General features: G+C 54.5%; 1 protein-coding gene, 1 long non-coding RNA gene and 1 pseudogene across 2 annotated transcripts; all 3 read left to right on the top strand.

The window, feature by feature from the left end:
* The first annotated feature begins 3,885 nt into the window (after positions 1-3,885).
* On the top strand, positions 3,886-7,033 carry LOC134154907 (uncharacterized). The gene is made up of 3 exons (XR_009961379.1): positions 3,886-4,376; positions 5,642-5,753; positions 7,012-7,033. It is a non-coding gene; the product is annotated as an uncharacterized LOC134154907 (long non-coding RNA).
* Positions 7,034-14,177: 7,144 nt separating this feature from the next.
* On the top strand, positions 14,178-52,324 carry LOC134154908 (E3 ubiquitin-protein ligase rnf213-alpha-like). The gene is made up of 68 exons (XM_062601535.1): positions 14,178-14,230; positions 14,794-14,904; positions 15,458-15,537; positions 15,643-15,706; positions 15,864-15,949; positions 16,571-16,646; positions 16,833-16,872; positions 16,987-17,166; positions 17,555-17,757; positions 17,987-18,249; positions 18,524-18,729; positions 19,149-19,319; positions 19,458-19,656; positions 20,214-20,278; positions 20,398-20,593; positions 21,003-21,125; positions 21,221-21,319; positions 21,530-21,658; positions 21,797-21,998; positions 22,939-23,118; positions 23,740-23,871; positions 24,424-24,998; positions 25,259-25,424; positions 25,566-25,783; positions 25,962-26,099; positions 26,184-26,462; positions 27,335-28,805; positions 29,242-29,435; positions 29,804-29,959; positions 30,515-34,081; positions 34,430-34,563; positions 34,700-34,795; positions 35,383-35,498; positions 35,711-35,839; positions 36,373-36,437; positions 36,870-37,017; positions 37,403-37,544; positions 37,855-38,028; positions 38,399-38,532; positions 38,846-39,003; positions 39,759-39,962; positions 40,503-40,696; positions 41,242-41,362; positions 41,467-41,567; positions 41,676-41,849; positions 42,237-42,415; positions 42,494-42,590; positions 42,683-42,797; positions 43,002-43,185; positions 43,843-44,048; positions 44,379-44,480; positions 44,655-44,870; positions 45,172-45,253; positions 45,531-45,565; positions 45,836-45,930; positions 46,064-46,214; positions 46,331-46,496; positions 46,694-46,785; positions 47,163-47,420; positions 47,569-47,704; positions 47,962-48,045; positions 48,204-48,372; positions 48,545-48,740; positions 49,313-49,390; positions 49,711-49,911; positions 50,454-50,543; positions 50,811-50,971; positions 51,711-52,324. The coding sequence occupies exons 2-68, from the start codon at positions 14,817-14,819 to the stop codon at positions 51,901-51,903; spliced, it is 14,922 nt and encodes a 4,973-aa protein (XP_062457519.1). The 5' UTR covers positions 14,178-14,230; positions 14,794-14,816; the 3' UTR covers positions 51,904-52,324.
* A 528-nt stretch (positions 52,325-52,852) lies between these two features.
* LOC134154906 (polyunsaturated fatty acid lipoxygenase ALOX15B-like) lies at positions 52,853-57,130 on the top strand (annotated as a pseudogene).
* Positions 57,131-134,233: the final 77,103 nt, after the last annotated feature.

Below are 134,233 nucleotides of genomic sequence, written 5' to 3'. Positions count from 1 at the left end.
GCATAAAAACCTGGAGCCTCCGGAGGCCCCACAGCCGCCAGCGAAAACGGCCCTTTTTCGCCCAAAAGCTATTGTGGCAAACGATCCATTCGGCCCCAAAACCGAACGGCCGCGACAGCAGCTTTTAATTCCAGGTGGATTGAGGGAAACGGCGCTTTTTAACTGCAAAGCGGAGCTGAGGGATTGGGGGGTAGCAGCATCCTTTAACCCCCGGGAGCCTGCAGAAACGGCAAGTTTTGACTCAGGTGAGATTGACGGAAATGGCAGGTTTTGACCCCAAAGAGATTGGCAGAAAAAGCAGGTTTTAACCCCGAAGCGGTGGCAGGGAATGGCAGTTTTTAACCCGAACGAGTCTGGCAGAAAAAGCAGGTTTAAACCCCAAAGCGGTTGCAGGGAAAGGCAGTTTTTAACGCGTGGGGAGAAGTTGTCGGAAACAGTGCTTTTTAACCCCAAAGTGGATCTGTGTGCGAGGGCACAGGGAAGCAGCATCTTTAACCCTCGGGGGCCTGGCAGAAACAACTACTTTTCACCCCAGGGAGGTGGACGGAAACAGCAGGTTTTGACCCCAAAGAGATTGGCAGAAAAAGCAGCTCTTTTAACCCTTTTTTGGCTGTGAAATCACCTTTTTCGGTCCTTTGTGGGTCCAGACCCCCGTTCTTGGTCCATTTGGGGGTTCACAACCCTGTTTTGGGTCCAGACCGCCCATTTCCACCACTTTCTTTTTTTGGGGGGGGGTAACAAGCCGATTTTTGCCCTCCTTTTGGGTCCAAAACCCCATTTTCCACAATTTGGGGTGGGGCAAGCCAATCCCCCTCCCTTTTTGGGTCCAGGCCCCCATTTTCCACCACTTTGAGGGGGGCACACCTAGCTGTCCCCCCTCTTTTGGGTCCAAACCCCCATTTTCCACAACTTTGAGGGGGGCAAGCCGATTCCCACACCCCCCTCCCCCTTTTTGAGTTCAAATGCCCACTTCCACCACTTCTTTTTTTGGGGGAAGAAGCCGATTTCCCCCCCTTATTGGGTCCAAACCCCCATTTTCCACCACTTCTATGGGCAACAAGCTACCCCCCCCCTTTTTGGGTCCAACCCCCCCATTTTCCATCACTTTTTAGGGGGACACACCCACCTGTCCCCCCCCTCTTTTGGGTCCAAACCCCCATTTTCCGGCACTTCTAGGTTCAACAAGCCGATTCTTCCCCCCGCCCGCCTTTTTGAGTCCAACCCCCCATTTTCCACCACTTTGGGGGAGGAAAAACCCACCTTTCCCCAACTTTTTTGTGTCCAAGCCCCCATTTTCACCCCCCCCCCCCGCTCCGGCTCCCGCTGCCCTTTTCGCTTTCGCCTTTTACCAGAATCGCTGCTGCTCCGGGAAACGACAGTGGCATAAAAACCTGGAGCCTCCGGAGGCCCCGCAGCCGCCAGCGAAAACGGCCCTTTTTCGCCCAAAAGCTATTGTGGCAAACGATCCATTCGGCCCCAAAACCGAACGGCCGCGACAGCAGCTTTTAATTCCAGGTGGATTGAGGGAAACGGCGCTTTTTAACTGCAAAGCGGAGCTGAGGGATTGGGGGTAGCAGCATCCTTTAACCCCCGGGAGCCTGGCAGAAACGGCAAGTTTTGACTCAGGTGAGATTGACGGAAATGGCAGGTTTTGACCCCAAAGAGATTGGCAGAAAAAGCAGGTTTTAACCCCGAAGCGGTGGCAGGGAATGGCAGTTTTTAACCCGAACGAGTCTGGCAGAAAAAGCAGGTTTAAACCCCAAAGCGGTTGCAGGGAAAGGCAGTTTTTAACGCGTGGGGAGAAGTTGTCGGAAACAGTGCTTTTTAACCCCAAAGTGGATCTGTGTGCGAGGGGCACAGGGAAGCAGCATCTTTAACCCTCGGGGGCCTGGCAGAAACAACTACTTTTCACCCCAGGGAGGTGGACGGAAACAGCAGGTTTTGACCCCAAAGAGATTGGCAGAAAAAGCAGCTCTTTTAACCCTTTTTTGGCTGTGAAATCACCTTTTTCGGTCCTTTGTGGGTCCAGACCCCCGTTCTTGGTCCATTTGGGGGTTCACAACCCTGTTTTGGGTCCAGACCGCCCATTTCCACCACTTTCTTTTTTTGGGGGGGGTAACAAGCCGATTTTTGCCCTCCTTTTGGGTCCAAACCCCCATTTTCCACAATTTGGGGTGGGGCAAGCCAATCCCCCTCCCTTTTTGGGTCCAGGCCCCCATTTTCCACCACTTTGAGGGGGCACACCTAGCTGTCCCCCCTCTTTGGGTCCAAGCCCCCATTTTCCACAACTTTGAGGGGGGCAAGCCGATTCCCTCTCCCCCCCCTTTTTGAGTTCAAATGCCCATTTTCCGGCACTTCTTTTTTTTGGGGGAAGAAGCCGATTTCCCCCCCTTATTGGGTCCAAACCCCCATTTTCCACCACTTCTATGGGCAACAAGCTGTCCCCCCCCCCCTTTTTGGGTCCAAACCCCTCATTTTCCATCACTTTTTAGGGGGACACACCCACCTGTCCCCCTCTTTTGGGTCCAAACCCCCCATTTTCCGGCACTTCTAGGTTCAACAAGCCGATTCTTCCCCCCGCCCGCCTTTTTGAGTCCAACCCCCCATTTTCCACCACTTTGGGGGAGGAAAAACCCACCTTTCCCCAACTTTTTTGTGTCCAAGCCCCCATTTTTCACCCCCCATGCTCCGGCTCCCGCTGCCCTTTCGCTTTTGCCTTTTACCGGAATCGCTGCTGCTCCGGGAAACGACAGTGGCATAAAAACCTGGAGCCTCCGGAGGCCCCGCAGCCGCCAGCGAAAACGGCCCTTTTTCGCCCAAAAGCTATTGTGGCAAACGATCCATTCGCCCCAAAACCGAACGGCCGCGACAGCAGCTTTTAATTCCAGGTGGATTGAGGGAAACGGCGCTTTTAACTGCAAAGCGGAGCTGAGGGATTGGGGGGTAGCAGCATCCTTTAACCCCGGGAGCCTGGCAGAAACGGCAAGTTTTGACTCAGGTGAGATTGACGGAAATGCAGGTTTTGACCCCAAAGAGATTGGCAGAAAAAGCAGGTTTTAACCCCGAAGCGGTGGCAGGGAATGGCAGTTTTTAACCCGAACGAGTCTGGCAGAAAAAGCAGGTTTAAACCCCAAAGCGGTTGCAGGGAAAGGCAGTTTTTAACGCGTGGGGAGAAGTTGTCGGAAACAGTGCTTTTTAACCCCAAAGTGGATCTGTGTGCGAGGGGCACAGGGAAGCAGCATCTTTAACCCTCGGGGCCTGGCAGAAACAACTACTTTTCACCCCAGGGAGGTGGACGGAAACAGCAGGTTTTGACCCCAAAGAGATTGGCAGAAAAAGCAGCTCTTTTAACCCTTTTTTGGCTGTGAAATCACCTTTTTCGGTCCTTTGTGGGTCCAGACCCCCGTTCTTGGTCCATTTGGGGGTTCACAACCCTGTTTTGGGTCCAGACCGCCCATTTCCACCACTTTCTTTTTTGGGGGGGGGTAACAAGCCGATTTTTGCCCTCCTTTTGGGTCCAAACCCCCATTTTCCACAATTTGGGGTGGGGCAAGCCAATCCCCCTCCCTTTTTGGGTCCAGGCCCCCATTTTCCACCACTTTGAGGGGGGCACACCTAGCTGTCCCCCCTCTTTTGGGTCCAAGCCCCCATTTTCCACAACTTTGAGGGGGGCAAGCCGATTCCCTCTCCCCCCTCCCCCTTTTTGAGTTCAAATGCCCATTTTCCAGCACTTCTTTTTTTTTGGGGAAGAAGCCGATTTCCCCCCCTTATTGGGTCCAAACCCCCATTTTCCACCACTTCTATGGGCAACAAGCTGTCCCCCCCCCCTTTTTGGGTCCAAACCCCTCATTTTCCATCACTTTTTAGGGGGACACACCCACCTGTCCCCCTCTTTTGGGTCCAAACCCCCATTTTCCGGCACTTCTAGGTTCAACAAGCCGATTCTTCCCCCCCGCCCGCCTTTTTGAGTCCAACCCCCCATTTTCCACCACTTTGGGGGAGGAAAAACCCACCTTTCCCCAACTTTTTTGTGTCCAAGCCCCCATTTTTCACCCCCCATGCTCCGGCTCCCGCTGCCCTTTCGCTTTTGCCTTTTACCGGAATCGCTGCTGCTCCGGGAAACGACAGTGGCATAAAAACCTGGAGCCTCCGGAGGCCCCGCAGCCGCCAGCGAAAACGGCCCTTTTTCGCCCAAAAGCTATTGTGGCAAACGATCCATTCGGCCCCAAAACCGAACGGCCGCGACAGCAGCTTTTAATTCCAGGTGGATTGAGGGAAACGGCGCTTTTTAACTGCAAAGCGGAGCTGAGGGATTGGGGGGTAGCAGCATCCTTTAACCCCCGGGAGCCTGGCAGAAACGGCAAGTTTTGACTCAGGTGAGATTGACGGAAATGGCAGGTTTTGACCCCAAAGAGATTGGCAGAAAAAGCAGGTTTTAACCCCGAAGCGGTGGCAGGGAATGGCAGTTTTTAACCCGAACGAGTCTGGCAGAAAAAGCAGGTTTAAACCCCAAAGCGGTTGCAGGGAAAGGCAGTTTTTAACGCGTGGGGAGAAGTTGTCGGAAACAGTGCTTTTTAACCCCAAAGTGGATCTGTGTGCGAGGGGCACAGGGAAGCAGCATCTTTAACCCTCGGGGCCTGGCAGAAACAACTACTTTTCACCCCAGGGAGGTGGACGGAAACAGCAGGTTTTGACCCCAAAGAGATTGGCAGAAAAAGCAGCTCTTTTAACCCTTTTTTGGCTGTGAAATCACCTTTTTCGGTCCTTTGTGGGTCCAGAGCCCCGTTCTTGGTCCATTTGGGGGTTCACAACCCTGTTTTGGGTGCAGACCGCCCATTTCCACCACTTTCTTTTTTTGGGGGGGGTAACAAGCCGATTTTTGCCCTCCTTTTGGGTCCAAACCCCCATTTTCCACAATTTGGGGTGGGGCAAGCCAATCCCCCTCCCTTTTTGGGTCCAGGCCCCCATTTTCCACCACTTTGAGGGGGCACACCTAGCTGTCCCCCCTCTTTTGGGTCCAAGCCCCCATTTTCCACAACTTTGAGGGGGGCAAGCCGATTCCCTCTCCCGCCCCCCTTTTTGAGTTCAAATGCCATTTTCCGGCACTTCTTTTTTTTGGGGGAAGAAGCCGATTTCCCCCCCTTATTGGGTCCAAACCCCCATTTTCCACCACTTCTATGGGCAACAAGCTGCCCCCCCCCCCTTTTTGGGTCCAACCCCCCATTTTCCATCACTTTTTAGGGGGACACACCCACCTGTCCCCCCTCTTTTGGGTCCAAACCCCCATTTTCCGGCACTTCTAGGTTCAACAAGCCGATTCTTCCCCCCCGCCCGCCTTTTTGAGTCCAACCCCCCATTTTCCACCACTTTGGGGGAGGAAAAACCTACCTTTCCCCAACTTTTTTGTGTCCAAGCCCCCATTTTTCACCCCCCCCCCCGCTCCGGCTCCCGCTGCCCTTTCGCTTTCGCCTTTTACCAGAATCGCTGCTGCTCCGGGAAACGACAGTGGCATAAAAACCTGGAGCCTCCGGAGGCCCCGCAGCCGCCAGCGAAACGGCCCTTTTTCGCCCAAAAGCTATTGTGGCAAACGATCCATTCGGCCCCAAAACCGAACGGCCGCGACAGCAGCTTTTAATTCCAGGTGGATTGAGGGAAACGGCGCTTTTTAACTGCAAAGCGGAGCTGAGGGATTGGGGGGTAGCAGCATCCTTTAACCCCCGGGAGCCTGGCAGAAACGGCAAGTTTTGACTCAGGTGAGATTGACGGAAATGGCAGGTTTTGACCCCAAAGAGATTGGCAGAAAAAGCAGGTTTTAACCCCGAAGCGGTGGCAGGGAATGGCAGTTTTTAACCCGAACGAGTCTGGCAGAAAAAGCAGGTTTAAACCCCAAAGCGGTTGCAGGGAAAGGCAGTTTTTAACGCGTGGGGAGAAGTTGTCGGAAACAGTGCTTTTTAACCCCAAAGTGGATCTGTGTGCGAGGGGCACAGGGAAGCAGCATCTTTAACCCTCGGGGGCCTGGCAGAAACAACTACTTTTCACCCCAGGGAGGTGGACGGAAACAGCAGGTTTTGACCCCAAAGAGATTGGCAGAAAAAGCAGCTCTTTTAACCCTTTTTTGGCTGTGAAATCACCTTTTCGGTCCTTTGTGGGTCCAGAGCCCCGTTCTTGGTCCATTTGGGGGTTCACAACCCTGTTTTGGGTGCAGACCGCCCATTTCCACCACTTTCTTTTTTTGGGGGGGGGTAACAAGCCGATTTTTGCCCTCCTTTTGGTCCAAACCCCCATTTTCCACAATTTGGGGTGGGGCAAGCCAATCCCCCTCCCTTTTTGGGTCCAGGCCCCCATTTTCCACCACTTTGAGGGGGCACACCTAGCTGTCCCCCTCTTTTGGGTCCAAGCCCCCATTTTCCACAACTTTGAGGGGGGCAAGCCGATTCCCTCTCCCCCCCCTTTTTGAGTTCAAATGCCCATTTTCCGGCACTTCTTTTTTTTGGGGGAAGAAGCCGATTTCCCCCCCTTATTGGGTCCAAACCCCCATTTTCCACCACTTCTATGGGCAACAAGCTGTCCCCCCCCCCTTTTTGGGTCCAAACCCCTCATTTTCCATCACTTTTTAGGGGGACACACCCACCTGTCCCCCTCTTTTGGGTCCAAACCCCCATTTTCCGGCACTTCTAGGTTCAACAAGCCGATTCTTCCCCCCCGCCCGCCTTTTTGAGTCCAACCCCCCATTTTCCACCACTTTGGGGAGGAAGAACCCACCTTTCCCCAACTTTTTTGTGTCCAAGCCCCCATTTTTCACCCCCCATGCTCCGGCTCCCGCTGCCCTTTCGCTTTCGCCTTTTACCGGAATCGCTGCTGCTCCGGGAAACGACAGTGGCATAAAAACCTGGAGCCTCCGGAGGCCCCGCAGCCGCCAGCAAAACGCCCCTTTTTGCCCCAAAGCCGTTGTGGGAAACGGCCCATTCGGCCCCGAAACCGAACGGCCGCGACAGCAGCTTTTAATTCCAGGTGGATTGAGGGAAACGGCGCTTTTAACCGCAAAGCGGAGCTGAGGGGTTGGGGGGTAGCAGCATCCTTTAACCCCCGGGAGCCTGGCAGAAACGGCAAGTTTTGACTCAGGTGAGATTGACAGAAACGGCAGGTTTTGACCCCAAAGAGATTGGCAGAAAAAGCAGGTTTTAACCCCGAAGCGGTGGCGGGGAACGGCAGTTTTTAACCCGAACGAGTCTGGCAGAAAAAGCAGGTATTAGCCCCAAAGCGGTTGCAGGGAAAGGCAGTTTTTAACGCGTGGGGAGAAGTTGTCGGAAACGGTGCTTTTTAACCCCAAAGCGGATCTGTGTGCAGGGGGCATAGGGAAGCAGCATCTTTAACCCTCGGGGGCCTGGCAGAAACAGCAACTTTTCACCCTGGGGAGATTGATAGAAATGGCAGGTTTTGACCCCAAAGAGATTGGCAGAAAAAGCAGCTCTTTTAACCCTTTTTTGGCTGTGAAATCACCTTTTTCGGTCCTTTGTGGGTCCAGAGCCCCGTTCTTGGTCCATTTGGGGGTTCACAACCCTGTTTTGGGTCCAGACCGCCCATTTCCACCACTTTCTTTTTTTGGGGGGGAAACAAGCCGATTTTTGCCCTCCTTTTGGGTCCAAACCCCCATTTTCCACCACTTAGGGGGAGGAGGGAAGCCGATTCCCCCCCCCCTTTTTGGGTCCAAACCCCCATTTTCGACAATTTGGGGTGGGGCAAGGCAATCCCCCTCCCTTTTTGGGTCCGGGCCCCCATTTTCCACCACTTTGAGGGGGGCACACCTAGCTGTCCCCCCTCTTTTGGGTCCAAACCCCCATTTTCGACAATTTGGGGAGGGGAGGCAAGCCAATTCCCAACCCCCCCCCCCCTTTTTGGGTCCAAACCCCCATTTTCCACCACTTGGGGGGGGGCAAGCCGATTCCCTCTCCCCCTTTTTTGGGTCCAAATACCCATTTTCCACCACTTCCGGGGGGGGCGGAAACTGATTTTCGACCCCTCTTTTCGGTCCAAACCCCAATTTTCCACCACTTGTTTTCGGGGGAAAGAAGCCAATTTCCCCCCCCCCCCCTTTTGGGTCCAAACCCCCATTTTCCGGCACTTCTAGGTTCAACAAGCCGATTACTCCCCCCTACCCGCCTTTTTGAGTCCAAACCGCAATTTTCCACTTTGGGGGAGGAAGAACCCATCTTTCCCCAACTTTATTGTGTCCAAGCCCCCGTTTTTTACAACACCCCTCCCCTTCCGGCTCCCGCTGCACTTTCGCTTTCGCCTTTTACCAGAATCGCTGCTGCTCCGGGAAACGACAGTGGCATAAAAACCTGGAGCCTCCGGAGGCCCCGCAGCCGCCAGCGAAAACGGCCCTTTTTCGCCCAAAAGCTATTGTGGCAAACGATCCATTCGGCCCCAAAACCGAACGGCCGCGACAGCAGCTTTTAATTCCAGGTGGATTGAGGGAAACGGCGCTTTTTAACCGCAAAGCGGAGCTGAGGGATTGGGGGGTAGCAGCATCCTTTAACCCCCGGGAGCCTGGCAGAAACGGCAAGTTTTGACTCAGGTGAGATTGACGGAAATGGCAGGTTTTGACCCCAAAGAGATTGGCAGAAAAAGCAGGTCTTTTAACCCTTTTTTGGCTGTGAAATCACCTTTTTTCGGTCCTTTGTGGGTCCAGAGCCCCGTTCTTGGTCCATTTGGGGGTTCACAACCCTGTTTTGGTCCAGACCGCCCATTTCCACCACTTTCTTTTTTTTTGGGGGGGAACAAGCCGATTTTTGCCCTCCTTTTGGGTCCAAACCCCCATTTTCCACCACTTAGGGGGAGGAGGGAAGCCGATTCCCCCCCCCCTTTTTGGGTCCAAACCCCCATTTTCGACAATTTGGGGTGGGGCAAGGCAATCCCCCTCCCTTTTTGGGTCCGGGCCCCCATTTTCCACCACTTTGAGGGGGGCACACCTAGCTGTCCCCCCTCTTTTGGGTCCAAACCCCCATTTTCCACAATTTGGGGAGGGGGGCAAGCCAATTCCCAACCCCCCCCCCCCCTTTTTGAGTTCAAATGCCCATTTTCCACCACTTCTTTTTTGGGGGGAAGAAGCTGATATCCCCCCCCCCCTTATTGGGTCCAAACCCCCATTTTCCACCACTTCTATGGGCAACAAGCTGATTCCCCCCCCCCCTTTTTGGGTCCAACCCCCCATTTTCCATCACTTTTTAGGGGGACACACCCACCTGTCCCTCCTCTTTTGGGTCCAAACCCCCATTTTCCGGCACTTCTAGGTTCAACAAGCCGATTCTTCCCCCCCGCCCGCCTTTTTGAGTCCAACCCCCCATTTTCCACCACTTTGGGGGAGGAAGAACCCACCTTTCCCCAACTTTTTTGTGTCCAAGCCCCCATTTTTCACCCCCCCCCCCCCCCCCCCCCCCCGCTCCGGCTCCCGCTGCCCTTTCGCTTTCGCCTTTTACCGGAATCGCCGCTGCCCTGGGAAACGACAGTGGCATAAAAACCTGGAGCCTGCGCAGCTTTTAATTCCAGGCGGATTGAGGAAACAGCGCTTTTTAACCGCAAAGCGGAGCTGAGGGGTTGGGGGGTAGCAGCATCCTTTAACCCCCGGGAGCCTGGCAGAAACGGCAAGTTTTGACTCAGGTGAGATTGACGGAAATGGCAGGTTTTGACCCCAAAGAGATTGGCAGAAAAAGCAGGTTTTAACCCCGAAGCAGAGGCAGGGAACGGCAGTTTTTAACCCGAACGAGTCTGGCAGAAAAAGCAGGTTTTAACCCCAAAGCGGAGCTGGGGAAAGGCATTTTTTAACGCTTGGGGAGAAGTTGATGGAAATGGCGCTTTTTAACCCCAAAGCAGAGCTGGGGGTGTGGTGAGGCAGGGAAGCAGCATCTTTAACCCTCGGGGGCCTGGCAGAAAGAACAACGTTTCACCCCAGGGAGGTGGATGGAAACGGCAGGTTTTGACCCCAAAGAGATTGGCAGAAAAAGCAGGGGTTTACCCCAAAGCTCAGGTGGGGAACAGCAGTTTTTAACCCCGAGGAGAGGTTGATGGAAACGGCAGGTTTTTAACCCCAAAGCAATGCAGAAACAGCAACTTTTCACCCTGGGGAGATTGATAGAAATGGCAGGTTTTGACCCCAAAGAGATTGGCAGAAAAAGCAGGTCTTTTAACCCTTTTTTGGCTGTGAAATCACCTTTTTCGGTCCTTTGTGGGTCCAGAGCCCCGTTCTTGGTCCATTTGGGGGTTCACAACCCTGTTTTGGGTCCAGACCGCCCATTTCCACCACTTTCTTTTTTTGGGGGGGGGTAACAAGCCGATTTTTGCCCTCCTTTTGGGTCCAAACCCCCATTTTCCACAATTTGGGGTGGGGCAAGCCAATCCCCCTCCCTTTTTGGGTCCAGGCCCCCATTTTCCACCACTTTGAGGGGGGCACACCTAGCTGTCCCCCCTCTTTTGGGTCCAAGCCCCCATTTTCCACAACTTTGAGGGGGGCAAGCCGATTCCCACACCCCCCCCCTTTTTGAGTTCAAATGCCCATTTCCACCACTTTTTTTTGGGGGGGAAGAAGCCGATTTCCCCCCCTTATTGGGTCCAAACCCCCATTTTCCACCACTTCTATGGGCAACAAGCTGTCCCCCCCCCCCCCCTTTTTGGGTCCAACCCCCCATTTTCCATCACTTTTTAGGGGTACACACCCACCTGTCCCATCTCTTTTCCTCTTTTGGGTCCAAACCCCCATTTTCCGGCACTTCTAGGTTCAACAAGCCGATTCTTCCCCCCCGCCCGCCTTTTTGAGTCCAACCCCCCATTTTCCACCACTTTGGGGGAGGAAGAACCCACCTTTCCCCAACTTTTTTGTGTCCAAGCCCCCATTTTTCACCCCCCCCCCCCCGCTCCGGCTCCCGCTGCCCTTTCGCTTTCGCCTTTTACCGGAATCGCCGCTGCCCTGGGAAACGACAGTGGCATAAAAACCTGGAGCCTCCAGAGGCCCCGCAGCCGCCAGCAAAAACAGCCCCTTTTTGCCCCAAAGCCGTTGTGGGAAACGGCCCATTCGGCCCCAAAACCGAACGGCCGCGACAGCAGCTTTTAATTCCAGGTGGATTGAGGGAAACGGCGCTTTTTAACCGCAAAGCGGAGCTGAGGGGTTGGGGTGTAGCAGCATCCTTTAACCCCCGGGAGCCTGGCAGAAACGGCAAGTTTTGACTCAGGTGAGATTGACGGAAACCGCAGGTTTTGACCCCAAAGAGATTGGCAGAAAAAGCAGGTTTTAACCCCGAAGCGGTGGCAGGGAATGGCAGTTTTTAACCCGAAAGAGACTGGCAGAAAAAGCAGGTTTTAACCCCGAAACGGTTGCAGGGAAAGGCAGTTTTTAACGCGTGGGGAGAAGTTGTCGGAAACGGTGCTTTTTAACCCCAAAGCGGATCTGTGTGCAGGGGGCATAGGGAAGCAGCATCTTTAACCCTCGGGGGCCTGGCAGAAAGAACTACTTTTCACCCCAGGGAGGTGGATGGAACCAGCTGGTTTTGACCCCAAAGAGATTGGCAGAAAAAGCAGGGGTTTACCCCAAAGCTCAGGTGGGGAACAGCAGTTTTTAACCCCGAGGAGAGGTTGATGGAAACGGCAGGTTTTAACCCCAAAGCGGTACAGAGAAACAGCAACTTTTCACCCTGGGGAGATTGATAGAAATGGCAGGTTTTGACCCCAAAGAGATTGGCAGAAAAAGCAGGTCTTTTAACCCTTTTTTGGCTGTGAAATCACCTTTTTCGGTCCTTTGTGGGTCCAGAGCCCCGTTCTTGGTCCATTTGGGGGTTCACAACCCTGTTTTGGGTCCAGACCGCCCATTTCCACCACTTTCTTTTTTTTGGGGGGGTAACAAGCCGATTTTTGCCCTCCTTTTGGGTCCAAACCCCCATTTTCCACCACTTTGGGGGAGGGGGGAAGCCGATTCCCCCCCCCTTTTTGGGTCCAAACCCCCATTTTCGAAAATTTGGGGTGGGGCAAGCCAATCCCCCTCCCTATTTGGGTCCAAAGCCCCATTTTCCACCACTTTGGGGTAGGGGGGAAGCCAATTCCCCCCCCCCCTTTTTGGGTCCAAACCCCCATTTTCGACAATTTGGGGTGGGGCAAGCCAATCCCCCTCCCTTTTTGGGTCCAAAACCCCGTTTTCCATCACTTTGGGGGAGGGGGGAAGCCGATTCCCCCCCCCCTTTTGGGTCCAAAACCCCATTTTCCACAATTTGGGGTGGGGCAAGGCAATCCCCCTCCCTTTTTAGGTCCAGACCCCCATTTTCCACAACTTTGAGGGGACACACCTAGCTGTCCCCCCTCTTTTGGGTCCAAACCCCCATTTTCCACCACTTGGGGGGGGGCAAGTCGATTCCCTCTCCCCCTTTTTTGGGTCCAAATACCCATTTTCCACCACTTCCGGGGGGGGGGTGGAAACTGATTTTCGACCCCTCTTTTCGGTCCAAACCCCAATTTTCCACCACTTGTTTTCGGGGGGAAGAAGCCAATTCCCCCCCCCCCCTTTTGGGTCCAAACCCCCATTTTCCGGCACTTCTAGGTTCAACAAGCCGATTACTCCCCCCTACCCGCCTTTTTGAGTCCAAACCGCAATTTTCCACTTTGGGGGAGGAAGAACCCATCTTTCCCCAACTTTATTGTGTCCAAGCCCCCGCTTTTTACAACACCCCTCCCCTTCCGGCTCCCGCTGCACTTTCGCTTTCGCCTTTTACCGGAATCGCTGCTGCTCCGGGAAACGACAGTGGCATAAAAACCTGGAGCCTCCGGAGGCCCCGCAGCCGCCAGCGAAAACGGCCCTTTTTCGCCCAAAAGCTATTGTGGCAAACGATCCATTCGGCCCCAAAACCGAACGGCCGCGACAGCAGCTTTTAATTCCAGGTGGATTGAGGGAAACGGCGCTTTTTAACCGCAAAGCGGAGCTGAGGGATTGGGGGGTAGCAGCATCCTTTAACCCCCGGGAGCCTGGCAGAAACGGCAAGTTTTGACTCAGGTGAGATTGACGGAAATGGCAGGTTTTGACCCCAAAGAGATTGGCAGAAAAAGCAGGTTTTAACCCCGAAGCGGTGGCAGGGAATGGCAGTTTTTAACCCGAAAGAGACTGGCAGAAAAAGCAGGTTTAACCCCGAAACGGTTGCAGGGAAAGGCAGTTTTTAACGCGTGGGGAGAAGTTGTCGGAAACGGTGCTTTTTAACCCCAAAGCGGATCTGTGTGCGGGGGGCACAGGGAAGCAGCATCTTTAACCCTCGGGGGCCTGGCAGAAAGAACTACTTTTCACCCCAGGGAGGTGGATGGAAACGGCTGGTTTTGACCCCAGAGAGATTGGCAGAAAAAGCAGGGATTTACCCCAAAGCTCAGGTGGGGAACAGCAGTTTTTAACCCCGAGGGGAGGTTGATGGAAACGGCAGGTTTTAACCCCAAAGCGGTGCAGAGAAACAGCAACTTTTCACCCTGAGGAGATTGATAGAAATGGCAGGTTTTGACCCCAAAGAGATTGGCAGAAAAAGCAGGTCTTTTAACCCTTTTTTGGCTGTGAAATCACCTTTTTCGGTCCTTTGTGGGTCCAGAGCCCCGTTCTTGGTCCATTTGGGGGTTCACAACCCTGTTTTGGGTGCAAACCTCCATTTTCCACCACTTTGAGGGGGACACACCTAGCTGTCCCCCCTTTTTGGGTCCAAACCCCCCATTTTCCATCACTTTTTAGGGGGACACACCCACCTGTCCCCCCTCTGTTGGGTCCAAACCCCCATTTTCCGGCACTTCTAGGTTCAACAAGCCGATTCTTCCCCCCCGCCCGCCTTTTTGAGTCCAACCCCCCATTTTCCACCACTTTGGGGGAGGAAGAACCCACCTTTCCCCAACTTTTTTGTGTCCAAGCCCTCATTTTTCACCCCCCCGCTCCGGCTCCCGCTGCCCTTTCGCTTTCGCCTTTTACCGGAATCGCCGCTGCCCTGGGAAACGACAGTGGCATAAAAACCTGGAGCCTCCGGAGGCCCCGCAGCCTCCAGCGAAAACAGCCCCTTTTTGCCCCAAAGCCGTTGTGGGAAACGGCCGCGACAGCAGCTTTTAATTCCAGGTGGATTAAGGGAAACAGCGCTTTTTAACCGCAAAGCGGAGCTGAGGGGTGCGGGGGTGGGGGAGCAGCATCCTTTAACCCCCGGGAGCCTGGCGGAAACGGCAAGTTTTGACTCAGGTGAGATTGACAGAAACGGCAGGTTTTGACCCCAAAGAGATTGGCAGAAAAAGCAGGTTTTGACCCTGAAGTGGAGCTGGTGAAAGGCAGTTTTTAACGCGTGGGGAGAAGTTGATCGAAACGGTGCTTTTTTACCCCAACGCAGAGCTGCATGTGTGGAGGAGCAGCATCCTTTAACCCCAGGAGTTTAACAGAAACCACAATTTTTAACCCCAAAGAGGTGGAGAGAAACAACAGCTTTTAATGTCAAGAAATTGACAGAAACGGCAGTTTTTAACCCCAAAGCGGTGGGAGGGAAATAGCAGTTTTTAACCTTAGAGGGCCTGCAGGAAACAACAGGTTTTAACATGGGCAAGATTGACCGAAAAAGCAGGTTTTAACCCCAAAGTACTGGACGAAAACAGCAGTTTCTAGCTACAGGTGTTTTTCAACAGAAACAGCAGGTTTTAACCCCCAAAAGGTGGAGGAAAGAGCAGGGTCTTTCCAGCTTCTTCTTCTTCTTCTTCTTCTTTTTTTTTTTTTTTTTTTTTTTTTAATTTTAGGAGTTTGGGTTTTTTTTCCAGGTTTTCCTGCGCTGGCCGTTGCAATGGAGCAGGCAGAAGGCGATGGGGAAGGAGGGAAAGCGGCTCCGTCTGACTCGGAGGACTGGTGCCAGCCGGCCTGGGAGGAAGCAGGTAGTGGAAAGGCAGGAGGCAGCGGGATTTACAGAGTCTGCAAAATTTCCCAGTGGTTTTGCAACATTCCTTGGCATTTTTGCCAAATTCCCCAGCATTTTTTCCACATTCTGCAGCATTTTTGCAAAATTCCCAAGCAGTTTTGCAAATTTCCTTGGCATCTTTCCAAAATTCCCCGCTAGTTTTGCAAAATTCCTCAGTATTTTTGCAAAATTCTGCAGCATATTTGTAAAATTCCCTGGCATTTTTGCAAAATTCGCCAGTGGTTTTACAAAATTCCTCGGCATTTTTGCAAAATTCCCTGGCGGTTTTGCAAATTTCCTTGGTATCTTTGCAAAATTCCCCGCTAGTTTTGCAGAACACCTCAGCATCTTTGCAAAATTCCCTGGTGGTTTTGCAAAATTCCCTGGTGGTTTTACAAAATTCTGCAGAGTTTTGGAAAAATTCCCTGGCGATTTTGTAAAATTCCTTAGCATTTTTGCAAAATTCCCCAGCGGTTTTGCAAAATTCCCTGGCAACTTTAGCAAAACTCGTGCACTCTTCCTGGCTGCAGGAATGTCGCCTTTGGAGGCTCCCACCCAGCAGCCACCTGGAGAGAACCACCATGCTGATGCTTTCGGAGTGGATTTCCTGGTACGGCCGACTGCTCCATTCCATGGGAATTTTCCCTCAGCTCCGAGGCACCGGAGCAAAATTCCCCCTTGGGCGGCAGCTCACTCCTAAAACTCCTTCCCACAGGAATGCAGGGATGCTGGGAGTGACAGCAGCAACCGTTCCTGGGTGATGCTGCCTGACACTCTGGGTATGGCGACGGGAATAATGCGGAAAAACGGTTGGAGAGGAGCTCGCCGCTCCTGTCCCGGGCTGTCGCTCGGTGTCGTGTTTCAGGGCGGATTCGTTTGCTTCCAATTAATTAACCCAGAGGGAAAGAGAGAAAAATCGCTCCGGTTTGCTTTTAGAGAGCCTCCAGAAGGAAGCTGCGGATATTTCCGGAGGAGACTTTCAGGAGGCCAGGTCATCCCCTGTTGACGCTGTGGGAAGTGAGGTGAGTATTTTTCCATCGTTATCCATAATATCCAGCGGCCAGAGAGCAGAGTGAGGCCAAGCAGCAAATGAGGCTTTTTGCCCTCCCAAATTTAAAATATTTCAGGCCGGAGAAGAGCCCATTCCCAGCCACTTGGAGATTGCGGTGCACGAATGGGAATGTTTTGGGGCATTTTTTTACGGAGCGGAGGTTCCTCTGGCGGGCTCAGCATTCCCAAAACGGCCGCTTCCCCCTCATTGGGCCCTCTGCTGGGAGTTCACACTCTGACTGTGGCCGGAATAACACAGCTGGCAAATTATCCGCCAGTTTTTCCAGATATGCTCGCTCCCGGAGCTCCCGCAGCCTTTGCGGATGCAGGAGGAGAGTTATCCGAGTGCTAGCTGCCATCCCAAGGGAGTGACGGGAACGTTGGAGATGTGGAGTCCCGGGGACCACAAGAGCCCAGTGAGCAGAGGGAAAAAGACACCGGGAGAGTGAGCCCAGATCCAGTGGGAATTGCTGGCTGCAAGGGCTGGATTTTCCCTGCCTCTGGCACGCGGGATTTAGGGAGTTTTCCAGGCAAAAGAGTTGGACCTGCTTTTGACTTCTGCCAGAAGTCTCCCAAACTTTTCTTCTCCCAAGAAAAAGGTCCTGGACACTCCACCGAGAGTGGACGAAAGCACAGAAAGCTGGAAACAGGGACATGCCGAGCCTGGAGGTACTGCCAAGGGCATCTTCCGCCTTCCCCGGGTCTCTGCCGCAAATTCTGGGGTGGTTGGGATGCTCCTTCCTGTAGGCCCATGCCAGGTGGGTTGGGGCTCTCCTCCCCAAATCCGCATCCATATTTCCCCACACACAAACACACCATTTCGTCCAGCTTTAATGGCACCATTCTCCATTGCAGACAAGCAGCCGAGCGGAGAGGCACTGAGAGCCCACGGCAGGTCAGTGGCACTGTCTGCTCTGATGGGACGCGGTTGCCCAGGGCTGGGGATGACGGTGCGGGCGGCTCGGTGGCCTTGGCCCATTGTTGATCTGGCCGCCGTTTCTTTTCCCAGCATTTGCGAGCACAGCCCGTATCTCTTTGGAAGAAGCCTCCAGGCGGAGGAGACCATGACGTTGAACTTCATGATCATCCTCTCCAAGGATTCCAGCTTCGATGAGAGCAAGAGCAAAATCTGTGTGGTCTTCTACAAGCAGCCGGGGCGCTACCTCGAGTTCGCCAAAGTGGACAAAAGGTGAGAGACAGAGAGTTGGATGTCCACCAACGGGATGTACCTGCGAGGGCTCCGCTCTCCCAGGCTGGCACAACCTCAGTGCCGGTGCCCTGGATGTGTCCTGTGTGGCTTGGTCTCCTGGGTGGGATCTGGACCTCCAAACCGGCGTTAGTTATTGAAGGTCTGGGTTGGGGTGTTGTCCTTTCTCACGACACCTCAATTTTGGGTCCCACCATCGGCCGTGAACATCTCAGTGAACTTCTCAGGCTGCCATGTGACCGCTGCTGGCCCCTCGCTCCCACCTCATGGGCAGGTCCACACAGCTGAAGTCCACTTGGGGTTGACCTCGACAGTGCTTCTGGAGCTCTCACCACTGTTTGGACTCCCTCCCCTCTGTTTGCTCCTCTAGGGAACGGCTGCTCACAGGCTATGCGAGGATCCCCATTGCCGACCTGAAGAAAGGCCCCATTTTTTACAAATACGCCCTCCTCGACAAATTCCGCAAGACCCAAGAGTGTGAACTGGAGCAGATTTACCTAAAGGACCTCAAAAGCCCAGACAATCAGTTACATCGCATCATTGAGGTGCCCAGGGAGAAGATCAGAGTGGGAGGTAAGCATCAGGAGTAGAGGAGCCAGCCTTGGCTGTAGGTTGCTCTGAGTTCTCCTGTTTTGCTGATTATAAAATGCCTTTTTCTCTCGAAGCAGAAGCGTTCTCCTGTCCTGAGCATTTTCAGTCTCTAGGTTTAAAGTCGCTTGGTTCGAAACCAACTGGGGCTGTCTCGGATGAGGAGTATTTAGTGAGGTTGGAGGTTCTTCCATGATCTTGGCTTTCCCCCCAGAAACATGGACCCTGTTTGGAAACCCTGAATGCTGCTTCCCCTCCAAAAGAAACAGCAGCTGGTTCACTGGCGTCAGGAAGTCAGTCAGCAACAAGATCACAAAACACCTGGTGTGCAACTTCCTCAACTGCCCCAAGTCCTGGGAGGCCATAGAGGAGATGGCAGGGAAGCTGGAGAGCTACAGCAAGAGCTTCGACGTCTTCTTGTGGGATGCAGAGCAGGGCGAAGCCTCGGCGACTTGTTATCATTCGGATAAGGAAGCGGTAGGTGCCTGCACGGCATCCTCGGGGAGCAGCTCCAGAGGAGAGGTCCGAAGGAGAACGTCTTTGGAGCCCACGGCAGGACGTCAAACCCTGGCTTGAGAAGCCCCCAAAGCTGAACCACCTTCTTTTGGGTGCTCTTGCCACCCACTAGGTTCAGGGAGTGGCCCCTTTCTCTCCCCACCCCACCCAACTCCCACTTAGAGCTTGGACAGCCGGCACCTAGGTTGTCCTGGCCATCTTGGTGAAGCTCTTCCTCCTCGTTCTCATTGCACAGATGAAAGACAACATGTGCATGTTCGTGAATGAGGTCATCGAGCAACTCAGGATGGAGGAGCAGGAGCTTCCCAGGCTGCTCTTTGCCTTTCGCATTGCTTTTTGCTACAATGTCTCATTGAGCTCCAAGGCCATCTCCAAGGCAGAAAAGCTGCTCCAGTTCATCAGCACCTTCCCAAGCAAATTCCAGGACCTGCGACAGAAGCAGTAAGTAGATGTGTCGGACCATTAGCTCTGCCAAACGGGTGTCAGACGTGGGAGATGGCTCAACCAGGACCTTCTTGCTGTTGCCACCATGAACCCTGTTCCTCTCCACGAGGTCTCCCATGCAAGGAGAGCCCTGAGTTCTGCTGGCCCTAATATTTACCCCAAAAGGCCATTGTAGGCAACCTGGTGGAGCTCATTGGTTGTCCTCTTCCTGTCCACCACAAAGGTCTCTAGCTCCAAGCTCTGTCCTCCACCTCCATGCACCGCTGCAGAGCTGTGAGCTAAATGCTAAAAATACAAAATCCTAGACGGGGGTGCGGGGATAGATGTCGTCCTCTCTCACCATGTGGTTCCCACCGATGTCATATGAGCAGTTTGACCACAAAACAGGACGTTTTGGGGGACTCTTGTCTTGGCAGAAGCTACATTACAGCTCTGAAGGAAATTTGCCTTCGCGATAGCAGCAGCACCTTGTTGATCTGGCTGATCCCGCTGCTGTATGCCCTGACGGAGCCGGAGGACCCCTTCCTTTCCCAAGCCATTCCTTCAAAAGCCATCCTGAAGCTCCGGAACGATGACAAGAAGCAGAGGTGGGTCTCAGAAGGCAGCTGGATCAGGGTAACAAACCATCCTGCCAGTGGAAGTCCTCCAGACGAGGTGCATCTCAGATGGCACCAAAGTGCCTCCTGATGCTTCAAAGTCCACCTGGTGTCCATTCACTTTGGCAGAGAAGTCCTCTCCATGATGAGCGCCCACAAATCCTTCATCAGTAGCTGTGCCCCACTGGCACAGCAGGTCCTGGAGATGTTGGCACTGAAGAACTTCTCCAAGGAGCCCTTGCTCGCTCTTCAGCTTCCACCTCAGCTCCTCCTGGAGACCTTGCACCACCAAATCATCGACACCATCACGACCTCCACGCACATGCACGTAAGGGTAACAGCCGATGCATGGGGCAGATGACGAGCTTCTCGTTAGCTTTTCTGGCCCTTACTGTGGGTCTGGTTCCAAGAGCGAAACCTAAAAACCTGGAGTTAGGGTAGAATCCTTGAGTTTGGGGAGTGGGAGGTGGAGCAGCTCAGTTGGAGAACAGCTTGGAAATGTTGCGTTTGGATAATTTTAATCCAGTGCTGTGGGGAAAGGTGTCTGGGGCAAGCAGAAGGAGGCAAAATTTGTAATTTCGGGGAGAAGTTGATTTTTCTTTAAACTCAAAGTTGGATGTAGTGGTCAGAACTTAGTTCTCACTTATTTAGCTGGAGAGAGTTTTTCATGCGAATGCAGTTGCTTTTATTGACTTCCCAGACGGAAATTTGGGGGCATTGGCCTTTTGTCATTAATTAAAAATAAAACAGCAGCAAAAAAACAAAGCCAGATGTCCTTGGCTCAGAAATCCTGCTGGAAAGCTGCATGCATCTGAGTGTGCGAGGCTCTGGGGGTGGAAGTGTTCTCACATTCATCCCCAGCCGAAGTTTCTGCTCACTTTCCAGGAGGAAGACCTCAATGTGGCTCTCTCGAGCATCACCATAAGGATGAAATCCTGGCTCCAGGAGCTGTAAGTGCTGATTTCTGGAGAGCAGAAGGTGTCGCAACACCTCCAGAGAGGATTTGGGATGGGATGGCCCAGGCGAAAGCCAGTGTGTGCCGGCTTAGGTCCTTTTCCCACGTCCACAGGTGCCCATCAGGCTCAGCAGAGCATCATCTGCAGCTACTGGATGAGGACAAGGCCCTGCAGTGTCTCAGCTTGGTCTACATGTTGCTCATGGTCTCCTGGCAGCACTGGAAACTCATGCCGACCAGCTCTACCATTATCCTGCTGCAGATGCTGGAGATGTTCACCTGCATCACAGGGGCACTGCAAGAAAATCAGGTAGAAACCGAGGGTGGTGGTGCCCAGGGGGAGATGCAGCCACTCTGCTTTGGCCAAGGAGGTTCCTGAGGTGACCAGCCAGCTGGAGGAACAGCAGCCCAGTGTGCAGTCACCCCCTCTGTGTCCCGGCCCTGCTTCCTCGGTGGCTTTCGCTGGCGGCGTCTGACTCATCTCTGGAGATGGATGAAGAGGGGCGGGGGACGCCAGGAGCATTTCAGGCTGCTCCAACCTTCTCCTTCCATGGACGATTCCGAGCTCCATGTTGGTTACCAACACATGGCAGTGGGGAAAGGAGTGCTCGGGTTTTGCTCTGGCAGCTGTAACGTTCCTTCCACATGGTGAATCGGAAGCCAAGAGGAGGACCTGGCACCCTGACACCGGCAGCTCATCTCCTCTCTCATTTCCCCAGGAATTTCAACTCTTGAGCTCTGTGGAGAGGTTTAAGGAGTTCAGTGAGTTTGCAGTACCCTGGCTCAGGAAACACTTGCCCAAGCCATCCATGGACGAGAAGTGCTTCCTGAAGGAAACTGAGGTAAGTGAGGAGATCCCACCAAGGTGGCTCTGAAGGAAACCCAGCACTCCACAACTGGCCCGAGGTGGCCAGCTGGTGGGATCTCTCCTCCGCAGTCCTGGCAGAAGCTCTTCTCGCTGAAGCTGCTCTGCATGGAGTGGATCCAGAAATGGCAGAACCTCATCTATGGCATGTTTGAAGAGTGGCTGAAGAAGGTGAGTCAGCAGCGATCCCTCCTCTCACAGGCAATGAGGCCCACATGGCTCTTCGGGACACTCTTTCTGGCCTTGGTCCCTGCTTTGGCAACGGGACCTCGATCAACCAGCTCCTTGGCTGGTGCAAAGGGGACAATCCTGGGAGAACCCCATGGCTTTGGGCAAGGGCCTCGGAAAGCGGCTGCTCCTTGAGCGCTGCCCTGGCCACAGGTGGACGACAACCACCTCGTGGACTTCTACTGCGCCTTTGTCCGCATGGACCGGCACTGCGACACGGAGCTGGAGCGCTGCTTTGCCGACCACCTCATCCAGTGCGTCAAGGTCCAGAAGCAAAGCGAGGTATGGCATCCCTGGCTATGAGCTGCCGCTGGAATGGCCAGAAGCGTCTTTTCCTGCTTTTCTGCCCCAGATTTCTTGCCCTGTGGCAGGTTTAAGAGCGCGGCAGAGGCGAGAGCAGCAACCATCTCATCCTTGCAGGACTCCAAGTTGTGGCAAACGATCTCCAAGTTCATCAAGACGAAGAAGCCGAGCGTGGGGAGGGTCCTGTCCGCCATCATCGAGAAGACATTCTCGGAGATGAACGAGTTGGAAAGCACGCAGTGCTTCAGTGCGGGCACCGACTCTGTTCTGGCAAGCCTGCTGAGGTCACCGGGCATCTGTGATCTGCTCTCCATCATCCGTGAGTGTCCCCACAAGTGGTTTTCATGAAGTTACAGGTGGGGAAGAGAGCTTCAGAGGGCGTCAAATGAGCCAGGCTCCGAGGCACCATCCCAGGTCTGGTATCGGAGCTGGGTGAAATGGGCTTTGATGCTTTGTGTCGCTAGAAGGGAAGGCAAGAACTTGCTGACTTGCAGGGGTCTTTCAAGTTGGGAAGGGAAGGAGGGGAGAAATTCTCTCAGTCGGGAAAACAGATGTTTCAGGAGCCAAGAACATCTCGATTTCTTTTTCTGTTCTTCCCTGTTGAAACATTGCTTCGATGTGGGCTCACAAAGCACATCCCTCAACCTCAAAATGAAGGAGCCAGGATCTGCCCTTGCAAGGACAGTCATGTGTTAGATTGACCATCCTTGGAGGGTTTCAAGACCCAAGTGGGCCAAGAAAAGCCTTAGTGGGCTGATCTGAGGCTGATGTTGGCCCAGCTCTGCCTGGGCCATTGAGGGGGCAGTCCTTCTTACTGAGAAAAGTAAGGCTCTGTTGGCTTCACCGCTGCTTTCTAGCAGTTGTAGGCCGTGGTGGGTTTACCCCATCACCTCCTCTTGGCCAGGAGAAGCCAGGCCAGCTCCTTCCATCCACCCTCCTCGGTTCCCTTGCCTATCTCAGGACCCCTCCATGTTCACTGGAATCGGGTGCCCCAACTTGGGTGGGGACACCTAGAGCTGGTTCTCTGAGATGTTGCGTTTCAGGCCAAGGGAAACGCTTTGGTCTCCCCCCCAAAAAAGAGAGTTTTTATGCGGCCTTGCACCGGAGTCACAGCTCTCCTTGCTCTCCACGAGCCAGAGGAGTTGCTGGGTAGTGCTAGATCTCCTGGAGGATCTGGGTTCAGACGAAGCATAGGAGGGACTTTGCTGCTTCGGCCACCGCCGCCACAGCCCTCACCAGGCGTCCGTCTAATTTTGCAGACACCCCAGAGCAGAAGCAATGCCTTCGCATCAGCAACAGGGCCGAAGCCCTTCTTCTCAGCGTGTCCGAGCTGACCTGCTTCATGGGGTATCGTCTCTTCTCTGGAGACATCCCTTGCAACATTCTGTCCCGCATCTTACGGCACAGAGAGCTCTTCAAGAAGATGCTCTGCGTCTGTGGTAAGTTCCCGGGTTTGTGGCACAGGGGTGTTTTCCTGCATTACGCGGCCGGTAGGAAATATATCCACTGAAGAAGTATCTCAATAGCAAAGGAAATGACTGGTTCTCTGTGAAGAAAGTTAAAAAATGAAGGGGAAAAATGTAATAGTTGAACACAGCAGCATTTTTTAATCTAGAAAACCAGGAAAGAGTGAAAACGCTGGATAGCAGTTCAAATATTGCAGCGGCCGAGGGCTTTCTTCAGTTGTATAGTGTCCTCTCGCCGCTTCTGTTGGTTGCATGTCGCCTTGCCTTGCTGCAGAATCCCGTTTTTTTTTTAATTAAAAGCAGAGGGAATGGGGCAGCTCCTCCAAGTTCTTCTCTGAGAGTGACGTCCGTCCGCACGTCTCGGCATGAACACTTGGGTTTTTGGCAGCTGTGAGACCGTTGGGGCAGCCCCCGGGGAGATGCTGCCCTTTCTGGCTCCAGCGCTGCTTTCTGCAAATTCAAATTGCAATTTATTTATTTATTTTTTGGGCTCTCAGCAGCAATTCTCTTTCCAAGTGGTTGCCTCAGAAAGCCCTTAGTTTCTGGGTCCCAGGTGGGTTGTTTCTGTTTTATATTGTTCTGTTTTTTCTGCAGATTCCTCTTTCTCCATTTGCATCACGAAAGTGCTGGACACGAGGCAGCTGGAGTACAAGGAGCTGGAGAAGCTGAAGAAGCAACGATGCGCGTTCCTGCAGCTCTGCTGCGCCGTGGCGGACGTGGTGCAAGGTACTGGTGACCGTAACAGCACTGCCTACACCATTTTGGAAGGGAAGCCAACTCCCGAAAGAGCCTCCGAGGCATTGGGAGTGAGAGGGCAATGAGGAAGCCCTTCAAGAAAGAAAGGGGCTCTCCTCTGCGGCCGACTGGCTCTGATCAGTAGGGGGAAAGGGTGCGGAAAGGAAGTTGTGGGGTATCTGCCTCGCAGGGAAAGCAAAGTGGAGCTGGGGGAATTAATTTTTATGAAAAAAAGGTAAGATCATAGTTAAGGTGGCAGGTGGTGGGAATGTGTTTCAGCCGGGACGACCAGTCCCAGGGGCGGTGAAGAGAGAAGGGCAAAGCTGGCATCAAAGGAGATAGAAATGCTTTTTTGGGGTGGAGAAAAGCCCCCCAGGGTGCTGGCGTAAGGTTCTCCGTGCTGAGAGAAGGGTTTTGGTGTCCCAGTGCTTGGCTTTGGTGTGAGAAGCAATGGGGAGCGTCTTGGGTGACAAGGAGAGTGGCAGCTTCCGGGCTGAGCAGTTACCTGATGCGCATCCATCTGTTCCTTCCACTCCGCTTTAGTGGACCAAAGCATTGTGGAAAAGAGCATCAGAGACAAAGAGAGCTTCAAGGATCAGGTGTCCGTAAGGAGCTTCTCCAAGGATGGCAAGAGTGTCACGCAGGAGCACCTGCTTGCTCACTACAGAGAAATGATGGGGAAAATTCACAGCTTAGAGGAAAGCCAGTGTTTCTGGAGACTGTGGAAGCTGCGAGCAGAGCAAGCCAAAGCCACCGGCTCTGGAGACATCGTCCTCTCCATAGATGATGTTCAAGAGAAAATTTACAAGCTGGCTATCAAGGACTTGCAGGAGACCTACCTGGCCCTCCAGAACTTCTCCATCAGCCTGGGCGCCGTGCAGAGCCAGTTCGAGGCATTGTTAGGCGAGACGCGTCAGCTCACCAAGGAGTTCAAAATCATGGAGGCCACGGAAGGGAAGGCGAGTGGCGAAGCAGCCTGGATCGCCATGGCAGTGGAGAAGATCGAAAACTACCTGACCCTGTCGAAGGTGGTCAATGTTGCCAAGATGATCGATGACCTGCGGCAGATGCTGCAGCTCAACGGGGATTTCCAGAGCCTCGTTGACCTGGCGAAATACGTATGTGAGATGCACCAGGGTGTCCGAGCTGGGTGGGGAAGCACCACATTGAGGATTTGACTTTGGATTAAGTCCTAGCATAGGTGGTGGCTTCCGTCCTGACGTTGACATGGAGCGATAGGGGGAAGGAATCTGCTTCTGGCTGCCCCTTCGAGTCTGTTGGGGAAGCCAGGAGGGATGAACTTAAGCAGAGGTTTCAGTTTGAGGCTAAGGTATTGCCATGTTTGGGGGACATCTCTGTTTTTTTTTTTTTTTTCCAGGAAGAAGAGGAATTCAAGAACAAACCACTCAACTACATGACCCAAGACTTGATGGAAGTGAAAAAAACCTTGAGTGACATCACACCGGAGGTCATGGACTTCTTGAAGGAGCTTCTGGAGTGCGCGAGGCAAGGTTTTACCTCCTGGATCAAGACCATAATAAAAGGTAGGTTGTGCTGGAGTGTTAAGGACCTCGTCAGTGAAGAATGGTGATGGCAGGAGACTCCTGGCCTCTGTCCATTGCCCTGTTTAACCGCGTTACACGATTCTGGGAACTTTCTCTCCTTTTTCATCTTCTTCCTCCCAGACAAAAGCGAGATCCCCGTGTTTGTGGACCTGGCATCCGTCTCCGCAGGGGGAAATGAGAAGGATATCGACCGTGTGCGGTTCTTCCGCAACGCCATGGCTGCCTCTGCCCCCATCGTGCTGGACTTGTGTCCCACGGATGGCTTCAAGCAGTTCTCTGCTGCTCTGTCTTTCATCAGAGAGGCGGTCGGAAAAGACAGCAATCTTACCAAAAATTTGGTGAGTCCCCAGATCCCACGTCCTCGAGTTCCTTGGGCGTTTGACGTGAGGCCAAGGTGCCCGCGCGCATGGAAACCCTGCAAGCATCCGTCTTGTTTTCGGGTCGAGAGCATCGGCAATCGATCCCTTCCCACTGCGGCCACTCACGGGGTCTCCCACCACTTTCCTTCTTCCCCAGAGAGACACCTGCAACAACAAAAAGTGGCTGCAGATGGTCCATGACTTGCATGGCTCCGTGGAGCGTTCTTCCATCTTGCAGGCCAGGAGCATCAACGGGAACGGGATTTTTACCATCTCACTGCCGCAGAAGTTCAAGGTAAAGGCTCACCCGGCTCCAAAGAGAGTTTGCCATTAAGCCTCGATTATTTTTAGGGCCAAACGTGCTGTTCTTTTCCCCCAGAGGAAGCGTAGTGATACACAGGGTAGACATGACGCGCAGCATTGCCAGTCAACGCTGGAGCACGGACCGTGCAGTGACGTGGTCTTCTCCTCTGCTTTCCAAGCTACCCTGGAGGACTGCATCTCGCTGCGGCTGCTGAAAGATGGCACCGAGAGCATGTCTCAAGCGGCCCAGACCAGGACGTACAGCCTGGCTCAGCTCACAGAGCTCCAGAACAAGCTCATGTTGATCGCCACAAAGGCTGATCAGGGCAGAGAAGAGGTGAACCGCTTCCTGGAGGTGAGTCGTGGCCTGACCCTGACGTACGCTTGAAAAGCAGAGGCTGGCGGGCTTGGGTTGTTTGCTGGGATGGCTCTCCAGGAGACCCAACCAAGACCTGCAGTTCTGAGCCAGCACAAACAGAGGTGCTGGACCACAGAGTAGATGGTTCCCATCCCAGAATTGTTCCTTCCCCTTCATTTCTGCCTGGCCAGTGGACGATTGCCTCAGGTGGAGCTGTTGAAATAGAGGTGTTTTGGAGTCAGGCTACTGGCTTCCATGCCTAAGGAAATCTCACTCCACTGCAGTACTCCTTCCGCCATCTGTGGGATGCACAGGGACCTCCTGAGGGCCACACATCCCTCACGATGGCGGGGTGGCCCCAGATGGGTGGGATTCTGCTCGCCTCGAGCTACCAGAGTAGAGTTTGCTTGCCTAAGCCCTGTTCCCCAGGGCTACTCGCGACGCCCTACAGACTTGTTGCATTCTACCAGTTATGGAGAGGGGACAAAATATCTCACATGGCTTCCTGACATGGCGAATGACTCATTTCCCATGTGTGGTCCCAGTTGTCTACCAATGGGCATCTTGGAGGCAACCCAAGGCCTGTGTCATAGGTGCCCCAGGCCTGCGCAGGTGTCTTGGGTATGCCGGGTGCTTTTTTTGGCCGAGCAGTTGAAATGTTGTAGGAAAACAAATGTTTTTGGAGTTGTGAAAGGTATCCCAAGGAGAGCATGTCCGTAAGAATTTGAAATCCCATCCATTGCTCTGGGCTGCAGACATCTCGGGGGGGGGGGGGAATATGTAACTTGAGGGGTGTTCAGAAGCTTTTGTGAGCCCACTGCAGTACTGTGATCTGTTTTTTGCCCCGTGGTGTGTTCGGCACATTGCAGATCCTGGAAAAAGTTGAAACAGTTGGGAAGTTGTACCTGGAGCTGCTCCGAGTTGGCAATATCCTCTTCATTGACTGGGAGGCTGAAATCTACTGCGATCCTGAGCACAGGGTGAAGGTCTACGCAGAGTTCAGCATCGCTGGCATCCTCGTCCAGAGCAGCAGGCCCATCCTGGAGGAGCTGGATGGCCTCTGCAAAGCAATGGAGCATTGCCTGGTGGAATGGAAGAAACACCTGGAAACTCAGAGGAACATCTACTACCATCTCAACTTCTTCACTGCCCGCCAGCTCTTCTACTTATGCAACCAACTGGCCAGACCTCAGACGGATGGCGTAGAGCCATGTGTCCTCAACATGCTTTCCATCATCAAGCACGACGTCACCAAGGAAGATATTGAGAAAGCCCTGAAGCAAGCCCTCATGACTCCACTGGACTCCGTGGATGTGTCGGCTAGAGATGGGGAATCGGTCACCTGGCACAACTACGTCATCCGTTTCCCGCAGCTCATCCGGAGCCTGGCCGAGTCAGGCTACGAGGAAGCAGTGGCAAAGGCAGCCCTGCAGAGCTGCCTGCAGCAGGCGCCTGTCACTGAGCAGCTGCTCATGGACTTCGCCTTCGAGCAAGGTGACGACAAGGAGCTGGTGGAGGTGATGAGCCGCTTGTACGAGGAGCGCAAGGAGGCCTTTCTGCAGAAGTCACGGAAATTTAAGACGGGCAATGGCGAAGCCGGCCGGGGCTCCTTCAGCGCCCTGGCCGACGACGAGCTGGTCACCTCCTTCGAGAGCTTGCCGTGCATCTACGACAAGGTGAACCTGCTCTGGGACGCCTACTGCCAGAAACTCAGTGGGCTGGTGTCAGACAAGTACATCGGCTTGGACGTCTGTGGCGAAACGCTGAAGCAGCTGGCGGCCCTTGAGGGCACCCGGGTCGAGAGAAGCCTCCCAGTAGGCCTCGAAGGTGGGAAACCGTTCCTCATCATGTGCAAGGAGGAGGAGATGTTGCTCTACATGCTGTCACTCTACCGGCACACGGAGGCAGCCCCACTCCCAACCTATGATGAGGTGCTGGTGTGCACGCCCGACACAGAGGAGGAGGAAGTGGAGCTGATCATCAAAAGAGCTCTTTCCACTGGCTCCCAAGACCGCAAGATCTACAGCTTGCTGGGCGCTGAGAAACTGGTTTACAAAGTTTCCAAGCAGCTTGAGTCCCACTTCTTCCGCATGGTCCAGTTGTCCAGCTGCCCCAACTACCACTTCGTGATCTTCTGCAGCGCCAAAGCTCACAACTCCTATGTGATCACGGCCTTCGACACCTACAAAGCTGCTTTCCCGTGCTGCTCTAAGGCGGAAATCCAGGCCTATCTGAAGAGGCACCTCAGTGTGCCATGTGGGACGGCCCCGGTGGCTCAGGCCTTTGAGGAGCCCCATCAGCAGAACGTGAAGTTTGTGTTTTCAGAGCGAGCAGGAATGGGTAAGTCCGGGGCGGGGAGTCCAAGTTGTGACCAGGCCTCAAAACTGTTGGGAGATGTTGAGAGGAACGTGGCGCGCAGTACCTTTGGGAAGAGGCTTCCATCCTTCTCAGTTGTGCTTTGGTTTGGGGAGCTGATTTTGAGTGGGGGGGGTTAGGGCTACCTGAAGAGAACACCAAGGGGACAAAATAGCCTGGAGACCATGAGCTTTGAAATGGAGCTACGGTTGTCCACATTAGAGAGGAACAAATGCCAGTGTGAGACTCCAAGAAGAAGGGGATGGCCTAGGGATCAGCTAGGTCATCTGGAAAGCGTAGGATGGCCCAGGTGGCCTCCAGCAGCCATACCGTAGGGGCACACATCTTCCATAGGTCCCCCGCGAGCCCCCTCCCTTGTCCAAAGCGTGGCCTGAATCTCGACCTCCCTTCGGTTCCTTAGGGAAGTCCCTCTTTGTGGAAAACACTGTGAGAAAGGTGCGCTCCCAGCTGGGTGCCACACCGCTGGTTCACAAAACCGTCAGGCTGATGGAGTCGGCCATCAGCTTCCAGACCTTCCTGGAGGAGCTGCTCTCCATTGAGGAGTTCCCCACCAAAACGCAGCCCAGCATCTTCCACATCGACATATCTCCAGTGGTGAGTGGGGCAAGGTGGAGTCTCTGGCGTTTCACAAGGCTTATGCCAGCTCCTTTGGGAGCGGGGCTGGGCTGTCCTCATCTGTGCTGCTAGAGGATGGGTACTGGGCACCCAGAGTGCCGGGAGACCCATCAGCAACCCCTGGGCTTGCATTTACCCTGGCAGGTGCCCAAAGGTGGGAAGATGGGGTGAAATGGGAACGTGGTTCAGCTCTTGGGTCTTAACCTGGAGGTGAGGAGACCCCAGTAGGTCTCCAGAAGCATGAGAAGGGCCAAATTCTCTGTCTCAGATCCAGCCAGCTCAGCAAAACCACTGCATTTCGGTTGATGCTTCCTGCATCTCTCTCTCCTATGGTTCTTCTCCCCCAGGTCTCCAAGGGGCTCTACCGGCTGCTGATTGAGCTGTGCATCCTCCGCCACGTTCAGAGCCCTGGCGGCTTGGTCTGGAAGTGCAAACCATCCCACCTCTACTTGATCGAGTACCTGGTCAAGGAGAGAGGCATCAGCAGCACGAGGAAGCGCGAGGTATTTTTGGGTTGGGGACTCAGCTCAGGGGAGCGGCGTCGAGGTGGCGGATCTGCTGAGCTCCGAGGTGTCCATCCAGACGACGCATGCTTGGATGGCTGTCTCTGCTGCAGAGCAAGGTCTCCTCTGTGGAGACGCAGCACGGCCAAAGACATTGAGTTTTGGAGGAAAGAGGAGTTTTCTGTTGTTTTTTTTTCCTCTTTTACGTTAACTTGTCCACCCTGGATGTTTGCAAAGCTTCCAGCAAGGCAATTAGTGGCTGACTCATAATTTTTTGAGTTATCCAAGGTGAAAACTGCCCCTGACTGGCCAGTGGCTGCTCATCCCCCGGTGCTTCCCACCCGTGCCTTGAATATTGGCTGAGTCCTGGGCTTACAGGGATGTCCATGCGTGTCCTTTATGGGCCATGTATGCCACCTCGGACAAATCTCAATGCTCCTTTGCTTCCTCTTGGGAGAAGGGGGGAGAAAGAGGTCTGAGGGTGTAGGCAAACGCGGGAGAGTGGGCAACAGCCCTCGCCATAATCTGCACGCTCTTGATCAACCTGCTTTTTAGATATCCAGTGAAATGGAAGAAAAGTTTCTGGATCTCTTTCCCACTGTGAAGTGTGTGTCGCCGCTGCGGGTGCTCGACCTGCTGCAAGGCCTCGGTTCTGGCCCTCCAGTTGAAATGAGAGAGGAGCAGTTTGACCAGGCCAAGCTCAGGAGCGAAGCTTTCCAAAGGTCCTACCAGTATCTCTCCAGATACAAGCAGAAGGAAAAGCTCGACTATTTCTTTTTCCACCCTGGGACAGTCGAAGGGACGAACGAGCAGTGCCTGAGGCTCTTGCTGGACTTCTGCAGCAAAGACGACCCTTCCTGGATGGAGCTCAGCAACTTCACGAATTTCCTGAACTTTCAGCTGCAAATGAGCGAGAAATCCGTGTTCTGCAGCCCGGTGGCTGGAAAGGAGTTCCAGGGCTTCAAAACATTCGTGATCAAGTTCATGATCGCCATGTCCAAGGACTTTGCCATGCCTTCCCTCAACATGTCCGATGAAAGCGTGCCGAACGTGGAAAAGAGGGACCAAGAGAATGTCCTGACACAATACCAGCTGCGCCGCAAGTGGGAGCAGGAGTCCCACCCCTACATAGTCTTCCATGCTGAAGGCGATTCCATGGAGTTCTTGGGTTTCCACATTGACCGCAACTTTGATGCCATTGATGCCCGTTCCCAGGCTGTTCTGGAAAAGAACGTGATCGACCGCAGGTTATACTTGAACTTAAAAGCCCAAAATGTTCCGTTCAATAAGAAATTTGAGAGTTTGTCCCGACAAGAGCAGCTGGAGGCCCTGTGCCGAGTCTTTGGCGTGAAATGCATGGAAGATCCGGATGATTCCTTTCAGCTGACGCTGGACAACACCATGAAGATGCTGGCCATTCACCTGCGCTTCCAGTGCAACATCCCCGTCATCATCATGGGTGAAACAGGCTGCGGGAAGACGAAGCTGGTGCAGTTCATGTGCAGCCTGCAACGGGCCGGCCGGGACATTCAGAACATGGTGGTGGTGCGTGTGCATGGCAGCACCACCTCACAGACCATCCACAGGAAGGTGAGGCAAGCTGTGGAGTTGGCAGACCTCAATGAGAAGCAGCATGGCATGGACACAGTGCTCTTCTTTGACGAAGCCAACACATCTGAGGCCATCTTTGCCATTAAAGAGGTGCTGTGCGACCACAGCATCAATGGAGAGAAGATTCCCACTCGGCGTTTGAAGGTGGTGGCTGCTTGCAACCCTTACAAAAGGCACACCAAGGAGACCATTGAGAAACTGGAGAAAGCTGGCCTGGGGTACCAAGTCCGGAGTGAGGACACCCCAGAGAAGCTGGGCTACATCCCTCTGCGGCAGCTGGTGTACCGGGTGCAGCCCCTGCCGCCCAGTTTGTTGCCCCTGGTGTGGGACTTTGGGGAGCTGAACGAAAGGACACAGAGCCTGTACATCCGAGAGATCATCAAATCTACCCTGGAGAACAAGATCCCAGCGGGGAACTTGGACGTCTTCACCGACGTCATCGCGACCTCCCAGAAGTTCCTGAGAGAGAGGAAGGACGAGTGCAGAGTGGCCAGTCTCCGCGATATAGACCGCTGCATGAGCATAGTGGTCTGGTTTTATAACTTGAGGGAACTGCTCTTCCCCCAGATTGACAAGAAGAGGAAGCGCAAGAATGTTGAGGAACCGACCTTGAACGATGCCCAAAGGGCCTTGGTCCTTTCGGTGGGGGCCTGCTATTACGTCTCTCTGGAGAGTCGCCAAGCTTACCTGGAGGAGATCGCCAGATGCTTCGCCGTCCCTACCTGCCGGCTGCGGCAGGAGATTGAGCTTTGCCAGGAGGTGTTTCTTGACAATATCTCTATCCCCGAGGGAACAGCCTGCAACAACGCACTGCGGGAGAACATCTTCATGATGGTCATGTGCATGGACCTCCGGGTGCCGCTCTTTCTGGTCGGAAAGCCAGGAAGCTCCAAGTCCTTGTCCAAAACGATCGCTGTGAATGCCATGAAGGGTCAGCTGTCCGAAAACCTGTTCTTCAAAAGATGCAAAGAGGTCCAACTGGTGTCTTTCCAGTGCAGCCCCCACTCAAAGCCGGAAGGCATCGTCTCCATTTTTCGGCAATGTGCCCAGTTCCAGAAGGAAAAGAACCTGGATGAATTTGCGTCCGTGGTCTTGCTGGACGAGATTGGCCTCGCAGAGGACTCACCGGATATGCCACTGAAGACGCTGCACCCGCTTCTGGAGGATGGCTGCGTTGATGATGATAGCCCGGAGCCTTACAAGAAGGTTGGTTTCGTGGGCATCTCCAACTGGGCCCTGGACCCTGCCAAGATGAACCGCGGTCTTCTCGTGTTTCGGACAGATCCCAGCAAAGAAGAGCTGGTGGAGACCGCCAAAGGCATTTGTGGTGACAAGTTTCACCTCGAGCGTGTCGAGCATCTGTTCCCCATTCTGGCCAACTTCTACTGCAAGGTGCTGGAAATGCAGGAAACGGAGTTCTTTGGCCTTCGCGACTTCTACAGCTTGATCAAAATGATTGTGGCCTACGCACAGGACAGGAAGTGCAGCTCGCAGGAGGAGCTGCTCGTGAAGGCCATTCAGAGAAACTTTGGAGGCTCTCACAACATCTGCCCCCTGGAGATCTTCCTCAACTGCACCAACGAGGTGCGTTTCAGCCGTGACTTGGAAACGGGGCCCATCCACCTGCTGCTGGCAAACATGGCCAAACAGCAGATGGGGTTCATGTCTCGCTACCTGCTGCTGCTGACCACCAACCAGGCAGCCTTCCAGATCATCCAGATGTCGCGGCTCGTGGACCCCAGGAACTGCGACATCATTTTTGGCTCCGGTTTTCCCCGGGACCAAGACTATTCCCAGGTGTGCCGCTCCGTGAACAGGGTGAAAGTGTGCATGGAGATGGGCAGGCTCGTTGTCCTCCTCAACATACAGAACCTTTACGAGAGCCTTTATGATGTACTCAACCAGTGCTTCGTCCGGCTGGGCGGCAATCACTATGTTGACCTGGGCCTCGGCACTCACCGGGTGAAGAGTCGCGTGAAGGAGGACTTCCGGCTAATCATCATCGAGGAGAAAAACATCGTCTACACCCAGTTTCCCACGCCGCTGCTGAACCGGCTGGAGAAGCACTGCTTGGACATGAACACCATCCTCCACCCCCAGCAGCGAGAGCTCAAGCGGGACCTGCAGAAGTGGGCCCGTCTCTTTGTTACCATCGAGAATCCTGATCACTTCAGGGTCTGGTCGGGCACGCTCACCCCGCAGGAGCGCGACGTCTTCATCGGCTTCAGCGAGGACACATCCGCCGCCATCGCTCTGGACACCTCGCAGAGCGCCTGCAGCAACCCCTTGGAGCCCTACGGGGAGCAGGTCCTGCATGCCGCCAAAAGCAAGCTCGTGGAGTGTGCTACTCCCGATGCCGTCCTGCGCCTGAAGTACTCCTGCCTGGAGGACGCTGAGCGGGTCCACGAGCTGTACTTCAACCAGCAGAAGCACAACAGCCTCGTCGGTCTCTTGCGCGAGACCATGAAGCAGCAGCCGAGGAGCGAGAGCACCACCAGGCCCTGCCTGCAGGTACTCACAAAGCCATATGAGAGCCGTGAGCAGGGTGGGCAGGGTGGGCCCATGACCTCCGTTGGGCCAGTGGAGAAGACCTGCTGCAGGACCAATGATGGGCTCAAGTCCATCCTCTTTGTCTCCTGGGGTCCTCCAGAGCTAGGGTAGACTCTGCCCTTCCTTGAGCCACAGAGGTGATGGATCTGCTGCCCGGCTGCATCTAGGTTGGCCAACTTGGCCATCTGGCTCTGAGCTGAGACACTCGGGGCATCTTCTGGTTGTACCAGGCCCTGGAGATCCCCCCTGCCCTGATTTGAGGTGATGAGCCAAGCCAGTTCCCCAGCCCCGCTTTCCTTTTTGCCACAGGTTTCCACCCATGCCCGGCTCGTGAACCAGAAAGACTTGGAAGTGCTAAGGAAGACTCTGAACCTGCCGAATAAAATCCACTGCCTCTTCCTGAACCAGTTCGACACCGAATATGCTTTCCGCCAGGACCTCAGGTGGGGCACAGATTCACTCCCAGCCCAAGAGACGATTTCTGCTGTGCTGAAATCTCGGTGGCCATCCAGGGCCTGAAAGTGGGGGGAAAGAGGGCTTTGCCGGGAAAAGAATATTAAATTGTTTGGTTGCCCGCAGGAGTTTCTTCAGTGAGCCAAAGGAAGAGAAATTGCTCCTGGTCCAGTTTCATTTCGACGAGCCGCAGAGCAGCAAGAGGCTCCTCGCCTGTGCCAAGTAAAGAGCTTTTCTTCCTCCTTTTTTCTGCTTCCTTCTTCCCTTTTTCTGCTTCCTTCTTCCCTTTTCCTGCTTCTTTCTTCCTTCCTTTCTTCTGGCTGGGGCAGATAAAGTGGTGAGATACCAGTGAGCTACCTCGCTTCGCTTTCGCCACCCATCCAGCAGACTTGTTGCAGATGTTCTCTGACACCTTCACACCCGGGTTTGTGTGCTCGCCCCCTTCGTTTCGCAGCTTCCTTTCTCCCAGCCCACCCCACCTTGCAACGCGAAAGCAGCAGTAACTCATCGGCTCTCAAACGAGCCTGACCTGCGCGGCATGTGCTGCATGGGTCTCGGTGATATGCTAATGCCAGATGATCTGCACCCTTCGGTGCCCAAACCAAAGGTTACCAGCCAACATATGGCTCTGCTTGGGACACCTTCGGTGTCCAGCTGGATGAGGATCCATCCAAAAAAAAAAAAAATTTGGATCAGAATAAGACTCCAGCCTTCAATGGGGAGGGCTTGCAGGAGGGGATGATGCCCTGAAGATCTAGGGAACGAATCTCGAGTTAACCTTGGCTCTGACCTTCCACTTGCGACTCCAGATACTGCATCACGGACGAGCGAAGGAAGTCAGCAAGACCCCACCTGCTCTACATCGTGCTGGTCACAAAGGTCCCACGAGTCCTGGGAGGGTGCAGCTACCTGGCTTTTGACAGCGGTGAGGCTCCACTTGCTCTTGCAAGGTCAGAGGGAGTGGGAGGGGAAGAGGAAGATGCACAAAGAAGATGCAGGTGGTGGTGGCTCTCCTATCTCTTGCTGTCTTCCCATCCTGCTCGGCTGGGAGGGCAGCACAGCTGAGCTCACTGGTTTTCCCGATGGTCGGTGTGCCAAGAGGTCCTACCATCACCATCGCATTTCCTGCTCCTTCAGGCGAATGGAAGTCCATCCACTTGGATGACCTGATGCCCCCGGAGAACTTCAAGGCCAACCTTGGCCAGCTCTCCAAAATGACCATTGCCGAGATTTTTGCCAGCAGCTCCTTGCAATGCCTGCCGGCAGGTAAGCAGAATCTCGCCATAAACCCACCGCCTTCCCACCACCATCCCTTCTGTCAGCCCACCTCATCTGCCATAGAGATTACTCAGCCTCCTCAGCCACAGGTTCTTCAGCATTGAACCTTGCTACCTTTTCTGGCCACAGCTGAAGGCTGGCATTTTTTTTTTGCCTGTTTTATATGAGCTTTGCTCGTAGCAGATCTCCTTGTCCCCATCTGCACCTTCCAAGTTCTTCTCATGCTTTCTCATTTGAGATACGGCCCATCAGATTTCTCATCTGAGGCACAGCCCATCAGATTTCTCATTTGAGATTCATCCCGGTTGATCTCAAGCGTGTCGAGCCACGTCTTGACTTCAGATCAAGTCGTCTAGACTTGCCGTGGGCTGGCAAAGAGACCAGGGCAGGAGGTGATCGGCGAGTGGCTCTCAAGCAGATCCGTCTCGGGCTTCAGAGTGGCATGTCTCATGCTGAAGTGTCTCTTGCTCCTGTTTTGAGCAGTTTTTACGGCTGACTCTTACAGGCAATTCTTATTTCAGGTTCTCCAGAGGATTCTGCTGCCCTGGAAGACCGTACCGAGCCTGGTCTTCTCCCTGAGGAAAATGTAGGGTTTTTTTTTAGTTCTTCTTTCATTTGCTTATCATGGCATAAGAACCAGCTTGGGAATTAATCAATTTTGTGGATGTTTTGGGCATCTTCTTTTTTTGAAGGGCCTTGCTTGGGCCGGTGTGGCGTCCCAGGAAGGAATGGTTGTAGGTCTTCCTGGGTCATAGCGTGGGTGAAGAAAGGGGGTGGTCTCAAGGGGGCAGCACAAGGCCCGGAGAGCCACATTTGAGCTGTTTGTGGCCTTTGGCAAAGCCATATTACTTACAAGGGAGGCCAGTTGGTGAGATCAGCCCCTGCCCTTGGAGGCCACTGCGCTACCTTCAGGAGAAATGAGTCCTGGGGCCCAGGGCGAGCACTTGCCAGTGGGGCATCCCCTACAAGTGACAGAGGAAGAGACTTAGGCAGCCCGCTGACCTCGGCTCCTTTCCAGCTGCAGTTACTCAGCGTGGACACCATGATCAAAGAGAGCATCCAGAAAGCTGTGATCCAGCTGGAGGACAAGGGGGACAACAGCCAGCGGGCGACCGAGAGAATCCAGATCCTCCACAACTTGCTTTTCCATTCCCAGAATAGCACGCGTGAGTACAGAGAGCTGACGTCCGCATTCGTCTGGGTCTACAGCTTGCGGGTTGCAAGCCATGTGACGGGAGAACGCATGGGGCAGCCTTAGTGGCGGCCTTCGGCACTGGGGTGGGAGAGCCCCTGAGCTCACACAGGACCTCCTTCGCCTTCCCGTGCCATCCCTCATGCTCGGAATCTCCCTCAAGCGTCCAGCTTTTGGGGTGAGCTTTGCTGGACACCGCAGTAGATGATCCTTGATGGTTTCTTGGTGGGAAAAGCAAAACCAGAAAAGAACTGGTGACCCCAGAAACCGAACAGCGTTTTGACTCGGTCTCCCATTTGGAGGCCACCGAGCCTTTTCTCCATCCGGAGAGCTTTAACCAATGCTCTTTCTGTGACTAGTTTCCAGCCGGTTTATGGCTGTCCTGAAAAGGCGAATCTGCCGCCTCCTGAAAGAGCGGGAGGAAATAAGCCACGAGCCGAGGGAGTGGATCTTCCGCCGTGCGCTCTCCACTGAATTCATCCTTGAGGACACTTCCTTCAGGTACTTCTGGCCAGGTGCCCGAAAGTGAAGTTAAGATCACTGTAGCTTCTGGGGAGGCCTTTTTTGGAAAGGCTTTGATGGAAAGAAACACTTGGGTTGGCTGCGAGCTGGGCACAGGCTTCAGGATGGTCCACCTAGCTCCTGGACATCCATATTTGGTGTTTCCAGCCGTGCGTCTCCTTGGTTTGTGGACTTGCAGACCTCCGGGCTGACACTGTAGAGTGGGTGGCCGAGGGTCTCCGACGCCCATCTCGAGACGGGCAGGCGGTGGTGCGTGACGAGCTGCGCCGTGTCTGTCCCCTGCTTTCAGGCAAGCGCTCTGGATGCACCTGGCAGACCTCGCGGCGCACATGTTCGCCCAGATTCTAGCAGTGACGGATGCCAACAACAACCTGGATCACGTGGCTCAGGGCTCACCATTCGCAGAGCTGTGGCTGGAGACGTTCCAGGATGAAAGGCTCCTCAAAATCGAATACACCAGGAAGTAAGAGACTCAGCGGTGACATGGGCTCAGGCAGACAGGGGAGAGAGGAAGAGCCAGCGCTCGTAGCACAGCTCCATGCGCGGCGAAACGGTAGCACCAATGAGTTTTGGTGGGTCACGACGTAGTTGGGAAATGCCTTGGGTGTCGTGGCACCAAAAGCTCCTGCTGCTTTTACGCTGTGCCAGCCAGAAGAAATGGGCTCCCGTCCTGCCTTTGGGTGACTTTTCCCTGAGTTGGCTACCAAATCTCTCCTTGGGCCTTTTGAACTCATTGAGGAGAATACCAGGAGAAGCTTTGTTGTGGTGCTCCAGCTCACGCACCTACAGCCTGTCATGTCATTAATTTTCTTTCTGTGCTATTCATGTTCAAGGGTTGTGGGTGCTAAGATCCCCGTGCTGTCGATGACGGAAGACCCCAACACGTCACTCTTCTGCCAGTTCCCGTTCAGCTGGGTTTTCAAAGCCTACCTGGATGAGATATGGGAGAGGGTCTATCACACGAGAGGTAACGTCAGGCTTCTAGAGGTTTGTCCCCACTGGTGAGCTTTAACACAGCAAGGCAGGTCCCCAATGTTTCCCTCAACAGCCTGTGTCCTTCGTAGGAGGAGCCACGGTAGCTACGGTGGCTACCAACAACCTAGGACATCCGCTCTGCGCTCACTCTCTGTTCCATATAAATCTCCTCTTGGGGGCGGAGGCGTTACGCCCTTCCACATGCGCCATTGCCCTCCGCCACTCATCCACCTCCGTCTTAACAAGGAACGTTTAATTTCCTGCTGAGCGGTCATGACTCTCTCATGTCCTGCCCCTTCTTCTAGGTCAGCCAAAGGTGCCTATGGAGGAACCGGCAAGGTTCTTCCAAAACCTCGTCAAGAATGTGACAGTGCTGAACGGCAGCAAACCCGAAATGATACGCCGTTACGCCAACGACTTTCTCAGGATGGCTTTTCCTGGGCAAAATTTGCCTGTCTACGAGGTATGTAGCAGTCGGTGGACCTCTGTCTTCCACCGATGCTGCCTTGAGTCCTCAGGTCATAGTTGCATGGCTCCACCACCATGACAAAGGTTGTTCCGTGGGGTTAGATGGCTCCACCACCATGACAAAGATAGCTCTGTGGGGTTAAATGGCTCCACCACCACGACAAAGACATCTCCACGGAGTTAGATGGCTCCACCACCACGACAAAGATATCTTCGTGGGTTTAGATGGCTCCACGACCATGACAAAGATAGCTCTGTGGGGTTAGATGGCTCTACCACCATGATACAGGCAGCTCCTCAGGGTTATATGGTTCCACCACCATGAGAAAAGTAGCTCTATGGGGTTATATGGTTCCACCACCATGCAAAAAGTAGCTCCTCAGGGTTATATGGCTCCACCACCAGGAGAAAGGTAGCTCCTTGAGATGCCCATGTCATTCTGAGAGAGAGGAATGCTGTCTGGAGGGGCCTGTCCCTCTCCATCAACTCTGAATCCTGTTTTTTAAGGAGCTTTGGCCCTGATCCTGTCCTTTTTGGCCAAATCGGACATTCCGATCAGCGGTCCTTTCTGCTTGGAGGATACTTCTCAGCCGTTATGAGCTTTCAGTCTCAGCTGTGCCTTAAGAAGTATTTTCTGACAGGGAAAACTCAGACGCTGGCGAGGAGACGCTGCAGCAATGCTGAGCGGCACTGTCGATCCCCATGCTGTTTGCTTTGGAGTGGGAATAACACTTTTTGTTTCTCACGCAGATCTTGTCAAGAGTTTTTCTCGTCAGCGCAGAGCAGCTCTGCTTCTCTGTGGGCAGGGGAGAGATGGACTTTTCCCTGATTTGGCTCCACATTGAGTATTTCTACCTGCGAGAGGATTACCAGCTCTTCGTCGATGTAGCAAAAAGCGATGGTGCCGTCGTAGATGAGCTGCAGAAGCTCTATAGGGAGAATCCGCCAGAAATGGTGAGCGAGGAAGAGCCACGGGCGCCCTCGAATCCGTTTGTGTTTGGCCAGTTTTTCTTCACGGCTTCCGTTGTTTAGCAACGCAGCACGTTTAAGCAACACTTGGGGCTTGCATCCGCTCGGCTACGGCGCTCAGGTCCCCTGAGACCTCGGGGGTGGGGGCACATTGTGTCGAGCTTCAGTGGTGGCCTCCAGTAGCAGGTTCAAACACCGTAGCGTACACCTCCGTGGAGATGTCCTGCTGAGATGTTTGTCGTTCTGGGCACCCAGCTCAGATTTTCAGAGAACTTCTCCTTGTGAGACTGCGATCCTGCTTTCACTGAGGTGCAGGGAGATCAGTTAGAGCCCTCCTTGGCTTTTGGACTCTATAACCTCATCAATATTGGCTCATTTCCTTCTAATTTAGCCCTGTTAACCACTCCAGAAGCCTTAGTAGTGTCCGATCCTGCAATATCCCTCGCCGCTGCACTGTGGACCAGCCAGCTCAGCTCTGCACGACTCCGGCTTGCTTTTACTCTATCGTTGCGACTGTCATTTCAGTTTGTTGCTCTCGACGCCTTGAACATTCTCCTGAAGAAGGTGCAGCCCACAGAGAAGGCGCTCCTGCCCTTTGACGCTTGCGTGGCATGGCTCGAGAGTGTCAAGTCCATCAAGCCCTGGGTGGAGTGGATGAGCATGGACAACTACCAGCTTCAGTTCTACCAGAAGAAGAAGGAGCTCATGGAGTGCGTCCTGTAAGTTGGCCCTCTCCCTGTAGACTGTAGGGCATACTAAAACACCAGCAACCATCTAAGCAGCTCACGTGAGCTGAATCTGGCCTCCTCTTGGGAAACCAGAATCATAAATACTCAATTTCTTGGCTCCTTCCTGGCCCTTTCTCTTCCTCTTGCCTGTTATCACCAACACGATAACAAAATGATTCCCAAAAGAGGTGGTGGCTACATCACCGTGACCAAGTTGTTTCCTTCTGGCCTTTCCTGACCTTCTCGATCGTGTCTGAGATGCTTTCTGGAGAGGAATGAGTTGGTCTCTCCAGAGGCAACACCCGAAAAGGGGTTGGTCGCTTCAGTTTGGCCCAGGGTCCGTTAAAGTAAGCAGGACCACACCGTAGCTTTCTTCCACAGAAGAAAGCCAACCACAGAAGGTCGCATCTTCAAGAGACCGGTTGGTAACAGGAACAACTCTGAGAACTACTGGCGGGGAAGGAACCTCAGTCGGTGGGCTCTAGTACTTCCGCTGTCTCAACCTTGGTCAATGTCCTTGCGTGTGCATTTTGCAGCCACCGCTGGACCTGCACCAACATCGTCTACATGCTGATTGACCACCTGTTGCACAATGAGACACAGATAGAAGAGAAGCTCCTGAAGCTTGTGGTGAAGCAGTTCATCTTCCTCTGGAACGTAGGCATCCACCCGGGCAGCTCAACCGTGGGGCGCAGCGGAGCTTGGGCGGATCCTCCTTTGGCATCCGCTCAACCTGCCTGGGCTTCATCCTTCTCCTGCAGCGCCTCTACGCGACGCCAGGTTGCGAGCCGGAGAAGACATTCGACTGGGTGACAAAAGTGCTCAAGAAATGCAACGAGAATGCTGATATCGTGTACCTCGTGTGAGTCCACGCTGGGCAAAACCCCGATACTCCGAAACTGCTGCTGAGGTCAAAAAAACAAAAAGAAATCAGCGCTGAATCATCTCTTCCTTTGGTGACTTCTTGCAGGAAGGGGGTGAAGGAGTGCAAGAGCTGCCTGCGTGAGATCACTGACCCGGCGGAGCTGCCCTGCAGCCACATCTTTTGCACCCAGTGCATCTTGGAGTGGGCCGACAAGCGCTGCAAGATCTGCAAGAAGGAATTCCCAGAGGATTACATCCCCACAGCTTCGGAGGCCACGAGGTATCGCTCAGCTCCGTCTCTCCCGTGGCCCGTTCAGGCCCAGAACGGTTGTCAGAGCGAATGCCGCTCCGCGGAGAAATGGTGCCTGGCCATGAAAATCGAAATATTAAATCCCCTCTGTTGTATCTGGGCCCGAGTATTTAAAAATGAGGAGGAGAGAGGGAGGAAGAAGAGGTGGAAAGAGGAGGAAGAAACCTGAAGTATGAAATGCAAAATGCCCGGGTGTATTTTCCAGGGGTTCATTCCCATCTCTCTATATTAAAAAAAAAAAAGGGGGGGGGATAAAGAAAAAGAAAGAAAAATATGCACATAGCTTTTCTCCTCCGTGGTCCGGGCGCTGCATTCAGCGGGTCTCGGTTTTCTTCCTCCCTCCTTCTCTCGCTCCAGGGAAGCTGTCGCCTGCCACAACAAGTTCCGGCGCAAGTGCAATTCCTTCTTCGTGGAGTTCGTCACCGTCTACTTTTTGAGCGGCAGAGACACACCGTGCCAGGAGGTCGTCGAGCGGCTGATCCAGTTCATGGCCTGCAAACCATCCAAACCTGAGCACCGGGAAGGCAGGCGCTTCGGTAAGGGCCGTCTGACCCGCCGCCTGCCCACCTGCGGCCTCGGCGCAGAAATGACACCTCTTGTAACTCCGTTCCTAGTCTACAAGCCGAAAAGCGAGCTGTCACCCTTCGAAGAGTGCATGGACACCAGCCCCACCGTGCAGTCGTCCCTGCTGAAGCTCCTCCTGCGCTGCGGGTCAGCACCGAGGTCGCCCCGCGGGCCAAGCGCCCAGCCCCTTCGGCCTGGCAGGACCTGACCTGACGCTCCGTCTCCTCCTTCTGGCCCAGGTTCGACAACATGAAGGTCCACCTGGAAAGATACCTCTCACAGATGGAGGAGAAGATAACATCCAACCAGAGCAACAGCGACCATTTCTACTTCATGGTGGTGCATTGCCTGGAGGTGAGCCCCTGCAATGGCGACCTACACCGGGAACCATCACCCCAACTGACGTTCCCTGTCCCTCACCTCCTTGTTGTCCTCATGGGTTCCCACTAGGAGAAGCAGAGCGAGGAGCTCACGTCAGGACGAAGAGTCTCTGGGCAGAGCAGGTCTCACGGCGGGAGACTTCATGGGGTTTTTTTTCTCTCTCTCTCTGTCGAGCAGGACTTTATGCATTCGTCTTCCCAAGAAGATGACATCCGGCTCGCCCAAAACTGGCTCTCCGCCGCTGACCTCTCTGCTTTCCGCTGGCCCGAGGTCTCAAGGATTAACACCCTCCAGTTCATAGCCCAGCTCCGGCTTTCCATCAGCCACGTGGCCGCCGTGCTCGGCAGGCAGCTGCTGGGCGGTGAGTCCTCACGCTAGCCGAGAAGGAGAAGAGGGTCTCTGCTCACTGTAGCCTCGGCGACTGCTGTGAAAAACAAGCGGGTTTTTATGAAACCGCTGGAAAAACAAACGAGTGGTTTTATGAAAACTGAGGTCATTTGGGAGAAACCGCCAGGGCTGGAAGTGAGGCAGGGGAATTTGGAGTGACCGCGTGAAAGGACCTTGGTTGAGAAAGCTACTTTGCACTTTAGACGTGGCTGGTTTCTTCTTTACACCTTGATCAGCTATAAAGGGAATCCATGATGGACCACCCAAAATGGCCCAAATCTGACCCAACCAGATGCTGGAGGCCCAAGGAGTCCATCTTAAGCCCAAGAAGTAGGTCAGAGGAGCGGCTTCTCTCCCTGATCTCAAACAGAGGCGTGAGATGGTCTCCACCTCCTAGACACCCTTGGGTAGTTCCGTCCTAAAATGAGGGGGGTTCCTGACCCCGGGTGCGACCAGGGGGGTCAAAGATGAGGAATGCCATCAGCGCCTTCAGCCCCCAAATTCACTGCCTTCCCTGAGCTCCAGGCGCCATTTCAATCCCCCCGGGAAGGGGATGACACTGGCCATGGGCACTTGGGTCACATCAACCCCGTGGGCTTACCGTAACGGGGAACCTCGTTGTCGGTCACAGATGCGAACACACCAGCAGCCAAGAGAGACAAGAAGGATGAGAAAGACCTGGTGAATGCAATGAAGAACCTGGTAGCCAGGGCTCAGACACCATGGCTTCAGGTGTTCCTCATCAGAAACCTCTGCAACACCTACGGGCTCATCTCAATGTGGAAGATCCTCCAGGCAGAGGAGTGGATTTTACCCCAAGGAGTCGAAATGTCCCAGGTGAGCTGGTCTGAAGCGCCCAGGAACTCAGGGGATGGGCTTTACCCAAGCCCAACCATGTCATATTTACTCACGGGGTGGGGTGGGAGGGTCTCCTGCAGTCTGGGTCGAGATGCAGTGGAGGAAGGTGGCAGTTGCCTGCTCATACGCAGCCGGGACGAGTTTCCCCAGCTGCATTGCCGTGATGCTTTCGCCCTCGCTGCGCGTATTTTGAAGGAGGCGCCCACATGGCACTTGCGGCATCGCGCACGCTCGAGCATCGTTGCCCTCCGTGTTCTCGTTGTGAGAATGTGGTGATGAAGAAGCGCGGATAACGGCCGTGTTTTCCAGAATATAACAGCCTGGTTGAATGCAACACTGATATTTTTGGTGCTGGAAAAAGCAGAAAAGCTGATAGGAAGGAAAGACCCCAAGGAAATCCAGACCTTCACTGTGAGTGTGCGTTGCATCGAGCGGAGAAGGTCACTGGTGGGGCGGTGGTGGAGAGTGGTAGCAGTTCCCTTCTGCCCTCGGGGACTTTGCAGCTTCGATGCCGAACCCCAACTGGGAAGAAGACGGCAAGGTGTTGTGTCGGGGGTTGTCTGGTCCACGCCATTTCTTTTCTAGGCTGTCATGAAGCAGATGGAGAATATCCTCCAGCTGCCGTCCGCCCCAGACATGCCTCTGGAGGACAGGTTGAGGAAGACCATAAACGCCTTGGTTGACCACGAAACTGCCGGCCTGCTCGGGGTGGTGTTTCACACTGCACTCACCCTGGTCCTGTCCCGGAGCTCCATCACTCACCTTCTCAGCAACATCTGCTTCCAGCCCAGTGTGGTGAAGGTGAGTCCTGTCGGGGCTGAGCAGAGCTGTCTCCGCTCTTAGAGGGCCATGGGAAGCAGCTGAGGAGCGGATTGCTTCTCTTGGAGGCCGTGTCTGGATCATGGCCCTTCCCCCCAAGGTCTAGTGGTTGTTTTGCCCCATAATGTGTTTGGAAGCAAAACTCGTAAAGAATTGGCCTTGTCTGGAATTTTTTGTCAGCCTCTGTCTACTTCCTTGGTGTTTCTCAGGCAGACGGGAGGCAAACGAGGAGCACGGTGGCCTCGTCCCTCAGTCTCCTCTCTGCCCACCTTGCCTTTCCCAGGGCTCCTACCTCCCCACCATGCCTGGAGACCTGCTTTTCGATGAGAAGAACTGGAAAATCGGTCCCTTTGATAAACTTTGGAGTAAGCATGAGGCGAACGCGGCCGTGACCGGCCAAGGGATGGAGGAGGGAGGGGACAAAAGGCGCCCCAAGGCCAACTCCGCGCGTTGGTCAAGTCCTTCGCACCCTCCTGCTGGCCAGAGCTGCTCTGGAGTCATTCTTGAAGAGCTCTGAGAGGGCCCTGCGGTGGGGCTGGTGCTTGGGAGGTGGGAGCCTGGCCCGTGACCCTCTCGGTGGGCTTCACGGAGGACTTTGTGGCTGGGAGACAGCCAACCAATGCAGTTCTCTCTCGCCCATAGCATGCCAGTGTGGATCGTATTGGATCGTCACCAGAGTAAGTGGCTCCCCGGGGTCTTCACAGCTCTGTCTTCTCGCACTCTGCGTGGTGTCCTCCCCACAGGAAAGTGGGTCTGGGCGATGGTCCTCACCCAGCAGCCCGGAGGGACCCCGCCAGCCAGCTCAAAATGCGTTGCAGCCTCTGGGTGCCAGAGCCCAGCTGGGCTGAAGACATCACTACCTCCCTCCTGTTTCGCGTTAGCTGTCGCGAGGACCTCCCCAGAGAAAATCTGGCTCACGCCGCCCTCCCTTTCCCTCCCTGTTGCAGTGCGGCTTCCCCACAGAAGTGAAGCAGTGCACGTGTGGTGCCAAAGTCGGGGGCATCCGCCACAACCCCGAGAAAGGCTTCTCCAGGGAGGAGATGTAAGTCGAGCGGCTCAGCTATGTCATCCTCTCGCACCAGGAGAATGTCCCCACCAGCCACCACCAAGTCTTCTGGTGGTTGCCTGTCAACAGAGGTCCCGGAAAACGAGTAATGGAGGTTTTCCGCACACAGCACAGAGGACAAAACGAAGACGGGCTACCTCCTGGAGAGCCCTTCGCTGCGGAGGAATGACCTGGAGCGGTCCCTGTCACCTGCCTGTGTGGCTCTCGCCAGGGCCCTGCTCCACTCAGCCCTGCTGCTGGGCACCTGCACTGATAAACAGGTGAGCGGAGACCCACTGGCGCCTGGGAAAGCTGATCGTGGCGGAAGCATTGGCGTTTTGTGGGGGGGGAAGGGTTTGGAGGCGAAGCTCCCTGAGGACCTGACCCCGTCTCCCAGGCCATCCTCGACCTGATGAAAGAGAAAGCGGAGGACGTGGAGAGCTTCTTCCAGGGCCACCTGCAGAAGGACATCGGCTGCCTGGCAGAAGCACTTGGCAGGAACATGGAGGACACCGTGTTGACCATCCATCTGTTCCTGCAGCGCGTGAGCGACAACCCAGCGGGTGAGGACATGCTCGGTGTGCCCGTGGGCTCCCACCAGGTGGGCTCCAAGCCAGCCGATGGGTTCCACCTTCCCAGGACAACCGCTGGGTTGGGTAACGAGGGGGTGAGAAGACGGGAAGGACGAGGAAGGGCAGCCACGGCATGGACCCGAGGTCTACAGCGTCCGAGGTCACGCTTTGCTTTCCATCTCCCGCAGGCAACAGCAAAGTCCTGGGCGTCTTGGCCGAGAAGAAGGACCGAACGGAGTGGGAGGACTGCTTTAAAGACCTGGCTCAGCCCTTCTTCCAGGTACACGCGGGCCTGGCTGGTAGGTTTCTGGCCATCGCCTGTCCAGTGCTCCACTCCGTGGGTGATGAGCGCATGTGCCCAGAGCCGCTCGCCCAGCTCAGGATGTTCTCAGGTGGAACGAAGCAGGTCCATCACCTTGGTTTTAACCCAGAGCTAATCTCAGGATGCCGGAGACCTCCCAGTTGGCCCCGGTCTCCTGCTCTGCCACTGCAGAGGAGAGCAGATCCTTGGGAGACCCAGCTGGGTTTCTTCTCAGAAAAAAAAAATCCCCCTTGAGTTTCTCCTGGGGCGATTCTGGGTTTTCGCCCAACTTTGCTTCTCAAGCGGCAAGTTCGTACCGCGAATGCCAGCTCCTAAGGACCCTCCTCTTCCCGCAGGACTTGGAGCACATCCTCGCTTCAGCCAAGCACCAAAGGATGAGGGAAGGTCCTAAACACTCCGACCTCCTCTTGAAAATAGCCTACAGCGATGTGTCACCCTTCAAAGATCCGCCGAGCCGTGGGCTGATCGACCGGCCCTGCATGTGGAGGTTCGAGCAGAAGATGACCATCCAGACCCTGATGCACTTCCTGCAGCAGGAGCATGGTGAAGGCGACGCGAACCCCTATCCGATCCTGCTGGAGCTTCTGTCCAAGGTTGGCCTTGGGGATGACGCACGGGCGACAGCCGTGGGACAGCTTTATTTCACCACCGGAGTGAGATGTTGCCGTCCACTGGGGTCCCCGGCAGCCAAGCTTGCGCCTTCAGGCAACACCACGCTGAGTCTTTTTCCCCTTTTTCCAGCTGCAGAACATCCAACACATCCGCTACCTGCCCGACATTTTCCGCATGCAGAAGGCCCTGATCCACTTCTTCCAGAACAGCCACAAAGGGGAGAACTATTCGGTCCAACAGTTCCTGGAGCAAACCGAGCTCTCAGGTGCGCTACAGCCAAGCGGGCGGGCACAAGCCAACCCCTCGGCTCGCCCTGTGCGTGTCTCCCGCGAGCCAGCCTCGGCCTCCTGCCTCCGGGTTGGAGGTGCCACCGGTCACCCCTGGGGTTTTGGAATGGGGTGACACCTCGGGAGATGCAACTTCTGGAGCTGGGAGACCTTTTAGAGGTCACCTTGAGGAGTTGAGGGTGAGGTGGGGGGACGAACACCCTGACAGGGCCTTTTTTTCTCCGGGTGGCCCCAGACGACCTGCGTGCCGCTTTCGGCAGAGCCATAGAGACAATCCAGAATGTCTGGAGCAACATCAAAACAAACCCATCGAGCTCAGGTAGGTCGCTCTGTCCCCGGCGGGTCACTCGCCCCTTTGCCAGGTTATTGGGCACCAGGAGACACTCCTGAAAATGAGTGACCCGCCCCCCCCGAAAAAAAAAAAACACATCATGGAATCACATTCCGGACCCTCCTGAGAAGGCTTCAAACCTGCAGGCATCAGCCTCCCGCCAGACCTGCTGCCAGAGGACATCAACACCAAAACGGCCGTCCTGAACCTTCTGCCCGTCCAGCCGTCCATCAGCCATCTGGTGTCCAGGTTCCTCATACAGCTCCAGAATAACTGTGTGGACACAGCTGCCCGGGTCACGTGCGAGAAGCAACGGTAAGGTCTCGAGCTGTCCATCCCCAGCTCGCTGAAGGCCCTGGGCTATAAGGTGAAGCTCTCGGGGATGGTGCTGTGTCCTCACTAAGTCCTGGAGGGCCGCGGTTGAGCGCGGCAGGGCTGAAAGGGGGGCGGCGACGGGGCCGCTGAGGGCCCGCGTCTCCTCACGCAGGGCCATCTCGGCGGAGGAGGTGAAGCCATCTTCCGTGCTGGCTGTCACCAAGAATGACCTGGTCACCATGGCGCTTGCCAACTTCCAGTACGAGATAGAGGAGGACGGCACCAGGATGGCCTACTTCGACTTCCAGATGTTGCAGCGGCAGGTGGTCCAGCGCTTCATCAGCGGCAAGCCCATCATCAAGGTGCAGGTGAGTGTGACGGCCCAGGCTGCCACCGGCATTGTCCCAGGCTGACGGCAGCATTGGGGGGGGGGGGTAGGTTGTTCCCGGCCTTTCCAGATTTGGGCAGAGGGGTCGGCAGACCGCTCACTTTGCCTCTGCTCCTTCGGTCGGAGGCCTTGGAGACCTCTGCCAGGATGGAAATCGAACCACCTCTTGGGACATCGGCTCCTCACGGCCTACCAACATCCTTCTTGCATTGGAGAGTCCAGAACTGGTCCCAGCACCCACCGGCATCCCACAAACACCGAGCACAAGGGGGGAAAAAAACCACCCCTTCCTTTGCCCCATTGGCCACCCTTCGTGCCCCCCCTGGACATCTCCTCCTTGGAGAAGGCTTCGACCTTTTCCTTCTTCCTGCCAGAGGGCTCCATCAAAAATGCCAGCAGCCTCGCGAGGCTGTCAGCCACCTCCTGCAGCATCTGCAGCGGGGGGGGGGGGGGGGGGGGAACCCTGCACTGCCTGCCCGAGCTTCCCGGCCAGCCGGCCCGCCTTCAGCCGCGCCGACGGGGTCCCTAACCACCAGCGCTGCTGTTTTCCAGACGGCTCCATCCATTGCCCTGAACAACGTGAGGACCCTGCAGGCCACGCAGACCAAAGTCAGGAACCAGCTGCACCAGGTAGGAAAGGGGCCACCACGTAGGAAAGGGGCCACCACGTAGGAAGGGGGCCACCACATAGGAAAGGAGACACCACGTAGGAAAGAGGCCACAATGTAGGAAAGGGGCCACCAGGTGGGAAAGGGGCCCCCAGGTAGGAAAGGGGCCACCCTCCTCCGTCCAGCCCTGGAAGGTCCCAGGACACCCTGCAGGGGCTGGAGAGCTTAGTGAGGACACCTGGGACTTGGTGATAGCACGTGGAAAGCCAGGGGCACCTCAGTGGGGCAGGTGGGCGAGTGCTGGGACCGCAGCACAGCCCCAGTCGCTCTCGCCACTGCCAGGAATCGCTCAGCGTGAACCAGCAGAAACGCATCATGGAGGAGGTCCGCTCTGTGAACGCCATTTCCCAGACCTTGGACACCGTGAAGGTGGCCGCTGAGTTCCTGGCCGTCACTGGCGGTGACCCCGAGCGCCCGCTCTCCGAGTACGTCCGGCAGGAGCTGAAGATGGACGCTGGTGCAAAGCAGTTCCAGGACTTGCCGGTATGCAGGAGGGAAAGGGGCTCCGTACGTCTTCTCCTCGCCCAGCTGCCTCTGTCGGTTTAGGGCAGGATTTGGATTCTCCTGCAGCTCCAATGACCTTCCTGTGGTCCAAGGACTCCGGGTGTTAGCGCAGGGCTGTCCACAGAGGGTGCATGCGCTCCTGCCAGGAGCTCTGGGGCACTACAGGGTCTGTGGCCCGTGTCCACCAAACCGTTGAGGACACGTCCATAGTGGGGCAACCACCTCCCCGTCCCCCGATCTTGGAGGTCCAGGATTCATAGAGGTGCCTGCTGGGATGCTTCAAGCTGGCGATCCAAGCCCGTGAGGCGAGTTCCCAGCCCAAAGTCATGGAGCCGCTGAAGGCCTGAAGTTGGCGGGGACCTCTGGAGATCATCTGGCCTAAGCTCGAGCAGCCTCACCTAGAGTTTCCCTGCCCCCACCCCCAGCCCCGCCGTGGCACGCACTTGAGCTGGGTCTGGACTGGAGCTTCCCAAGGACCAACTTGGACTGGTCTTGTCCCTTCTGTGTCCCCCCTCACCCAGGTGGTGCCCAGCACCCAGCTGAAGCACATCCTGTCGCTCTGGAAGGTCCTGGCGGCTTGCAAGTCCATGCTGCTGGTGCAGATGAACCAGGTGAAGGAGCCAAGGTCATGGCGGAGGACGTGATTTCCCCTATCTCATCCCTTCTTGGGGTAGAAACGGTGCTAAAGATACTGTCCTGCCAGTAGAGTCCAGCCTGGCTCGTGTCCGCAGCTGTCTGGTGGCTCCGACACGAGGCTCAAGGACCCCAGAGGGTTGAGGTTCTGCCTCTTCATCAGCCGTCACCTCCAGACAGCCCTGGCAGGGGGACCCGGGGTGGGGGTGGGGTCTCCCTCTTACTGATGCTGGTGGTTGTTGCAGGATCCTTTCTGCCTGGTACCCAAGAAGTTCCAGGAGAAGCTGGATCTGGTGAACGCAAAAGCCCTGGCCACCAAGCTGGCCAATATCAACCTGGACTTCTTCCTCATTGAGCTCCACGAGATGATTAGGGTGGCCCTGGCTGACTTTGAGCCGCACTGGGAGTAAGTGCAGATCTCTCCTGGCTCGCCCTGGGGATGGATCCTCCCCTCGGCATCATCTTTTTTTAAGGAGAAGCTGGGAAGCCTGGTGGGGAACGGGGCCGAACCTTTTTTGAATGGTCATGCTGAGGCTTTGTGGTGCCTGGGACAAGAGGGTTAGGAGGAAGGCACAGTGGGAACCTCCTCATCTTCAGTCCTTCAGGGTCCTGGAGCATCTCATGGGGCAGCTGGAACAAAGGCTATGGGGCTCCTGGAGCTCCTGTGGACTGGGACTTGTCAGAAGCTCTGTCAAGGGCTTTCACTGACCAAGTCTGGGCCACCATTGAGGGCCTTCAGTGACAAACAGCATGGACCATCATTGAGGGCCTTCAAAGACCAGCAGTGTGGGCTGCTGTAGAAGGCTTTCAGTGATAAACAGTGTTGGCTACTGCTGAGGGTCTTCACTGACCAGCGATGCTGGCCACCGTTGAGGGCCTTCACTGCCCAATGGCGTTGGCCACCACTGAGGGGCTTCGTTGACCAACAGTGCCGACCATTGCTGAGGTCCTTCACTGACCAACAACACGGGCCACTGTTGAGGGTCTTCACTGACCCACAGGGCTGGTCAGTATTGAGGGCCTTCACTGCCCAGTAGCACTGGCCACTGTTGAGGCCTACACTGGCCATGGTGGGCTGCTGGGGGTTTTTTTGGGTGCCCAAGCCACCTCCAGCTGCTTACCCCTGTCCGCTGCTTCCCCTCCAGGCTCAAGGATACCTTCAGGTACTTCCTGGAAGACCACCAAGTCAACGCTGCCTCCATCACTAGCCTGACGGATGTGCTGAGCCCCGACCTGCTCCTCAAGGAGGTCCTCGCTGTCTGGAGGACAGCGGCAGAGACCAGCCAACTGCCCGTCTATGCCTATGGCAAAGGGAGACCAGCCCCTAGCAGCCGTTAAAGTCCCCTCCCAACCTCACAATGACCCCGAAGGGGCCACGAGACCCCTGAATCCCTGCGAGTCTTGGCTCCGGGGGGAGGGGGGGGAGTGTCATAAATGAGCTGTGCAGGGGCTCGCGGCGCCGTCCTGGTCCCCCCCCCTCCAGCCGGTTGGGGACCCAGGGTGGCCGGAAGCATCCCGGGACAGGGGGGTGGGGTGGAGGGGTGTCACTCTCCTTCCCCAACCCATGAAGTCCCGCCAGCTCGACGGATGCCTAGAGCCAAAGCCCCTCTAGGTCCTCCTGGCTGGGCGCCTCACTGAGTCCACGTCCACCATCAGGGTTTTCCTGTTCCTCCTGCCTTGAGGAGCCTCTTCGGCGCATCGGAGCTGCTTCCAACTGCCTTAATAAATGGAGTAACCTTGGCCCAACCGGCGGCCTGAGTTTCCCTCTCGGCCCTCTCTGATTTTTGGGGGGAAGAGTGGAAGGTGGTGGGAACGAGATGGTGGTTGGGTGGTGGGGTGTGGTGGGGGTGGTGGGGGTGGGTTTCCGGCCCTGCCCCGGGCTCTTCGTGGCGGGCGCTTTCTGCAATCATGGTGGTTGTGACGGCAGCGCCATTATCGGCGGGTTTCGGCCCCCCCAAAAAAGAACAACCACCCCCACACGCACCCCACACACACCAAGAGCACCTTCGGGCACTGCCAGACACAGCAGCGGCCAACAGCCATCTGATAAAAAGCTTCGGGAGCTTACAACACCCTAAACCATCCCAAATCATGCATTTCTCACCCCGAAAACACGCCCTTCCTGCCCTCCCCTTCAACCCTGCTGCCCGCGTTCTTGGCAGAAGACCGAGGAAGGAGCAGGTGGCCGAGCGGGAAGGTCTCCCCCAAAGAAGAAGCAGCCCCCAAAGAAGAAGAAGAAGCCCCTGAAGAAGAAGAAGCCCCCAAAGAAGAAGAAAGCGGCTGCACCATGGCCACATACAAGGCGACGGTGATGACAGGTGACATCCTGGGGGCCAGCACCCTCAACCCCATCTCCCTCACCCTGGTGGACAGCCAGGCAAGAACTCCAGGAAGCCACTGAGATCCTGCTTATCGCCAAGGAAGGTGAGCACGGCGGGCCAGGAGGAGAGGCCCGGTGGGACACAGTGACGATGGAACCACCGCCCCCTGGTTTCAGTCCCTCTCACAGGCAGTGGAGTTCACAGAGTAACCTTGGCCCAACCGACGGCCTGAGTTTCCCTCTCGGCCCTCTCTGATTTTTTGGGGGGAAGAGTGGAAGGCGGTGGGAATGAGATAGTGGTTGGGTGGCGCTGCGAGTGAGACCTGGGCATCCTGGTCCTCCTGCGCCTGCACAAGTGGCGCCTCTTCCTGGAGGACGTCTGGTTCCGCCAGGACGTGTGGGTGATGGCGCCGGGAGGTCACAGCTACCGCTTCCCCTACTACCAGTGGCTGGAGGGTGTCACCAAGCTGGTGGTCTGCGAAGGTGCTGGTAGGACTCCCATCCCTCTCTTTCCACCCACCTCCATCTTCCGGTGCTCCTTGGGGAGGTGGGACGGGTGCTGCCAGCGGCCTTGGGGCATCTGCCGGTGCTGAAGGTCTTCACCTCTTCTCCTTCCCCACCAGGGAAGAAGCTGGCTGAGGACATCTTGAAGGTGCTCGTGGAGCACTGGCGCCGGGAGCTGGCAGCCCGGCAGGAGGCCTATCGACGAGACGGGGCAGCACGGGCTGGCTCAGCATCCCCTGGAGGTGACGCCCAGCATGTCCCACTTTCATCCACCCCCTCCCCCCACAGCGCAGGTGGAAGAGCTTCACTGAGGGTTGGCCCCACTGCCTGGACGTGGCCTCCATCCACAAGCTGCAGTTGGACGCCAAGTTCTCCCGCTAGTGGGGCAGCAACTTCACTGGCATGCTCCTCTTCCAGTGAGTGCTGCCCCGAGCAGCCTCCGCATCCCCTCCTGTGCTGGTGGCACTCAGCGAGGGCACCCGGGCGTCAGGGGCGGGTGGCTGAGGTGTCCACTACCTTGCAGGGGAGCCACCCACCTGCTCTCAGGCTTCCTGCTGAGACCCACCTTCTGGAGGAGCCTGGATGAGATGAGGATTATCGTCTCCAGGACCAAGGGCAGGGATATAGGTGAGTGTCTCGGCATCCAGCACCCCGCTGAGGGCTTCCCCCAGCTGTGCTTACATCACCAACCATCCTGGTGTCCCACATCTTCACCCAGGAGATGCCCACTGTATCCATACTACGTTATACTTGATGGGAATGGTCCGTGTTGTAACTTTCGTATCTGTACTACCTGATACTTGGTGAGAATAGTCTAGTGTTGTAACTTTTTAGTGCCTAGAACAATACCACTGTGTTAAGCGGCATACAAATACGTAACTAACAAGGTCTTGGAAATTTGCGAGAAAGAACAGCAGTTGGTTACATATGGATTCTCTGGCTGGAAGCCACAGAACCACCATGAGAAGCAGTCAACATGAAGGTCAGAAGTTGAAGAGTAATGAAGTAGTGACTCCCAAAGTCAAGTGTGGCCCCCGAAATAAGTCTGCGCACGTGCGCAGTATCATAGCCCGGTTATGTGACTGGGGCGGAGTTGGGCTAGACTCCCTGCACTTGCTGGCCCCAGCGGCCGGGACTCCCATCTACCACAAAAAATCATAAATACCGGAGTTTTTCCAAAGGAGGGAGAGGCTGCTACACAACAGAGGACCACGTTGCCTCCTCGGGGACGCCCGCAAAGATTGTGCCTCACCATGCAGATGATCGGGACAAGCATTGAGGTGGTCCTTCTCGAGATTACCATCGGGTTGGTCTGTTTGTAAATATCTCCTGATAAACTGCTTGCTACTGAAGAGCGTGTGTGTGTGTGTGTGTGTGTGTGTGTGTGTGTGTGAGTGAGTGAGTTTGTGCTGGCTTGCCAAACCAGATATTTGGCCCCCAGGAATCTAACTAGAACACCCACCACATCTCAGCATTGTCCTGCTGTCCCGTAGCTCCACTGGGAGATGCTCACCACACCCCAGCATTGTCCTAGCATCCCGTACCTGCCCCCAGGAGATGCCCAACACCATCCCAGTGTCCCATGTTTCCTCCTAGGAGATGTCCGCCACGTCCTAGCACCATCCTGTTGTCCCACATCTCCTACTAGGAGATGTCCATGACCTCCTAGCACCATCTCATTGTCCCACATCTCCACCCAAGAGATACCCGCTATGTCCCAGCACTGTCCAGCATCCTACACCTCTTCCTGGGAGATGCCCACCATGACCCAGCACCAACTTGGTGTCCCACATCTCCTCTTGGGAGATGTCCACTATGTTCCAGCACCGTCCTGGTGTCCCACACCTCCTCCCAGCAGATGCCCACCACCTTCCAGCACCGAGGCTTTTCCCAAGATGCTTTTCCCCATTTTTCTGCTCATTGCCCTCCACCTTCAAGGAGCGGGAGGCATCAGGTCCCCACAACATCTCCCGGGGATGGCAGGGACAACACTTGATGCCCTCCTGTCCCCCAGTCCCTGAGTATGTGGCCAGGCACTGGCGGAAGGACACCTTCTTCGGCTACCAGTACCTCAATGGCAACAACCCCATCGTCATCCAGAAGTGCACAGAGCTGCTGGAGAAATTCCCAATGACACCGGCAATTGTGGCCAACTCCCTGGGGGCTGGCACCATGCTGGAGGAGGAGCTGCAGGCAGGTCGTGTCTTCGTCGTGGACTATGAGATCCTGGAGAGCCTCCTGGCGGGCACCATCCACAAGCAGCAGCAGTATGTGGCGGTACTGCTCTGCCTCCTGCACCAGGATGCTGACGGTCTCCTGCACCCCATCGCCATCCAGATAGGGATATCGCCATCCCACATCGGTGGAGGAAGACGATGTCTCCATCCCACCTTGGTGGAGGAGGATGTCCCCAACCCACATTGATAGAAGTGGACTTCTCCATCCCACGTTGCTGGAGGAGGAGGTCCCTGTCCCACATTGATGGAGGATGACATCTCCATCCCACGTCACTGGTGGAGGACGTCCCCATCCCACCTTGGTGGTGGAGGACATCCCCATCTCACGACCCTGAAGGAGGATGTCCCTATCCCACCTTGGTGAAAGAGGACGTCCCCATCCCACCTTGGTGGAGGAGGACATCCCCATCCCACATCCCCAGAGGAGGACGTCCCCATCCCACGTTCCCAAAGGAGGACGTCTCCATCCCACCTTGGTGGTGGAGGATGTCCCCATCCCACATCCCCAGAGGACAATGTCCCTGTCCCACATTCAGGTTTCTTCCTCACATTTCAACCAGCAGCCTGCCCCCACCAGCCCCATCTTCTTGCCGAGCAATTCCAAGTGGGATTGGCGAAGACCTGGGTGTGCAATGCCAACTTCTATGTCCACCAGATCCTCACACACCTGCTGTGCACCCACCTCTTCGGTGAGGTCTTTGCCATTGCCACCCGGCTTCCTGCCACCCCATCTTCAAGGTGAGCCCCCCCCTCCACCTTGCACCATGAACACGCCGGGACATCTGGATGGGTACTCAACACAGCGCCATTGACCTTCACTCCCCATCCTACCGGTGCAGGACCTTGCGATCCCTAGGGTCCTCCCCCCACCCCCCACAAAATTTTGCCCTCCCATTTCATGCCCGCTGGGCATTGGGTGTCCTCATCCAGGCTGTCCCTGCCCCTCTGTCCAGCTCCTGATCCCGCACTTCTGCTTCATGCTGCACATCAACACGCTGGCCCGTGATGTCCTCATCAACCATGGTGGCAGCATCGACAAGGTGATATTGTCAAGGAATGTTGAGAAGCAGTTAGGAAAGTCAAAGTGCCTCTAGGATTATTGACACCTGCCAAGGATGCCAAGGGCATGTAGATGAACTGCTGTTGCTTTAGTAACAGCAGGTGCAGATAGCTCCGCAGAACTCAACGCAAATGCCACTCCCCTAAAGTCAGGGCTTCCAAGGTAAAAGACAATCAGCAGGGCATGCACACTGAATTGGAATTTACTTGGGAGAACTCAACCCATGCAAATGTATGGGGTTGCATGGGCTCAGCCAAGGATTCTGAGAGCTGGTCACTGTCTCAGAAGGTCACTCCGCATTGTCTTTGGAAGGCTGTGGAGACTGGGAGAGGTTCCAGTGACAGAGGAAAGGGAAATGTTGCATTTAACTTCAAAAAAAGATGAAAAGCACAACCTGCAGAACTACAGGCTGTTCAGTTTTGCTTGGATTGGGAGTGTGTCATGGAGCGAGTCCTCTATGATCGCGTGTCTAGGTCCATGAAGCTTGGACATTAAAAACTACGTGGGTAGACACCCAGAAAGTTAAAAACTGGTTGGATGATTGAGCTCAAAGGGTTGTGGTGAATAGGGTAGTCCTCTTCCAGGAGGCCAGAAGAGAAATGGAGCACCACAGGCTCTCTCCTGGGACCTGTCCTGTTTAACACTTTGATGAATGGCCTGGCAGAGGTAACATTCGTTATGTTTGTAGATGATTCCAGAGTGGGTGAGGGGCACCCATTTTATGCTTGAGGGCTGCCATTGAGAGGGCTCTGGACAGGCAGGAGTAATGGGCTCCTGTATAAGGAATGTTATGAAACGCAGCACAGAGAAATGCCAGGTTCCTGCACCTGGAACAGAATATCATACTGCAATGATACAGGCCCGGAACTGGGTTGCCATGGAGTAGCTTTGCTGAAAAGGATCTGAGGATCTTGGTGTGCAGAAAATAAAATATGAGACATCTGTGTGCTCAAGCAGCACAGAAGGCCAACAGCAGGCTAGGCTATGTGAATAAGAGACGAACTAGAAGAATGATGGAAGTGATCACTCACCTACTGCCCACTCCTTAGACCAAAGGTACACTATTGCATCCAGTTCGGGGCTCCCCCGAACAAGAAAGATGTTGATAAATGGGAGCAAGTTCAGCAGAGGGCCCCCAAGATGGTCACAGAGTTGGAGCACTAGCTCTATGAGTGAACAGGCCTTGTTCAGCATGGAGAAGAGATGGCTTTGGAGAGACCTAATGGCAGCCTTCCAACACCTATGAGGAGGCCCTCAAGAGGATGAAGTTGGGCTCTTTGTCATGGTCCATGCCAGGAGGACAAGAGACAATACCTTCCTATATAAACATCCTGTCCACATTTATTCTTTTGCCTATTGGCCCTGGTTTTGCTTGCTTTATATCCTCACTTGGTATTTCTGAGATGATTGCCCTGGTAAATCCTATTTCAGGCAGGAATTCCATTAAGCTAGAACCTCCTTTAATTACTTATGGTGTTATGCTATTCCACTTGCTGTTCTCTTCTTAGAGGCACCAAAAGTCAAAGCAAACCATCTGTAAACACACATTAACGAATGCCATAAGGGAACTTCAGTCTGGAGGACTTTGAGAAACTTGGGGATTCAGCCAGCAGAAACCTCTTGAATTTTAACAAGGAGAAGGGAGGAATCCTGCACCTGGGAAAGATAACTCCATGCATCAAGTTCGGTTGGGACCTTACTGGTTGAGAAGGGTCCCTGAGGAGAAGGGCTTTGATATCGTGAGAAGTGCTCTATGAGCCAGTGGGGCACACTCATTGTGAGTAAGGCCAAATGGCTATGGGCTACATCAGGAGGAATGTGGCCACTCACACAAGGGGAGTCACTTCCTCCCTCAACTTAGCCCTGGGATGGCCACGGATGGAGTAGTGTGTACCTGTGTGGGGCTCTCAGGCAGTCTTCTTGGTAGTGACAAGCAGCACAAGAAGGGGAGAGTCAATCTGCAGCTTGGGAGGTTCAAAACAGGTGTCAAAATGAATCAACGTCACTTGATGAGTAGTGCTGTGGTACTACAGGTTACCCAGAGGGAGTCTGTGATCAGCCCCTGGCCCTGTGTTTCAAGGAACAGCCAGTGAGGACAGGGAGACATCAGTAAAGAGAGGGAGATCCTGAGGTGAGAGCAAAGTGAGGAAACCGCTTGGGTAGCTACAGTCCACGGGCACCCAGCAGTAGGCAGGGGATAGTGTAGGACAGTCTGTGGTAGAGACAACTGAGGGCATTGGCAAGGCTGAAGGGCCTGAAAAACAGGGGCAGTTGTCTCTCACTGAGGCCTACCAGGAGACACCAGTGCCTCATTGTCCCCTTGCCAATCAGGGAACCCCAGGAGGTGTCGTCCTGCACTCGGCATTGTACACTCCCACCTGCACACTGTCACCAAGAGCAGCCCTGAGCATCTCATGGGGGAAAGGATCTCCCTTCTCAGGAGCTGGCTGTCTGCGATCGGCCATTTTGCTTGACAAAACACATCAAAGGTTGACTCAGCATCAGCGTCACCTTGACTTTGCCTTCACCTACCTACAATCACTGCCTCCAGCCTTCTGCACTAATCCACCCCCAGGGGGTCTGTGCTGCTAACGGCCCTCGGTGGGACCCATTAATGTTTTGTGCAACTTAGGGCTCTGCTTCTGACTTTGACTTCTTGAATGTTTTGTTCAGTCTCCTCTCAGCAGCCGAGGTTGGTGGACTCAGCACCAAGTACACCGTGCGGCTTATTGAAATGTAAAAAGCCCCGAGGAACCTCGTCTCTCCTGATAATTTTTGTCAAGTCTTGTATGGCTAATTGTAGAGGCTTCAGGAGTGTAACTGAAAGATGGAGACTTTAATAATATGACAGTATTTCTGCTTTTAAAATTATTATTATTATGCATTTTATGCTATAATTATATATTATAATAATAAGAATTTATCATCATGTTTTCCCACTTGCAGAATAAGTGGCAGCAATATTCTCCAGCTGAGATTAATGCACAGTGTCCCCAGATGAAGCTGAGACACGTAGGAAAAGCAGTGTCCCACAGGTCAGGCTTTGTTCAGACTGTCTTCCAGTCCATCTCCCCAATCCTGCCACTGCTCTCATCAACCACCAAGGTCTTACCTCATTCTTCTTAAAGCTAAACCGTTCCCACTGAAGTCTGCAACTGAATGTTACAGGTCACATGCTCAGTTCCCACCAGTTCCCACCAACTGCAAATAGACATACTTTTTATATAATTGCAAACAAATTAAGAAAAAAGCATGATAGAGTTTCATAAAAAATAATTACACTGCTCAGCAGTATGCTCAGTCTGAGCTGCCTTCACTGAGGTCCACTTTCCACAAGGGACAGTCTTACTAGAAACCTTTTGTAAAGATAGACAACGGTAGACAGAAACACAATTAAGGATTTGGCTAAGGGCATGGATTAGTGAAAGATGGAGCAAGCTTGAAACTCCCTGGAGTGCAAATCAGCAGCTCTGTATCTGAATGAATCAAGAGTAAGGGGAGGGGGAAAACTGGAAACAATCGAAAGTTATAACGTCCAGCCAGCATGCTGTAAAGGTGATGTTAGAAATTGTCTATTTAATTAGGGCATGTGGAAACAGGAGAGCCACGCAGCTCTGGAGGGTCCTGGGCCATGCTGGGGGCTGTACTGCTCTTGGGGATCCCTGATGGGGCTGTGCTGCTCTACAAAAGGCTATGCTGAGACAAGGAGGAGTAGGAAGGTTGGTGGTAGAGACATCCCCAAACTCCAGCAGCTGCAAAGCTGGGAGCTGATCACCTCACAAATTTCTGAATGAGCCAAAATGCAGGTCCTGAGGGATTTTACTGCCTTACAGGCTCTGCATTGGAGCCTGGGCAGTAGCCCTGCAGTATGTGGACATGTCCTGAGAAGCCAGGGCAAAAAACGTGGACAATGCAGAGAGCCAGGACCGTACAGTCCCTCAAGAGAGCCAGGATGTTGCAGGGGATCCAGAGTGCCAGGGACTGTATCCAGGGGAGAATCACTGCCCTGAGACGATGTTGAAAAGCACAAGCTCAGCTGTGGTCAGGAGAGGAGGAGTATCTTTCCCCAGACTCAACCAGAAGGAAAATTGGGCAAAATTCATAGAAAATAGGAAAATCTCCCCAGATTTGCTACCTTGCCTCATCCATGGCTTTGGAGCATAGTAAGTACCAGGGTCCTGAAGAAAGCTCTCCAGATCATATGAGTTAAAGTCATGTTTGCTCTTTTCTAGTGTATCATCTCTGTCTTAAGCACCTCAGACCCAGAAACCTTGCTGAGGATTTCCAAACCTAAAGAGTCTACTTTAGTGCCTAACAGAGGAAGGCTGTGTCCCCACAAGACCCTGGAAAATCCCAGAGCATGGTAGCTGCTAAAATCCATGTCGGGCACAGTCTGGGCTGGGCAGAGGCGTGAGGTGATCACGCACTACAGGATGGGTGGTGAGGTACTGCAAAAAGTACGCCGTGTCTCACTGCCTGTCCCATCACCACAAACACTCTGGGACATATGTATGCATACTTGAACCTGGTTACGGGCTATGGGTCTGCCTCGCTCACCTCAGGTGGGTACTGCGGGGTGGAGCCCTAGCTGATGACATCCCTGCCATGCCAGGCATCTGATAGTCTTTGGCTCCCATCTCCCAGTCTCAGAGGCAGCAGCTGGCCCTTGCTGCACCCTGACAATGACAAAGCTACAATGAGAAAATGGGCCTGCACATATGCAGTAGAGTCTCCTGAAAAGACACCAGGCATGCTCAGGAAGATGCCCAGCTCTTGGAGAGTTGTGCAACTGCTGCCCAACATGCTGGCATGCACACAAGAAGACAGTGGTGCATGTGCAAGGCCTCAGAAACCTCCTGCTGAGCTGTGAGGGGGCTGAGTGCTAGATTTAGTAGAGCGGTTGACTGCAGTAAACGGAGTCTACACCAACCATGCCGAGCACTGTTCACGATGCTTGGAAAATCAAGACTTTCCTACGGGCTCCAACTCCAGAAAGTGCTCGGTCCTTTGTGCTTCCAGAGCCTTGCTCACTGCCATTTCCTTTCACTGACATTGTCAAGGGAGGCAGAGGAGCAAAAACAGAAGAATGTTGTTCACAGGGGGCTTTATGAATTAACCAGATGAACCTCCTCATGTGTGCTTCGTCAAGTTGGTTTAGGTCCCGATGTTTTGGAAAGTCCTAGGCACAATGATTCAAATGGCCTATGCCAACAGCTGGGAGGCCTGGCAGCAGCAATCTCAGCGCATGGCGTTCGTGCTGACAGACACAGTAACCACTGTGCAACCTTCAAGAGGTTGTCCTCATTGTGAACATATGTTTATAAGACAGAGCACTGTTTTCCTGGACCAGCTGCTGTTCTGGGCCTGAAGATATGCAGCTAGGGGCCTGGCACTGCTGCTGTAAGGCAGGCAGGCAGAGGAATCTGCACCCATGGCACCTGGGGCCATGATCTGGTGCCTAGAGGAACTTACCTTGCCCCTCACCTCCAACACCATCATCTCTGCCAGGAGGTCCCCACTGCCAGGCTGCTGGCACTGTACCTAGCTCTGATCATCTGCCTGGCTGCTTGAGGAGCTGCAGGAGATGTGGCCAAACCAGGATGTGGCCAGACTCCTGCCTGTTCCGCAGTGACAGGGGCACTCTGGTGCACAGGAACGCACAGGAAGGAGCCCAGCAGGCTTCCCTGGCTACACACAGGAGATGTGCAGCCACACAAGGAGAGTCCCAGCTGCCCTGGCATCCTGGAAATGTGGGCTGTAGGAGGGCTGGCATCCTGGGGGCCTTGTGCTGACTGCTAATGCTGTGCCAGCAGACCACTGGCACTGGGGTCTGTGGTGTTGCCCTGGGGCACCGATGTCACCATGCTGTCACTCTGCAACTTAGTCATAACACCCTGGGGCAGCAGAAGAGGCAGAGCCTCCTGGGCCAGTCTACCAGGCTTCGCAGCTGGGACACAACTGGGTGCAGCTAAGGGCTCTCTGCAGTCTCTTTGGAGGCCATCCTTAGGCTAGCAATGGCTACCGAGAGGAGGGAGGGGGAGAGAGGACATTATTGCAGGACATCTGAGGGTACTGATGCCTGCACCTCAGCACACCCAATGATGGAAGCATTCAGCAGCTGCACCTCCACTTGGTATACGGTCCTCTTCCTGGCCTTCCTCTGGCCTTGCTTCCTGACCTTGCTGTGCATCTTCTCTGCCCTGCTTTGGTGCTGAGACCACTTCCTGCCATTCCTCACCTGCTCATCAAGGGCCTGTATCTGCTGCTGTGCTCTCAAATACCGCCTAACACTGCCTCCCGTGCCCACTGCCACCGCCCCAGCACCAATCCCCATCTCTAGCCCTTTCCTCCTCATCTTGGTAGGGCTCTCCATGCACAGACCTGCTCCACTGGGGGCACCCCCGTACCCACCATGGGGAACACCGCCACTGTGACATGTTGCAACCCCCACTGATGCCCCCCAAGGGATGGCTGGCCAACACACGCCTCTGCAGCAGGGACACACCAGGGACAGGACTAGACCTGGCAGCAGGCAGGCGACCCACCAGGGGCCCCAAAACACACAAAGCCCAACTCTCCTGCCCTTCTAGTCCCTTCCAGCCCTCCAAGGCCTTGCAACAGGCACTGCCTCTGAATAGCCAGGCACAGCCCTGCGCCTGTTCCCTTCCCACCTCCAGGAAGCAGAGAGCAAGTGCTCTCCCAAGGGCTCACCACGCCAGCTCTTGTCTTTCACCGTTGCCTCATGTGCCCTCATAAGTGCAGACACCAAGCGGGTGCCTGCTGCTGGCCTCGGGCCTTCTGAGTCATGGGTTTCCTCAAGATAACTTCCCCAGCCATTTGCTACTGCTGGCCTATCAGGTACTTGGACGAAAGAGACCTCCCAGTCAACATCCACGCCTGCCTGCCTGCTGCTGGGCTCTGAGGGACCCAGAAGGAGGTGACCTCATAGTCACCACCATAGACATGTCTCTGTCACTGGTCAATAAGCCTCTGAGACAGCGGGCACCTCACCATAACTTCCCCAGCCATGAGACAAACGCTGACTTCTCAGCTGCTCCAGCAGAAGTGAGCTCCAAAGCACATAGGCAGGTCCAGCCATGGACCTGCTGCTGCCCCATCAGCTGCTCAGCTGCAAATCACCTCACAGTCCCCTCTGCAGGCACAGTCCCCTCTGCTGCGGTCCAATCAGTTCAGCAGTCACAAGTGACCTCACCACCACCTGCCAGGCCTTGTTCCTGCAGCTGGCCTATCCGGTGCTCAGGCAGAAGTGACCTCATCATCAAGAGTGGAGCCGTGTGCTTTCTGCTGGCCTATCAGCTACTGCCAAAGAAGGAGCTGCAGGACACAAGACCCCTTTCCTGCCAGAGCCAGATCCCAACGGGAGACACACTCCCAGGGAAACTTGGGCATGGATTGCCCCTCACCCTCCACAGGGGGATGGAGCTGGTCCCACAGGAGTATTGGGGCTCAGGGCAACCCCAGCCACAGGACGCAGGAGTCTGGGTGGCCACATTGGCCCCTGCACCAAATGGGACCCTCAGGCAGGGCTCCTGTGGCAGCCCCCACCCTGTCAAGCCACTCCACGGCCCAGGACCCACAGCCGTTTTTACATCTTAGTCTCCACATGACAAGTGAGGAAGGAGTTCCCGAAGCTCTTAGCCTTGGTGGAGTGCCGCAGGAATGCTGGGAACAAGGAACCGAGGTCTGGGCTGAGGGTCTGAGAACCGTTATCTCATTTGCCCCCTTGCCCTCAGCCAGGGAGAAAGGATGCCCTTCCCTCCTCATCACTCCAAACTCCTCTGCCTGTCAACGAGAGACCCGATGTGGCTCCGCCGCCTCCTGTCCCCACTCCTCACCCTGGGCCAACTCCAAAGGGCAGCAGTGGGGAGCACATGAGCAGTGCCCACCCGCTCCCAGGACTCGCAGGGAAGTGAGGGCTCTGCCATATCCCTCGGGAGACCTGCCTGCAATGCAGCACATCCCACTCTGACCCAGCTTGTGTCATCAGGGGCCTTAATCGATCACTGCCATGGAGATGGCACAGCCAGGGAGAGAGCTGAGACATTTCCCCTCATGTCCTACAGAGCAGTCACCCCTCCTCATCCCAGGTATGTTTCAAAAAAATCTGTTAAATCCTTCAGGAATGTCTCCAGGCGATGCCAACAGCTCTGAAACCTCTCAGATGGGGCACTGGAGAGGTCACTTCTGTGGCCCTGCACTGACAAGTGTGTGCGCTGGGGAGACCTGTGCAGTTTCCTGGGGCTTGGGGGTTGCTTTGGGGTTTGGCATTTTTCAAGGACAGGATCAAAGTCATGTGTTTCTGCTGTGGGTAGAAGCAGGATGTAGGACAATATGGAGCAGGACAAAGCCTTCTTCCATGAGGCACCAAAGTAGGCTATTTAATTTTAAAAGAAGTCCTCAGCTGGGTCTGAGGTGCTTGAGACCGATGGGATACACCAGAAAAGAACAAAGGTGTTCTTCAGTGCTGTCCTCCAGAGGGTTTTCTTCAGGACCCTGGTGCCTGCTGTGCTCCAAAGCCATGGGCGAGGCCAGGTAGCAAATCTGGGGAAGTTTTCCCATTTTCCATGAATTTTGCCCAGCTTTCTTTCTGGCTGAGCCTAGGAAAAAAGTATTTCTCCTCTCCGACAGCAGCTGATCTTTGATTTTTTCAGTATCACCTTGGAGCAGAGCTCCTCCCTGGCACCTTGGATTCCCCCAGCATCCTGGCTCTCTTGAGGGACTGTACAGCCCTGGTTCCCTGCATCTCCCACATTTTTGACCCTGGGCTTCTCAGAACATGCCCACACACTGCAGTATTGCTGTCCAGGCGCCAGTTCAGAGCCTGTGAAGAAGTGCGATGCCTCAGGACCTGCATTTTGGCTCATTCAGACATTTGTGAGGTGACCAGCTCCCATCTTTATCACTGCTGGAGTTTGGGAATGTGCTTACAAGCAACCTTCTTGCTCTTCATTGTCACAACACAAACTTTGGTACAGTAGCACAGCCCCATCAGGGTTCACCAAGAGCAGCACTACCCACAGCACAGCCCTGGACCCCCCACCCACCTCCGGGAGCTGCATGACTCTCACTTCTATTTCCAAATGCCCTGATTAAATGGACAGTTTCTAACATCACCTTTGCAGCACTTTAGCTAGACGTTGTAACTTCCCATTGTTTCCAAGTTTCCTCCTCCATTTACTCTTGGGTCATTCAGATACAGAGCTGCTCATTTGCACTCCAGGGAGTTTCAAGCTTGCACCATCTTTCACTAGTCTGTCCTTTACCAATTCCTTAATTGTGTTCCTATCTACCATTTCCTGTCTTCACAAAAGGATTCTAGTACGGCTGGACCTTGTGGGAAGTGGACCTCAGTGAAGGCAGCTCGGACTGAGCATACTATTGAGGAGCGTGATTATTTTTATGTAACTCTATCATGCTTTATTCTTTGTTTGCAATTAAAAAATCACAATGATCCATGTCGACCTCTGTGTCTATTTGCAGCTATTTGTCTAAGGAAAATAGATGGGAATTGTGGCATATGAGATGTACAATACAGCTGCAAACTTCAGTGGAAGCAGTTTAGCTTTAACAAGCGTGATGGAAGTCCCAGGTGACTAGGAGGGCAATGGCAGGGTTGGGGAGATGGAGAGGAAGGCTGAACAACGTCTAAGACACTGCTTTCCCTACGTGTCCTGCTTCATTAGGGGACATTGTGGATCAATATCAGCTGGAGAATATTCCTGTCACTTACTCTGTAAGTGGAAAATAAAATAACAAAATTTTAACAGCAGAAATACTGTCATGTTATTAAAGTCTCCATCTTTGAGCTACCCTCCTGAAACCTCTGCAATCAGGCCTACAAGACCTGAAGAAAATTATCGGGAAAGACAAAGTTCATCAGGACTTTTTACATTTTAATGAACCCCATGGTGTATTTGGTGCTGACTCCACCAACCTCAGCTGCTGCGAGGACACTGAACAAAACATCCAAGAAGCCAAAGTCAGAAGCAGAGCCCAAAGTTACGCAGAGCATTAACGGGTCCCACTGAGGGCCATTAGCAACACAGACTCCTTGGGGGCTGATTAGAGCAGAAAGCTGGAGGCAGTGACTGCACGTAGGCAAAGGCGATGTGCAGGTGACTCCGATGCTGCGTCTACCCTTGCTGTGTTTTATCAAGCAAAATGGCTGAGTATGGACAGCTGGCTCCTGAGAAGGGAGAGCCTTTCCCCTGTGTTTTCTTCAGGGCTGCTGAGGGGAGCAGTGCACAGGTGGGGGTATGCAATGTTGAGTGCATGAAAATGACATGACACCTCCTGGGGTTGTGTGGTGGCCAAGGGGACAATGAGGCCCTGCTGTCTCCTCGTAGGTGTCAGTACCATAGAGCAAAGACTTCTGCTCTTTCAGGCTCTTCAGCATGCCAATACCCTCAGCTATCTCCACCAGGCTGTCCTGCACTATCCCTTGCCTGCTGCTGGACTCTGAGACATCCAAGTACTCTGAGAAGACTCTGCAGACTCTGGATGCCCAAGTTCCTCCCACCTCAGGATCTTCCTCCCTTTACTGATGTCTCCCTGTCCTCACTGGCTGTTCCTTGAAGCATAGAGCCAGAGACTGATCATAGACTCCCTCTGGGTGACCTGTAGTACCACAGCACTACTCTTTGAGTGACACTGATTCATCTTGATGTCTGGTTTGATCCTCCCAAGCTGCAGATTGTGACTTTTTCCCCTTCTTGTGCTGCTTCCCGCTACCAAGAAAAGTGTCTGGGAGACTCACCCTGGGACACACTACTCCAGCTATCATCAACCCAGGGCTAAGTCAAGGGGGAATAGTGGTTCCCCTTGTGTGGGTGGCTACACTCCTCCTCATGCAGCCCTTACTCGCAATGAATGTGCCTCACTGGCTCATGCAGTGCGTCTCACAACACCTAGGCCCTTCTCTTCAGAGACACTTCTCAGATGATAAGGTCCCAACCTGCCCTGAAGCGTGGAGTTATCCTTCCCAGCTGCAGGACTTGCACCTTCTCCTTGTAAAACTTCACGAGGTTTCTGCTGGCTGAATCCCCAAGTTTCTCAATGTCCTCCGGAATGAAGCTCGGGTATACCAGCTTGTAATGTGTGTGTTCAGGTGGCTCGGGCTGACTTGTGGTGCCTCTAAGAGGGTAACCGCAAGTAGAATTGCAGGACAGCACATGTAATAAAAGGAGGTTCTAGTTCAATGGAATTCCTGCCTGAAATAGGACTTAACAGGGCAATCATCTCAGAAATACCAAGTGAGGGTATAAAGCAAGCAAAACCAGGGCCAACGGGGAAGAATAAACACAGGTGGGATGTTTGTATGGGAAGGTATTGTCTCTTGTCCTTGCAGCATGGACCATGATAAATAGCCTTGCTTCATCTTCTTCAGGGCCTCCTCTTAGGTATTGGCAGGCTGCTATTAGGTCCCTCCAGAGGCATCTCTTCTCCAGGCTGAACAAGGCCTGTTCACTCCCAAAGCCAGTGCTCTAGCTCTGTGACCTTGCTACCTTGTAGCCTTCCTTCTACCTGGGCACATGATTGTCTCATACTTTACCTTCTGCCCACTGGGACCCGCAGGTCCTTTTCAGCAGAGCTGCTCCATGACAGCCTACTCCCCGGCCTGTATCTTTGCAATGTCTTGGTCTGTCCCAAGTGCAAGAACCTGGTATTTATATTTGCTGAGTTTCATGAGACTCCTGGCAGCTCATTCCTCCTGCCTGTCCAGGACCCTCCATCCCATGCAGACAGACATTTTAGTGCATACTACAACTTGGGCAAGGGGAATCCCATGTCCGGTGAGTTTGTGGAGTGCATGAGAGGGACCTGAATCACACTCCTTTCCACGGGTTTCTCAATGGGCATTAGATGTATTGATTAACTTCTGTAAATCAGTCCCTGAAGCACAAGGAAATGAACTTCCTTCTAGTCCTGGTGCAGGTGTCCTGTCTTCTTACGAGATGGCAGCAGGGCCTTCTAGAGAGAGACATCTCCACCTCTCTTGGAAAACCATTCTGTAATGAGACAAACTGTGGTGCTGGACTCAGTTTCTCCCCACGGTTTAGACAGGGACCATTGGTGATTACTTTAGTCTACTTCAGTGGACATTTCTCAGGGGTGACCTCTTGGCTTTTCAGCAACTGCCAGCTCTGGAGTCCAAGAGAAGTTGTAAGCGTGCACAGCAGACAGAGAAAGTCACATCTTTGGCTGATCTTCTGTTCCTAAGCTGGGTCTGGCTCCTGGGACCATGGGACCCATGGCAACCTGGCAGGTGTTAGAGAGAGACAGCTCTGTCCAGGAGCAGCTCCTCTTAAAGGAGCAGCAAGAGTAAGGGCACTGCCTGCAGGCACCAGCACGAGATGAGCAGCTCAGAAACTAAAGAGAGCTGGGAAAGGGAGGACAGCTGAGAGCTCCCTGCAGGGAAGAATCTTCACAGCCATTGACACAGTAAGTCACTGGCTGCAGGGTAACATCGCTGTTGTGGTTCCCACTAGGTTCTTCTGCAGCTGGCATCTTCCACAGCTGAAAGGGTCTCTCAGGATGGCTCTCCCAGCTTCTCCTGTTTGGAGGAGGTGGTGCTTTAGAGCAGGCATTCATTGCTACACAGTCAGAGGGACAGGACACCATAGCTATTTCCTTCCAGGGCTGGTGCGGGGATGTGAAGCCAGAGAGCGCATCCAGCTCTACCCACGGATGTAATTCAGAGCAATATCCCTGCGCCTCAGTGTGCTGTGTGCCTGGCACAGTGACTCTGCTGCCCTTCAGGGTCAGCGCTCAGCCTCTCTGGGAGACTCACGACTGCACTGCAGGGAGAAGCTCTGAGTGGGAGGAGTGACCCCCGGCAGGGCAGGTTCATTCTCCTGCTGAGAGGGTGCTGCGTGAGTCAGGGCTGCTCACAGCTCCAGCTCACCCCAGAAGATTTTCAACAGGCCTTTATTAGAGGACAATCAAGGCAGGGACACAGGTTACCTTAAAGATAAGTGCTTTCCTGGGTCTTTCATTTTCCTATTGTTTGCTGAGTGCTGGCTGGGAAAAGACCTAGGAGAGAAAAACAGCTCCCAGGAGGAAAAACTCCAAGCAGTTAAGATATAATCAGTGAATAAGAGGAAATGAGAAGCATAAATGTTCTGTGTGTTGAGGAGAGGGGGAAGAGGAATTTGGAGACCGGTTGTCCCCTTCAATGCAGACATCTTCCCCTAAGTAAGCCCCCTGTGTCTCCTCTCCCACCAGCAGAGCCCCTGCCCTCAGGGCATGAGCCCCCTCCTTGGCAGCCCAAGCTCCAGCAGAGGAGAGGTGCATTTCTCCTGTGATGTGCCTATTTCCAACCGTTCAATGAAGGAGTGGGAACAACTGTCCTGCGATGCTGCCGTCTGGGAGGTCACGTGCTCAACTGGGTGAGGGGAAGGCTTTCCAGACTGCTTTCCCTTTGGTAGGAGGGTAGTGGTATTCCTTGCTTCTCTACCTCTCTGTGCTGCCCTGGTTCTTGTGCTCATGCTCTACAGGCTGAAGGAGGGAGTTCAGCTGCATTTAGAGTATTTACTCTATGGGTCCTGTGTGGAGTTGTCTTCATAGTAGCTTCATAGCAGGGGCATGTGTCCAAGTCCCCTTCCACCTTTCTAGGCAGCAATATATCTCATCTGGTGGGGGAATGATCTGACTCTCCTGTAAGGAGAAGCCCCATCATTAGCACTCTTGACTGTCTCTCTGGGGTGTCCTGCCAGGCTGCAAACTGCCCTCCAGAAGACCACAGCTCTCCTGTATCATATGTGTGATAGCTGGGAGTCCTTGTGCCCTTCACATGAGTCAGAAATATCATCAAATGCTCTGAAGAGCATTCTCTCCATATGTGGGTTGAGAGAGAGGAACTTGAAAATCTTCACCTTGAAACTGAACTCCTCCACTCTGAACTCCATCTGATTTCTTTCTTAGACTAATTTGAGTGTGACTGTCCTTTAGCTGAGAGGCGTGAACACAGGGCAGCAAGAGGCAAGATTCATGGACAGACTAGATCCCATAACTTTATACAAAGTCCTCAAGAGCCCCTTTTTTTTCCCCTTGGGAACTGCAGAAGCTCATGCTGAGAGCACCTGTAATGCCAAAGATTTCTACCCCATCAAAGAATGCTCCCATGGTGTGATGGAGGCATCCTAAAACTCAGGAAATATAGAAACAGACCCTTCCACTACAGCCCATTTTCTGGAGAAAATTAGTGTTTAGATGCTCACAGCCTTTCCTCAAAACAGGTGGATGTAATCTGCTGCAGGATGTGTACCTCAGAGCTAGTCACTTACCACTGCCACTACAGTGCCTGGAGAAAGAGTGAAGATGGTCAACTGACATGAGGACAGGGTCCGTCCCACTGTGACAGAGACATCTGGAAAGTGTTTGGCCAGCCCCTGCCTTCACTGCACTGTTTCTTTCCCTTGGCAGAGTGAGAGCTGGTGTGACTTATCCAGATACAGACACCCCTGTTCCAGAGGGCAAGGTCTGGAGAGATGAATCCCTCACAAGGATCTTCTTTTTCAGAATCAGCTGCTGTGAGTGCTGTATTTGTCTCCCACAATGGAAAAAAGAGAATATTCCCACTGAGTCCCTGGACATAGTCCTCGTCACTCAGCTCATGGTGCCCATTCCAGGTATCCCCACCAAACACCCAAAGCACCTCTATTTGCACCACCAACAGAGCAGAGCTGACTCCTATGGAGCCTATGGACAGAGGTCCTGGCACTCATGCTCAGCATGAACCAGTGATCAGGAAAGGGCAGTGAACAAAGGCAAAAAGGAGAGAAAGTATGGGTGGTGCTCTGAGGAGTGGAGTGGGTTTTGCTCAGAGAAGCCTGTTCTAAATTATCAATGTCTTTTCCTCCTTGGATAGTGCCCTGAACCGCGGCAGAGCAAATGTCCAACAGTAGCTTCCTGAATGAGTTCCTCCTCCTGCCATTTGCAGACACATGGGAGCTGCAGCTCTTGCACTTCTCTACCTGGCTGCTCTCCTGGGCAACGGCCTCATCATCACAGCCATAGCCTGCGACCACTGCCTCCATACCCCCATGTACTTCTTCCTCCTCAATCTCTTGCTCGTTGACATCAGCTCCATCTCCACCACTGTCCCCAAATCTATGGCCAATTCCCTCTGGAACACAAGGGCCATTTCCTTCTTGGGATGTGCAGCTCAGGTCTTCTTGTTTTTCTTTTCAGTTGGAGTGGAGTGTTCTCTTCTCACAGTCATGGCCTATGACCGTTTTGTTGCTGTCTGCAGACCCCTGCACTACTGGACCATCACAGACAGCAGAGCTTGCATCAAAATGGCAGCAGCTGCCTGGGCCAGTGGGTTTCTCACTGCTTTCCTGCACACAGCTAATACACTTTCCATACCCCTCTGCCAAGGCAACACAGTGGACCAGTTCTTCTGTGAAATCCCACAGATCCTCAGGCTCTCCTGCACAGACTCCTACCTCAGGGAAGCTCGCCTTCTTGTAGTTACTGCCTGTTTAATATTTGGATGTTTCTTATGCATTGTGCTGTCCTATGTGCAGATCTTCACGGCTGTGCTGAGGATCCCCTCTGAGCAGGGCCAGCACAAAGCCTTTTCCACGTGCCTCCCACACTTGCCTGTGGTCTCCTTGTACATCAGCACTGGCCTGTTTGCCTGTCTTAAGCCCACCTCTGTCTTCTCCCCATATCTGGACCTAGTGCTGGCTGTTTTGTACGCGGTGGTGCCTCCAGCCGTGAACCCCCTCATCTACAGCATGAGGAACAAGAAGCTCAGAGATGCACTGAAGAAACTGATTCAGCTGGTACTCGTTCAGAAGAAGCAAGCTGCCCATCCCTCTTCACAGCTGGCTTCTAATTTCTCTCAAATAACTCCTGTGCTTTGAGCATTCTCTCTGTGAAAATCGTGTTTGTGCAGTAGTGTTTGAATTCATCCCCATTCTCCAGTGGCACGAACTCAGTCTGTCTGACTGAAATGCCCGCTGTACATGTGCCTGCCACTGTGTCAGACTTGGCTTCACTCGAATAAAAGAGGATTTGCTCAGTTCAGTGCTTGAAGGTTGGGCTCTTCCTCCAAAGCTAGAGTCTAAAATGTGCACAAAGACTTTCACTTTGAAAGACTTTTTGGTTTTTCGGGGCTCTCCAAGGTGATGAGCTTATCTCAAGGTGATGAGCTTATCTGCAATACGTTAGGCATGAGGACGGGATTCAGCTCTCATTTGTGAGTGCCCAGTTCTCCTGGAGGCGATGAATGGTCAGGCCGTATCTCCAGTATGACAGGGCTGGAGACAGAGGCCTGTCCTTCTTGAAGAAAGCATGCAGACGCCAGGAGAACACAGGGTGTCTCCAAGCACTCCATGTGCCTTGGGGTGAGCAGTGAATGGAGCTTCATAAAATCTAGGGCAGTCATCCAAAGGTAAAGGGTAAAAACAAGGCTAGTGAGAGCTTTGCAATCTGGTGAGAGGCAGTGTGGACCCTGCAGGAACAGGGAAGAGAGCCTGGAGAGTGGTTCTTGTCACCTTCAATGAAATTTGTGTGTTATATTAAAACACACACCTGAACACAGCCTGAGCCATTTGAAATGCCCTGTGATTGCTCAGAGCATCATCCATGGCCACAGGCCCCTTGGTAGGGGCTGTAGGGTGCAACGGTGCCTATCTGGCTGGGTCTGCTTCTCATCATGACCACCATGGCCGGTGTGGAGGCAACCCGTGGCTCTGTTGCCCCACAGCCACTTGCTCTGCAGAGCAGCACTGGTAGAGCAGCTCAGGATCTCATAGGGAGGGGGAGAGTCTAGGAACGGCCAGGCAGGCCAGCACCGAGGCACCCACCTTGGAAATGAGTCTTTGGAGAGCAAGGATGTCTCTGGAGAGGAGCGAAGGAGCTGTTATGTGCTGAAAAGGAGGAATAAACAAGAAAGAGAAATCTGTTTCTCTGCATGTCATCCAATGACAGGCTGCTGTGCCCCTGGGACAGCAGTAGCTGCCAGAGGAGCCCCAGGGCAGGGGCTCTTGTGGTGTCCTGGAGAGAGGGGCTGGCATGGTAGGCTGCTGGTAGCCTGGGGTAGGGCATCTTCTGGCTGCAAGAAGAAGGACATAGGGCATCATTCTCCTTTGTCTGCTTGTGCCACTAGATCCAGTGCCAGCTCAGAGGCTAATGGGACAGCTGACACACACCCCTCGCCCACCAGAGCTGCTGTGCCCACCTCCTGCTCTGCAGCCCCCTGTGGGGACCACTGCTGTGGGTCCACCACCAGCCTGGGCTGCTCTGCTGGGTGGGCTGAGGAGAGGGCTGAGGAGGTGAGGAGAGGCAGGGAGAGGCTGGGCTGGGCTGCAGAGGGCCTGGGAGAGGAAAGCTCAACTGTGTGAGTGGGAAAGGTGAGGACACGTGTCAGAGGATTTGTGGTACAGAGCCAGATCTCGTGGCAGGGAACCAAGACATGTTGGGCGCAGAAGAGACGAGGCTAGTCTGCGCCCTTGTTTGCATGGACTGACCAGGGAGGTGCCCCTGGGCCTATGTCACACACTGGCCTCACACATTGGCCCTTTCCAGCACTGGCCACACACCCTAGGTTTCTGGGCACATTTTACTGCGTGGCCGGCTCCGTCCTGCTGGGCTCATGCCTGTATCAAGAGGAACAAGCAGCCCTGCCTAGCCTTTCTCCCAGCCAGACCCCAGAGGATGATGGTGTGCTATCCCCAGTGTGGGACATGGCCAGGCTGGGTGTGGGCCAGGTGCTGGCAGAGGCTGCCAAAGCAGGGGGGCTGTGGGTGGACGGGTCAGCGAGGGCTGTCGTGGGGACCGTGCCAGGGGGATTCTCCCCACTCCTGAAGGCCCCACTGCCCTGTGTGGTGCCTATCTAGCAGGGTCATGGGGCCATGTGTGGGTGCAGGGATGAGGCACAGATGGAAGCACGATGCTCCTCACTGCTCCCCTGCAAAAGAGAAACTCCCAGGAGAGCTCTCCCAGCCCTGCCCCATGAGCTCTTGTCCCTGCCCCAGCCATGCCACAGCAGAGGCTGAGGACGAAGGGATCCTTCAGACAAAGCTGTACCAGCCTTGTGGAGCTGCCCCGGAGCACTAGGACAGGTGGAGTGCCCTCCTCATATGTCTCCATCCTGCTGGGAGGGTGGAACGGGCACCAGGGAAATGGTCTGTTCCTGCCTGGGCTCAGTGCAGGACTTTTGCATGTTGGATGAATGTGACAGCCACTGCGCTGCAGAAACACCAGCCATGACCCCTTGCTGCAGTCCCTGCTGTCCCCTGCCCTGCTGCCCTGCTGCCACCCCCATGCTGCCTCATCTCCCATCTCTTCTCCCCACACTGCAAGGACCAGCAGTGCAGCAAGAGCTGGCACAGCCCTGCAGCCACTGCCTGGCCCTTCCCACTCCTCCACCAAACATTACATCTGTCCTCAAAAAGGATAAGAAAGAGGAAAAGAGGATCTAGGGAAGGACCTGGAGGTCAGCATGAAGGTGACCAGAAGTCAGCAGAGTGCTCCTGTAGCAAAAAGACGGCCACCATTATCCTAGGTTGTGCAAGAAAGAGTGCAGGCAGTGGGGCAAGTGCAGTGGGATACATGAAAAATCCTGGCAGCTCTGACAAAAAAAAGAGAGGCAAATTAAAGGAAGAGCTGAACTGTTAGACTACCTATGTTGGAGAGAGTGGTATGGCCAACAGAGTGCCCAGGTACTGCAAACACTTCAAAATGACAACAACAAAAAAAGCATTTCTGCCAGCTGGCAAGTGACTGGAGCCAGGTGTGTCCAGATTTGCTCACAGGTGAGAGCACTTGGAGGACTTCTGATTTACTCTGCCTCTAATAGTATGGCCAGGAATATGACTATGTAGTGATAGAATGTGCTTTTGTTAGTCTTTTTAATTAAAACATTCTCAAGCACAGCAGTGCGGGGTGCACTGGCTTGTCATTGCCTTCAGTGGCTGCAGGATGAAACCTGAGTTTGAGCTGAAAGAGAAGAGATTAGGAATGAGTGACCTGAGGGGGACTATAAGCTACCTGACGCTTTCTCTGCTCTTCAGTAATACTTCCTCTGGTCCCACCTCAGTCTGCCCTGAACTCCATTTTTCCCCTATGTAATAGTCCAGGACTGTGGAGAAAGAGCTGAGTCTAGGGAAATGCCATGGTGATAATCTGGGCAGCCAGGGGAGTGCACTGAGAAAACAAATGTGTGCACGAGATCTCACAGTGAAGGCCTGGAAAAACCAAGTGACAGGGACCCTCCTGATCTGCCAAGGATCCCAGCCCTGAGCCATGAGGATGGCTATGGCCTCCTCTGCTCATGCCATGGGCTCATGACAAATCTCACACAGTAAGACAGACTTCTGTGGGGGAGGTGAAGGAAGAAAATAGAAATGAATCAAAAGAGGGAATTCAGGCCAAGAGTCCCTCCAGTAAATATCTGCAAATATGGGTGGATTTACTCCTTGTCTGGTAAAGCCATTTCTTCCATGACCAGCAGCAGCTAGGGGAAGGAGAGTCTTTTCCTGACATGTCTTGTGGGATGGAAGGCAGCAGGATTTGAGAGACCCCTTGCAGACAAGGGGGAGTTTTGGGGCATTGAAAGAAAGATTTCAGTCTGAGACTTTAAAATCTTGGGTGGTTGAAGGCTACAAGATGCCTCCAATGTGTGACTCACAAGGGACCCAAGTGACATCACAGCCACCACTGAAACACCCTCAGAAGCAGATCTGATAACATCTGGCCTGAGTAAGACCTGCAGTATTTCTCTAACTTTCTCTGTGCACCTAAAATTTCCTTTGTAGCTCCTCAGCACTGGGGAGCAGTCTTGGCTCTGGGAATGGTGGGGAAGGCACCAGGGAGTGCCAGCCCTGCTGCTACACTCAGAATGTCATTGTGGTGAACGAAACCAACTCCCCAAGGTGCTCTTTCAGCCATCTGCATGGACACAGATGGCACCTGGCCCTTCCTGGTCCTCCCAAGCATGTTGTCTGAGGAAGCGATAGCTTCTTCCAGTGCCAGTAGTGCCCACTCTTGCTAACATGGTTGTAACTCGCCATAAAGCATATTTGCCAGTAGCTGTGGGAATTGCTACATCAGCTGTGTCGGAAGCGTCAACCCAGACAGAGCCTCTTGTAGCAGATGCTGCCCTACAGGTCCCAGGCTGCAGGGAGTGCTTGGAGCCTCTCCAGAAGGCCTACACTGATGGGCCGCCCTCCTGCAAGAGGTGTCCTGTTGTTGAGGATTTGTGTTGTCAAGTCAGGGAGTTGTGGGATGAAGCCAGTAGATTGTGAAACATGCGAGAAAGGGAGCAGGAGATAGATAGGGTATTCTCAGAGACCATACTGCTCCCAGAGTACCAATCCCCTGCCACAGGGGAGTTGCTGGAGAACTCTGTGAAGAGTAAAATAGTTCAGCACAGCACTGTTGAAGAAGGCTGGGAGGTAGTTGCTTCTCAAACAAAAAGAAGAAAGGCCCCTAATCCTCCTGTAGATCTGGAGTTACAGTTGAAGAACAGGTTTAGTGTGCTCCAGGATGAGGAGAACCCGGAACTGGCCTCAAGGGAGGCAACTGGGCTGTCTGAGCCTGTGTCTTGCGTGACCACTCGGAAGAGGCGACGAGTGGTTGTAGTGGGTGATTCCATGCTGAGTGGGACAGAGGTGCCTATCTGCTGACCTGACCCGTCCTCTAGAGAGGTTTGCTGCCTGCCGGGGGCGAGGATACGAGATGTGTTTGAAAGGCTGCCAAGGCTTGTCCACTCATCAGACTATTCCTCTCTGCTGCTCTTTCACGTGGGTGCAAACGACAGAGAGAGCAAACTAGAGACAATCAGGGAAGACTTCAAGGCCTTGGGCATGGTGGTCAAGAGTCTGGGAGCCCAGGTGGTCTTCTCATCGGTCCTGCCAATTAGGGGGAGGCATGGGAGGAGGAATAGGAAGATTTCCCAAATCAACAATGGGCTACGCCATTGGTGTTGGCAACAGGGTTTTGGATTCTATGACCATGGAACATGGTTTGAAGACCAACAACTGGCGGGGAGAGATGCGATTCATCTCACCAAGCGGGGCACATTTGCTTTTGCAAACAGGTTGGCCAGCCTGGTAAAGAGGGCTTTAAACTAGGCAGGAAGGGGGGACGGGGGGTGTCATACAGACAGGGTAGACACCAAAACACAAGTTGGGCTGGGGGGCCTCCAGTGGGTGCATGCAGCTGGGGATGTGCATTTGGGACATGGCTATGGCTATGGGCGACCCCCGTACACCCTTCCTGGGAAACCTGCAGGTATGACTACCTCTCCAAAATGCCTGTACACCAATGCGTGCAGCATGGGGAACAAACAGGAGGAGCTGGAGATCTGTGTGCGATCGCAGGGCCATGATCTCATTGCAGTCACGGAGACATGGTGGGATAGCTCACATGACTGGAATGCTGCCATGGATGGCTACGTGCTTTCTAGGAGAGACGGGCGAGGCGAGGTGGTGGAGTTGCTCTTTATGTGAGAGAGCAACTGAAATGCATTGAGCTCTGCCTAGGTGGGGAGGAGGAGGAGGCAGCTGAGAGCTTATATGGGTAAAGATCAAAGGGCAGGCTAGCACGGGGTACACTGTTGTGGGTGTCTACTACAGGCCACCTGACCAGGAAGAGAAAGTTGATGAGGCCTTCTATAGACAGCTGGAAGTAGCCTCATGATCACAGGCCCTGGTTCTCATGGGGGACTTCAACCACCCTGACATCTGCTGGAGGGACAACACAGCAAGGCACAAGCAGTCCAGGAGGCTCCTGCAATGCATTGATGATAACTTCTTGTCACAAGTGGTGGAGGAGCCTACAAGGAAGGGTGTCCTGCTGGACCTTGTCCTTACCAGCAGAGAGGGACTGGTTAGAGATGTGAAGGTTGGGGGCAGCCTTGGCTGCAGTGACCATGAGATGGTGGAGTTCAGGATCCTGCATGAAAGAAGTAAGGCAACAAGCAGGATTGCAACCCTGGACTTCAGGCTCTTCAGAGACCTACTTGGAGGAATTTCATGGGTTAAGGTCCTAGAAGGAAGAGGGGGTCCAAGAGAGCTGGCTAGTATTCAAACATCACTTCCTGCAAGCTCAAGAGCGGTGAATCCCTATGAGTAAGAAGTGCAGCAAGAGGGGCATGAGACCTGCAGGGGTGAGCAAGGAGCTCTTGGCCAAAGTCAAACAGAAGAAGAAAGTGCACAGAATGTGGAAGAGGGGACAGGCTACGTGGGAGAATTATAGGAACGCAGTCAGAGTATGTAGAGATGCGGCAAGGAAGGCTAAGGCCCAGTTGGAATTGAGTCTGGCAAGGGATGTCAAGGACAATAGGAAGGGCTTCTTCAAATACATCAGCAGCAAGAGGAGGACTAGGGAAAATGTGGGCCCGCTACTGAACAGGATGGGGGCGCTGCTGACAAGGGATACGGAGAAGGCAGAATTACTGAATGCCTTCTTTGCTTCAGTCGTCACTGCTAAGGGCAGCCCTCAAGAATCCCAGAGCCTGGAGACAAGGGGGAAAGTCTAGAGAAAAGAAGACTTTCCTTTGGTCGAGGAGGACAGGATTAGAGACCTTCTGGGCAGGACAGACATCCACAAATCCATTGGCCCAGATGGGATGCACACACGGATACTGAGGGAGCTGGCAGATGTTGTTGCCAAGCCGCTCTCCATCATCTTGGAAAGGTCCTGGAGAACTGGAGAGGTGCCTGAGGACTGGAAGAAAGCTAAATGTCACTCCAGTCTTCCAAAAGGGCAAGGAGGAGGACCCAGGCAACTACAGGCCGGTCAGCCTCACCTCCATCACTGGAAAGGCGATGGAACAGCTCATTCTGGAGGACATCTCCAGACGTATGGAGGAAAAGAAGGTGATCAGGAGTAGCCAGCATGGATTCACCAAGGGAAAAGCCTGCTTAACCAGTCTGATAGCCTTCTATGATGAAATGACTGACTGGGTAGATGAGGGCAGAGCAGTGGACGTTGTGTACCTTGACTTCAGCAAGGCTTTTGACACTGTCACCATAACATCCTCCTAGGCAAGTTCAGGAAGTGTGGGTTAGACGAGTGGACAGTGAGGTGGATTGAGAACTGGCTGAAAGGCAGAGCTCAGAGGGTCGTCATCAGTGGTGTGGAGTCTAGTTGCAGGCCTGTGGCTAGTGGCGTCCCCCAGGGCTCAGGTCCCATCCTGTTCAACTTTTTCATCAATGACCTGGATGAGGGGATGGAGTGCCTCCTCAGCAAATTTGCTGATGATACCAGGCTGGGAGGAGTGGCTGACACACCTGAGAGCTGTGCTGCCATTCAGAGAGACCTGGACAGGCTGGAGAGCTGGGCAGAGAGGAACCTCATGACGTTCAACAAGGGCAAGTGCAGACTCCTGCACCTAGGTAGAAATAACCCTAGGCACCAGTACAAGCTGGGGGCTGACCTGCTGGAGAGCAGCTCTGCAGAGAAGGACCTGGGAGTGCTGGTGAATGACAAGTTGACTGTAATAAATTGTAACTATTTGTTCATTGTTTAGAAGGAGGAATAAGCCGATGGAGGGGGAGGAGGAGGTTTTACAAAAATCAGGGTTGAGACATGGTGTCAGACAAATAAATTATGGTAAGCACAAAAGCTTATATGACCCCTTGTGGAACCGGTGTCGGGGCCCTAGCTATCTTGCAGGACTATAAAGAGCTGAAGTAAGCAACAAGCTGCTCAGAGGTTTTGAAGGTAAAAGGATAAAGAAAAGATAAGCAGGCGCCTGTAATTTTCTCACAGAACAGCATCCCAAAAGGGAGTCAACACAACAGATAAGCAAACCCCTGTGATCACTCACAAGGAGACAAACCAAAATAAAGAGACAGAAGAAGACCACGGCCTTCCTCTCCACGACCACCAGAGAGCTTCAGACGACCCCCCCCAGCAACTCACACATGCGCAAAACTCACCAGGAGATTACAACGCAGCCTATAAGGGGAGGGACTGTGTGTGAGGGAGGCACGCGCCATTGGCGGAGCTGAGACTCCCCGGCCGCCCAGCGCTGTTTTGCTTGTGGCTGCTTACTTAATTAAATAAATTGTTCACATGATTTAACAAACTCTCTGTATGAATTAACCTTCAAGAGAGTAACTTATGACACAAAGTACAGGCAAAATCCAGTCCCTTGCCAGGGTCAGCACCTAACCACACCACACTTAGCACACCGATGGCTACACGTGGCTACTTTCTTATTTCCCCGCTGCAGCACAGAAAGGTCACACTACAGCACGATGGTGGGATAACGTGCAGAGACTGCACCTGGAAGGAAGAGAGACCTGGGCTGCGCATCCCTTGCAGGGCACTTTTGCCTTGCTGCTCCCATTCAAAGGCACTCCTCCAAAGAAATGTGGTACAGGAAGGATTCTGCCCCTTGACAGTCAGCTCCCAAGAACTCACCTGCCTTTCTCTAAAAACCACCACACCACAAGGCCTTCACTCCTTCAAAGGGATTCCAGCAGGCTAAGGCCCAGCCAGAAAAGCGCATCTCCCACAAAGTCTTTCCCTCTCAGCAAACACTGCTGCAGACCAAAGCTCTTATGAGCAAGAGGAAATGAGAGGAAAGGAGGGAAAACGCAGGCTTGGTTTGCGTCCGGGAGCAAGGAGAAACACTCCCTGGCCTTCAGGAAAAATCCATGCTGCAGATCCTGGAAATCGCTTAGCATCCCCAAGGCCTGAACCTCAGTGCATCAAAGGCAGCAGGTTGCCAGCAACTCTGGCCCATGACACCAGGGCAGCCTAGGCCCAGCCAGCATATTCACACCCTCACCTTGCAGTGCTCCCCAGCTCCCCACTCTGGCACCACTGCCCACACACAGCACCGCCCTCTCCAGCTATCTCCTCCCATGCTGAGCACCAAAACACTGGGACCACCACCTGGCTCCCCAACAGGGAACCCCTGCACTGTGACATCCTGCACACACCACTGCTCGCCTCACAGACGGGTGCCAACAAATGTGCACCTCTGCATCAGCAACACACAGTGCTCCACAACACAGCCCAGCTCTCCAACTCTGCAGTTCCCTTCTAGTCCTCCAAGGCTTTGCATCACGCACTGCCTCTCAGCATCCACTCACAGTCCGACACATGGTTACTTCCCTTCTCCAGGAAGCAGAGGAGCGCTCTCACAAGCCCTGATCAGGCCACCTCTTGCCATTCGTTTGTGCCTCAACTTCCCTGAACAAGAAATCTCTTTCAAAATGTGGCCGGTAGCTGTTTGGCGGTGACTTTCCTTTTGTCTCCTCCAACAGACTTTGCACCCATTCTCCACTCGCTGCATACTCGGACAAAAATCATCAATTTCTAAGGTGTTACAGATCCAAATGTGTCATAAAAGCACATGGACATCTGAAAGACAGACACAGCATTTAGACCTTGCAGGAACACCTCACAAGCTCCCTCCTGCTTCCACAGGGGGAATTTCCAAAGCACACACACATGCTGGCAATCAGAGCTAACTAACGCTGCTTACACCAGCATTAGACTGATTTAGCAGTTTAAAAGGCCTAGCTGAACTCCCTAGCTGTCTGGCAGCAGGCTGCAAGCTTCTACTTAGCAACAAGGGGGAAAAGCTAACTCCATGTCCATATTCACTAGAGAACATCACCCGCATTTTAAATGTAGTAGTACTAACTCAGGATCATGGAGTGGAATAGAATTGGTGTCAGACGATGGGGAACATCTGCTTGATTAATTAGTTGACTTTCTCTACTGCTGTAGAGTTCTGCAGCAATCAATCCCTCCTCTGGGCACACACCACAAACCCAGGAGTCACCTCACCACCACCATCCAGGCCATGTGGCTTCTCCTGAACTGTCAGCTGCTCACAACTGCAAACCCCCAACACATGCCTGCTGATGGCCTACGGGCTTCAGAGACACTAGTTGTCTCAATTTAACTTCCCTAGCCATGAGACACTACTGCCCGAGCAGGGACTCGGACAAAAGAGACCTCACACTCAACGCCCATGCCTAACTGCCTGCTGCCGGTCTATCAGGGACTCAGACAGACGGGACCTCGCAGTCACCTGAACAACCAGGTCTCTGTCACTGGCCAGGAAGCCCCTAAGGCAGGAATTACCTCACTAGAACTTCCCCAGCCAGCAGACAAATCCTGGCTGATCCGCTGCTCAGGCAGAAACCATCTCAAAAACGCATTCTAGTGAGGACCTGCTGCTGCCCTATCCACTGCTCCGCGGGAAGTGACATCACAAGCAACAGCCATGCCTTCTCCCTCCAGCTGGCCTATCAGGGACTCGCGCAGAACTGACCTCACCATCAACAGCTGAGCCATGGGCCTCCTCCAGCCCCACCAGCTACCTACAAACACTTGATGGCACACAGGGCATTTTCTCATACAGCCCTTTTAAACACTAGGGACCTCACTGCCCACCCTGCTGTGCCTGCAGTTCCCCCTGTCCTTTCCCACAGCTGAGCCACCTCCCAAATGGCCTCCCTGATTCACTTCCTGGCTTCACAATGCTCACAGTGCAGCAAAGCACACATTACATAGCAGTTGCAACCCCCCAAAAATGCATTAGCTTTCACCTAGGTAGTCTCTATATGTAGCAAGAGAGCAGGGCCTCATGTCCCAGTCAGAGGGAGAAGCCTTCCCACAGCTCACAGTCTACTTCCTTCCCCAGTGCTGAACAAGCACAGCAAATCCTCTACACATCGAGCACAACAAGCACTCTCTTATTTTACACGCTGACAATTTGAGACATGGCAACTGACTCTGTCCAGGACATTTCAATTGTTGAAACCAGCAGAGCCAGAATTCAGCAACTCTTCATCCCCATCTAGGATTATGGGAATAACAATCGCGAGTGTGAAAATGGCCGTTCGTCAACTTCCAAGGCCCCTGAAAAGCAAAACACCTCACACTTAACAGAGCTCTTCTGCAAACACCCTTCAGGCTGCTCCCAGGGTCACAGGTCCTGGAGCACACCAAGACATATGGAGCAAGCACAACGACTTGGGCACGACACTTCGCGAGGACAGCAGCACCCTGCTCACACTTGGCACAGCAGATCCCAAACGCAGCTCTGAGCAGCACCTGGGGGCTGCGGGGGCAGCAGCAAATCAGGGAAACCCTTGAAAATGCATCTCAGACTCACAAAAGGTTCAAAGATTCCTGCACCAAACCCCACCAAGCCACCCTGGCCCAGCTGCTCGGGGCAGGCCGGCACGCCTGGCTCGCAGGTCAGTTCCCCTTGGTGACAGGGCGCTGCGTCCCCTGCTCACAGCCCCAACACCCCCTTCGGGAGCTCCTGCAGGGAAGCAGCTCCCTCGCCAGCACTGCTGACCCTGCTGCAGCGCGAGGGCACCCGCCGGCATTTGAACGCACCCGCAGCCCCCACCAGCCCCACTCGCACCCGCTCTCACTCCCGCTCCCTTCTCGCCTGCTTCGCTCCCTCCCTTCTCGCACCTCTCTTCTCTTGGCCTTTTCCCACTCTGGACTCCAATTGGCTGAGACAGCCATCATTCAAATCCATCCCCACCCTCCTCCTCAGGACAGCCAATAGGAGGGCCGCACTCAGGCGATGCCATGGCAATGCTGCGCCCTCCCGCCCTGGCAGCCAGCTCCGCCCCCTTCCCCGCGGGATGGCGCCATCTTGTGGGCGGCAGCGCGGGGCGCGGTGGGGCCTGGGGGCAGCCCGGCGCCGGGTGCCCGGGCAGTGCGGGGCCCCGGCGCGGCCGCTCTGCCGCAGGGGCCCTGCGGGACTCCTTGCTGCTCTGCGCCTGGGGGCCATGCTGGGCTTGGAGGACGGCCCTGGGGCCTGTGCTGGTGCCAGCCCTGGTGCTGGCGCTGGGGCCCTGGGAATGGCTGGGGCGCCGGAGCCTGCGGGCGACGTGCTGCTGCCACAAGGGCAGGGCAGTGTCCTCTTGGCCATCCTGCCCCGGCCCTTTCCCCAGGGTAGCCCCAGGGCTTGGCAGCCCTCGCGCTGCGCCTGGCAAGGCTGGGATGGGGTCCTGGAGGGGTCACTCCAGAGGGCTGAGGAGCCCCATGGGGGCACAGGGCAGCGAGGGGGAGACCAGCTCTGGGCCTGCTGGTGCCAGGGAGTGGAGGTGTGGGGTCAGGAGGGGGCTGGGGGAGTTGGTCATGTTGGGGTCACCCAAGCAGTGCACCCCACAGAGAAAAGTCCTTGGGGTAGCCAGGTCTTGCAGGGTGACAGTGGTGCCTCCACCTGTTCACAAAGTGCTCTCCCAAACAGGCTGTCTTGGGTGCAGAAGTTGGAGCACATTTTGCAGGAGGACAGGGGCTGTGGCCATCTCAAGATGGCATCTCTGAGCCCCAAATCTGCTCTGCCAAGTTAGAATCATAAAAGGATACAAATGGTGTCAATCCTCACTGGAGAGCTACAGAAGCACTGGAAACAAGCAAGTGCATTCCTGGCTGATGGTGTCCCTGCAGCAGTCCTCCACTTCGCTTGTCCCTTTGCCCTCAGCTCACCTCTCAAGCCCAGGACGAGGGACGCTCTTCCCATCTCATCACCCAATACTCCTTTCCAACATGCCGCTGCTCCTCCGCATGTCGACAAGGGCTCCTAGTACAGCCCCTTTGCCTCCTGTCCCCACTCCTTGCAACGGAGCCACTACGAAGGATAGTGGTGGGGTCTGCGTGAGCACTGCCCAGCAGCGCCTGGGCCTTGCAGGGAAGTGAGGGCCCCCACCCACGGCACCACGGAGACCTCCCTGTGATGCAGCACATCCCGCTGTGACCTCAGCTCGTGTCATGTGGGGGCTCACTATGCCATTGCCGTGGAGATGGCCCAGCCAGGGAGCAGAGAGATTTCCTCTCCCCTCCTGGAAAGCAATCCCCTCCCTTCCCCGTGTTATTTTCCAAACATTTCTGATAAATTCCTTCATCTCCTGAGGGGCCTTGGGCATCAGGGCAGCCCCAACTCCAGGACCTGGGAGTCCTGGCTGCCACATGCTCTCCCGAGCCAGACAAGCTTCTCAGGCAGGATTTTCCTGGGATCCAAAGCAGGTTTTTCAGTTAAGGGTTTCTGTGTGCCTCCTCAATCAGGAGCCCCAGAAGGCTCCCAGGGAACTGCAGGAGCGTTGGGAACAAGGAACAGTTGTCTGGGCTGAGGGTATTGGTCCAGCAGTCCTCCCTCTCACTTGCTGCTTGTCCTTGGCTCACCTCTGTAGCTGAGGAGGAGGGATGCTCTTCCTGTTTTGGCACCCAAAACTCCTTTACAATGAGCCCCTGCCCCACTGCCTGCTGGCGAGGGGCCCCAATGTGGCCCCATTGCATCCTGTCCCCACTTATTTCGTTAGAGTCGCTATGTAAGACAAAAGTTTCTTTACTCTTCTTCCTCTCCATTTCCTGGTTTTCCCCATAGCAAGACAGCAGGAAAATCTCACTCTTTTAGCAGAGTCCCCTACTTTTACACACCTGCTTTCTGCACTTTTTCAACACCCTCTGTCTCCCCCACCTACGCCCCGCCACACCCCATTTCCTTTCCTTTGTTCCAGCTGCAAATGGAGCAGATTGAGAAAGCCTAAGTGGGGTGTGTATGTGAGGGAAAAAAAAAATAAGGAGATGCCAGCACAAACAGCAGTGGGATGGCAAAGCAGGTGGTATATGAAAATGCCATGTCAGACACCCCAAAGAAGTCACGTCCTTCCAAAATCTGCCAAGTGGAAATGGCGTACAAAGCTAAACAATTCTGAATGCTTGTGGAATTTGGTGCCTCTGGTTGTGCATGATGCCAGGGCCACCTGGCCGTAAGAAGCACTTGGGAGAGGGCCAAGCCTTTCATGAGGCAGCCTCGGCTGGAGCTGAGCCCTGGCAGGAGCAGGGGAGAGCAAGGCAGGGGTCTTGCAGGTGCTCTCCTTCTCCTGCTAGCCAGGCTGTCTGGGCAGAGGCTTTGTCAGTGTGGGGCAAGAGACGGGAAATGGCAGCTGCCTTGGCCACCCCCAGGTATGTCCTTGCAGGCTGCCAGGCAGAGCATGCAGTCAGCCTGCTGGCAGGCAGAGACCTCCTGCTCTTTACCAGCACTTTCCACCTGCTCCTTGGCAGCTCCAGGGAGTCAGGCAGAGGCTTTCAAGGCCACCATCATGGTCAGCTCTGCACCTTTCCAGAAGCCCGTGAGCCCTGTGCGTTGGGCAGCCAAGGCAGCCTGTGCCTTTGGTGGGAGCAAGCTAGGCTCCAGCTGCGCTGCACTGCTGCGTGGAGTTGCTGCTGGCCACCTGTGGGTAGAAGGACTTACAGGGTGGAGGCGGTTGCCTTGGTCTGAGTGGCTGGTGAAGAGCAGGAAACCTGAGGGCCGTGGCCAAGGGAAGCTCTGGCAACACGCAGCCTGGCTGATCTGGGCCCAGAGCTGCTCTCTGCCCCTCAACGCAGAGCTCACAGGCTCCGTGGGGGCCTTGGAGCATGCAGGTTGCTGTGCTTTGTCCCATGGAAAATCCGAGGGCCTTTAAGAAATTCCCACCTGGCCGCAGCAGCTCCTGCCTGCCTCTTTCACCCCAGCTCCTTTGCAAACCAGCTGGCTGCTCTCCGGGCAGCTCCCATGCCTGCTGCCTCCCCCTGCCTCCAGCCCCATGGATCACCTCGCCCCTGCGCTCCGGCGTGCCTGGCAGTGTGTGTGCTGCCTGCAGCAGACGTTTGCTGCTGCTCCTCATCCCTCTGCATGATCCTCTGCTGGGGACCTGCTGCTCTGGCCCCAAGGGCAGCTGCTGCCTCCTCAGGGAGCAGCTCTCCTCAGAGGGAGGACCCCAGGGGCTTTGCTCCCAACAGGGACACAGTCCCCATGCAGGCCGCCCATCACCAGGGCCTTGGAGGCACCATGCCACCACCATCACCAAGCCCTGCTGCTCACCGTGGCAACAGCCCTCACCAAGCCCCAGGGATCGCTGGGGGCACCCCCAGCACAATGCCTTGGCAGTCCCCATGGGCACACCCATTCCCCATGGCCTTGCCTCCAAGCCTCTGCTTTCAGCTTTGGAGCCTGCCTAGCAGCTGAGAGCTGGGCAGCACCACCAAGTTGCCTCTCTCCAGCCCTGCACTCCATGCCCCTTGCACAGGCTGCCCTTCTTCAGGCACTCCAGAGCACACAGCCACTCCAATGACACCCTCACTCTGCCTGGTAATCCTCAGCCCCACACTCTCCACTGGTTCCTTGTGCAGCCCACAGCAGAGCTCCCTGCATTCCTGCTGCTGTCGTGACGGGCTTGCCTATTCCCACACCACCCAGCACCTTTGCTTGCCATCCCAGGCCATCGCTTCCTCACTCTTCTTGCAGTCAGTGTCTCCTTGAGGTTGCTCCTCTCACCAGCTTGTGCAGCTGCTTCACCATCAGCTCAGCACTTGGCAAGTCTCCTGCCAAAGAAATGCTGCCACGCTTGTTTGAGCAATGCTGTGGGAAGAAAACCTGCAAATAGCAAACAAGACTCAAGGAAAAGGAGGGAAGAAGAGTAAGAAGCAGAGAAGGTGTGCTAGCTTTGTGGATCTACCACCTGGCACCCATCTCTGTGCAGAAATGAAATAAACAATTTTCTGGACCCTGTGTGTCTATCGGGTGCTTGCACACTGGGTAATAGAACGCAGTTTGGGGACAACACAGGGATAACTACAAACAGTCTGAATACGGGCTGGTGAAGCTCTAGGGTGAAGGAGTAGCCCTCGCAGGGCAGGGTCACTCCCCCTACAGAGAGGGGGCTGCATGGGGTAGGGCTGCTCACAGCTCCTGCTCACCCCCAGGACACTTCCCAGGGGCTTCTCAGCAGGTAGCTGCAGGCAGGGATGACACCAGAGACAAGGAGCTTCCCCGCACCTCTGCTTTCAGGTCCCTGCTGCTGGGGTGGGGGGAAGGGAGAGGAGCTGCCAAGCCTGGACAAGAGCCCGAGGCTCCAAAGCTGATGGAGAGACCAGCAGGTCTGAAGGAAGCTCACAAAGTTCCTTCCCCGACATGCACAGCACCAGCAGCACCTTTGCCAACCCCAGCAGGACCTCTCCTCGCTACCCCGAGCACCTGCCAACACGCAGATGCCCCTCAACACTGCCTCGCTGCTGGGAGGTGTCTGTGGGGCAGAGCTGAGCACACAGGGCTGTGATGGGCCTGTGGGTCATTGCTCTCCTGAGGAAATGTCACCTTCAGACCCTCGACTGTCTCTGGGGAGGTGTTCTGAGGGGCTGTGAGCGCCCTCCAGAAGGGCACAGCTCTCCCACAGCTGCTTTGTCACGATACCTGAAAGCCTGGCTCTGGCCACGGCCATTAGAAGCCTCTGCACATCCTGCTCCTCGTGGTACCCACAGCCGGGCTGGGCTCAGAGAGGAGCTGGGGACCTGCCCTGGGAAAAGCAGGGCTGTCGGCAGGGGCACTGGGGCGCTGGCTGCCTCCTGCCCGGAGACACCACAAGCACCGCTGCAGCCACGGCCTCTCCTCACAGCCAGGATGGCACTGAGAAATGGCCACCACAGCCGGCACCGAGCTGCAGGGCTGTTAGGAGAAAGGGTGCAAGAGCTGGGGGCTGCCGGGGGCCGGAGGCGGCCCAGGCCGGGCCGGGCCTTCCCCAGCCGCTGCTGCCACACAGCCGGGCCGTGGCGGCTCCGACTGCCGCCACGCACACGGCCGCTTGCTCTGCCCAGCCCGCGGCCCGCGGCCCCGGTGCGGCAGCTCCCGGCGCTGCGGCCAAAGGCTCCGGGCGGCCCCGCGCCGGGAAACGCTGCCCCGCGGCAGCAGCCGCCTCTCGCCCCCTCCCCGCCTGCCCACAGGGCCCGGGCAGCCCCGCACCCACCCCGCCCTTCTCCGCCCTCCTCTGGGCCACTGCGCATGCTCCATCCTGACCGGCCACACCCCACCCCTCCCCTCAGGGTCCCTCCCCTCGGCTCCCCTGCCCGCCCATCCCACCCGGCCCCTGAACAGCGCACGCGCACTGCTGCCTCCCTCCCGCCCCTCCCTGGTGTCCAGCACCTCGAGGCCACGCCCCACGGGAGCTATTGGAGGAGTGAGGGGTGGGAGGGTCTGTGGTGCAGGGGGCGTCACTTCCGGCTGTGGGGGCGGGGCCTGAGTGTCCCTGGCTGCTGGTGCTGGTGCGTGGGGAAACGCTGCTGCCGGGCGCTGCTGCCACAGGGCCCCGCTCTGCCCCGGGGCCTGGGCGAGTCTGCGGGAGGGGAGGGGAGGGGAGGGACGGGAGAGAAACCTCTGCGCTGCGCTGGGGGCAGCTGCTGCCCGTGAGCACCCCGGGGATACAGTGGGGGTTTTCAGCCCACGCTGTGGCCTGGCAGGTGCCGAGAAGCCCTGAGCTGTGAGAGCTGCAGCACTAGTGACTGCGCAAGCATCAGGGCAGGAGGGAGAGGAACAGAGCAGCTGCTACCTGTGCTGCTTCTGCCCCGGGATGCTCTCCCCTCCTGGAAAGCTGAAACACCCTGGGTATGTGTGGAGAAACTGTTGGTGAAAGCAGATAGGCAGGAGCTGCTGTTGTAGTGCGCTGGGGCAGTGCAGTATTCAGTTTTCTCGATCAACCTGTGAAAATGTGACTTCTTTCTTCAGCTTTCAATTAGGAACAGTCGCAAGGTGTCATGTCCAGGAACGGGGAGAAAAGATGGCTGTGAAAATCGCAGGGCCTGATCCCTGAGGTAACTATATGTAGCACTCTAGAGCTTTGTTGAAAGCTTCCTCTCTTCCTGCAGTTGCTAAGGAAGAAAGCAACAGGATGGCCATAAACGGGCACTGTCCTTGCTAGACCAAGGAGAAGGACTTGAACACACCCTTGCGTGGAGAGCATTTTCCTTCCAGTACCTTCCAGCTAGGAAGATTGGTCCTTACCATCCTGGTCCTTTTGGTTCCTGGGGAAGGATTGACTTAATTCCAAAGAGTTCCAGACTTGGCAGGTATAAACAAAGAGTTACTGAAAAACCTGCAAGGATAGCAGACCTCATTCTTTTTGTCTGTGAGGGTGTGGTGTATGTGTTTGCTCTCGCTGTAGCCTAATGGTGCTGCCCGCAGCCTACCTCAGGCCTCAGCAGGAGCCAGGTGTTAGGCGCAAAGGCTGAGCCAGAGTGAACAGGTTACGTCCTGTCCCTTATTCTCCTATACCCTACTTCAAATAAAAGAGCGATCCACAGCAGCCACTAGTTTTGAGGCTCACCAAAGCATCTCAGCCTGTGGCCACCCTTTGTGCTTTTTCATCCCACCAGACTTTGATCCTGTAAAAATGCCAACCAACCAATGCCAAAATGCCAATCCAACCCCCAAACCCCAGATTCCTGCACAGAATCCTGTTGCCTCGTGCAGCAGCCAGGGAGTGCAGGAGCACAGCAATGACCTCTCCAGGTCCCCACTTCGGATGTTTCCCTGACTTTGACACCATCTGGAGACATTCTTGAAGGACTTATCAGAAAGTTTGGGAAAATAACTGGGGGAAGGGAGATGCCTGCTTTCCAGGAGGGGAGAGGAAATCTCTCTGCTCTCTCCCTGGCGGTGCCATCTCCATGGCACTGACCTGCTGTGCCCCCAGATGACACAAGCTGAGGTCACAGCGGGATGTGCTGCATCACAGGGAGGTCTCCATGGTGTCCTGGGTGAGGGCCCTCACTTCCCTCTGAGACCTAGATGCTGCTGGGCACTGCTCACGCCCTGCCTGCCGCTGCCCGTTGTAGTGGCTCCATGGCAAGACTGGAGACAGGAGTTAAAGGGGCTGTACTGGGATCCGTCGCTGACATGCAGAGGAACAGGAGCATGATGAAAAGGAGTGTTGGATGAAGGGAAGAACATCCCTCCTCCTGGGCTGCAGAGGTGAGCCGAGGGCAAAGAGGCGAGATGGAGGACTGCCAGATGGACACCATCAGCCCACACCACAGTTCTTTGTTCCCAAGGCTCCTGCAGCTCTCCACTGAGGGTAGGGGCTTTGGGTACTTCTTCCCGAGATGTTGCACAAAGATTGGTAACTGCAAAAACTGCTGTGAATCCAGGGCTGTGGGAGTGGCTGGACAGGACTGGGTGCTGCCACAAGAGTCATCTCTGAGGGTCCCATCTGTCTTAGTGGACAGCCAGGACTCCTGGGTCATGGGGCAGGAGATGCCCTGAGACTCAAGGCTTCCGTGGGGCCAGCTCCATTGCCTTTTGGGGTATGTGGGGGGCATGGGAATCCATGGCAGGTTTCCCTGGGATTGAGTCCCCCTTTGTGATATGGCTCTAAGAAGAATTGGAGTCCTGCATCCCAGAGGCTGGGGTTTCCTACTGCTCTCATGGGGCTCTCAAGAGCCTGCTGGAATGTCCATGTACAATAAGGAAACCACCTTGTAATGACCCCAGGTCCTCTGCCTGTTTGGGAGGACCTCTGTTCCTTTCTTGCTTTAAAGTTGATACAGCATGTTTTGGGCTCAGAGAAGCCATCTTGAGATGGTCATAGCCTGTGTCCTTGTGCAGATTGGACTCAAAACATCTGCATGCAAAAGAAAGTCTATTTGGGAGAGCACCTTGGAAACAGGTGGAGGCACGGTCCCCACTGCCAAGTCCTGACTGACCCAAGGATTTTTCTCTGAGCTACAAGGTGCAGTGCTGCAGTAAGCCCAAAAGAGCCATCTCCCCCAGTCCCTTCATGACCCCACACCTCCACTCCCTGGCACCAGCAGGCCCAGAGCTGGTCCCCCCTCACTGCCCTGTGCCCCCATGGGGCTCCTCAGCCCTCTAGAGCAACCCCTCAGGGCACAGCCCAGACCCATATAGAGCAGCCCCTGCTTGGTCGTGGCCCAGCCCTGCCAGGCGGAGCGGGAGGGCTGCCAAGCCCTGGGGCTACCCTGGGGAAGGGGCCAGGGCAGGAGGGCCGAGAGGACACTGCCCTGCCCTGGGAGCAGCAGCATGTCGCCCGCAGGCTCTGGCACCCCGGCCATTCCCAGGGCCCCAGCGCCAGCACCAGCACAGGCCCCAACACAGGCCCCAGGGCTGCCCTCCAAGCCCAGCACGGTCACCAGGGTGCAGGGCAGCGAGGAGCCCCACGGGGACCCTGCAGCAGAGCGGCCGCACCCGGGGCCCTGCACTGCCCGGGCACCCGGCGCCGGGCTGCCCCGAGGCCCTGCCGCGCCCCGAGCTGCCGCCCACAAGATGGCGCCGTCCCGCGGGGGAGGGGGCAGAGCTGGCTGCCAGGGCAGGAGGGCGCAGCGTTGCCATGGCATCGCCTGAGTGCGGCCCTCCTATTGGTTGTCCTGAGGAGGAGGGTGGGGATGGATTTGAATGACGGCTGTCTCAGCCAATCGGAGTCCAGAGTGGGAAAAGGCCAAGAGAAGAGAGAGGTGCAAGAAGGGAGGGAGCGAAGCAGGCGAGAAGGGAGCGGGAGTGAGAGTGGGTGCGAGTGGGGCTGGTGGGGGCTGCGGGTGCATTCAAATGCCGGCGGGTGCCCTCTCGCTGCAGCAGGGACAGCGGTGCTGGTGAGGGGGCTACTTTCCTGCAGGAGCTCCCGAAGAGGCTGTTGGGGCTGTGACCACGGCCATCAGCAGGTCTGCGGCGGGGCTGTGTGTTTTTGAGATCATTTCTGCTTCTGCAACTGATCAGCCAGGATTTATCTCCTGGCTGAGGAAGTTCTAGTGAGGTAATTTCTGCCTTAGGGGCTTCCTGGCCAGGGACAGAGACCTGGTTGTGCAGGTGACTGTGAGGTCCCGTCTTTCTGCGTCCCTGATAGACCGGCAGCGGGCAGTTAGGCCTGGGCGTTGAGTATGAGGTCTCTTTTGTCCGAGTCCCCGCTAGGGCAGCAGTGGTTCGTGGCAGGGGAAGTTACTTTGAGGAAATTTCTGTCCCTGAAGGCCATAGCAGCAGCAGGCATGTGTTGGGGGTTTGCACTTGTGAGGTCCCCTCTCTGTGAACACCTGACAGGTCAGGAGAAGCAACATGGCCTGGATGGTGGTGGTGAGGTGACTCCTGGTTTTGTGCCCAGGGTAGGAGTTGACCCCTGCAGAGCTCTACAGCAATATGGAAATGCAGCTACTCAGTCAAGCAGAAGTACATGCTCCATACCATCTGTCACAAATTCTGTTCCACTCCATCATCCTGCGTTAGTCCTGCTACGTTTAAAATGCAGATGATGTTCTCTGGTGAACGTGGACATGCAGTTTGACTTTGTACTTCTTGCTGAGTAGAGTCTTGCAGCCTATTCCTGGTCAGCTAGAGTCCAAGTACAGTTTTAAGGGTGCTAAATGAATCTAGTGCTGATGTGCACAATGATATTAGTAATCTCTGATTCCCAGGGTGTGTGTGTGCTTTAGAAATTCCCCCTGTTGAAACAGTAGGGAGGCTGTGAGATTTTCCTGCGAGATGTAAATGCTGTGCCTGTCTTTCAGGTGTCCACCTGCTTTTATGACGCATTTGGAAGTGTAACACGTTAGAGGTCTCTGAGTTTCTGTCCGAGTATGCAGTCACTGGAGAAGGAGTGCAAAGGGTGTTGGAGGAAAACAAAGGAATGTCATCCCCCCAAAGTTATGGGCCCCATTTTCAAAGAGATTTCATTTTCATGGAAGCTGAGACACAAGCAAGAGGCAAGAGCTGGCCTGCTCCTCCCTTGTGAGAGCCCCTTGCTCTGTGCTTTCTGGAGGTGGGAAGTGAGCATGCCCTGGGCTGTGAGTGGATGCTGAGAGGTAGGTAGTGCCTGTTGCAAGGCCTTGGAGGAGTAGAAGGGAGTTGAAGGATGTAGAGTTGGGCTTTGTGTGTTGTGGGGCACATAGGGGTGCCCTGGCAGCTGTCATATGTGGTGCAGTGCTGTGTGTGTCACTGATACAATTGTGGATGTTGGCTGACAACCCTTTTTAGAGGCGAGGGGTGATGGATGCAGTTTGCATCCCTGTGCAGGCATGGCCTGTGGTGGGGCTGGCTGGTAGCTGCAGTGTCTCAGTGCTCAGCATGGGGGAAGGTAGCTGGAGAGAGCAGTACAGTGCAGGGAAAGTGCTGCCAGGTTGGGGAGCTGAGGAGCCCTGTGAAGTAAGGAGGTGTTTGCTCAAAGGACCCAGGCTGCTGTGGTGTCATGGGCCAGAGATGCTGGCAGACTGCTGCCTTCAGTGCGCTGAGGTCCAGGCCTTGAGCTTGCTAAGCTCTTGCCAGGATGTGCAGGTAGGATGCTGCCTAAAAAGCACGGAGTGTTTCTCCTTGTTCTGAGATGCAAACAAAGCCTGCTTTTTCCTTCCTTGCCTCTTGTTTGCTTTTCCTGATGAGATCTTTTATCTGCAGCAGTGTTTGCTGAGAGAGGAGGAGCAGGCGGGGGATGCTGGTTGGGAAGTGGGCAAGGGAATGCTGTAAGCTCTTTGAAGGAGTGAAGGCCTTCTGGCAAGATGGTTGTTGGAGGCAGGCAGGTATGTTCTTGGGAGCTGACTGTCAAGGGGCTGTGTTGGAGCTGTGTGGTGGCCCCAGTGGTTTGGTGCTCAGCCATGGGAGGAGGTGTCTGGACAGAGCAGTGCTGTGCTCCTAGAGCCCAGCCTGCGATCACTGTGTCCTTCTGGGAAACGTGGGTGAGGACTCTTGGTGACCGTGTTCTGACCTTAGAGCATCCTGGTGTGAGCCAGAGATGCTTACAGTTTGGTGATTTCTGTCAGCTGAGGTTCAGGCTTACAGTTTTTGAAGGTCTTCTGCTTTCCTGAGTCTTTGAGCTTTTACCATTTCCCCTGGAGAAAGCAATCTTCTCACTCCTTCAAGGCTTTCTGTCCTTGGTCAGTGGTGGAGGCAGCATCTGCAAAGCCACTGGTGCCTTTGGAAGGAGTCTGAGAACAGCAGATGCCTTGAGCCTGCAATGGGGAGACATCTGGAGATAGGGATCTAACGGCCTGCTGAAGGCAGGTCCCAGTGGAGCAGGTCTATTTGAGCCTTTCTCAGTAGAGTTTTGATTATCTGCCTGGATGGAGATGTGGGGACGTGCCTGGATCCCTGTGCCACAGTTTGGCCGCCCTCCTGGAGAACAAGGGTTCTTAATATGTAAGAAGAATTTGCCATTGTCCAATTTGTGGCTGTGGCCTCTCATGCTCTCATTGTGCACCTCCAAAAAAATCCATCTCTGTCTTGTCTGTGCCCTCCATAAGCCAGCTGTGCACAGCATGCGTGTCCCCCTTGGCTTGTCTTGTCTAGGCTTAAGAATCCCAGCTCTCTGAGCCTCTACCTGTATGCCCTATGCTCCAGGTCTTGACTGTCTTGGTGTCCCTGTGCTGGACTCCCTGCTGTGTGTTTGTGCCTTTGCAGAACTGGGGTGTCCAGAGGGGACCCGGTATACAGACATGGTCTCACCTGTGCCAAAAAGAGGAGTAGAAGCTCTCAGTGGCCCCACAGGCTGTGCTCTCACAAATACAGCTCAGCGTAGAGGGGAGACATTTGCTGCCCACTGTTGTGACTGTGGAAGGCCAGCAGAGCTGACAGTAACACTCTGATTTTCTCTTTCTTTCTGGGTTACTCCAGTCCTGTACGTTGCTGGTGTAGTCCTAGAACTGCTGAGGATGGAGGCAGGATGCCAGGGTGTATGCCTGTACCTGTCAACATCTTTGCCACCATTGTGATCTGTCTGTGAAAGCAGCTGCAAGAGGTGAGGTGCTGAATGAGGTGAGGCTGCGAGTGGATGTGAAGGCTTCTGTAAGTGCACCTGGCTTCCATGGGTGACTTGGGGTGTAGGTTCACGTCCGCTGTGCTGCGACTTCTGCATCACACAAATGCTGTTAGTGCCAGCTTGCTCTGCAAATGCTACTGTGTTCCCTCCTTTTCCAAGAAGGCTGTGGTGCCACATATTTGTCTGAGTGTCCCAAAGCCTCTGTAGCTTGAAATTGAGGATGTCTCACAGTTGTTGGGTTCCTGTCTTTGAGGGGTGAAGATGTGCCCAGGGTCAGGTTGTGAATGCAGCTGTGGAGCTCAGAGTGCTGCTGCAAAGCCCGTGCAGCCAGACAGGTGGCATTTCAGCAGACTGCCAGGCTGGGGCTGTCTGCTTGCTTGGGCCTCATTTCAAAGCCTCTGCACGCTTTTTCCCTTCACAGGGTCTTCTTGTCCAAGTAACTAAAGGAAAGGAAGCGAGGTTACTTTGGTCTCTGGAGGCCTCAATCTCAGGAGGCCTTAAGGACTCTCAAATGTTTCTACGTTATATCTGTAGCTTTGTATTATTAAAGAAAAACCCCATCCCTGCCCTGAGTAGGTGGAGGTTCCTGAGGGTGTGGGGGTGGAAAGTAGCAGCCTGCTCTGCCTGAAGAAAGCAGAATCCTCCCCTCTGAAAACAGCAGCATTGCCCAATGAGCCAGCCCTGTGCCTGATCTTGTGCTGATCATTTGCAGATGCCCTGTGAGCCTAGAGTGCCTCGGCCACCTTGTGGTGTTAGCACAAGAGCTTTCCTGTGTGCCTGTGTTTTGGAGGGACGGGAAGACAGTGAGCAGAGCAGTGCCTGGGGAGTGTGAGTGGCCAGTGTCCTGCAGATCTATCTTCTTGCTGGCTCTTGGTTGCATGTGGCAGACGAGGCAGCTGTGTGGGGCAGAGACAGTGTGTTTGTAGACTAGCTGGCACAGCAGAGGTCTGGTATGAGGTTGATGGCTGTTGCAGTGCTGAGTTGCTCTGTCAGTGTCAGACAGCCTTTCCAGTGCAGCTGCTCCCTGGGCTGATCTCTTTACGTAGGCCCTGGAAATGGAAGTGGCATCGTCCTGTCATTTTGTAGATTCTTGTGGTGGTTGCATTTCCCCACTTGCCGCAAAGAGTTACGCGGCAGGCACAAACATGGAGCTGGGCTCAGTGAGGCTCTTGGCTGGGCTCAGTTTGTAGGAAGGAAAAATCTCAGAGGCTGCCACTTGAAGGTTTCTCTTTGGCATCATTCCTGGTGGGAGAGCAGAAGAGAAAAAGGGCACAAATCTCCCTGGGAAAGCTAACATCACCCCGCAGCGAATGCTGCATTCATCCTGTGCAGCCTTAGACCCTTGTGATACAGATGTCTGCCTGTGGATGACTCTCTTTGTGCTCCATTTACCCTCACTGCAGAGAAGCAGCAGCTGCCAAAGTGCTGTTCCCCTACTCCACAAGCCCGCAGCTGAAGACACAAGGTGCACTAGGCCTTGTCCGCCTTGAGATCCACAGGGATCTCTAGAGGCTCCAAAACTTGCTGGGAGACAGACCCCCTGGAGAGTTTACCCTGCTGCCTGTCAGACTGAGGTGAGGCTGCCCATCCTGCAAGCATGAGTGGTGTGCAAAGGAGCTGAGAGTTTTATGCTTCTCAGGTCCCGTTTGGAAATGGAACTTCAATTAAATTCATTCACCAAAGCTAGGGAGCTAAGTTGTTTTTGATTCTGCTGGCACTTCCACCAGTAAGCTGGCCACTTTCAGAGGTAAATTGGGTTGAGCCAACAGTGGTACATGCATCAAGCTGGAAACGGAGGCTGTCATCTGCCCCCCTCTCTTTTCTGCATACCACTTACTCTTTCGAACTCTGATGGCCCTGAAGACCAAGAATCCAGTACCCTACTGAGACATTAAACGTACATACTGCCACTCCCCTATTCCCTTCTATGGTAAATGGGAACAATATTCCAGCAAGTAGTTCAGCCACAGCGTCTTGGACCTGGTCTCCTAGTGCCGTCTGTTTCCATCACCCTAAAGGCAAAGAGATGAGCTCCTCTGAGCCATCAGAGTGTGGGGCACTGCATGACAATGTGGGGAGAGTGCCTGGTCCCCAAAGCTGTGCAACATCACAAATGGGTGTACCCCCTCCCAACGTAGTCATGCCCAAATCCTTGTGTGGGAAGGTTAGGGCTCTGCAAAGTACCTGCCCATGAAACTTGTGGATTCCTGGAATGCGCAGGAATGTCGCTGGCAGTGGGAAATGTGGACTCATTCTGCAGGGGCTCTCCAGCCGCATCCTATCAGCCCATGGCCTTTGGTTCACGCACCTCAAGAGCACCTTGGACTTCACCGTGCGCGAGGTGGGTGATGCAATGCAGGCTGGGAGAAGAACCGGACAGGTCAGCATTCACTCACATGGGACACGCTTCATTGTCGCCCAGCTTAAAGCACATGTGAGTCGTAGAAGGGAGACAGAAGCCCTGAGGAGCCATGCAGATGGCATGGAAAGATGGTGCTGGGCAGGAGACAGGAAAGCAAACAGTTGGAATTGTCCACCCACGACCTGAAGCCAGGCACGCCATCACGAAACCCTCATCCCCCAGCAGCTCACTCTTCTTTCCCCACGCCACCCCTCCTACAGCCCAGCTGCCAACACTCCTGTCTGCACCTGATCTGGCACCAGCCTCTCTCCTGCCCACTGCTCTCAGCAACCTGCCTGCTCTCCATCATAACAGCATAAGGGCTCATGCTGGAAGCTGACCCCTGCCTTGTGCTGAGGGGACACCGGGAGCATGGGGGTGGGGAAGTGCCTGTGAGAAAGATGAGCAGGGGTCAGGCAGCGTGATCTGCTCTTGTAGATCTGCAGGGTGGCCCTGGGAGGAGACATCAGAGACACCATGCATTTCCTCATCTCATTGCAGGGGCCCTGGGGAGAGAGTGCCAGAGCCTGCATTGCTCAGCCCCGCCAACTCCCACAGCCAAAGCCGTACTCACCAGGGCTGCAGCCCAGTTTGCAGGAGCCATTGGACATGCTGAGGTGATGCACCTTCCAGAGATGATCTTGCTGCTGCTTAAAAGAAGCTTCCAAGTGGGGTTGTCAAGTTGTCATGTCCTGGTGCTGCTAGCTCTGCCTCCAAGCAGAGGAGAGCAAGGCAACTGAAGGCAATCTTCTTGTGTCCTGAGCTCTGGCAGCTCTCCAGCAGCTCCCATGCCACATGGCTTAAGGGAGTTGAAATGAACAAGAGCAAGAGCACTGCTGAAGAGAGCCAGTGCCAGCTTCTTACCTGGAAGGTAGCTCCCGCTCCAACACCGTGGCTTGCACTGCACAGCAACAGCACAAAGGGGAAGAATTAAAACACACAAGGAGATAAAATCCCATGGGCAGGTGGGGTGAGAGTGAAAGGAGCAAAACGTGGAGGCAATCTAAACGCAAACCCCAATCCAAACCATTCCTACCCAAAGCAGCTCAGTGCACATAATTCTCCCACTGCACTTACCTGCCTCTGTCCAGCTTCCAATGGGTGTGCAGAGCTCCTACAAACAAGGCACCAGCAGGAACACCAGACAAAGCAGGGAAGGACAGGAGTCAGGGTGTCGTTCCTTTGCCTGCTGAGGGAGAGCAGAGGGTGACAGGAGGCAAGTGAGTCACGCTGAGGAACCTCTTAGAAGTCAGCTCCTGTGTGGAGGAGGGAGATGTTGGGGACATCGCACAGCTGTGGGACTTTGCTTCCAGACAGGACCTACCCTGTCAGTGCTCAGCTGCTCTCTTGGCACAGCCTTTTACTGCTCTCTGCCATCGATCCTCATGTGTCCATCTGGGGCTCCTGCCCAGCACAGCAGTGGTCTGTGTCTATTGAAAACACAAATCCTGCAGTAGGAGAGCCCATGTTGCAGGGCCCAGATGCTGTATGTAGAGTGGTGTTGGCGTTCATCTCTTAGACTAGTGTAAAGGGCACAGACAATGAGAAAACTGTCTCACTGGGACTCCTCAGGGTCTCCCTGAATCCCCAGCATGAGGATGTTCTGACACCTTCCCTCTGCTCAGCATTTGTCATGGCACCCAGCTGCATTGCACTGGTCTTTCTATAAACCTGGTGCTGCAGTGTCCTGCCAAAGGTACTTTTAGACAGCCAGCTCCTCAACTAACAGCTGTGGGGACAGGCAGACGTGGACATGTGTGCGGGCTCTGCACCTGCCAGTGCCTAGCCCAGCTCGTGCTCCAAGGTTTCCCCAGGAGCCCTTCATGCCCTTCTTCAGCTCATTGAGAAGGACCTTGAAGAGTCTTTGCCCCTAGCATTGCAGTCCCCCCTCCACCAAGGATGACACTACTCACCAACTGACTATCAGAGCTCGTCGTGCAGAAGACAGCCCTCAGAGTGCAGCACTCCAGCCCCCTTTCCACTTGCTTTCTTGTTCTTTTGTAGTCCTCATCTCCCCAGGCTTCTTGGACTGCTCTCATGTCTGCTTGCTGACCATCTGCTGGGCAGTCCCACTCTCCCTCCTACTGCCAAGGCCATGTGTGCCTCTTGCTGGGCTGGGCACAGGCCTCAGAGCTGCTTGCCTTCCTCTTGGTGGGCAGCCGGGGCCTCCCGGGTGAGCGCTGCCTGTCCCTGCCATCAGCAAAGGGGACGTGGCTGCAGCCCTGCACAGCGCAGGCAGCCGTGTCCTCCATGTGCCCCTGCTGGAGCTCTCTCTCCTCCCTGGAGGCAGCAGGGTAGCAGCTGGGGTGGCTCCAGCTAGTTTGGTTTGGTGTGGCAGAGACTAGCGAGCTGCCCGCCCTGGCTTTGCTGTGGCTGCAGCTGGGTGTGTGGAGTGGCTGCTCTTTCTGCCCTGCATCGCCTTCCTGTGCTGGGGCTGAGTGCTCCGAGTCTGAGGAGAGCACAATGCATTCAGGGCATCTCTCTGCCGAGGGCTTCCAATATCCCACAAGGACACAGTTGTCTGACGAGGAGTCACTGTCCTGCGGGTTGGCAGGAGCCGGCAACTGTCTCTGGACTTCTCCTCCTGCTTGAGCTGCCCTGTTGTCAGAGTTTGTCTGTAGATCTTGGTGAGATTGTGTGGCTGTGGCAATGTCACGGGGGCTGACATATAAGGTGACAGGAAGCGTCGTATAGCCAGGGCTGCCAGCTGGGGATGGACTCTGGGCTGGCCCTGGAGTCGTGGCTGTACCCGCAGTAGCTGCTGGGCTTAATGATGCTGAGGGGCCTCCTTCGTGCTGACTGGGAGAGTGGCAATCATATATGGCCTGCTGGTCGTAGGTCTCCATGCTGCATGAGCACTGGGCAAAGCTGATGAGCTCGTGGACGAAATGCCTGGTGCGACTCAGCAGCAGCAGCTCTAAGTCGTCAGCAAAGGCCTGACTGTGCAGGTCATACCTCCTGAGGTTTGTCAGGACGATGAGCTCCGTGATGGTGATCAGTGACTGGTGGACTCCAAAGAGGACTCTCAGTTCACGCTGGAGCCAGGGCAGCAGCCTCTGAATGCTGTCCGGATTGCGGGAGAAGAACTCTGAGGAGATGTCTTGGGGGTGGCCGCCATGGGGAACCCTTTGCACGTGCATCCCTGTGCGGTACAGAGTGCGGCGGAAGTTCAGCATCTCCTCCTCTGTCACTGGCACATGTCCCTGAGGTCTGCTCTCAGCACTGGGCTGCCTGTGCAGGGACAGCCCCTGGCTTGGCTCCCGCAGCCCTCGGCTCTCTGCCTCTGCCTGCTGTGGCTTGGAGGCCCCTCCAGCCTGCTGCTGTCCTGGGCAGAGGATGGCATCTGAGGAGCAGGGGACTGCTGCTGCGGGTGAGCTGCAGGGCGACGGTGCCTGCTGGTGGCAGGGCGCCGAGGAGCTCTCTGTCACGGCGGCCTGGCACCAGAGCTGTCTTTGGGAGGCCTCACAACATACTCCTGGTAGTCATCTTCTGCCAGCACTGTGTGCAGAATAGACTGGAAAACCTGCTTGCAGAGGGGGCATTCGGCCTTTGTTTTCGACCAGCGGAGCACACAACCAAAGCAGAACTTATGGAAGCCAGGTTTCACGTAGGCAACGTCGTCTAAGGTATCCAGACAGATGGGACACGTAGCGTCTGGAGCTACTGGTGTTGGTGTGGTGTACTGCAGAGGGCTGGAGAGAGCTGAGGATGAAGAGCTGCCATCCATGGCAGGTGCCTCAACTGCTGCTGCTGTGCTCTGCTGAAGAAAGAGAGGCCAAGATCATTCCCTTTGTCAGGAAGACTGTGAGGGTGATGTGGGGGCTGGACTACGATGCAGTCGGGGGTGCAGAAGGACTATTGGCACACACAGAAACTCAGAGGAGGCACCTTTGGGGCTGAGACAAAAGAATGTGGGCGCTGGTGGGCTAATAACCTGGAAGGCCTGGATGCCCTCAAAAAGGGAGGTGTCATGGGTCAAGCTCCTGCCAACTAAGGAAGAGAGCAAGGAAAGGCATTGCAAAATGTTCAGGCTCAGGAACTGTCTAAGATGTGCAGAAGCTCTCTGTCTCCTTCCTCAGAAAGAGGAGAGGCCCATTTGCACCAATACCACTTTCATCAGCCGAACACGGGAGGCTGTGGGCACGTGCATTCAGTCATGCCTCAGAGCAACTCTTCCTTGATGAACTGGGAGCAGCCAGGTACCTGGGGAACCAACATACTGTGCCTGGGGACGACAGGCAGCTTGCCATTCTTGGGTACCCAGCCTCAGCGCAGCCCTTTCTGCTTCTCCTCTTCAAAAGCATTGCTGTGCTGCTTGGGACTGAGCACTTCCCCAAAGCCCACTCTCCATCACCCCTTCCTTGCCTAGCCTACCCTGCGGGAAATTGCCAGGTGCAGCTCAGAGCTGCCGGTGGGCACTGAGGAAGAGGCAGCGAGGTGCCTGAGTGTTTCCAGAGACCCCTGCAGCCTCTTGGTGCCCACAGAGCACTGGCCATAGATGCGCAACCTCGCTGTCAGCTCAGTGAGTCCAGTAGGAGCATGGGAAAGATAGAAGGCACCTTTGGAATTGAGCACCCTGGGCTGCTGCTAGCCCCAAAACATCCCAGCCCCCATGAGAGTGGCATGCGTGAGTGGAGCTCCTGCTGTGTCTTGCACACAGGCTCAGCAGCAGCCTGGGGGTGAGCTAAGCTGGGCAGGACTCTGCCCCTGGGGAGCTGCACTGAGAGCAGAGCAGCCCCAGAAGCTCCGAGGTGCCATCACAAGGGTGCCCTGAGCTGCACAGAGAGGACGCCCTGACCACAGGACCAGTGTTCCTTTGGGAGAGGACATGGTGCCAGGGCTTGGACACATTTGGCAAGCCTTCCTGGATCTTTGCGCTTTTCCACAGATTTCAGGGTGCTTCCTGAGCTGTCTAGTTGAAGGTTCAGGCCCAGACACATGAGTTCTCTGTCAGGGAGCAATGTTATTTCTTTGGACAGAGAGAGGGCCCCTCAGTGCTGCCATCCAGCCAAAGGCAGCAGAATTCAGCAACACCCCCTGTTCCTGGCAGCTCTGGACCCTGCTCTTTTCAAGGCAGGGTGGAGAGGCGATGAGCCGGAGGAGAGGACGGGGGCCTCTCCTGACCCTGCAGCTTCTCCAAGCTGACAGTGTCTTCACAGTGGGCAGGGCGGGGGCTTTGGCGGCAGGCAGCAGTGTGATGGCCTCTATCAGCACGATAAGAGCAAGCCCCGTCGCTCTGCGTGTCCTGTCAGTTGTGGGCTGCTCAGTGAGAGCGGATGGCACCCACCTCCATGGGCTTCTCTGCTGGGGGCAGTGCGCGTGGGGAACGCAGGTGCGTCTCGGCTCCTCCAAGGGTTCAGGTGCGCTCTCCGCGCGGTGCTGTCAGGCTGGAGGGCCCTGTGTGTATGTGCGTGTGGCTGTGAAGGGAACAGGCTGCAGTTAGGGGAAGATACGACCTGTGGCTTGGTACCTCAAACCGTGTAAATAAGGCCCCAACCAATCCAGAATTCAGAGAAATTATCAGAGGTAACAAGAGGAGAGGCAGAAATAAGGGATGAATCTGTGGAATTGCCCAGCATTTCTGAAGGAGGAAGGGAAGCATTCGCCAGACAGAGCTGCCTGTGGAGGGGGCAGGGGTGGGGGTGTCAGGTAACGTATTGCTGAGGCGTGAAAGTGGGGCGGGATACGCAGAACTACCGAGAGCAATCTAAGGGCAAGCAGACATGCTTCCTGCAGAGCAGAGGGAGGTGGCAAGGACCTGCCCTTGATCTCAGTGAGTTCTGGGTGATTCTGCTTTTTAAAGGAAGATTTACCTGTTTGCTCTCTCTTAATACACTGCCTGTATACCTCTGAAGACCAGGAAGCTTTCTAGCTTGCTGCGTGGCGTCCTCTCTGCCTGGGAGGACTCAGACTTGTTCCGAGATTTGAACATCAACAACCTCAGGGTCACGGAACCACGGAACGGCAGAGGGTGGGGGTCAGCTAGAGCAGGTTGCTTGGGGTCGCGTTCAGTCAGGTGTTCAATATCTCCACCAACAGAGACCCCACAGCCTCTCTGGGTGACCTGGGCAGTGTTTGACCACCCCCTCTGAGTGAAAAACCTGTCCCTTGTGTTTCAAGAGAATTTCCTAGATGCCAGTTTCTGCCCATTGCCTCTTGTCCTGTCACTGGGCCCCAGGGAGAAGAGTCGGCCTCCATCCGCTGTACTCCCTCCCATCAGCTGTTGAAACACATTGATCAGATTCCCCCCGAGACTTCTTTTCTCCACGCTGACCATTCCCAGCTCTCTCAGCCTCTGCACATATGATGCTGCAGTCCCGTAATCATCTTCATGGCCCTTTGCTGGACTTGCTGCAGTATGGCCATGTCTCTCCTGTACTGGGGAGGGCAGAACTGCACACAGTAGTCCAGGTGTGGCCTCACTGGGTCTGAGGAGAGGAGAATAATCATGTGGAGGTGACTGCCCTCCTAATGCAGCCCAGGATGCTGGTGGGCAGGTGCTGGTGCCTGTAGTCGCCATGCAGTCCTGGAGGTTCAAGATGCTGAGGGCAGTGGGGAAGGACAGTATCAAGTGTAGAGATGTGGCCTTTGAGAGAGCAGACTTCACCTCCTTGAGGCAGCTGGTAGGTGGCATGTCATGGGAGTCAGCTCTGAAGGGGGAAGGAGAGCAGGGAAGCTGGCAAGCCTTTAAAAGCAGCTGCCTCCAAGTGCCAGAAGAGTGCAGCCCCATGCTCAGGAGAACGGGCACAGCAGGAGACCACTGCTGCTAAAGAGCAAACTCACGATGCAGTTAGAAGGCAAAAAGGCAGCACGTGGGGAATAGGAGCAGGGAGAAGGGAGACGGCTACAGAGGAAGAGTTTAGAAGTGTTGCCCAGGCATGTGGGCATGGCCTTAGGAAAGAGAAAGCTCATCTGGAGCTGAGCCTTGCAAGGGGTGTCAAGGGCAATAAGAAAATCTTCTGTCACTGCATGAGTAGTAGGAGAGAGAGAGCAGAGGCAGGTAAAGGTGAGGTCCTCGGTGCCTTCTTTGCCTTGGTCTTCAACAACAACATCCCCTCCCCAGCTCCTATGCTTAGTGGAGGGGGTTGTGGGGGAGATGAACTACAGGCAACGTGCAAGGTTTGAGGAAGGGATTCCGTGCCAGAGCTCTGCCCACAGAAGTGCGTGGGGCCCTCAGAGATTGCATCTATGGGAGCTGAACGTTTTAGCCTATGTCCTTGCAAGGCTGCACTCTCTCACCTTTGAAAGGGTCTCTGTGTGGCCAGGATGCGCAGGCTGCTCCGCAGGGAGCGCTGGGCCCAGGTAGGGTGGACAGACAGCACAGAGACAGCAGCACCGCTGGCCTGGCTGGCAGCACCACTGGTGCTGGTGCTGGGGCTGGTGCCGGAGCCAATACAGGCCCCTGCAGCGGGCAGGTGGTGGGAAGGTAGTGTGGAGGTGTGGGGCAGGAGGGGACATGGGGCCCACGGGGCCTTTTTGGGAGCTGGTGCAGCAGGAGACATCCTGAAGAGGCTGGAAGAGGAAAGCGTGGCCAAGCCCAGCACTGGCTTTGCCTGCAAACCTGCTGCTGCCCCGAGCTGTGCCATAGACAGGTACGGCTGTCACTGGCTCTGCTGCAACCCTCCAGCAGCCTCTGGCAGTGCCTCGGGGCTTACAGATGTGCCTGTGGATGCTGCACATGTGGCTGCTCAGCTGGATGAGGTTTGGGAGCCTCTGCGGGACCCCAGGGGTAAGGAGTCAGGTTTTATTTGCTGCCAGGGACAAGATTTTTTTAAACATTCTTTTCCGTGCTGTAATCTGGATGGTAGCTCAAAAGACGTCTGCCATGACAGAGAAGCAAAACCAATCTCCTCTCCGATTGCAGATGCGCCTGTAGGTGAAGCTTTCCCAGCCTTTCGTCTGGACAAGGTTTTGGCCTCTGTGCAGAACGCTACAGGCAAGTAGTTAATACTTTTTTCCCTGAATGAAGCAGCTTGTGATGTTACGTAATTTCTCTTTGCACTCCAGTGATCACTTTTGTGACTCCAAAGCCGTATGTCTGAATACATAAGTGAAGGAAATCTCTTCTCCAGTTGCAGATGTGGCTGGAGGGAGGCTTCTGCTGATTCTCAGCTAGCTGAGGTTTTGGAGAGAGGTCTGAATCGCACAGGTGAGGTGTGGCTATTCAATACTGGCACGAATTGTCTTTTCTCTTGTAATATTTGCCTGCCCTCCAGATGAATCCAGGCTACCCAGCAAACATCTTTGGTATGAAGCCCAGAGGAAGAGTCAGGGGTAGTTAGGACTCAGGCTTTGCCTGCCCGGTGGGCTCTTGTACAAGGCAAGTGTAAAGGGTCTGTTTTGTGTTCTAGGTCAAAATGCTGCCTCTCCAGCTGTGGCTTCTTTGGTGTCCCATTAGAGACCTCCTTGTCAGAGACATTGCACCAAGGGCCAGGCTGTTGGTGCAGCTGGTCTTTGAGGGATGTAAAATCCTGCATCAGTGCAGGATTTGGGGAGGTGCCGGTTCCAGTTGAAAGGGCGCCTGCCCGGCTCTGCAGAATCTAGACCCACATGTACATCCTGTGGAGTGACATGATCCACTTGCCTTCCCTGCAGTTTGTATCATTTTGGAAAAAAAACACTGGTACCTTCTCATTTGTATTTGGTTGTAGATGTGCCTGTAGACACTTGTGACCCTGCCTCTCAGGTGACTCCTGAATTCAAAGCCTGTGAGGGATCCTGTGGGTTAATGGTCTGTATGGATTTCCATGCACAAAGAAGCCTTTCTGTTTCTGTGTTGTATTCTTTGAAATGTAAGTTACTACTTTCTCTGAAGATCCTCAGAGAGAAGCTTACCAGATAAAGCATCTGAATATTCTGTGTGATTTTCAGAAGCTGTGAGGAAAATACTACAGGGGGAATTTCTGATAAGCTCCCTGGCATGATGGGACTTGCTTGCTTCTCAGAAGGATTTTGTCCCCAGCTGAAATGACTGCCCCTTTTTCCTGTCCTCTGTGATGTGAATCCTTCAATGTCCTCTTACAGTTGCCCTCCCCCCAAATGCCAAAAAGTGGCATGTGAGCAGGAAGAGCACAGGCAAGTTTTTCATCATCCAGCCTGTCTGGTTTTGCTGTCTGCACCAGTTTCTTGGAAGATGTTGTGCACATCTTGGAAGATGTTTTGGGAAGGAGGCAGTCACAGAGTGCTTGTCTCCGATAGAGGAGCCAAGCGTATGGAAGGAAGAGGGATGCCAGGTAATTGCTGTCCCTTGTCACCTGGTGTAATACCTCTAACTGCTTGTGTGTCTCTGGGCTCCTTCCTTAGGAGATAGGGAGATCAGCCAGCAGTGGCTTTTTGGAGAGGCCTTTCATCTCTGGTATGTGACGATTATTGCTGTTTGTGATTTACTGGGGCAGATGTTGTTGCAGTCTATGTAACTGCAAGGGGACCCTCGTGTGCAGTGAGACAGGAGAAGGAGGAGACCCAGTGCAAGACTCTTGTTGTGTTTGGTGCTTTTAATTCTGAAGCCCAGGTGTGTCGCTTTGGTCTCATCCAATCGAACCTCGGAAAGCACCATGTGAATTCTAGTTCTCTCCTGAGTCTAGTAGAGCAGCCTGCTCTTGATGGAAAGGTAGTGTGCACATTTTGGAAGATTCTGTGAGTGCAGCAATGGTGCTGCTTGTAGGAGGAATGTGGCAGTGAAAGCTCCCTTGATGCTCACATACATCTTCACGGGAGCCTCTGAGACCTAAAGGGCGTTTTTCTGTTGGCCAAGGCTAGAGGATCAGCTTGTAGGTGTAACGATTATTTCTGGGCTTCCCGCACCTAGCTGCATGCCTTTGGTGCTGTGAGGGGATGCAAAAGTCCCCAGAGAGCAGTGCTGGAACCTGGATGCATTCAAGTGTCCTCTGGAAGAGCTGTGAGAGGAGGAAGGTGAGATGATGCCTGTGTGTTAGGGAAGCCAGAGCACACAGTGACTGCTGGGCTGGGGAGTGCAGCTGGTACTGTTCCAGCTGCAGCTGTGCCTCTCTGCAGCCAGGGCCCCCAATGTCCCTGAGCAAGAGAGCAGGAGCAGAAGAGAGCCTGCTTCTGTGAGCTGGGCTTAAGGTGCTGAGCTGGGAGTGCCTTCCTTGGCAGTGAGCTGGGAGTTCCCGCTGTTCCTCGTGGAACCTAGAAAACGTTGCAGCTGCAGGGTTTTCTCTCAGGCAGAGATGTTAACTCCTCAGTTTGCCTGGGAAATCTGGAGGCACCATTAGGTGAGGAGTAATGCAGAGTCTACCACTCTAGTGTGCAGAATGGTAGTATTTCTGCTCCAGGTGGGATAAGAAGAAGAAAGTGGAGGCTTCAGCTCATAAAGATCTACACAAATGCATTGTAATAGCTTCTGAAGTCATCTCCGGTGTGCTAGTGGCAAGGGTAGTCTTGGTGGTAGTAGTCGCTTTGCTGCTGAAGAAGAGAGAAGGGTAAACTGCGTTATTTTCCCCATGTATTGGTGGATGGCTGCTCTTAGCAATTCAGAGCTCTAGTGCTGTGGAATGCAAAGTGAGCTGTCAAGAGTCCTGTTGAGATTTCTGCTCTCAAATTTTCTTAATTGGCCTCGTGATTCATACCAACAAATACGCTGTGCTGAAGCTTGCTTTTATTCTATCAGGGAACCAGTTAGGCCTGTCACCAATACTGCCTGTAAAGGGGAAGAGGGCAGAGCAAATTCAGGCCGAGGAAGGCAGGAGGCTGACATACTGCTGTGGAAAATATGGACTTGAAGAATAGCTTCAGTCCACTGCTAGTGCATTAGGACACCCTGTGTTCTAATGGTGATATCTCATATGTTTTGCCTCAGCCTAGAGGCTGGAGCAGCTCCAATCCTAGTGATGACTCTTTCTCAGGTACATGCATGTCATTGGATTCTGCAGAAAAGAGCCTCTGTTGACAGTAGCTGAACCTGATCACTCCAAGCCTGTGTATCTTTCTATAACTGCATACTGTGTTTTTTCAAGGGGCCACAGTTTATGCTGCAATGCCCTTAGCAGCCTGGAGACACCCTGAAGGCACCTAGACCACCGGTTGGGCAGTTCCAGTTATGAGCCCGTGGGGATGTTTAACAGAGGTCTGTATCACAATGTGGATTTCCACAGGCACCTCTCCTTGTTAGGGATGTCCCTTCAAAGGGCTCAGGTTTCTGCTAGGGTGTTTCTTATAAAGCATGACATTGTTTAAACCAGGAGAGACACTTGTTCTCAAGCCAGTGGGAGCTGCTGAAGACTTGAGGTGAAGTGCTGGAGGCCATGAAGGGATGGATCTCTTTGGACCCAGCCTCCCTGAGGTGTCCTCTGTAGGGCTGCCATTAAGGTTTCCTTTTTGGAAGGGCAAATGGTTAAAAATGCAGAATCCCTGGCTGTGATTAATTCCCCAAAGATTTCTTGGAGCTGGTGCTTGGAATGAGAGGTGTAAAAGGGAAAGAAAAAGCAGGCTGTGTTGTGGAAGAGAAAGAGCACAGAGATCTGCCTGGGACCCCTAATGAATGTTCCTCTGCATCAACTCCTTCCTGCTGAAAGGGCCCAAGGCACAGCAGAATCGCAGTGACTCCCCTGGGATGTAGCAGGCATCTGCTGTAAAACCTTGGCTTCACAGGAGCCCCAGATGAGAGACTGGTACTCAGTTTTGCTCTACAAATTTACTGGGTTTTTCTACATCTCCTGAACTTTTTGTTCTCTGTGCCAGCTCACAGCACAAATGTCTGCATCCCCCCCAGGTTCCCCTGGCCGCGGCAAGCCCAACTGCAGCACCTTGCAGCTCCTGTCTCTGCACAGGGGAAGAAGCCCTGCTCCTGCAACCCCTCAGCAGCTCTTGCTGCTGCTGAACCCTGCTGTCCCAGCAGGAGCTCAACTGCATCTGTGACACAGGACATCCTGCTCCGTCTCCAGTCTCAGCTTCTCTCCGGCCAACAAGTCAGGCCAAGGATCGAGCACAGACTGGAAGAAGAGCACTGCCCACTCGGCTGAGGTTGTGCTCCGGGCAGATAAAGGTCTAATGCTGGCACAGGGAGGGGGATGGCACAGCTCAGCTCAGCTCAGCTCAGCTCAGCTTCAGCAAGACACACATGCTCCGTGCTGCTCTTCAGCTTTTCTGGCCATCCCATATGGTCCAGAAAGGATGTCCCATAGCAACATGTATGTCCCAGGCACCAGCAGATCTGCTGTCCCAGAGCCAGCTCCCAAGGGATGTACCCTCCAGAGATGTTTGGCTTTTGTTGTGACTGAGCTCAAGTGAGAGGAGTGGGGAGAAGCAGGTGATTGCTTGGGCAGCTTTGAGAATGATCTTGAAAATGCTTGCCTGTAGGGACAGTGACTGCAGACCACCCACTGCCCCCAAAGACTCCTTCCGGGCTAGTCTTGAGTCAGGAACAGGAGCATCTTTGATGAGGATGTTGATTGAGCCCGTGTACACGGTGCAGAATAGATTAGCAGTGCATCACTGTAACTTCTTGGCCACCTCATTGCCATGCTGCTGTTGGCAGTTGGTATTTTTCGACTTTGAATAAAACAAATCCAGCTATTGTAGGTGCTTCTGGACTTGTGAGTTTTGTTTTTTTTTTTTTTTTTTTTTTTTTTTTTTTTTTTGAACATTGCTGCTCAGGGAGAAGTCTGAACTACATGTCCTGTGCTCTTGTAGGCAGTGCTGAATCGAACAACCATGCACACTCCTGTCTGATGTGGGGAGGGGAATTTTCCCTTTTCCCTCTGGGTTTCCTGGGTCAGTTCCTGGGAACAGAAAAGAGCATTTCCCATGAGCGGGGGAGGCACAAGAAGGTTCCCAGCACATCAAGAGGCCAGTGAAGACACAGCCAGGAAATGCTTTTGGGGTTCATTTGTGGCTGCTCAGGATGCTCGCTCTTCTCTTTCTTGGAAGATGACACAGGGCAGAAGAGAGAGCCTTCAATAAACCCTGACTGATTATATTTTAGCCCTAGTAAAGTGTATGCCTTGTGCTGGGTGCTGGTCTTAACACTGTTGATCTCCTAGCCTCCCTATGGGAGACACCGATGAGGTGTCCTCATCGGGGCTGCCATTAAGGTTTCCCTTTCTGAAGGGAAAATGGTTATCCTTCCAAGTCATTTGGACTGCTCAGCTGGATCAGGACACAGCTGGGGCAGGGAGGGGCAGGAGACATTGTGAAGGATCCCTGTACAGCTGTGTGCAAGTACAGAAATTCCGCCCAGAACTCACCCTAGGGTGTTGTAATCAGAATAGAAACGGTGATGTGCTCAGCAGTCTGCTGCCTGCTCTAGGAGAAGGCCATAACTTTTAACAATGTGTGCGTGCCAGGAACAAGGCTCAACTACGTAACACCTACTGTTAGACTTTGGAAAGGACGTGCCAGTAAAGAAGCAGAGTAAGGCGCACCTTAAGTGCTTTTTGTAACCCAGCCTCCAGGAGACAGGCAATATTGCTGAGTAAAAAAGAATTTCAATAACCTTTCCTCACATTTCACCCCAATCCTGCTTTTTTCCTACATCGCTTTCAGCCTTCCTACTCAGCTGTTAGACCCTCCCGAGCAGCATTCGTTGTCAAACCAGACATCCCCCTATTCACAAGTGCAGGGAGCCTTTTCACCCACCAGTGCATTGCTCGAGTCTGGCGAGCTGGGAGGTTTGTGCAGGGCCTGCTCCTGCACTGAAGTGAATGTGTCAGCAGAAGGCAGGAGAGACGTCCGGAGGTCGGGAAAACGGTCTTCCACTCACAGATCCCACCAGTGGGAGAGCCAAGAGAAGTCTGAGGGGCCTGGGTGGAAAAGAGAGAAAATGAATGTGATGGGAATAGGAACATGTGAGCCAGAGGTCCTGCTGGGACATGAGGCTGCAAAACTCCTGGGCGGGGGATGAAAACTGTTCAAGGGCAGAGGTACTGTGTGAGCAGGAAGCGGGTTATGGTGTCAAAATTACCTGTTCTCGTTTGTGCATTCACAGGCACCAGTAATGAGCAGCAGGAGTCAGATTTTTAAGTTTTTTTAATTTTTATTGCTAGCAATAAGCTGCCTCTTGGCTGGCAGCACAAGAAGGGGCCGCAAGCAGCTTTTTGTTACAACTTTTAAGCAATAGTTAATTGTTGCATGTTCAATGCTTTAATTTACATAACCTGCCAGATCTAGCCACAATTTTTACTTCTACCCATCCTCTTGCTGTGTTACAGTACAAGAGAGTTTCGTGACAGCCTCATATGGTCCATCTTCTTCATGAGCTGATTTTGCACCTCTTCTGCTGGTACCTTGGAACAACTTTTGTACTGCTGGCTGGGTTAAGCTGGCTTCTTTGCAGATCTTAAACTTTGTACAAGAACAGGCCTAAGGCGAGGTCAGATAAGATGTTCTGCTTGCAGGGTATACGAGCTTGCATGTTCTTTTTCTGCAAAACTAGAGGACAGTCGAAATTTCCTTAACATTCCCTCCTTTCATTTCATGCATACCACCCTGCAATATTACGCTGGTCTACACTGATATCTCCTTACACATGGAGAGGCATATTTGACCCATGCATGAGACAAGAGAAAAGCACAGTTCCCACTGCCAGGATTAATGTTAAAATTATTAAAATACATCTGGTCCACACTCCCAGACCTGGTAGCCATGACCACAACCATGACCAGTTCTGTTGCTAGGAAATTAAGCAGTTACTGCTCCTTGGCTACTCGATGGAAGGTATGCACATGTCGTTGAATGATGTTTGCAGAATATTTGTTTTTATTCGTTTCCATAAAAAACACAGACAGTGCATGCCAACACACTCCCCGCTGCGTGGCCACTAGGTAATCTAAAGCCCAGCGATTCTAGAGGGCTAATGGGGAGAAAGACTTTGCTTCTACTTTTAGGTTTCTTCAGGCACTTAGAGCAGCATTTTGAATGATTTCAAGGGTGGCAGAGATGACACCCACACTTGGGAACAGTGCACGCATTAACTGATTTAATTTTTTAGGTCTTTTCACTGTGTTAAAATAGTACGGTTCCCGACTAGGATGGTCTTGCTTCTGTGCCCAGGAGGCAAGAGGTAACATCAGTCTCAGTGGTACTTTTACATTTTGATAGTCCCCATTTGCCTGAGTATATCATTTGAAAAGGATTTTCACCTATGCACCAGTTGCTATACTTCTAAATGCACACTGTCCAGCTGCTACTACCAGGAGTGACCGCAAGGCAGGCAAGCATGGGTCAGAATCCAGCAGAGAGAGATGCTCAAAGTCTGCCCTGTGAGGAACGGCTGCGAGAGCTGGGCCTCTTTAGCCTGGGGAACAGAAGCCTGAGGGGGGATCTTATCAATGTCTTCAGTATCTGAAGGGAGGGTGTCAAGGGGACAGGGACAAACTCTTTTCAGTTGTCCCATGTGATAAGGGCAGAATCTTTTTCCTTCTGTGGAGATATTCAAAGCCTGCCTGGATGCAACCCTCTCTAACATGCTCTAGGTGACCCTGCTGGAGAAGGGGGGTTGGACTAGATGATCTCCAGAGGTCCCTTCCAACCCTTCCTATTCTGTGGTTCTATGATTTTTATGATTTCTGTGTCCCCCAGGTCAACTTTCAGCAAGACACAAGTTTCTGCCAAGCTCTCTTCAGTCACAACTGGCCAGCATCTGCCTGCCAGCAGAGAGAAAGAACACTACAGCCTGCTCAAGGTGACATTCAGGGATGACGACAGTTTAAATACCTGGCTGTAGTAGCAATACCTACTGTTGAACAGAAGCACATCTTTCTCCAGTTTTAGGAGAGCACTCACCATGTGGGAGACCTTGTTCTGCCCTTATCAAACACTCTGGGGGTCAGAAGTAGTTTGACCATACAGGAAGAGCCATTTTCTCTTCATATTCAGGAATGAATGGAGAGAGCTTGGATTTGCTAAAGCAGCCGCAGCCAGAGAACACAGATGGCCACCACGCAGACACAAGAAAAAAAAAATCTATCTCTGCTTATATATCTCCCTCTCCAACAGCAATGCACACCTTATGCTCTGGCTTTAAAATGTAGGTTTAACCAAGGGCCTGGGAAAAAGGAATAAGGACACTGGGGTCAATAGAAATAAACAGAAACAACGGGGTCTGACCTGTAAGCTCTTTGAAATAGCTCTCCATGCAAGGGTGTGTTCACATCCTTCTCCTTGCTCTAGCAAGGACAGAGCCCATTTGTGGCCATCTTTTTCCTTTCCTCCTTAGCAAAAGCAGGACAAGAGGAAGCTACCAAAACAGCACTAGAGCTCTACATGTACATACATCAAGGCTCAGACCCTGCTTTTTTTCACAGCCATCTTCTTTCCTCATTACTGCAGAGGACAGACTGCTAACGTTTGTACCTTAAAGCTGAAAATAAATCAAATTTTCACAGGTTGATCGAGAAAACTGAATACTGCACTGCCCCCACACACTACAACAGCAGCTCCTGCCTGTCCGCTTTCCCCAACAATCTCCCCACACATACCCAGGGCGTTTCCGTTTTCTAGGATGGGAGAACATCCCGGGGCAGAAGCAGCACAGGCAGCAGCTGCTCTGTTCCTCTCCCTCCTGCCCTGATGCCTGCGCGGTCACTAGTGCTGCAGCTCTCACAGCTCAGGGCTTCTCGGCACCTGCCAGGCCACAGTGCAGGCTGAAAACCCCCGCTGTGTCCCCGGGATGCTCACGGGCAGCAGCTGCCCCCAGTGCAGCGCAGAGGTTTCTCTCCCGTCCCTCCCCTCCCCTCCCCTCCTGCAGACTCGCCCAGGCCCTGGGGCAGAGCGGGGCCCTGTGGCAGCAGCGCCCGGCAGCAGCGTTTCCCCACGCACCAGCACCAGCAGCCAGGGACACACAGGCCCCGCCCCCAGAGCCGGAAGTGACGCACCCCGCACCACAGACCCTCCCACCCCTCACTCCTCCAATTGTCTCCCGTGGGGCGTGGCCTCATGGGGCTGGACCCAGGGAGGGGCGGGAGGGAGGGAGCAGTGCGCGTGAGCTGTTCAGGGGCCGGGTAGGGAGGGGCTGGCAGGGGAGCCGAGGGGAGGGGCCCTGAGGGGATGGGCAGGGTGGTGCAAAGAGTGTAGGGGCATGGCTGGTCAGGGCGGAGCATGCGCAGTGGCCCAGAGGAGGGCGGTGAGGGGCGGGGCGGGGATGGGGCTGCTCGGGCCCTGCGGGCGGGGAGGGGGCGAGAGGCGGCTGCTGCCGCGGGGCAGCGTCTCCCGGCCCGGGGCCGCCCGGAGCCTTTGGCCGCAGCGCCGGGAGCTGCCGCACCGGGGCTGAGGGCCACAGGCTGGGCAGAGCAAGCAGCCGTGCGCGCGGGGCAGCCGGAGCCGCCGCGGCCCGGCTGTGTGGCAGCAGCGGTGGGGAAGGCCCGGCCCGGCCTGGGCCACCTCTGGCCCCTGCCAGCCCCCGGCTCTTGCATCCTTTCTCCTAACAGCCCTGCAGCTCGGTGCCGGCTGTGGTGCCAGTTTCTCAGCGCCATCCCGGCTGTGAGGAGAGGCTGTGGCTGCAGCAGTGCTTGTGGTGTCTCGAGGCAGGAGGCAGCCAGCGCCCCGGTGCCCCTGCTGACAGCCTCGCTTTTCCCCGGGCAGGTCCCCAGCTCCTCTCTGAGCCCAGCCCAGCTGTGAGCACTGTGAGGAGCAGGATGTGCAGAGCCTCCTGATGACCATGGCCAGAGCCAGGCTCTTGAGTATCGCAGCAAAGCAGCTGTGGGAGAGCTGTGCCCTTCTGGAGGGCGCTCACAGCCCCTCGGGACACCTCCCCAGAGACAGTCGAGGGTCTGAAGGTGACATTTCCTCAGGAGAGCAATGACCCACAGCTGCCATCACAGCCTTGTGTGCTCAGCTCTGCACCACAGACACCTCCTGGCAGCGAGGCAGTATTGAGGGGCATCTGCGTGTTGGCAGGTGCTCGGGGTAGCGGGGACAGATCCTGCTGAGGCCAGCAAAGGTGCTGCTGGTGCTGTGCATGTTGGGGAAGCAACTTTGTGAGCTACCTTCAGACCTGCTGGTCTCTCCATCAGCTTTGGAGTCTCGGGCTCTTGTCCAGGCTTGGCAGCTCCTCTCCCTTCCCCCCACCCCAGCAGCAGGGACCTGAAAGCAGAGGTGCGGGGAAGCTCCTTGCCTCTGGTGTCATCCCTGCCTGGAGCTACCTGCTGAGAAGCCCCTGGGAAGTGTCCTGGGGGTGAGCAGGAGCTCTGAGCAGCCCTACCCCATGCAGCCCCCTCTCCATGGGGGAATGACCCTGCCCTGCGAGGGCTACTCCTTCACCCTAGAGCTTCCCTAGCCCGTGTTCAGCCTGTTTGTAGTTATCCCTGTGTTGTCCCCAAACTGCGTTCTATTACCCAGTGTGCAAGCACCCAATTGACACACAGGGTTCAGAAAATTGTTTATTTCATTTCTGCACAGAGATGGGTGCCAGGTGGTAGATCCACAAAGCTAGCACACCTTCTCTGCTTCTTACTCTTCTTCCCTTCTTTTCCTTGAGTCTTGTTTACTATTTGCAGGGTTTTTTTCATAGCATTGCTCAAACAAAGGTGGCAGTGTATCTTTGGCAGGAGACTTTCCGAGTGCTGAGCTGATGGTGAAGCAGCTGGGCAAGCTGGTGAGGGGAGCAACCTGGAGCAGACACTGACTGGAAGAAGAGTGAGGAAGCGATGACCTAGGATGGCAAGGAAAGGTGCTGGGTGGTGTGGGAATAGGCAAGCCCGTCACAACAGCAGCAGGAATGCAGGGAGCTCTACTGTGGGCTGCACAAGGAACCAGTGGAGAGTGTGGGGCTGAGGATTAGCAGGCAGAGTGAGGGGTGGCCTTGGAGTGGCTGTGTGCTCTGGAGTTCCTGGAGAAGGGCAGCCTGTGCAAGGGGCATGGAGTGCATGGGTGGTGCTGCCCAGCTCTCAGCTGCCAGGCAGGCTCCAAAGCTGAAAGCAGAGGCTTGGAGGCAAGGCCATGGGGATGGGTGTGCCCATGGGGACTGCCAAGGCATTGTGCTGGGGGTGCCCCCAGCGATCCCCGGGGCTTGGTGAGGGCTGTTGCCACGGTGAGCAGCAGGGCTTGGTGATGGTGGTGGCATGGTGCCTCCAAGGCCCTGGTGATGGGGCGGTCTGCATGGGGACTGTGTCCCTGTTGGGAGCAGAGCCCCTGGGGTCCTCCCTCTGAGGAGATCCGGTCCCTGAGGAGGCAGCAGCTGCCCTTGGGGCCAGAGCAGCAGGACCCCAGGAGAGGATCCTGCAGAGGGATGAGGAGCGGCAGCAAATGGCTGCTGCCAGGCTGCACACACACTGCCAGGCACGCCGGAGCGCAGGGGTGAGGTGATCCATGGGGCTGGAGGCAGGGGGAGGCAGCAGGCATGGGAGCTGCCCGGAGAGCAGCCAGCTGGTTTGGCAAAGGAGCTGGGGTGAAAGAGGCAGGCAGGAGCTGCTGTGGCCAGGGGGAAATTTCTTGCCGGTCCTCGGGATTTTCCCTGGGACAAAGCACAGCAACCTGCATGCTCCAAGGCCCCCACGGAGCCTGTGAGCTCTGCGTTGAGGGGCAGGGAGCAGCTCTGGGCTCAGCTCAGCCAGGCCACGTGCAGCCAGTGCCTCCCTTGCCCACGGCCCTCAGGTTTCCTGCTCTTCACCAGCCACTCAGACCAAGGCAACCACCTCCACCCTGTGAGTCCTTCTGCCCACAGGTGGCCAGCAGCAGCTGCACGCAGCAGCGCAGCGCAGTCGGAGCCCAGCTTGCTCCCACCAAAGGCACAGGCTGCCTTGGCTGCCCAACGCACGGGGCTAACTGGCTTCTGCACATGTCCTTGCAAAGGTGCAGAGATGACCATGATGATGGCTTTGAAAGCCTCTGCCTGACTCCCTGGAGCTGCCGAGGAGCAAGTGGGAAGTGCTGGCAAGGAGCAGGAGGTCTCTGCCTGCCAGACGCTGACTGCGTGCTCTGCCTGGCAGCCTGCAAGGACATACCTGGGGGTGGCCAAGGCAGCTGCCATTTCCCGTCTCTTTGCCCACACTGACAAAGCCTCTGCCCAGACAGCCTGGCTAGCAGAAGCAGAGCACCCTTAAGACCCCTGCCTTGCTCTCTCCTGCTCCTGCCAGGGCTCAGCTCCAGCCGAGGCTTGCCTCCTGCAAGGGTTTGCCCTCTCCCAAGTGCTTCTTACAGCCAGGTGGCCCTGGCATCATGTACAATGAGAGGCACCAAACTCCACAAGCATTCAGAATTATTTAGCTTTGTACATCTTTTCCCCTTTGCAGATTTTGGAAGGACGTGACTTCTTTGGGGTGTCTGACATGGCATTTTCATACACCACCTGCTTTGCCATCCCACTGCTGTTCATGCTGGCATCTCATTATTTATTTTATTTCAATCACATACACACCCCACTTAGACTTTCTCAATCTTAGCATGCTGCTGGAGAAAAGGAAAGGAACTGGGGTGTGTGGGGGGGGGTAGGCGGGGAATACAGAGGGTGTTGAAAAAGTGCAGAAAGCAGGTGTGTAAAAGCAGGGGGACTCTGCTGAAAGAGTGAGATTTTCCTGTTGTCTTGCTATGGGAAAAAGCAGGAAATGGAGAGCAAGAAGAAAAAGGAAACTTCTGTCTTCCACAGCAGCTCTATGGAAAGAAGTGGGGACAGGATGCAATGGGTCCACATTGGGGCCCCTCACCAGCAGGCAGTGGGCAGGGGCTCATCGTAAAGGAGTTTTGGGTGCCAATACAGGAAGAGCATCCCTCTTCCTCAGCTACAGAGGTGAGCCAAGGACAAGCAGCAAGTGAGAGGGAGGACTGCTGGACCAATACAATCAACAGCCCAGACAACAGTTGCTTGTTCCCAGCGCTCCTGCAGTTCCCTGAGAGCCTTCTGGGGCTCCTATTTGAGGAGGTACACAGAAACTCTGAACTGAAAAACCTGCTGTGGATCCCGGCAAAATCCTGCCTGAGAGGCTTGTGTGGCTCGGGAGAGCATGTGGCAGCCAGGACTCCTGGGTGCTGGGGCTGGGGCTGCCCTGATGCCCAAGGCCCCTCTGGAGATGAAGGAATTTATCAGAAATGTTTGGGAAATAACTGGGGAGAGGGAGGGGATTGCTTTCCAGGACGTGAGAGGAAATCTCTCTGCTCCCTGGCTGGGCCATCTCCATGGCAATGGCATAGTGAGCCCCCACATGACACAAGCTGAGGTCACAGCGGGATGTGCTCCATCACAGGGAGGTCTCCCTGGTATAGTGGGTGGGGGCCCTCACTGCCCTGCGAGGCCCAGGTGCTGCTGGGCACTGCTCACACTGTCCCCACCACTGTCTTTCGTAGTGGCTCCGTGGCAATGATGGGGGACAGGAGGCAACGGGGCTGCACTAGGAGCCCTTGTCGACACGCTGAGGAGCAGCAGCATGTTGGAAAGGAGTATTGGGTGATGAGATGGGAAGAGCGTCCCTCGTCCTGTGCTTGAGAGGTGAGCTGAGGGCAAGGGACAAGCGAGGTGGAGGACTGCTGCAGGGACACCATCAGCCAGGAATGCACTTCCTTGTTTCCAGTGCTTCTGTAGCTCTCCAGTGAGGATTTACTCCGTTTTTATCCTTTTATGATTCGAACTTGGCAGAGCAGATTGGGCCTCTGAGTTGCCATCTTGAGATGGCCACAGCCTCTGTCCTCCTGCAAAACAGGCTCCAGGCAAGACAGCCTGTTTGGGAGAACACTTTATGAACAGGTGGAGGCGCCACTGTCACCCTGCAAGACCTGGCTACCCCAAGGACTTTTCTCTGTGGTGTGCACTGCTGGGGTGAGCCCAACATGGCCATCTCCCCCAGCCCCCTCCTGAACCCACACCTCCACTGCCTGGCACTGACAGGCCCAGAGCTGTTCCCCCCCTAGCTGCCCTGTCCCACATGGGGCTCCTCAGCCCTCCGGAGTGACCCCTTGGGGCACAGCCCAGACCCACAAAGAGCAGCCCCTGCTTGGCCGCAGCCCATCCCTGCCAGGCACAGCGGCAGGGCTGCCAAGCCCTTGGGCTGCCCTGGGTCTACCCTGGGGAAGGGGCTGGGGCAGGAGGGCCGAGAGGACACTGCCCTGCCCTGGGAGCAGCAGCACGTCGCCCGCAGGCTCCGGCGCCCCGGCCATTCCCAGGGCTCCATCGCCGGCACCAGGGCTGGCACCAGCACAGGTCCCAGGGCTGCCCTCCAAGCCCAGCAGGGCACCCAGGGCGCAGGGCAGCGAGGAGCCCCACAGGGCCCCTGCAGCAGAGCAGCCGCGCCCGGGGCCCCGCACTGCCCGGGCACCCGGCGCCGGGCTGCCCCGAGGCCCCGCCGTGCCCCACGCTGCCGCTCACAAGATGGCGCCATCCCGCGGGGGAGGGGAGGGGGCAGAGCTGGCTGCCAGGGCGGGAGGGTGCAGCATTGCCATGGCATCGCCTGAGTGCGGCCCTCCTATTGGCTGTCCTGAGGAGGAGGGCGGGGATGGATTGGAATGACGGCTGTCTCAGCCAATCGTAGTCCATAGTGGGAAAAGGCCGAGAGAAGAGAGAGGTGCAAGAGCGGAGGGAGCGAAGCAGGCGAGAAGCAGGCAGGAGTGAGAGCGGGTGCGAGTGGGGTTGGTGGGGGCTGCGGGTGCGTTCAAATGCCAGCGGGTGCCCTCTCGCTGCAGCAGGGTCAGCGGTGCTGGCAAGGGGGCTGCTTCCCTGCAGGGGCTCCTGAAGGGGCTGTTGGGGCTGTGAGCAGGGGACCCAGCACCCTGTCACCGAGGGGAACTGACCTGCGAGCCAGGCGTGCCGGCCTGCGCCGAGCAGCTGGGCCTGGGCAGCTTGGTGGGGTTTGGGTGCAAGAGGGGTTGCCCCTGTTGAGGGTCTGAGATGCATTTTCAAGGGTTTCCCTGATTTGCTGCTGCCCCCGCAGCCCCCAGGTGCTGCTCAGAGCTGTGTTTGGGATCTGCTGTGCCAAGTGTGAGTAGGTTGCTGCTGTCCTCGCGAAGTGTCGTGCCCAAGTCGTTGTCCCTGCTCCATAGTTATTGGTGTGCTCCAGGACCTGTGACCCTGGGAGCAGCCTGAAGGGTGTTTGCAGAAGAGCTCTGTTAAGTGTGAGGTGTTTTGCTTTTCAGAGGCCTTGGAAGTTGACGAATGGCCATTTTCACACTCGCCGTTGTTATTCCCATAATCCTAGATGAGGATGAAGAGTTGCTGAATTCTGGCTCTGCTGGTTTCAGCAATTGAAATGTCCTGGACGGAGTCAGTTGCCATGTCTCAAATTGTCAGTGCGTAAAATAGGAGAGTGCTTGTCGTGCTCGATGTGTAGAGGATTTGCTGTGCTTGTTCAGCATTTGGGAAGGAAGTAGACTTGTGAGCTGTGGGAAGGCTTCTCCCTCTGACTGGGACATGAGGCCCTGCTCCCTTGCTACATATAGAGACTACCTAGGTGAAAGCTAATGCATTTTTGGGGGGTTGCAACTGCTACGTAATGGGTGCTTTGCTGCACTGTGAGCATTGTGAAGCCAGGAAGTGAATCAGGGAGGCCATTTGGGAGGTGGCTCAGCTGTGGGAAAGGGCAGGGGGAGCTGCAGGCAGCAGCAGGGTGGGCAGTGAGGTCCCTAGTGTTTAAAAGGGCTGTATGAGAAAATGCCTTGTGTGCCATCAAGTGTTTGTAGGTAGCTGGTGGGGCTGGAGGAGGCCCATGGCTCAGCTGTTGATGGTGAGGTCAGTTCTGCACAAGTCCCTGATAGGCCGGCTGGAGGGAGAAGGCGTGGCTGTTGCTTGTGATGTCACTTCCCGTGGAGCAGTGGATAGGGCAGGAGAAGGTCCGCGCTAGGATGTGTTTTTGAGATGGTTTCTGCCTGAGCAGCGGATCAGCCAGGATTTGTCTGCTGGCTGGGGAAGTTCTAGTTAGGTAATTGCTGCCTTGGGGGCTTCCTGGTTGTGCAGGTGACTGTGAGGTCCCGTCTTTCTGAGCCCCGATAGACCGTCAGCAGGCAGTTAGGCATGGGCATTGAGTGTGAGGTCTCTTTTGTCCAAGTCCCTGCTCGGGCAGCAGTGGTTCATGGCTGGGGAAGTTATGTTGAGGAACTGGTTTCTCTGAAGCCCGTGGGCCATCAGCAGGCATGTGTTGGGGGTTTATACTTGTGAGCAGCTGACAGGTCAGGAGAAGCCACATAATGGTGGTGAGGTGACTCCTGGGTTTGTAGCATGTGCCCAGAGGAGGGATTGATTGCTGCAGAGCTCTATAGCAGTAGAGAAAAGGCAACAAATTAATCAAGCAGAAGTAGATGTCCCCCATCATCTGACCAAATTCTAGTCTGCTCTGTCATCCTGCATTAGTACTGCTGTGTTTAAAATGTGGATGATGTTCTCTGGTGAACATGGACATGAAGCTTGACTTTGCATTTGCTGAGTTCCTAAGTAGAGGCTTGCAGCCTACTCCTGGTCATCATGGGAGTCCAACTAGATCTTTTAAACTACTGAATAAATCTAGTGCTGGTGTACGCAGTGGTACTAGTAATCTCTTCTTCCCAAAGTGTGTGTTAGGCATGGGCGTTGAGTGTGAGGTCTCTTTTGTCCGAGTACCTGCTCAGGCAGCAGTGGTTCATGGCGGGGGAAGTTATTTTTAGGAAACGTGTATCTCTGAAGCCCATAGGAGTAGTAGGCATGTGTTGGGGGTTTGCCCTTGTGAGGTCACCTCTCTGAGCAGGTGGTAGATCAGGAGAAGACACGCAGCCTGGATGGTGGTGCTGAGGTTACTTCTGGGTTTGTTGCGTGTGCCCAGAGGAGGGACTGACCGCTGCAGAGCTCTACAGCAATATGGAAATGTAACTACTCAGTCAAGCAGATGTTCCACATCGTCTGACACAAATTCTGTTCCGCTCCATCATCCTGTGTCAGTACTACTACATGAAAACTGTGGGTGTTGTTCTCTGGTGAATATGGACATGGAATTTTGACTTTCCAGTTCTTGCTAAGTAGAAGCTTGCAGGCTGCTCCCGGTCAACTAAGGAGTCAAGGCAGAGTTTTGAGGCTGCTAAATCAATCTGATGCTGGTGTAAGCAGCGGTGTTAGTAATCTCAGGACATGTGTGCTTTAGAAATTCCCCCTGTGGAAACAGCAGGGAGCTTATGAGATGTTCCTGCAAGGTCTAAATGCTGTGTCTGTCTTTCAGGTGTCCACCTGCTTTTATGACACATTTGGAACTGTGATACATTAGAGGTTGGTGCTTTTCTGTCCAAGTATGCAGCCAGTGGAGAATGGGTGCCAAGTCTGTTGGAGGAGACAGAAGGAATGTCACTGCCAAACAAGTATGGGCCACATTTTGAAAGAGATGTTCTTTTCAGTGACGTTGAGGCACAAACGAGTGACAAGAGGTGGCCTGATCAGGGCTTGTGAGAGCACTCCTCTGCTTCCTGGAGAAGGGAAGTAACCATGTGTCGGACTGTGAGTGGATGCTGAGAGGCAGTGCGTGTTGCAAAGCCTTGGAGGACTAGAAGGGAACTGCAGAGCTGGAGAGCTGGGCTATCTGTGTTGTGGGGCACTTGTGGTGCCCTGTGTGTTGCTGATGTAGAGGTGCACATTTGTTGGCACCCGTCTGTGAGGCGAGCAGTGGTGTGTGCAGGATATCACAGTGCAGGGGTTCCCTGTTGGGGAGCCAGGTGGTGGTCCCAGTGTTTTGGTGCTCAGCATGGGAGGAGATAGCTGGCGAGGGTGGTGCTGTGTGTGGGCAATGGTGCCAGAGTGGGGAGCTGGGGAGCACTGCAAGGTGAGGGTGTGACTATGCTGGCTGGGCCTAGGCTGCCCTGGTGTCATGGGCCAGAGTTGCTGGCAACCTGCTGCCTTTGATGCACTGAGGTTCAGGCCTTGGGGTTGCCAAGCGCTTGCCAGCGCCTGCAGCATGGATTTTTCCTGAAGGCCAGGGAGTGTTTCTCCTTGCTCCCGGACGCAAACCAAGCCTGCATTTTCCCTCCTTTCCTCTCATTTCCTCTTGCTCATAAGAGCTTTGGTCTGCAGCAATGTGTGCTGAGAGGAGCAGACGTTGTGGGAGATGCGCTTTTCTGGCTGGGCCTTAGCCTGCTGGAATCCCTTTGAAGGAGTGAAGGCCTTGTGGAGTGGTGGTTTTTAGAGAAAGGCAGGTGAGTTCTTGGGAGCTGACTGTCAAGGGGCAGAATCCTTCCTGTACCACATTTCTTTGGAGGAGTGCCTTTGAATGGGAGCAGCAAGGCAAAAGTGCCCTGCAAGGGATGCGCAGCCCAGGTCTCTCTTCCTTCCAGGTGCAGTCTCTGCAAGTTACCCCACCATCGTGCTGTAGTGTGACCTTTCTGTGCTGCAGTAGGGAGATAAGGAAGCAGCCACGTGTAGCCATCGGTGTGCTAAGTGTGGTGTGGTTAGGTGCTGACCCTGCTGACCCTGGCAAGAGACTGGATTTTGCCTGTGCTTTGGGTGGTGGTGAGGAGCCCCACTTAGCTCTAGCTGCATTGCTCGGAGTAGCTGGAGTCCAGGCAGTGGTGGTGAGCACATACATCCCACCGCTGGCCTCCCAGCTGTTTGGCGTGCATTATGTCCCCTCTGTTCTTGAAGCCTGTTACCGCTGGCTGCATTGTGGGAAGGCTTAAGGTCAGGAGCTGTGTCATGTCAGATACTGCTCTGGAGATGGCTGAGCACCACGCTTTGTCCTCTGGCATCACTCCCTGGATTCTCTTGGGATGATCGATGGCAAACGGCAGGTCATCAAGGCCAGGGCCCAAGTCTGTGTGCTCCCTGACTGAGTTTCAGTGCCAACCTCAGCTGTTGAGTGTTGTGGAGTGGCTTGTGAATTGGACAGTCAAGTCCTTCTGCTCCTGTCAGGCATGGTGGGTCATGCTTCCTGGTGTACCTAAGACATGGAGCACCATCTTTGACCCTTTCTTGCCCAAAGCATCCTTCTGGCAGCAGGCGATGCCCAAGCAGCCTTGCATTTATTTCAGAGATTCACAAAGCTGCCATGAGCTCCAGCAGTCTCTGAGGCCACTGCATTTCCCGTGGTGCTGAAGCCTGCCCCCAGCCAGTCATCTCTGGGTACCTTTTGGGCTGTCAGGGGCAGCTGTCATCCGCATGTGGAGAATGAGCCTGTGGATCTGTCCTTCTTTTTTGTTCAAGTGAAGCTGCCTTTTGCCATTTCAGAAGAAAGTGTTTGTCCTGCCTCCGAGCTGTAGGGAAGAGAAGGTGTGAGGATGGGCCTCCCTTTGAAGGCTCTAGGGGCCTGTCAGTAGGGAGGCCCCTTTGGGTGAGTGCCTTGAGGACACGTGAGGCAAAAGTGAGTGGCAAGAGCTGGCCTGATCAGCTGCTGTGAGAGCGCTTGCTCTCTGCTTCCTGGAGATGGGAAGTGACCATGTCAGGGCTGTGAGTGGATGTTCAGAGGAAGCACTGTTTCCAAGGCGTTGGAGGCCTAGAAGGGACTGGAAGGGCTGGAGAGTTGTGCTTTCTGTGTTCTGGGGCCCTTGGGGGTGTCCTGTGTTCTGCCATGTGTGGTGCTGTGCCCTGTGCACCACTGATGCACAGGCACATGTTGGCTCAGTGCTGTGCTGCTCAGCATGGGAGGAGGTGTGTGGAGAGAGCAGTGCTCTGCTCCCAGAGGCCAGCCTGCCATCCCAGTGTCCCTGTGGCAGCCCTGGGTGAGCACTGGTGCTGACTGTGCTCCCTGCTTGGAGCATCCTGGTGTGAGCGAGGGATGCTTGCAGTTAGTTGTTTTCTGTCAGCTGAGGTTCAGGCTTGCAGTTTCTCAAGGTCTTGATGCTTCCTGAGTCTTTGGGGTTTTACGGACTCTGCTGGAGAAAGTGGTCTGCTCATTCCTTCAAGGCTTTCTGTGGAATCTGGACCCTCCTTGCATCTTCCCATCTCAGACCATAGTGCATCCTAATTGATTCTGTCTTTCTTTCTTTCTAGGTTGCTCCAGTTGTGTAGGTTCCCCGTGCAATCCTCGAGCCACTGAGGATGGAGGCAGGATGCCAGGGTGTGTCCCTGTAGCTGTCAGCATCTTTGCCACCATTGTGAGCCCTCTGTGAAAGCAGCTGCAAGTGAATGAGATGAGGCTACGCGTGGATGTGAAGACTTCCATGAATGCGCCCATCTTCCATGGGTGACCTGGGGCGTGTGGGTTCACCTTCTGGTACCTCTGCTGTGCTACACGTCCCACATCATACAGATGCTGTTACTGCCAGCACACTCAGGAAATGAGATTGTGCCCCTTGCTTTTCCTAGAAGGTTGTGGTGCCCTGTAGGATGAGTGAAAGACCCTTATAATGAAAGCCAGCATCTGTTGAGTGCCTTTGTGTGAGTGCCCGAAATCCTTGGTAGCTTGAACGGAGGTCTCAGAGCCGTTGGGCGCCTGGCTCTGCGAGGGCTGAAGATGTGCCCAGGCCCAGGCTGCTCGTGGCACTCAACCCTCAGTGCTGTGTGAACCCAGCTGTGGAGCCGGGACTCCTGCTGCAGAGACCGCGCAGCCGGGAGAGCTGGCATTTCAGCAGCCCTCCAGCCTGGGGCTGTCTCCTTGCTAGGGCCTCCTTTCAAAACCTCTGCACCTTTGTCCAATCACAGGGGCTCTAAGTAAGGAAAGGAAGAGAACCGAGGTTACTTTGAGGTCAGGGGGCCTTCAGGACTCTCAAATGTTTCGACGTTGTATCTGCAACTTCTGTATTCCTAAAGAAAATCTCGGTCCCTCCATACTTAGGTGGAGATTCTTGAGCGGATGGGGATGGAAAGCAGCAGCCTGCTCTGCCCAAAGAGAGCAGGATCCTGCCCTGTGAAAAGAGCCACATCATGCAAGGAGCCAGCTCTGTGCCTGATCATTTGCACGTGCCTTGTGAGCCTGGAGTGCCTTGGCCACCTTTGGTGTTAGTGCAAGAGCTTCCCTGCGTGCCTGGGTTTTGGAGTCAAGGGAAGGCAGTGAGGAGAGTAGTGCCTGGGGCGTGTGCAAGTGGGGAGTGCCCTGCATGCCTATCTTCTTGCTGGCACTTGGTTGCATGTAGTAGACGAGGCAGCTGTGTGGGGCAGAGACGGTGGCACAGCTGGCACAGCAGAGGTGTGGCATTCTGTGGAGGGCTGTTGCAGTGCTGAGTTCCTCTGTCAGTGTCAGACAGCCTTTCCAGTGCAGCTGCTGCCTGGGCTGATCTCTAAACGTTGGCCCTAGAAATGGAAGTGGCATCCTGCTGTCATTTTGTAGGTGCTTGTATCCGTACTAGGTGAGACTTGATGGGAATGGTCTGTGTTGTAACTTTTTAGTGCCTAGAACAATACCGCTGTGTTAAGCGGCATACAAATACTTGACTAACAAGGTCTTGGAAATCTGTGAGAAAGAACAGCAGTTGGTTACGTATGGATTGTGTGGCTTCCAGCCACAGAATAACCATGAGAAGCAGTCAACATGAAGGTCAGAAGTTGAAGAGTAATGAAGTAGCGACCCCCAAAGTCAAGTGTGGCCCCTGAAATAAGTCTGCACGTGTGCGCAGTATGATAGCCTGGTTATGCGACTGGGGCGGAGTTGGGCTAGACTCCCTGCACTTGTTGGCCCCATGTGGCAGGACTCCCGCCTACTGCAAATAAATACCTGATTTTTCCCGAAGGAGAGAGCTGCTGCTACACAACAGAGGACCACTTTGCCTCCTCGGGGACGCCCGCAAAGATTGTGCCTGCCGACTCTCTCTCTCACCATGCAGACAATCGGGACAAGCGTTGAGGTGGTCCTTGTCGAGATTACCATCGGATCAGTCTGCTTGTAAGTATCTCCCAATAAACTGCTTACTACTGAAGAGTGTTTGTGTGTGTGTCTGTGTGCGTGTGTGTGCGTGTGTGTGTATTTCGACTGGCTTGACAAACCAGATGTTTGCCCCGAGAATCTAACTAGAACATAAATTGGTGATGAGAATGGGATTCAAGGGGTTTGCAGCATAGTGAGATTGGTGAAGCGAACAGCTGTACCGAGAATGTGCCACCTGCATTGCTGGGACTCGGTCAGTGGGGTGCACAGCTGTACCGATGTCGCGCCACCTACATTGGTGGAACCCGGTCAGCGGGTGCACAGCTGTACTGAGGCTGAGCCACCTGTATTGGTGGGAACCGGTGAGTGGGGTCCACAACTGTACTAAGGCTGCACCACCTGCATCTTTGGGACTCGGTCGGTGAAGTGCACAGCTGCACTGAGGCCGCACTACCTGCATTGGTGGGACTCGGTCAGTGGGGTGCACAGCTGTATGGAGGCTGCGCCACCTGCATTGGTGGGACTTGGTCAGTGCGATGGACAACTGCACTGACGCTGCGCTACCTGCTTTGGTGGGACTCGGTCAGTGGGGTGCACAGGTGTACCGAGGCTGGGCCACCTGCATTGGTGGGAGTCCGTCAGTGGGGTGCACGGCTGTACCAAGGCTGCACTACCCGCAATGGTGGGACTCGGTCAGTGGGGTAAGCAGCTGTACCGAGGCTGCGCCACCTGCATTGGTGGGACTCGGTCAGTGGGGTGCACAGCTGAACCGAGGCCACATCACCTGCATTGGTGGGACTCTGTGAATTCGGTGCACAGCTGTACGGAGGCTGCACCACCTGCATTGGTGGGACTCGGTCAGTGGGGTGCACAGCTGTACGGAGGTCACATCACCTGCATTGGTGGGACTCGGTCAGTGGAGTGCACAGCTGTACGGATACTGTGCCACCTGCATTGGTGGGACTTGGTCAGTGTGATGGACAACTGACTGAGGCTGCGCTACCTGCTTTGGTGGGACTCGGTCAGTGGGGTGCACAGAGAAATACTGTTAGAGAAATACTGTCAGAAAAACCTTGCAAATAGGTAACAAGACTCAAGGACAAGGGAGATGATAGAAAAGCAGTACTGCAAAGTATAACCAGCTCCGGCTAAATAACCTTGATGAAACCGCAGCGCTTCGAAAAATGTGAGCGGTAGGTAAGACAAAAACAGCAGAATAACCCAGAAGTGACCTTAGGTTCATTAAGGCTTATTAACATATTAAACTTCACACCCCTAAATGAGTAATGAGATGGAAATGACATGATAATGATGTTCCTGCCTCTTCTTTACTTCCTATGCTAATTAACAAAAGTGTGAAAGCGCAAGCACAGAGCAATTACCTGATGTAATGAAACTGTAACCAATAGAAAGATTTGTATAAAATACTTCCTGAAAAGTGTGTATAAATCAAGACTGAGAGGGGGAGAAGGTGTGCTAGCTTTGTGGATTTACCACCTAGAACCCATCCCTGTGCAGAAATGAAACAAACAATTATCTGGACCTTGTGTGTCTATTGGTTGCTTGCACACCCGGTAACAGAATCCAGATTTTGGACAACAGCAGGACAAACACTTTCTTCTGAAATGGCAAAAGGCGGTGAGAGCTACATGGGGCTCCTCACCACCACCCAAAGCACAGGCAAAATCCAGTCCCTTGCCAGGGTCAGCAGGGTCAGCACCTAACCTAACCACACTTAGCACACCCATGGCTAAACGTGGCTGCTTTCTTATTTTCCCGCTGCTGCAAAGAAAGGTCGCACTACAGCACGATGGTGGGGTAACTTGCAGAGACTGCACCTGGAAGGAAGAGAGACCTGGGCTGCGCATCCCTTGCAGGGCACTATTGCCTTGCTGCTCCCATTCAAATGCACTCCTCCAAACAGATCTCCTACAGGAAGGACTCAGCCCCTTGACAGTCAGCTCCCAAGAACTCACCTGCCTTTCTCCAAAGACCACCACTCCACAAGGCCTTCACTCCTTCAAAGGGATTCCAGCAGGCTAAGGCCCAGCCAGAAAAGCGCATCTCCCACAACGTCTGCTCCTCTCAGCAAACACTGCTGCAGACCAAAGCTCTTATGAACCAAAGGAAATGAGAGGAAAGGAGGGAAAACACAGGCTTGGTTCACATCCTGGAGCAAGGAGAAACATTCCATGGCCTTCAGGAAAAATCCATGCTGCAGATCCTGGAAATTGCTTAGCATCCCCAAGGCCTGAACCTCAGTGCATCAAAGGCAGCAGGCTGCCAGCAACTCTGGCCCATGACACCAGGGCAGCCTAGGCCCAGCCAGCATATTCACACCCTCACCTTGCAGCGCTCCCCAGCTCCCCACTCTGACACCACTGCCCACACACAGCACCGCCCTCTCCAGCTATCTCCTCCCATGCTGAGCACCAAAACACTGGGACCACCACCCTGATCCACCACCCGGCACCCCTGCACTGTGACACCCTGCACACACCACTGCTCGCCTCACAGACGGGTGCCAGCAAACATGCACCTCTGCATCAGCAACACACAGGGCACCCCAAGTGCCCCACAACACAGAAAGCCCAGCTCTCCAGCTCTGCAGTTCCCTTCTAGTCCTCCAAGGCTTTGCAACACGCACTGCCTCTCAGCATCCACTCACAGTCCTACACACGGTTACTTCCCTTCTCCAGGAAGCAGAGGAGTGCTCTCAAAAGGGTTGATCAGGCTACCTCTTGCCACTCGTTTGTGCCTCAACTTCCCTGAACAAGAAATCTCTTTCAAAGTGTGGCCCTGTTTCAGGGTGACATTCTTTCTGTCTCCTCCAACAGACTTTGCACCCATTCTCCACTCGCTGCATACTTGGACAGAAAAGCACCGACCTCTAATGTGTTACAGTTCCAAATGTGTCATAAAAGCAGGTGGACACCTGAAAGACAGGCACAGCATTTAGACCTTGCAGGAACATCTCACAAGCTCCCTCCTGTTTTCACAGGGGGAATTTCTAAAGCACACACAAACCGTGGGAAGAACAGATTACTAACACCACTGCTTATACCAGCATCAGATTGATTTAGCAGCCTCAAAACTCTTTCTGGACTCCCTAGCTGTCTGGCAGCAGGCTGCAAGCTTCTACTTAGCAACAACTGGAAAGTCAAACTCCATGTCCATATTCACCAGAGAACAACACCCACATTTTTCATGTAGTAGTACTGACACAGGATGATGGAGCAGAACAGAATTTGTGTCAGATGATGTGGAGCATCTACTTCTGCCTGACTGAATAGTTACATTTCCATATTGCTGTAGAGCTCTGCAGCGGTCAATCCCTCCTCTGGGCACACACAACAAACCCAGAAGTCACCTCAGCACCATGTCTCTTCTGATCTATCACCTGCTCAGAGAGGTGGTCTCACAAGTGCAAACCCCCAACACATGCCTACAGCTGCTATGGGCTTCAGAGACACCAGTTGCCTCAAAATAACTTTCCCAGCCATGAACCACTGCTGCCCGAGCAGGTACTCGGACAAAAGAGACCTCACACTCAACGCCCATGCCTAACACACTCTGGGAAGAAGAGATTACTAGCACCACTGCGTACACCAGCACTAGATTTATTCAGTAGTTTAAAAAGTCTAGTTGGACTCCCATGATGACCAGGAGTAGGCTGCAAGCTTCTACTTAGCAACTTAGCACATGCAAAGTCAAACTCCATGTTCATGTTCACCAGAAAACATCATCCACATTTTAAACGTAGCAGTACTAACGCAGGATGACAGAGTAGACTAGAATTTGTGTTAGATGATGGGGGACATCTACTTCTGCTTGATTAATTAGTTGACTTTCTCTACTGCTCACTGGCAGCTCTTTGCACTGGGCAGACCTGTGCAAGGATCTAGATGTTGGAGTTGGTTTGGGGTTTGGCATTTTTACAGGATCAAAGTCATGTTGGATTGAAAAGCACAAAGTGTGACCACTGGCTGTGCCCCACGGGGTTGCTCCAGAGGATTGAGAAGCCCCACGGGGTATGCAGCAGTGACAGGGAGACCTCTCTAAGCCTGCCGGTGTCTGGGGGGAGGTGATGTAGGGTTGTGAGGGGGGCTGGGATAGATGGCTCTGCTGGACTCACCCCAGCACCACCCACCACAGCTCAGAGAAAAACCCTTGAGGACAGCCAGGACTGGTGCAGTGGGAATGGGACTCTTTCTCTTTACAGGCTGCTCTCCCAAACTTGCTGTCTTTCGGGTGTAGATGTTTGAGCCCAATTTCCAGGAGGACAGGGGTGGTGGCCATCTTAAGATGGCACCTCAGAGCCCAAAACATGCTCTGCCAAACTAGAAGCACAAGAGGATCCAGGGGAAAGGATCAAAGGTTCTCCCAAAAAAGCAGACGACTCAAAGTTAATACAAAGTGAAGGATCCATTTCCAGCAAAGGCATTTCCAGCAAGTCTTGAGAAACCCCCAGGAGCTGCAAGACCCCAGCCTCTGGGATACAGGACTTCTCTCCTGCCAGAGCCAGACCCCAAAGCATGTCCCAATCCCAGGGAAACCTGGCCCTGGATTTCCCCTATCCCCTGAGGAGCCCTGGGGCTTCGGGCAGCCCCAGGACCCACGAGTCCTGGTTGCTACATTGTCTCCCAAGCCAGAGAAGGCTCTCAAGCAGGGCTCTTGCAGGAGCCCTCCACCCTGTCCAGTCACCCCCACAGACTGGGATCCACAACAGGTTTTGCATCTCTATGCAACACTTCTGGAAGGAGCTCCCCAAGGCCTTACCCTGGGGAGGGTGGAGGGCAGCAGGAGCGCTGGAAACAAGGAACTGCAGTCCAGGCTGATGGTACCACTCCAGCAGTCCTCCATCTCGTTTGCCCCTTTACTCTTGGCTTGCCTCTCCAGCTGTGGAAAAAGCATGCTCTTCCCATCTCATCACCCAAAGCTCTTCTCTGATATGCTCCTGCTCCTCTGCATGTTGGCAAGGGGCCCCAGCATGGCCCTGCTGCCTCCTGTCCCCACTGCTTGCTGTGGAGCATCTCCACAGGACAGCTGTGGGCAGGGAGGGCATCACCGCAGCAGCAGGGAGACCTCCCTGTGGGGCAGCACATTCTACTGTGACCTCAGCTCGTGTCATCTGGGGGCTTGTTCTAGTTAGATTCCCGGGGGCCAAACATCCGGTTTGGCAAGCCAGCACAAACACATACACACACACAAATGCTCTTCAGTAGAAAGCAGTTTATTTGCAGATACTTACAAACAGACCGACCTGATGGTAATCTCGAGAAGGACCACTCCAATGCTTGTCCCGATCATCTGCATGGTGAGAGAGAGAGTCAGCAGGCACGATCCTTTCAGGCGTCCCCGAGGAGGCAACTTGGTCCCCTGTTGTGTAGCAGCCTCCCTCTCCTTCAGAAAAATTCTGGTATTTGCAGTAGGCAGGAGTGCCAGCACATGGGGCGAGCAAGTGCAGGGAGTCTAGCCCAACTCCACCTGGTTGCATAACCGGGCTATGATACAGCGCACGCGTGCAGACTTATTTCGGGGGCCACATTTGACTTTGGGGGTCGCTACTTCATTACTCTTCAGCTTCTGACCTTCATGTTGACTGCTTCTCACGGTTATTCTGTGGCTGGAAGAATCTATATGTAACCAACCGCTGCTCTTTCTCACAGATTTCCAAGACCTTGTTAGTTACGTATTGTATTACACTTAACACAGCAGTATTGTTCTAGGCACTAAAAAGTTACAACACTAGACTATTCCCACCAAGTATCAGGTAGTACCGATACAGGGCTCAGTAGGTCACTGCCGTGGAGATGGCACAGCCATCTTTCCTTTTAATTTCTTCAAATCCTGTATGGCTAATTGAAGAGGTCTCTGTCATGTAGCTGAAAGATGGAGATGGCAACAATATACAAGTGTTTCTAAAAGGGTTTTTATCCTATGATTATTATTTTTCAGCTGTCAGAAGAAGTGAAGTCAGCATTCCCCAACTGACATC

This window comes from Rhea pennata, unplaced genomic scaffold, assembly GCF_028389875.1.
Source record: "Rhea pennata isolate bPtePen1 unplaced genomic scaffold, bPtePen1.pri scaffold_70, whole genome shotgun sequence".
NCBI classification, from domain to species: domain Eukaryota; kingdom Metazoa; phylum Chordata; class Aves; order Rheiformes; family Rheidae; genus Rhea; species Rhea pennata.
Note: the sequence above shows the minus strand (reverse complement) of the source record. Positions and strands in the feature narration are given on the sequence as shown.

Excerpts from the sequence above, each read along its gene's own strand:
- LOC134154908 (XM_062601535.1), top strand. The coding sequence starts at position 14,817 with ATGGAGCAGGCAGAAGGCGATGGGGAAGGAGGGAAAGCGGCTCCGTCT. Across the intron at positions 18,730-19,148 it reads CAGGACCTGCGACAGAAGCA|AAGCTACATTACAGCTCTGA; the intron begins GTAAGTAGATGT and ends TTGTCTTGGCAG. Across the intron at positions 29,960-30,514 it reads GCAGCACGAGGAAGCGCGAG|ATATCCAGTGAAATGGAAGA; the intron begins GTATTTTTGGGT and ends CCTGCTTTTTAG.